General features: G+C 37.3%; 2 protein-coding genes across 2 annotated transcripts; both read left to right on the forward strand.

The window, feature by feature from the left end:
- Positions 1-11733: 11733 nt before the first annotated feature.
- Positions 11734-29678, forward strand: LOC139729809 (uncharacterized). The gene is made up of 6 exons (XM_071640740.1): positions 11734-11833; positions 21948-22301; positions 23896-24444; positions 25803-25970; positions 27776-27851; positions 28235-29678. The coding sequence occupies exons 1-6, from the start codon at positions 11734-11736 to the stop codon at positions 29676-29678; spliced, it is 2691 nt and encodes an 896-aa protein (XP_071496841.1).
- A 14535-nt stretch (positions 29679-44213) lies between these two features.
- Positions 44214-120366, forward strand: LOC139729820 (oxygen-regulated protein 1-like). The gene is made up of 7 exons (XM_071640751.1): positions 44214-44284; positions 64725-65360; positions 65867-66016; positions 79758-79947; positions 80489-80649; positions 90133-90219; positions 120244-120366. Exons 2-7 carry the CDS (start codon positions 64839-64841, stop codon positions 120364-120366), a joined length of 1233 nt encoding a protein of 410 aa, XP_071496852.1. The 5' UTR covers positions 44214-44284; positions 64725-64838.
- Positions 120367-144179: the final 23813 nt, after the last annotated feature.

The raw sequence follows: 144179 nt of genomic DNA on the forward strand, positions 1-144179 counted from the left end.
TGGGAATTTAGAGTGTTGATGATAACTGAAATGATTTTTTTTTTCACAAATTTGTCATAATATAGACAAAAAACAATCGAATTGCAAACAAACAAGTTGTTACATGTCTGCTCCAAGGACATAGAACTTGGTCAAGGATTAATATAATCTGCAATATAGACTCGATGATATACAGTGAACTAGTAACCGACTTAATGATGGGAAGGGGAAATGAGGCGGTTATTGCATTGTACGCATTTCACTTCTACTTCCTTTTTACTTGTTTTCTCTTTTGAGGGTGATATTTGCCTTACTTTTTCACACAAATCCGGGATACATAATAACATTTTTATGTCGCCGACTAAGTGTGCGTTCCAAACAACGTTCATGTAAACAATCAACCATCATAAAAGAAACATTTAGTATAAGTCTCCTGCGGGAGAATAAATAAAGATAAAATGCAAACACCTCGCCTTAGAACATTACAAAAGTAAAAGTGATTTCGTGCCTATCCCTTGCAGGGCTCCGTTTCAGGGCCTGAGAATGCAAACTATATAGCATTATGAATTACAAAGCATTCTCGGGGGAAGGGGTGAGTATGCAGGATGGGAGATTTGGTATCGTAATTTTTCCCAGTAACACGTGATTTGTTATCACGGTTTCCATGACAACCATTTCCGAACATAGTAAACAATTTATATATAACTCTTAGGTTTCATTGTTAAACATAGATTAGTTAGATTGATACATTTTTCACACACACACACAAAATGTCTCGACACTTTCGTACGTTTTACAATTATGAATATTTGAAATTTTCAGGGAGTGACCTAATGATGATCAGTTGCCATGGTAACAACACTACTGATTTCATTTTATTTTATTTTATTTTATTTTTTTTTTTTGGGGGGGGGGGGGAAGAAGCACATTTCAATCATATCAAGGTGCCACAAAGGGTTTTGCAGTCAGCTATCCAACCTGTCCATTGACTTCGCCAATTATGTGAGATAAATACCTACACGCACTATACCATGTACAATATATATGGGCTTACGCTATACATTCGATTTTTCATTCAAAATGCGCGTCCGGTAAAAATACATCGTCCCATTTAGGATAACATAAAACGAGTTATCTTTCGCCTTATCTTGTTATTTCTTTACTGCATAAGATATCAGAATATATATTATATTTCGGAAAAATAAAAACTTTTGAATAGATTGATTTAGGTAGTTTAAATAAACTTTGAAATATTGGTAGATTTTACAAAGTACAATTTTGAGTAAATCAAGTTTTTATGTTTCATTGCGCCATATATGTGCGTGTAAAAATTCTACATTCAAATGCATATTAGTCAGGTCCTAAACTTGAAATGGAAGATAACACATTTCTAGTTTGAAAGATACTTATCAACCATTACTTATTTCGGTAAAAAAATAAAAATCGTGATTTTTGACATTCTTTCAAATTTTGTGCTAAAAAAGGCATTTTTCGGCAAAAACGCGCTTGACATCCGGCCGTACGCTAAACTTGAGTATTTTTGCAAGACTTTCAGCTGGAAAACTTAGCATTAACAAATTTTGCCGTCCAAAGTTAAAAAAAAAATCGTTTTGGCTGGCCTACTAAAGATAGGGGTATGCATATTTCTGGCGACCCATTCTCAAATCTATAAATAAGCCAGATGGAGACATTCGTTTTTGGCCATGCTGGTCTCTTTTCCATGATTCCATACATTCGCCAAAGGAATGATTTCACATACTAACAACCAATTTCTTCTTTTTTATGTGAAATTGGTTCTACCCAATCGAACACACAGACTGTTTGGTTTTCTCCCTTTGTGTCTGCGTAGTCAGATAGTGTCAAATCATCTCGCTGTAAGACCAAGGTGTGTTTGGCTGTTTGTTTGTTTCATATCTTCTTCTACTCCTCTTTTTTCCCTCGTCTTCAACAATTACTGCTGCCAGAACAAAAGAAGAGCCCCTCTCAATAATACTCTCCGGCCGAATGTTTAAAATCTTCTTAGAGCAACCAGAAATTAATCGCTCAGGAAGTGGAGTTCCATTGTCACATTGTCCCGGTGTGGAGCTCGCTTCCCGCATTCTCGGTAAAGACAAGCTGACTCATGGCCTTGCTTCAAAGAAGTTCGTTGCCACCGACAAATTCTTGTCAATGGCCTCACTACACTACACCTATAGTGATTATGATTGCGTCAACGTCTAGAAATCGTAGTCATCCTTTAATCAAAATGACCCCCTAACCTCAAAATCATTGCTCTGTCTTTCTGTTCTTTCTCCCCCTGCCTGCTGTCAACTGCCTGTAGTCTGTTTGCTATTAAACTGGCCTACTTTGGCCTATTGATGGCACTGTCTATTCTTTACTACTTCCGATACGGTGCGGAGTGTCATTACGTGCATGCTGTCGGCGATTGGGACAAAAAGCAAAACAAACAAAACAAAACAAATAACAAAACAAAACAAAGCAAAACAAAAACAAATCAAACCAAATCACGCATTACACTACTCCCCTCCCCCCCCCCCCATATAGCACTAGGACGACTCCTATATTGTAAATTCAAACGATAAAATACCATGCAATATAATAATTGACATTTTCATATCATTTTACGTGGTCGCAATAATCAAGAAGACCCCCATTTCAATTAATGATTTGTTATGAATGTACACACAGAATAGGAAAATATTTTGATTGAATCTGATATGGACAGCTTTGATATATGTCTGCTTGCCTTGCTTATCATTTCATTGTGCACTTTTCATGTTTGTCTTTTCCTTTTGTATTTCTTAGTGATCCATGCCAATCATTTCGAAGAATAATATTATGATGACGAATAAATCATGAATGGCCCATATCAAAGTCGCTGTAGGAACAATATTCGTGCATGCTCAGAGATGTAAAATTGCAGCAGTTCGATCTCTTTTTTTTTCTTTTATATTATTTCCCCGTATGCTTGTAACCTTACTCACATCAAAGATTCACTTCTATCTACATTGTTATTGTGTTGAGATGGAAAAAAAAGTGAAAATAAGCTTGAAATGAAGTAATTCAGCTGGCCGAAATTTCCGTTGTTGCAAGTATGTAAGCTTGTACATTCAAAACTTCTTGCAATAATTAAGCACTTTTGTCATTGTACTCCTAATGACAGTGCTATTCGCAGTTAAAGGATTGCGTGAATATAGTAAAAGTGCCAGACCTGAGCGAATCCCCCACCTTCTCTTGCAAATACCATTGTACATTGAATTTATCAGTGTAAGGAATCATTTGGGTCCCCTTTTTGGTATTGAGCTCCTACACACGTGGTGCATCGCTTTCGATTTCAAGGGAATCGTCTTAACACAAGGTTAACTTATCATGCAAACTTTACTAAGGAATAGGTTGTAGATATAGTTATAGGATTTAGGACTTTAGGAGTACGGTAGCTTAGATTCGCATTCGTGATTGTACCTGTAGATAACCACAGCTCCATTAGTCCTTGTAATGATATACTATTTAAAGGAAAAGTTCACCTTCATAGACATGTCGGTTGAGTGACTGCAGCAATTTTAGTAGAACACATCAGTGAGAGTTTTAGCAAAATCGGACAATCCGTTAAAAAGTTATGAATTTTTGAAGTTTCTGCTCAGTCACGGCTGGATGAAAAGACTACTATAGCTTATGATGTCACATGTCAAATATGAGTACAACGATATAAAGAAAGAATAAAGAAAATTCAACATATTTCCATTTTCCTCCCATAACAAAAGAACACTCGACTTCTCTCTTTCAGAAGGCAGGGGAAATAATATCACCCTTAACATACGTCAGTAGCAAGTCGAAGAACTGCGCACTTTATTCAAAAAGTAAAGTTTTGTTAAATTCTCTTTTTATTTTCCTTCACTGCAAAAAGTCCGGTGTTAAATAGTGAACACCGAGCTGGTATTAAATTTTCGGTGCTCATTTCTGGTGTTAAATTAACACCTCCGGGTGTCATTTTCAAATTTTAAACTGTTTTTTTGAAGAGTTTCCTAGTAACTGCATTTCTTGTTGATTTTTAATTTAAACAAGACGATAAGAATTTTACATTAAAATACTAGATTTTTGAAAAAAATGTGAAAATAAATTTACACCACAGTAACACCAGCTGGTGTGGTCCCTTATTGAAGCTGGACGGGTGTTAAACCATTGATATTAACACCAACAAATATCAAATCAACACCATGTGGTGTCATTTTTGAATTAACACCAGGACAGTGTCAAAATAACACCAGGTACAGTGTCAAATTAACACCACGAAGTGTCAGGTGAACACTTTTAAACACCATCACAGTGCATTTTCTACACCTGTGGGTGTGGTCCTTTATTGAAGTTTGATCCGTGTTATATTTAACACCCGTGGTGTCAAATCTAACACCGATGTTTTTACAGTGTTGTGTAGTGGTATGCATGTGACATCATACACTGTAGTAGTCTTCTCTTCCAGTAGTGTCTGCGCAGATACTTAAAATATTCGTAACTTTTGAACGGATTGTTCAATTTTCCTCAAACTTTCACTGATGTGTTCTACTAATATTGCTGCATTCTCTCAATCCTTATGTATATGAAGGTGGACTTGTCCTTTAAAGCGTCACGACTTTACAGTTCAAAAAAAGCAGAAAAAGCAGGGGAAAATGCACAAATGATTTGGAATGCAAGCTTAGCCAAGTCGAACTCACTCAGGCAAGACTAATTCTGCTCAAAATGACGAAAGAGCTGGCCACACAGGTCAGGAATTCCTGCTGGAAAGAACACAATGTCCCACAGTGTGAGAAACACAGTGTGAGAAACACAGTGTGAGAAACACAGTGTGAACACAGGTAGATTCGAAGGTTTTAACATTGTGAATACATTGTGAATCATCAGTTCACAGTGTGACACAGAACATTACCATGTGAACACTCTGTGAAAACCAAACCACACTGTGAAATCATCTCCACACTGTTAATTTCGAGCGTTTTCACATAGTCGTCTATGGGACCACACTGTCAACACACTGTGGGACACTGTGTTCTTTCCAGTAGGGATATTTTTGATTTGTATATATGCCTTGATCAGCAATTATCAGTACGCATATTACGTGAATTAATGAATAGTTTGGTCATAGGTTAGAGTGTAACTCTATATACCTTTGAAGGCAAAATTGTGTGTCTAATAATCACAAACTTTGCTGACGTCTTTAGGTACCAAGGTATGCTCATATGCTGAAGTATACTGTGCCTTGTGTGTGTGGGGGGGGGGGGGGGGGGGTGGGGAGTTAAGTCAAGTAGCTCTTTTTATGATGATAGTTTAAGGGGACGTTTGTTTCATTTTTGTCGGCAACAGAATGCTGAAGCGCGTATCAATCTTTTGTTCCCGTGATCATGATGTGAAGAATGTGAAAAATGATACAGTATGATGGAATCTCTCTTTAGTCAAGCACTACCTCTTTTCCCGGAGAGCACTACATGTACTAAAAATGGATATTGACATTTGTCATGTCCGTGCCCAGTTGCTGGATATCTACAAAAACTGTAAATATTTACGCCAGTCACGTGTCCACTCTCAGCCAATCAGCTGATCAGGCTATTCCACGACCCAAGGCTCCACTGCAGCTGTTAGTGTTCAAGTCATGAAAATATGCTTATTGTGAGTGTTTTTTTTTTTTTGGGGGGGGGGGGGGGGGGGGGGGGGTTTCAGTAAAAATCGAGGATCACACATCCACCCTGTCTTGTGTATCTCCATTTATTATATTCAGAGTATTTTTAGTTTGTTTGTTTTTCTCCCGTAAAACATGTCCTTGAAGTTGTAGGCATATTTGAATCTATTGATATGTAAATTGTGTTTGCTTTTTAAGTTTGAACTTTGAAAAGTACACCGTCGGTTTCGGTCGAACGAATTTGATGATGCATGAGACGGATATTGTAGCATGGCTTGTTGAATTAAGCCTACAAATAACCCGCCGTGTGCAAACACTGCCCGTGAACTTGGTGTAAATAATGGTATACGTACATTCACGGAATCGTACGGGAATCCTTTTGATTCCCTGTTGGTGCCGACTCCTGTTTAAGGCGGAGGGTTTTTCATTTCGGCATGATGGCTAGAGTACGGGGAAAAAACACAAATCAAAGAAAAATATGACATATTAAAAATAGGCTTATGTAAATGTTGAAACCGTTTGTGCATAAATAATTATGTCGTTTATCGTTACAAAATAAGTTGTAAAAGAGCTTATTAACAAAAACCTAGAAAATGCAATGCACACAGATAGTTAGATATAAATACATACGTACAAACACACGCATATCACACAAGCATACACCCATACACACATTATACTCACAAATATACATAGATATTACATACATTGTAAAAACATCGGTGTTAGATTTAACGCCATGGGAGTTAAATCTAACACCGGTCAAACTTCAATAGCGGACCACACCCACAGGTGTAGAAAATGTATTGTGATGGTGCTAAAAAGTGTTCACCTGGCACTTCGTGGTGTTAATTTGACACTGTGGCTGGTAATATTTTTGACACTGCGCCAGAGTTAATTCAATAATGACACCGCATGGTGTTGATTTGATACTGGCGGTGTTAATTTCAATGGTATAACACCCGTCCAGCTTCAATAGGAGACCACACCACCTGGTGTTACTGTGGTGTAAATGTGTTTTCACATTTTTTTGAAAATCAAGTACTTTATCGGAAAATTCTTTGTCGTCATGTTGAAGTTCAAAATTAACAAGAAGTGCAGTAACTAAGAAACTGTTAAAAAAAAGTTATATTTTGAAATGACACCCGGAGGTGTTAATCTAACACCATGAATGAGCACCGGAAATCTAACACCAGCTCGGTGTTTCATATTTAACACCGGACTTTTTACAGTGTACGTTCATAGATACAAATAATCATACACAAACATTTATTTATTTATTTATTTACTTATTTATTTATTTATTTATTTATTTATTTATTTATTTATTCATTTATTTATTTATTTATTCATTTATTTATTTATTTATTCATTCATTCATTCAATCATTCATTCATTCATTCATTCATTCATTCATTCATTCATTCATTCATTCGTTCGTTCGTTCGTTCATACATATTCGGTCATTCATTCATTCATACATGCATTTGGTGCATACATTTACAACCTTAAATGTTTGGTAATGCTGCATAGGGAATCTGATTTATCCTCACATAAATGTATGAAGAGTTTGTTCGCAAAAACCGATAAGTCCATATTTGCCAAATGGAGATATTTGCGTTAAAGGTCAAGAAAAACATAGAGAATAATAAGAAAATCTTAGCTTCTTTTGACCATAACTTTAAAAATGTACCTTTATATGTAGTGACCAATATATCATATAAATGGTATCATTTTGTACTTTATGACAGAGACCGTACTTCAAAATCTTCAAAAATGGACTTATCGGTTTTTGCAAACAAACTCTTCATATCGTGACCCAATTACTACTCATAAGGTCAATGAATAACTCGTGGTCAAACAAGTTTAAAGTTGCGCAGAAAACCACGACAGTGCGAACGCTCAAATATTGATCCTCCTCTTGGATAGTTAGTATTTCTGATCAGTGCTATAGAAAAGATGATTGAATAACAAGATGTTACGGTATGATAGGTTCGTTTCAAACAGAGGGTCACTGGTTAAAGCTTTGCCAGGACGCTGTACTCCTCAAGCAGAATGTTTCATTTATAGTGCTCTTCTGCACCAAAAGGCATAGTTGGTGTAAGCTGAAAACGGAGCTGAATATCGATCATTAATGTGATTCTAGCACAGTGCACGCCCTACAGCCCTAGAGAGACACAACCAGTCTGTTTATGTTCCTCCGTATCACAGGAGTACACAGAATCCGCCGCGGGTGCTTTTCAATCCAGCAACCGGGATATTTCTAATTTAGAAAAAAAAAAGTTTCGAGTACAATAGTAACACTTGTCATTATGACCTTTGCCCCTTTCTGTGCCAGAGACTTTGAACAGACTGAGTTTTTTGGTTTTTCTTCTTTCTTTTTTTTTTTTGGTGTGTGTGTGTGTGTGTGTGTGTGTGTGCCAGTCAGCACTCAAAGCATACGAAGGGTTGCATCATTTATTGTCAGAGCATACAAGGAGACACTGCAGAGGATTTAAGTGCCAAAAACTCAATAGAATGGTAATATTTTTGTTTCCATTTTTCCCCTCATGAAATAGTCTTTTTCACTTGTTTCCAGTATTGTCCATCTGATGACACCATTTTTAAAAACACTCGGTCGGACCTCTCGTTGCTGGAACGGGATGTTCTGCAAAGTGATGAATTCTAATGATAATGCTATAGATGTTCTTTTTCTGACCGTTGACCTGCAGTGTGCGCAATATATCATCGGTGACTGACAAAACAACAAAAACAACAACAACAACAACAACAACAAGAATAACGACAACAACAGAAACGAAATAAAACAAAACTATATATATGGGCAAACGCAATTCCGTCATAATATTTTGCTACTACCCTGCCCTTAACATGAGTGGGGAAAAGATCAGATTGTGTCTGTTTCTAAAAATAGGTTGCCCCATTGTTCAACAATGATGACAATTGATGTCATACACATCATTATGGGGAAATGGTTTCATCCGGTTTTATAGTTAGAAGTTCCAGGTATAAAGATTTTCCATTCAATAGTATCTTTAAAAATAGAAGAAAGAGAACAAAAACATCACAGAAAATCGTATATATGGTGAGTTGGCATAACAATAAACTTCCTTGTTCATGCACATTTCGCAGCCGATTTTAGAGGTAGAAGGGTTCTCATATTGCATGTTTGTTGTTTTATATTCACCCTCTTTTGACGTATTTCGTAGATTCCATTCCGGTCACCTGTGATTTCTTTCGTTTTCAGCGAGATTCTTTTGTTGTGGGTTATCCACGCTCCGGCGCCTCTGCCTCGAACTACAATATATTTGATGAGAGCTTTCGTGAGCTTGGGGGCTGGTGATTCAGCAATACCTCACAAAGTTTATCGTGTATCAACCGCTAAGCGACCCAATATGCTAACTACAGGGGGTAAGGGGACAGAGAGCATTAACTTTTGGACAACGAGCGACACTATCTTGGCGTTAACAAAATAACGTTTGTATTCAAGTACCAAGGTAAGTTTTTATACTTTTGTTGGACTTTTTTCAACATTTCTTTTGTCTGTCTTTCTTTGTCGGAGGCTTTATCGAAGAACATTATTATACACTTAGTTAGCACGTGTGCAAGATGCATGGATCGGCTTCTTCTATATGACATTACTCTTCAATTATTACTAGACGTTGTCCCATGAAAACAGGCATGACATGATAACTATACGCATTAATGATAGTTTGATATTATACACCTTAGACAGCAATAATGTTTCTACAATAAAAACCTTATTCTACGAATGCCTTCTACTCAGAGACTTAAACAAATGAAAATGGAAATGACTACAACATTGACGATCAAAAAGTTAAATAATTGTAACAAAGGATTTACAGTACTTATATCACACGGCTTTGATTCACTGAGTTACAAAGTCATCTGAACAATTAAAATTTTGTCCATCGATGATATTCATTTTGGTATTGCAACTGTATCATAATGAGTGTAGACTAATTCCAACGAAAAATCATGGTACCGCAAGTTAGGTTAATTATGCGTGTGGTTATCCCGGAGCTGTCGTGTTCTCGAGTGTCCATACAGAATGACATAATCAACATCCGTTGCCCGCTGCTAGCCGAGGTCGAAACTTCCCTAAAAATAGTCGGCATGGTCGCTCTGATATCAGCGATGTCCATTTTGGCAGGATGCCGAAGTCGGAAACTTGACTGGCTCGAAAAAAAGAAAAGAAAAGTAGAAAATGTATAGCCCATAGCCCTTTAAATGTCAGCCAAATCCATTAGAGTGACCACTAACAGCATATCTTTATAACCTCAAAGTTCCTAGTAATTTTCACCGCGGCAGTCTCCTGTCTGATTATATCAACTTCTACGTGCTTTTGTTTTTGTTTTGTTTTGCTTTGTATTGCTTTGTTTTGTTTTGTTTTACTCATTAGGGAGCTAAGTAACCATATTGCAATACCTTAACGGTCATCATAATTGAATGGATAAACTTATTTCAAGATGGGTGTAAACTCTTATAAAAAGCTGATTTTGCCTGAGTGTATTCTCGCGCCTCTCGTGCCAGAATAGTGGAACGAAGGTTTGGGTGGGTTAATGTCCGCATAACGTAGTACATATTTGTGCTATAGAAAAGGAGGCGAAGCAGTACTGTTGTGAATGTAGAGTTCTCGGATGAGCGATTGTGGATTTCGGACGAGAATTCTTTTCTTAACGCTGTGTGAAAAAAAAAGTAGAAGAGATAGATAGAGAGGGAGAGAGAGAGAAGGAGAGAGTGGGAGAGAGAGAGAGAGAGATAAGGTTGTTTCCCTAAAATCTGTTCCGTTAATCGTGTGGCGTGACTTCGACGCGTAGTGTAGCCAGTACTTTCTGTGGAGAGAGCGGTGTGAGGAACCGATAAAACGCCATTGGAGCCAGTGACTGTACGTGCACGGTGCTGAGGGGCAAAGGGTTTCTTTCCCTTGAAAGATCTACACTCCGAGCTTGTCGACCTCCAACTCATAAACTTTTTCGATCTCGTTTCTCCGTTCTCGCTAGGGAAACCAAAACCGGGAGAGGACTATACGCTCTTTTCCTTACCACGCGGACGATATATTCTGAGGAATACATACACGTTATTGTGAATTGCATATAACGGCACACAGATTCATCGCTGTACATTCGTACGTTCTTCATACCCATTTGGTAAGGAGGACTGTTAACTTAATCTATACTGGAAACGGAATTGCTTTGTTGCAAAGTTGTTTTGGGAATTTGCTACCGTTTTCTTACACGTGTTTCATTTGTTTTTGCTTTTTGTTGCTGTTTTGTTTTATGCTGTGTTTGTCTTTGTTTTTGTTTTGTTTTGTTTGTTGTTTTTTTGTTGTTGTTTTTGTTGTTTTCTCTTGATATCATTCGCATTGTTTTTCATCTGAAGGATACTTTGTATACTGAGAGCCACGCATCGCAGCATGATTTGGCCAACTTAGTACCGGGAGTTTATCTTAACCGTAGATGACATTTTACGCTTTGAAAAAATGAAAGTGCCATTAAGTTGCAATCGATGGTAGTGTTGGAAACAACATCGCCAACAATAACAACATAACCTAGTAACCGCAACATCAAAATGTCATCTCTATTATTTTGCTGTCTCATTCATCCGCAGGTTCGGCAGTCTCGGGTGATAATGAATCCGACGTCTGCTACGCACGACAATCCGCTGCCAGCTTCTGTTGTGTACGAGGGCGACATTGTTTTGAAAGTTCACCAGCTCGAATCCCTATAAAGTGAGGGGTCCTAAGCCTGTGCACCGATTCCCTCATTTTCGGAGTGTAACACGGTGAGGGGAAAAAACACCTACAACGAGATTATCCGCTGGTTAAACTGTAATCCGACTTCATCGTCATAGCTAACGTTGAATCACCGATGATCCGGTCACCCCCTCACGCACAGACGTATTATTTGGACCAATTATGACGGAGGGACTTTGGCCACTCGTCCTGAAGTGTAATACACGTTTCCCCCAGTGCGCGAAAGGAATATATTCCCACAGGATCATATCTCACCCGGTATATATTTCTATCTCACGCGATTGCATAAACTAACACGTAAAGTTGAGCAATGCCTGCCCGCTGGGGTACCTGCCTTATCGCTGCACTTACGACCATCCTTACCCACGCATTGGTACCTGCCGTGGAAGCCACCCCTAACAACAACACAAGTAAGTATGCATGAGCACACTTATAACGGGGCCCCCTTTGTCCAAGTGGTGCTTCCAAAGTTTAGTGTGTGGATTATCATGGGTTCTCCAAACAAATCAGTGAAGAACTCAGTTGATGTAATTCTGTGCCAATTGCCTAAGTAGAGAGTATACAATGATACAAGGAGGAGGGGGCAAAACTTACATCAGACGACATGTAGAGATACCCCGTGTCTCCTAGGTTAACGAAAAGGTACATAGAGATACACAATTTTATACATGTTTTTGAACTACTTTTACTTCTGTTGCTGAGGAGAAGAACATAGCAAAATAAAGAACTGCAACTTACCGCACCTTCCTACTTATTAGATACGTTGACTGGGACTATACATTATAGGCCTACATAATTATGTCATGATATTCGATCAGTTGATCGTCAAGCGAAGCTCATTATAGTTAATTCCCAGATAATGGTTTCACATTCTTGGACATATAGTTTTGAGTAGTATATCATGGTTGTGGATTTCACAAAATTTCATTGTTAAACAGCAATTACACATTCCCTCCAACCTGTTTCTGATGTACGTTGAGGATTGTTATCATTTCCCTGTCTTATGGAGGAGGTAAGTCAAGTACACTTTCCTCACGCTGAAAAGATGGAAAACATGTGTCAATCTCTTTTTATGTTTACGTTGTTTCACCAATGTGATATAACAGAATATTGCAGCATTCTTATCCAGATATTGCCACCCATGGATTTATTCAAATATTTTGAAAAAAAAAATCCTAACCATTGAAGGGACTGATTGACTTCCCTCAAACTTCAGTAGTGCCTTCCACTTTAGTGCTTGTGCATTATTGAATCAAGAATCATATTTGTTGAACATGCCCTTTGCGATAGAGACAGCATCGATCAAATGCGAGTGTTATTTTTCTGTGAGATGTTCTCATTCAATTCATTTCATTTCATTTCAATTCAATTCATTTTACTCTCATATTTCTCACTGTAGTTCATATTGTGAATGATATAAGCACAAATCACCTAGGTTTGCCAAACCTGATCACAGCCTACTTAACAGAGAAGATGGGAAAAGAAAGAAAAAAATGTACAATTGTATAAAAATAAATCGCAACTGTGACTTTCGCTTCATTTGCTTCCAGAGTAGGGCATAATTGTATGTTTGTTTGTTTTTTATTTCGGCATAAAAGAGAATATTACAGCCATAGAACTGGTACTAGTTTGTCCAATTTAGGCTCAAAGCGTGGAAATGTGCAATCAAACTTCGTTTTAGTTCAATCACGTCTCCACATCTTTTGGGAGACACTCGTCTGCGTGTGCGATAATGTCGATATCGATTAAGGTAATCACGTTGTTCCAATTCGATTGATTTAACCTCTTCTCTGGTTTGTGATCCTCAGTGATCAACCTGCAATATAGCTTCTGATATTCACCATACATCTCTCCATGCTGACCTCGAAGCCTGAAAAGTTGTCAAACAGGACGTAGTAATGTCCAATAATATTCTTGGGGGTATGAAACCGAGCTGGCTTTCGGTTCGCTATGACTCATGAAACTTAAAAATCCCTACTTATGAAACCCACCAGCAGACGCATCAGTATGCTGTAGAAATGCATCTAACAAAAGAAACAAGCTTGAAAAAAAAAAACATACCAACATATTTGTTGCTTGAGCAATGGATTTGATTCGTTACGTCATTATTAGGCCAAATGTCATCTGTAAATGAAATTGACATGATAAATACTACAGTTGAGATTTTACAAACGTCTCATCCACATAGGCCTAGAGGTTTTGCGTCCTGTGCTATCCAGTATGTGTAAAGTTGTTGACATCCTTTGATAATGTCTTAGTTTTATCCTTTGTTCCCACTTGAAGCAACTTGATTTCTGCACGTGAAATGCTGAAATTCAGTGGGCAACGTATGACCATGTCAAATGAAAGTTGCAACTGCTTGCCACACAAGTCCTTCGATACACAATGTCAGAGAAGTAAACTTCAAAATCTCTGACAATGTCAGCAGAATTAAAATGTACTTAACGGACTCAAGACGGCTTTGCTCATAATCACAACGAAAGGTCAAACTGTGGTCACATCATATTTTGTAGTTTTACCAAGTCACCCCCTTGTCACTCAGCCAAGGTTCATAATTTTCATAGTATTTCCCTGTACAGGAAAGACGCTTCGATTCCGGAACAGAGTGCAAAAACTGTGACTAGATTGTGGTTCTTAGATTGGTATCTTATACTTTAAAAATCATCATGAACCATTACGAAAACAAAGAAGACATTCTTTTATGCTCAGCCAACATCCACATAGCCAACTTTGAATGTCACAGAAGAAAGCGTTGTCACATTATAACGAGTCAGCTAAAATAGTTTGATGTTGCTACTATATACTAAAAGTTAAAACCTTCAGCGTAGCTTTACCGGTCTCCCCCCCCCCCCCCCAAAAAAAAAAAAAAAAAATGATACCGAAATAGAACTGTAAATAAACATTTTGTGTAAAATGATTTGGCTGAACGTTACACCACGATTTAAGAGAATATGACCACTCTCCCTGGTGAAAAGACAACCCAACATGTTGACAAATAGGCGTTCTAACTACGTCCTTGAAGGCATTACCTAATCCCATGTCCGAGAGAATCTGATTGTTTGTATTTATATATAGCACACATCGGGATTTGGGAATGTCGCAGGGATGTAAAATGGAACGTTCCACTTGTCCACCATATCACAAACATTTTCTCATGACACGAAAAAAAAGGGGGGGGGGACGGGGACTTGATATACCTTATTGGCTTCACGCAAACAGAACAGTGGGAATGAAATGGCCTCATATTATATTTTTTCACCAACGACGGAAGGTGCATGCCTATCAAGCTCAGTGTTATTTTTAGTACGGACAGTGTAGACACAATATTATGATGATGGTGTCCATATCTCTCCAAGTGCATGGATGTTTGCAACATATTTGTGGCTTCGTCAACTACACGGAAGGAAAACATAGTTATTCAAATATTAGGAATAGGAATTCATTAAATCATCAAACGGAGAAGAAAAATATATGAATTCAAGAATCAATAGCTGAATGGAGAAACAAATATAATATGCTCATCAAAATGTCGTGATAAGACTATCATTTGCGGCTCAAAACCATTTAAAGTTGGACAGGTTTTGTTTGCATTCATTTCGAAGAAATAACCAGTGAAAGACTTGTAGTTGTTTGTTTTTTTACGAAATCGCCATTTATTTCACACAAAAAAGGAGGAAACTCAATAAAAAGCGTGATGGGCTATTGCCAATCTTTATTTTGCAGACGTCGTGTAATGAAAGCAAAAACGGCGTATAAAAACAATGTTCATCTTGATAGACGACCATAAAAAATGGTTCCAGTGTACACGTCACTCTATAATCAAAGTATGGAGTCTGTCACAAGTTACGTGTATACTTGTTATCATTTATTGTTACGATCAACATCAATTCTTTATCTTCTTATGTCGTCGGTTATATCATGAAAAAAAAAAGAAAATGGCAGTTTGATAGTCCATGCGTAGTGCGTTGACACCAGTCGCAACGAATTACACTGTGCGGAGTATCTCTTTGAGCCACCATTCTAGTCGAGGTTGGGATATTCTTGGGAATTGTGGAGTATAAAAGAGGTGGATATTAGGGCGGAGGGAAAGAAGGTGGGGGGGGGGGGGGGAGGGGTTATGTCATGGTGTCATAGGATGTTTGAGACATCGTGGAAAGGAATCACTTATGAATTCTGACCACGATATCACTCACAGGAAATCCTCCCTGCCCCCAAAATTGAATTTTCAATCTTCATGAAATAACTTTGCCCATGTACAGGCCCCAGACGAGAATTACCTGCCGTGTCCAATTTCATTTTAACCACAGCTTCTCCTATTTACGGCAGTGCTTTTGTTATACGCAAACATATTTCACTGAGTGGAGAGGATATATCTGATTTATATATGTATACCACTGCGCATCATCCCCACTGCACAGTATTATTGCGCCAGGAACATATTTTCTCAATTGTTCTGATTCCGTCAAGCGAAATGCGTACACAGGAAAGCTTTTATCTTATTTTCAGTGGTACATTATATTGGAAATCAAATATCAACTGTAGTCTTTGCGCAATGCGCAGATGAAAAAAAAGATCTAACACAAAAAAACACAAGCATTAACGGAAATATGTGAAAGATATCCAGTCATATTACAGCCATTATATCTCAGTCTAAAGACACTGACAGAATAGGTGCCACTATGAATGTTGCATTCTATGTGTCAGCACTGTTCTTTGTATTCTTTGTACTTACATTATTTTTTGGCATAAGATCTATAGGAAATAGCGCGTGAAATTCGTTGCCGCTCACTCTCCAACACTTCATGAAAAGTTGCAGCAAGCGAGTGTCTGTCTCTGAACGGTACAATTGGAAATCAGGAAGTAAGTTGCATTGACGTCAGCAAAATTTTATTTCTTGTTCAATCAAACAACATCTTTCAGATATGGCCAAGTGAATATACAAAACATTCTCCGAATACTTTTGTTTTTGTCTGTTTCATGTCATGTATCTTTCAGTCTCCCGTCAAAAACAAACAAGGCCATATTATATCACCATGAAGTATTGTGCGATCAAGAATAGAATATCCCGACCTATTTTCTGTTTTATCATTAAAAATTCCTATCATGTGGAAACTGCATTTTTGTAGTCTTGTTGACTTTAACGAGAAACGTTAAGTCAAACAAACAGAACAATAAAGAGTTTTATCAAAATTGGACGGACCAATATAAAACAAGAAAATGAAAATTTTATGGACATTGTTAGAATAAGATTATTATAATTGAAAACTTATTTAGAGTACGCTATATCTCAAATCGAAATATGTATTCTGTCTGCCAACTTTAAATGTTTCACATCAGTCCCAGGTGTATATATTTCTGTTTGGACGTGACATGAGAAATAGAAAAGAGTGGAGCAGAGACATGGAAGCTGTCTTTATTTCTGCCTTTCTTTCTTTTCTTATTTTGTTATTCCAGCACTAATGTAAATATTCAATCATATCATTCATTCATTTCTTCTTCCTTTTTCTTTAACTGAATGCAAGAACTTACCGTGATGAAAGCACAATCACGTGAGAGCTGTTATAAGAGAAAATCTTTCATATATAGAAAGTCTCTTTAGATAACTTACGGACGGTTGGATGTCCTTGACGCTGTTCGCCAATGCTGTGATTCTCTTTCATATCAGTTGGTAATTCTTATTAAAGTAACGTTCCTTTGAATTATTGTACTTTCAATTCTGTGTATAAGTTTTCAATTTGGAATGTCTGAACTCATTTTCGCAGCAACAAAGAGATAAGAAAGGAGTTTGAATGAAGTAAATGTGAAAGTGACTGCAATTATCAAGTTTTTTTTTTTTTTTTATTGCCATGCAGATATTGTAGAGGAGCCTTTGCAGATTAACATTGAGATAACTGTCAAAATAATACTCCAAATTGTGTCCAAATTTGCATTCCTCACGAAAATAGATTCACAGTTCTTAATGCACTGGTCAGCTAGTCGTAGGCATTCCTTTGGCACTGGACTGAGACACTCGAAGTACTTGAAACGAATTTCAATAAGTCACAGATTTGTCTAACCTTATAACAAACACTCCCTTTTCTCACCTTCTTCAGGAAATACAAATAAAGTGTGGATAAATAAACGTTCAGCTTCCACTGGGCCTTGGAACGTATTTGTTGTCGGTGCGTTCAAATCACGCATGCGCAATACACGCTCACTTTGCAGAGGCCTCTGGAATGAAGAAACCAAAATGCAATGCAGATCATTGTATATCTATTGGAGGGGGGGGGGGGTTGAGCAATATATCATGTATTATGATTATCATAACATCATAACGACATTTTACACCCAAAATATGCAATGCTAAATTGAAAACTTAAAGACTGTCACTCTTCCAACCTTTTTGTAATTAAATGTTAAATTTGACTCTCAAAATGTTAGATTTATTATTTCTGGACACCGTTTTATCAAAAGATGTAATCTGTTTTAAAATTCTCTATAATAATACGACACAGGCTGACATTAAAGGTATGACAGAAATCATCTATATAATCAATTATAACTCTTCATAATACAGGGCCCTGAAATGGTAGTTCAACATTTTGAGTGTTGAATATAGATATAGGAACTATACTATTTAGTATTTTGAGTGTTGTTAAGGAAAGGTTGGAGGCGTGACAATATTTTAAAATGTTGATTTATCATTTCACTTTTAGAATGTAGTGGGCTGAAAGGAGCTGCTTCTACTTCACTCAGTACTCCTGGAGACATTGAAAGTCTCATACAATGTCAAATGGAATAGATGAAATAGCTTATAAAGGACTTAATATAATATTAATATACATTCAGAGAGAGAGACGGAGAGATAGAGAAGGAGAGAAAGAGGAAGAGGGGGTAGAGAGAAGGATACATACTCACAAACGGACGTCACGATTGTGTTCTTATTGGCTGAACTATAGCACGATTCATCTATTTTGATAGTTCGCAGTTTTGCAATAATGTAATTATAGATGGGAAATCAAGACTTCATTGACAATTATACTTTTCCGTTTATGTAAAAAATAATCCAAAACAATGCAGTTATGCACCTCATGCGCTTTCTATTTGTATAGACAAAATTGTATCTGAAAAATATGCGTCTTTTCGGAGCATAAAAACAATGTCGCGTTGTGCATCCAAGATCATGCACTATAGAAAGCGGGTATCGTTATGTAGGTAGAAGAAGGATAATGGAGAAACGTCTCCATGTCTTGTTCTTTCGTACTGCTTTGTTCTCTCTTTTTTTTCGGTGTTGTTTTATGTTTCCTTGATTTTTATTGATTTCACTCTCAGACATAGATCAGACATAGATAAAACAATCCGTTCTCAGGTTCAAAGTATACAAAACCGGAGCAAGTATGGTTAAAGACAAGATTAACATAGTTTTTGCAGTATTTACTGTCACAATTTTCATTTTAACATCCACAATCAGTAATACATCACTTAAGATCCCGCCAAATAAACTTAACAACAAAAAACGGTTATAAATCAGTTTAAGTCCAACCAACTAAACAATAATTCTAACAAATCTAAAATATGCATACGTATTTATAAACACACACACGCACACACACACCTTCATACAGACGTACTCTCTCTCTCTCTCTCTCTCTCTCTCTCTCTCTCTCTCTCTCTCTCCCTCTCTCTCTCTCAACTCCCTCTCCCTATCTGTTCATCTCTGTCCATATGTTTATCTATGTTTATATTTCTATTTGTCCATCTGTTTGTCTCTATCTATCTATCTATCTATCCATCTATCTATCTATATATATATATACTATCTATCTATCTATCTATGCACACACACACACACACGCACACACACACCTTCATACAGACGTACTCTCTCTCTCCCTCTCTCTCTCTCTCTCTCTCCCTCTCTCTCTCTCAACTCCCTCTCCCTATCTGTTCATCTCTGTCCATATGTTTATCTATGTTTATATTTCTATTTGTCCATCTGTTTGTCTCTATCTATCTATCTATCTATCTATCCATCTATCTATCTATCTATATATATATATACTATCTATCTATCTATCTATGCTATCTATCTCTATCTATCTATCTATCTCTATCTATCTATCTATCTATGCTATCTATCTCTATCTATCTATCTATCTATATATCTATCTATCTATCTATCTATCCATCTATCTCTATCTATCTATCTATCTATCTATCTATCTATATATCTATTTATCATCTATCCATCTCTCTATCTATCTATATGTATCTATTTATCTATATTTCTATCAACCTACATGTCTATAACATCCATCTTCTGTGAATATCCTTTATAACATTCTCTATAGCTTGCTGATGTCGTAAAGGGCAGAGGTTTCTTATTCAAATCTGTCCTAACAAGTGGACCTTTATAGTCATAAGTATGAAGGCCTTCTGCCATATATAGCGTCTGAGCACGAATAAAAGACCGTACAGTTTGAATACCTTCTAATCACTGAAGGAAGGTCATATTAGCTAAAAAGAGGATTTCAAGACGAGTCGTTTCAGTTCAACCGCATAAATGCATCATTGGTTATTTATGGTGTGTAAACTGAGTCAGAGTTTTGTTTTGTTTCGTTGGGTTTTTTTTTTTTTTTTTCGTTGGACATGCAAATGTTAGACTGAAAATCCGATTCGAAGATGAAACCTTGAAGTGTTAGAAGAAGCGCTGGTTTAATATTGTGCGTGCAATTGTTAGGTGAAGAATCCCGGAAGTGACAACAGAAAGTTTCTTTTCCTTTTTTCACTTGTTAACTAATGAAATCCGGAAGTGGCATCACAAATATGAACTCTCCCCCTCCCCCCTTTAAAAACGTGACGCCGGCGGTGTTAATTCAGTCTTTAGGAGGAGACTGCTTGAAGAGAGTCGCATACGCGGTCTATCCGTTGAGTAAGAGAGTCATAACACTTAGGCATGCCATTGCAAGGAACCCACATCACTTCTCTTGTAAAGAAAATAGGGAGAAATCCAGGTGCAGTAATCAAACACACAAAAACCGGTTAATAAGCTCAACTGGGGGAGGTCTGCAGGTCGTAGTCAGTATAACTTCTTTTCGCTGAGGAATCATCGAGGAGCTTTGTGTGGTCCTTCAACGGTTCACACCCCGTGTCTTGATATGTCGCGCATGCATCCTCTTGTGGATCTTTTGGGAACCAATCAGTCTGGAAAATGGATAATTTACAAAATACATTGATTTCGAATATATCCAATTTCCATTTATGAAATACCTCATACTTACGAATCATTTCGACCAGTTCGGATAGACTTAAAGTGACACTTTGCCTATGAACTATGCGACACTCTTTTGAATACATCCAAATCATTAGTGAAATTATAACTAACATCACAGATCGTCAGTCGACTATACTTTCAGCGTTTTACTTTGTTTATTGCAGTACCAGATGTCTAGGTATACACAAATCTGTTGTCTGTTGTTGCAGTGTATCTTGCCAAATTCCCTTCAGTAACACATCATACAAAGCAGACTACGCGCACTGTGTACAAGCACACATAATGCACAATGCTTCGCTGAACCCTCTCAATACAACTACAGTTGTATTTCGTTCATTTCTGCATGCAGTACACAGTGCACAACAAATGCTGTAATAAAGGTTATTCTCTGACAGTTTAGAAGTGCCTACGGTCGAGGAAACTGTGTTCCGTGTCATGAACACTCAAAATACAACAACCTCCGTACGGTGAAATGAGAAATGCTTTGTATCGTAATCGCCCACCAGAAAAGTGAGTAAACTGCAGCTATACAGCGAAATTCCATCGCCCGGATATCGATCCGTTCATCGCGGAGATATAGAGCCATAACTATAACTCACGCTATCTTTTACAAGGAAATAATTATTCAACAATGCTTACACCTCTCCGCCTTTGATTGCGCACGAACGCACATGATTCGGAGGTAACGGATCCCATTGTCAGGTGTATTATACGGGGGCATGTCTAAGGGTGTGTCGACCTGTGAGGAATTGCTGATTCATTTTTTTTTCTGAGCCCTTGTGTAGGCTCCTAATTGTTAACCCAGAAATTCCGTTGGGAAATTTGCTTCAGAAATTATCATCTTGGGATCACTGAATTAGCACCTCTATACATTTCACCGACAATCCTATATCGGGGGAAAATTAGATGGGACTGGTTTGATCCTTTAAGTCCGCACATATTCAGAAAGGAGATTACAGAAATCTGCCAATTGTATACATTTTAAAGAGGAACTTTATTCTTCTATTAAAAAAACTCCAGTCTTAGAATTAGTTTTACTGATCCAGAAATTAAGAGGCTTTGGAAGCTTCTGTACAACGTATACAGGTATACAAGTGTATTTGTTATTGTCGTTTCAGCATGTTCAGTAAAGAGTGCTGTCCACATCTAACATTTTAAATTGTACAAGTTTATCTGTTTAACGCAAACTTCTCTCTTCTTTTTTGGCTTGATTTTCACCATTGAGTTTATTTATCAAATACAATGTTGCCACTGACTTGTCTCTCTAACAGGTCTCTACACATTCACGGGCTGCTTCTACGACAACCCCAACTACGATGTCCTACCCGACCTCGTCAACTGCACGGGCAACGACATCTATCAGTCATGTAGCGCCTGCAGCCCTAAGTACCCGTATTGCCAATCCGGTAGTATGACAGTGGAGTTGTGTTTCGACATCTGCGTCCGTCAGAATGCGCGCTACTTCGGCCTTCAGGACGGGAGCCAGTGTCTATGCGGGGGCGCGTTCGCGCGCTTCGACGCCCTAGGAACGCCTACGAGTGGGGGTGCTTGCGAGAAGCCGTGCACGGGCAACGCGTCCCAGAGTTGTGGCGGCAGCTTCACCCTGCGTGTGTATGAAATCCAAGGTAAAGTCTATAATCAAAAGTGATTGTGTATGCTTGTTTGTTTGTTTGTTTGTTCGGTTTTTTTTTGATTTGTTTGTTTTATGATTTTGTTGACTCTTCCGTGGTTTGACGTCCAATCCCATTGATAGCTAAACGAGTAATGATGCAACGATTGTGACGAACAAGTTGGTGTAGTGCTTGTCCTAAAAATGATATTATAAAATGGGCTTTAGAATCTCTGCAATCTGATTGGTCAATAATGCATTGACTTTTACTGATCCACATTGAGCCATGCGTCCGGTAAAATCCGAGTGCATGGCTCAAAAGCCTTATTTAGTGTTGATGGGGGTTGAATTTCATGAATTTCATGAATTTTATAAAACGAATGATGCACAGGCCTATTTCGTGGAGCGGTGAGATTTGGATGCTCTCGTTTAACTTTGGAAACATTGTTAAACAAACTCGCTGCGCTCGTGGGTTTACATGTTAACAGTTGTATCACGGATCCACTCTGTCCTGTGCATCATTCTGTATAGGATAAGAAGGGGGGGATACCGTGTAGCAAGTATACAGGACTCTTTTAAGCTAACCCATTATCATTCAAGAAAAGTATCCAGCGAGTATTATAAATCAATAAATGATAAAATGCAAAGATATCATGAATTGATATATGAGGTTTTTTGTTTGTTTGTTGTTGTTTTGGGTTTTTTTTCGTGCTTGGAGCTGCCACGTGATTTACAGAAAGGCATCAAAAGCTTTGCTTGATTTACCGGCATTGCATTATTGTGTCATTTTTTATATATATATATATATATATATATAGCGCCATTCTAAGGGGTACAAAGCGCTTTATGTCATAAACAACTATTATATCAGGCATGATAAACTTACATTAATATACAAATAAACAGAAACAGCAGTGTGAAATAACTTATAGCATTACTGAAATAAATGGGATGTCAATCATTTAATGTTCCTTGAACAATAATTCCTTGGATGATTTATTCGCTGAAAAGGGTAAAGTTCCATCATTGTAACAATTTATCTTCCCAACTGTTCAAGATTAAAGACCGTGACTACCCCGTCAATTCATCATTTAAACGGTTCACAGAGGCCCTATAATCGGCTGGCTTGCCCGTTTTGACGAGGTACTCCATTAGACGTTATGGTGCGGAACCGCTCAGTCCCAAATTAGATGTCTTCTCACGCAGGAATGAACGGGCTGCCTTCGCGTTAGGATCGCAATCGTCCAGAATCATATTCAGCGACATTTCGCACTTTATCATGTATGGAAGTACATCTGTATCATCAATACGTGGACTACGAATAACCATCTTCGTAATACATTATTGCTGTGTTGTCTTAAGTTATCTGTATTGAAACTCGTTTTCACCTGTCATGTCCGCTTTTCATGCACTGAATTCAAGAGAGCAGTCGCGCTTTGTATTTACTCTTTGACCCTGAAATAATCAAAGGCAGCAACTAGAAAAAGTCAATAATGTAAATTGTTCTGTCGTTTCTACTACTATTTTTGTATTACTATAGCATCATTGTACCTGGCGTGTGAACAGTTTGGTCTCATTTCCCCTATCTTACTTCCGTATGCGCCTATTAGAGTCCACTTCCGATTGCTTCCATCCGGGATATCTAAACGTCAGAGAGGACCATTACCCCCCTCTGGGGCGGACAGAATTCGCCGTGAATGATGTCCTGGACTATGCTACAATCTGCCGAGATCCCAGCGTCTTGGCTGGGGACTCATCAACGATCTCCTGTAACGGCAGTGCGTGGTCAGCGGCGCCACCGCCCTGCGATATTCGCTGCTCCCGTCCGGACATGATGCCCTACGTGTACTTTGCATATGGGACCAACGACAGCTACGGGATCGGCGAAACGGAGACCTTCCTGTGCACGGGGAACCTGACAACTTTTCAGGCAGAGTGTACCAGTGTGGGATTGTGGGAGCTGCCAATCGATTGCCCGGTGACGTGCCCGGATCCTTCGCCGACATTGCCGATTGGTGGCGCACTCGATGCTTCCGCCACGAGACAACATTACCCCGTTGGTGTGTTACTGAACTTCGAGTGTGACGACGCAGCACTGAGTTTCACAATTGCCTGCGGAGATGACGGTAGTTGGAATATCTCTGGAATAGCATGTCCCAGTAAGTGCGCATGAGTATTGTCATTACCGAAGTGCATTTCGATAATTCGATGATGATAGTGATGATGATGATGATGAAGATGATGGTCGTCACCATTGGTCATCATTGTTCGTCATGATCGTCATCACAAAAGTATACGAGAATCTGATGATGATGATGATGATGATGATAATAATAATGATAATAATAATAATAATAATAATAACAATGGAGGTGGTGATTATAATGATGACGATGAAGAAGGTAATGGGGATACTCGTCGACATCATCCGTCATCATCTTCATCTTCATCATAATCATCCTCTTTCATCACCGTTATCAGCATCATATTCGTCAACAACATGCTCATAGAATTGTATCTGTCATTTTCATCTGATTCCCCTCTCCCCTCTTTTGTATTGTGTGCATTCTTCTGTCTACTTTTTTCCTTATTCATTCTTCTCTTTTTCGTTCTTCTTCTTCATGATCATCTTAATCTGTATATCTCTTACTTTTGTTCTCTCCCGCCTCATCATTCATCATTCCCCCGTTTATTCCATTGTCCTGTTCTATGATCTGTTATGATTTATGGGCGCCCCGTGGTGCAGACCCCCCCCCCCCCCCCACACGTACCGCATACGCGTTCCCGATTTTTCGAGTGAAGGAAAAATGCAGCAGGAAGCACATCTTCTGTGGTACATTCAGCATGAGAACATCCCTAGATATATTCCTTTCAATGCAGGTGCTGACACTCTAACCCCCTAAATGAAGGAAGAGTGCCGAGGTGAAGACTTCACCGAACCACTCCTTCATTTAGGGGGTATTAGTTCTCTTCCAAAATCATGTAATAGGGGGCAATTCTGCTGGCCTCCCTTCTAAAACCCTAAAATAGGGGGGTAATTTCGATGGCCCCCTTCCAAAAGCCTGTTATAAGGGGTCAAAATCCTAACCCGTTTCCTTCTGTAAAGGGGTATCTCTTGGAATCTGGAACAAGCATAATTACGTGTATAGTTGCCCGACTGAGTTGGGAGGGGGGGGGGGTGGCATGCAGAGGAAGAGGTTCTATTCTCAGCAAACAGATCCTGAATCTGAATCCTGGGCAACACCTATCATTGCATAAACCAATTTAACCAAGGTATCCATCTTGTCCCAAATTAAAAATTGTTACCTAGTGGTAACATGCAGAACTTCAATGATTGTAGGTTAACTTTGAGAAAGAGCAGAATAAAAACGACTTAATGAGTATTAAAATGAGAACAACTGTCATTGATATCGATATCGTTATACATTGGTCCACCTGCTGTCGAAGGCAGTCTGACAGTTCATCTACACGTCGGATGAAATCATACCTGTTATGAACTCGCTCATCCTTCTTTCAGATACGACCCAATCGACACCTACCGCGTCCAGTGAGGGATGGTCGGCAGTCACCTCCCCGATGTCCCCCGTGGATCCCCGCACGATGTCAAAGGTCACGGTGTCAACCGGAACCACCACTGCCCTCGGAGTCCCCGGCGAAACAAACGGTCAGACAAGAGGCGGTGCAGGTGAGCGCATGTTGTGCCGTTGGAAAGTTTCCTGTTATAGAATAGTAGTCTGCACAGCTGAGATAAACGGTCTGTGCTCGCGATAAGCGCTGATAGCCTTATAGAGAGCCACCCTTTATGACGCATTATTTTCAACGTCGTTTAGACCTTCGTCTCCCCTCTTCAACTCAAATAAAATCATCATAATAATGAACTGATTTGAATCTTCTTGATGCCGATTGATTGGTAAAACAACACTTGATCTGAATTGATTTAAAGATATGTGCATTGTGCGTAACAGGGTGGATTGCCTTTGATTTATTTTTCATTTCAATGCCATACGTCTGTTTTCGTACAGCATTTAAATGTCATTGTATTTAAACAAAGAAAGTTTGATTGCTGATAATGGAATGGATGAACCTTCGTGCGTAAATATCACAGATTAAAGGGAAGCTATACTAAAACAAGGAGCATGAAGTCAGCTTTAACCGAAATGTCACTCTCTTTAGTGGCCAAGAATAGATGTTTCCTTTATTCATCAATGCACCCAAAACGAGCTTGCAATCAGACGGATAGTCTATTTACGTCATTCAACATGACCCGCCCACGAAAAAGGATGCAAACAGAGTTTGGAGAAAATTTCCCTCGATGCATCATCGACCGGTTTCCATGGTGACCTGTAAACAAGCAACTCGTTTCACAGTGCACCACAGGAAACGCAGCCATTTGGTGATTAGCTGTGTTTAAAGGAGAGAGAGAGAGAAAGAGAAAGAGAGAGGGCAAGAGAAACGATAGCTGAGAGCAAGTCAGCTTATTGCGATGATTTCTCAGAGGGGGAAATCTACTCTATCTCGAGCGGAAATATCAATATATATTTGAGGAATGATGCTTCCGGAAGTGGTGATGAATGACCCAGAGGTTAAAGACTGGCGCATATTACCTTCTTGCCTTCCGAACTAGAATCAGGTCATAACCACTTTTTTGTTTTTTCGTCTTTCCTTCACCTGAATAAGTGACAACTCTTTAATCTAGTAAAGAATGACATTTCTATTTTCTTTCCCTCATTGTCGACTAAGAAAAATGAGGGGAAAGAGACGAAACGGATCTAAATCCTAATTAACAAACGTCAAATAAAGAATTGGAAAAAAATGGCATGAGATAACTATTGTTATAACATATTATGATATAGTTCAATTTAATTTGATATGGGGGGGGGGGTGGAAGGGAACCAAAAATTTAGGGCCAAATTTTTGGCTTCTTCTTGAAAACTCCATGACAAATTTTCATCAAAAACGTCAAACTTGGCAAGGTGTATAGTATCTCAATTTAATTCAACCTATGTTACCTCAAGATCATTTGTAATTTTCTTATTTTACGTTCTGTCGAAAAAAGCCAAGAGAATAAACTGAAATTCAAATGATATTAAGTGATATGCCGCTCTACGATAGGATAATACTTGTAGTCTGCATAATGTAATGTTTTGTGTGACATACAACATCATATTAAATTCTGCTATGCAAGTGTAATTCTGATTTATAAATCACAATAAACACAGATAAAGGTTGAAGGCGTGTTCCTGCTGTAACAAAACTAAAAATGGCGTCCTAACAAACATTGAAAAAAAGCCAGTGTTTCTATCCGAGGTGAATACTCCTCGAGCATATAATATTCACCAATTACAGTAAAACCTGTCTATAGCGGCCACCGAAGGGAAACGACAAAAATGGCCACTAAGACAGGTTTGACTGTATTTCGTCTGCATGGAAATTAGGCCTTGGTTGTCCCCTTCGACTAATCTCTAGTTTCATGCTCTGTTCACGTTCCAGGATGGATCATCGCCGTCGCGGTCGTCATTCCACTTCTCGTGATCATCGTCCTCGTCATTGCTTGCATCTGTTACAGGTGAGTGACAGTTTGGGTTGCCAGGGAAACTGCCGTAATTACAGGAGGTTTTAGTTTTCGTTACCTGGCGAAGACAGATCTTTAGGATAAAGTGTCTTATTTTTTTTTTTGCCTTTCTAGTTGCTTTTTCTTTTTGTTTGGGGGTAGGGGTGGGGAGAAGATGGAAATCGGGTGGGGGGATTGTGATCATCTTGGCATAGGTTGATGTGTGTGTTTGTGTACATGTGCGTCGTCGTCGTTGTTGTTGTTGTTGCTGCTGCTGTAAGCCGCTTGGTAATTGTAAAAAAAGGAGTAAATGATTCAAGCACAGATAATATGTTGAATAAAACAAATAAAAGTTGTATTACTTTGCTTAACCATGATCTATGTCCCATCCTACACAGGAAGCGAAAGGAGGAAGAAAGCGACGTACCGCAAGTTGTGCTCGGTTACATTAAGAAAACTGGAACGTTAGGTGGAACTCTCAGACGCAACAAAAATTTGGATGTCGATGCTACAAATAACATAGAAGGGGGGTCCGATACATCCAAGAGAGCCACTCTATCCAATTCCCTCAGTTCAATAAAGCGCGAGTTCGTCAAGCGCGTGACACTCAACCGAAACCGTCCCGATCTCCCGCCGAAGAAGAATCCAAAGAGATCCTCATCCCAGCCCGTCTCTTCGGGAGCACCCGAAGGGATCTACGACAGTCCTCGGGAAGTGCGAGCAAATTCGAACGTATCGCGAGGGAAGTATGACAACGCGAACAATGCGAGTCGTCCTAGTCTATCGGGTAAAAAGGCATCGACGCTTTCGACGGTTCCGTCGTTCGACAACGAAGACGACGTGTTCAAGCCTGATGCAGGGAGCGATGGACGTGCCGGGGACGGTGGACTAAGGACGAGCAAGAGCAACGAGATGCTGGACGCACTCATGATGGAATACGATGGGAGAGTGAACCTCGGTTTCGACGACGTCGAGTCTTCTGCGAGATCATCACCGTCAATGGGTTCGATGGCGAAAGATTCGCCCATCACGGAGCGAGCCGTCGTGCACGCAGTAAGCCCTCTGGCGAAACAAGACTCTACGGATCTATCCAACCCTCAGCCGGAAGATCCATCTGTAAATGGGTCAACTGCGGACAGAGCGGTAGATGAGGTTTCACCCCACCGATCTGGAGGAGCGGAAGATGTTATCAAGTCTAAGTCCATCCATCTGTCGCCGCTTGAGGTCGATGTTCATCACGAAGGGGATACGCCACGTGGAGATGACCCCAGGGACAAATCCCCGCTCTACGCTAGCATAGGCGATCCTAACCTATCCCCTTCAAAGCCAGAGATAGATGACACCAGCAAAGACCCAAATGCACAAGGTGGATCCGAAGTTAACGGGACGCCAGAACCACCACGCGATACCTCAGCTGGGTCCGACGATCAAGGCACGCCAGCATCGCGAGGTACCTCATTGTACGACACACTTGGGAAACCCAAACCGTTACCGCCTGATCTCAAACGCAGGCTAACTTCGGAATCGATCGTGGATGGTGATGAGAATCGACCTCCCCCACTGACAATAGACACGTCCTCAAATGGCGAGAACCAGTACATGCCTATGAACGGTCAAAAGAGTGTTCCCGGCCCGGAATCACCGCAGTACGCGTCCTTGAGTGAAGTTCGGACGTCGATAGGTGGGAACAGTTACCCGGAGGTCACGAGTCCCTTGTCGCCCGCGACTTCTCCATTAAATCACGGGTATGTTAACGTGGGCCGCGGGAACATGACGCCGAGAGCAAATCAGGAATTTGTTCACCCGAGGCGTCCCTCTCTTCCTCCGGATTCCCCCGTATAATGAACATGGACTCTTCCAATATCTAAAAGGAGCAATCCACCACCAAATGCTGGTGCTATTAAAAGGGTGATGTTATTTATTACGTGTATAAACATTTTTATCTATATGTACGAAACAGTAACAACGACAATGTCTGTATAATTCATGAACAGTGACATGCAGCACATCCGTCAAACTCTCCACAGTTTCTCTTTCTCTCTGAGATTTTGTTTTTATATCGTACAGAATGTTTTATACTTCATTCACATCAGTTTTTTTTTCTGTTTGTGTCGTTACTTATCTGTTTGTAGATATGTCTGTTTAAAATCAGTCTGCCTAACGACCTACCTACCTATCAATTTATTTTCCTGTTTTTTTCCGTATCCTCCCATTCCCCCCCCCCCATTCTTTCATTGACCACCCCCCCCCCAAAAAAAAAATAAAATAAAAAATAAAAAATGCAGCAAAGCATTAGATCGTGGTCTTATTTGTGTCTGTTTTAAATGTGAGTTCATATTATTATCATTTTCCTTCGATATTGCTATATTTTGTAACGTTATTAAAGCACATCAGGCTTCAGGTTTAAAGTTTACCAAAACAAATATAATCATCAATTATTTTACTTATTTACCTTTTTTTAATCAAATTTGTTCTAAGTGCTCAAGCATCAGGCCTCTGCAAGAATAAAAACAGCCTTCATGGATAGTTTGTTATTCGTAAAGGAAATATCTATTAAAAAGACTAGTGTATGATATGATGCCCATCGCATCTTTGATTTCAATATTGTGCGAAGAGAGTCATTATACTCACAATTCTTTCCATGGTTTGTAAATGAAGACTTCCGCTTTGGAGTGACGAAGTCGGCAGATCCACCAATAAGGAAAATGGTCTTAGAATTCTCTGTTCAGGTTATCCTCTTAAGAATTTCCACCGCTCTTCAGTAGGATCATCCAATAGTCATTATCATATAGCGTTGCCAGATACCCATTTATACCGGCTGGGTCGAGAGGGACATGGTTGCTACAAACATCTTGTCCAGTATGAACTGGGCTCTCGATGGGATTCGAACTCGGGACCTCCGATTAGAAGTCAAGAGTCTAATCAGTCAGAGTTCCCGAGTTTGAATCCCATCTATTATGTTCTTTCACCTCGTAGTAGAGTCATAACTTTGAAGTTCACCTCTTTCCCTCTCAACGTTACGTAACACTAACCTCTAAACATAATCATAGATGTGACACTCACATTTATGTTCAAGAAACTACACCCGTTTACGGAAATGTTCCGATGATGAATGAGAGCAAAATTGAATGTTTTCCAAATATTATGTTTGTATTTTGTTATGATTTTCATGTTCATTTGATAGAATGAGTAATCACAGTGAATTCATAATCATAACCCCTCACAGTATATCATTGTCATAATATTTTTGTATATTCTTTTAGCAAAAAACATTCAGTTTCATAGTTATACTTTATTGACAGATGATAACTATTAATTATAAAGAGTTAGGTTTGTGTTGTAACATTCACATTTATCAGTCATTTTACTTATTCGTCTGGAATGCAACGTGTTTGCAATATTTATTCTTGGTTCCAAAATCGTTTACTTCTAACGTCGCTCCAGAAATTAATCATGAGGAGAAAAGTAGATATTGCCAAAATTGTCTACAATAATACATATTGTTGAGAACTTACTTATAAGAAAATGATTAGACCTGTATTGTCTACCAAATAAAAAGAGTAAATAAAATGTGTCGAAAGCCATTGTTTAATGACATTATACTGGTTGACTTGTAACCAAGGATTTTTTTTTTTTTTTTAACGTAGACCACTTTTTAAACCATTTACAGCGGTCAAACTTCTATACATGATAATTTTGAATAGATTCTTCCTACTTGATGAATAAGTGAAGGGAATAATGTTTTCTGTATGAAATAAATAGTCCATCAACAGAACAAACCTTTTCAGTAATACGTCACTTGTAATACAACAAGGGATAATCTTGCAACAAAAAAAAAACATTTTTTTATTTTGTTTGTTTGTTTGTTTTCTATCTATACTCGCAAATAGCCCAAGTTGATAAGAATGGTGTTTATTTGTTTTGCAATCAAATTGTTCATAATATTTTCATTCAGTCCTGTCGTTGAGGGCGTTATGTGCAAACTGTTAGTTTCCCTATACCTTTTCAGGACTACTTTTCTTGGGGCTAGCACGTGTATCTGGCGAGTGTTATTATTCTTGGCTGTCAGTTTAATGTGAGCTTATGTCGTGCTTAATGGTCGATACACCCGATGTAGTTTATTGCAGAGGTATTGCTGGTGTGGAGCTGATGAGGGAACTTAATTCACCGAGCCAGAAAAGAAGAAGAAAAAGAAGAAGAAGAAGAAGAAGAAGAAGAAGAAGAAGGAAAGCATGAAGGAAGATTTTTTTTTTGCATCTTAAGATGCAAAAGAAGTAATCTCATGAATGAATGAATGAATGAATGAATGAATGAATGAATGAATGAATGAATGAATAAATGAATAAATGAATGAATAAATAAATAAAGAAATAAAGAAATGAATAAATAAATACATAAATACATAAATAAACAAACAAACAAATAAATAAATAAATAAACAAATAAATAAATAAATACATGCATCTAATTATGATTACCCCCGGCAAGGAAAAAAAAAGATTTTTCTTTTTAGTTGAGCACTCTCCCAGATTGTCTGGAGATTCCGCGAAAAGGTAATTCCGAGTTTTTTCAATAATTATGACTCCGCCGCTTCCCACCCGCATTATGTAGGTATAGGAGATGGTTACAAGCAAAGAGTGTTGATGGTATCAGTAACGACTGCACTTAACCCTTTCTGTGCTTATGACTCTATAATGTGCACAACTTTCACACACATACCTATGGACAGCAAGTAAACGTGGCACATAGACGAGGATTAATGACGACAAAGACGGCTATGTTGAGCTTAAATTGGTGGTGATGAATGTGACGATGTGACGCTTTGGATGTGGGCGATATCTGTGGTAACTAGGGTGATGATGAAGATGATGATAATGATGATGATGATGATGATGATGATGAGAATGATGATGATGATGAGGATGATGATGAGGATGATGATGAGGATGATGGTGATGGTGATGATGATGATGGTGATGATGATGGTGATGGTGATGATGATGATGGTGATGGTGATGATGATGATGATGATGAGGATGATGATGATGATGATGGTGATGGTGATGAGAATGATGATGATGATGATGATGATGATGATGATGTTGATGATGATGATGTGAATGATGATGATAATAATGACGGTGATGATGATGATGATGGTGATGATGATGGTGATGGTGATGATGATGATGATGAGAATGATGATGATGATGATAATGATGTTGATGATGTGAATGATGATAATAATGATGGTGATGATGATGACCCCAATACGCTTATACGTTTACACGCTTGCACACTTGCACGCTTACATACATACAAGCTTCACAACGTGTTGGCGATGGCACTGCCTCAAGACACATACAAACACATATAGAATTAAATAGTTTTGCGTCTATGGGGGGGGGGGGGAATTCAATGTCCAGGGGCGGATCTAGCTTTTTTCCAAGGAGGGGGTTTAAGGGTTGAGCTGGGGTATTGCAAAGTGAGTGAGAGCAAAGCGAATGGGGGGGGGGGGGAGGGTGTGGGAGGGGGGTATCCCCCCTCCCACAGTAGGGAGATTTTCAATTTTTAGGATTGCCAGCTTGCAATTTTAAGCATATTAATTACTTTGCATGCTCTATTTTCTCTCTCTCTCTTTTTTTGCCAAACATATATACAATGTATATATATATATGTATATATATTTTTTTTTTTGGGGGGGGGAGGGGGGGTTGGTGCAGCCCCACCCGCGCCCCAAGCGCGGTGGAACATGTCTGGTTTGGGGGGGGGGGGGGCAAAATTTCGACGGGGATGGGCACATTGACGTGATGGTTTGAGATCCTCGGCGAGGGAGCGAAGCGACCGAGCGGGGGGAGGGGGAGTACAAAAGTCGCGTTTATAGAGCATTTAAAAGCAAATTTCTAGGAAATTAAAAAGTGAATAGAATCATTTGCAAATGACTATGATTATACGGGGGTATAACATTATTTCATGAGACGGTGTGAGATCCGCGGCGAGAGCGAAGCGACAGAGCGGGGGAGGGTGTGGGAGGGGAATATACCTCTTCCCATGTCCCACGCATAGGGACTTTTTGTAAAAACAGAGTATAAAAGTCGCGTTTCTAGGGCATTTAAATCAAATTCCTAGGGAACTAAACACAGTTAAAAAAAATCCCCGCGAAGGACTATGATCATAAATTATGCAAACTATTCATTCTATTATAAGTATGGACAGAGCGAGCGAGCCACTCTCACTTTGCCATTCGTCTGAAATGTATTCATTAAAAGCTAAAACGTAATCGCATTGTTTGAGCAATAAAAATTATTCTTGTATTACAAGAAAGCATAGAAGAAAAGAAAAAAAGTAGGCTTTACTAAAGGTATGTTCCACGGGGCACACTCGAGGACGCGAGGCTATACCATCTATACACTAAATTTACTCATAAAGTAAATATTAGTGTATAAAGATATGATAATGTATAGTGTATTATAATTTACGCCCCGTTAGGGGCGAAAATTTTGCATATTCAGTTTTAAAATTGACAGCTTTTACGCAAGAAAAGTGCCTTTATTGTTGATTTTGGTCTTCAAATAATTGACTAATTAGTTGTTGTTTGTTTGTATGTTCTTTTTTTTTTTTTTTTACTTGGCAGCCCAAGAGGGGGGTTTAAACCCCCTAAACCCCCCCTGTAGATCCGCCACTGATGTCCAATAACACAATAACATCTCCATGAGAATGAAAAAGAAAACATTCAAGGTTTAACTCAGGACATCAGGCTCACGTTGACAATATGGTTGATGGAACATGCTCACATTGCCTACTTCCTATTGAGTCTTCATTATTATCACATCAAATCGATTTGTATTCCGATGTCTTTTTTTGTTTTGTTACAGTCGCTTGTTCGTGGGCGTTTGATTCATCCTTTTTTATTATTAGGTTTAACCATTGCATGATTCGCATGCCGTAATTATGTAACCAGACAACATTCTATCATCAGGAAAAATGGAGCACAAGAAATAGAGTATCTTCAACAACAATCATTATCCCACAGTTAATGTGGGTTGCGGGTTCAGCTTAGACACGCCTGTCTGATTATCGACGACAGGCGGCGCTCGTCCCTCAAACTTCCACTCGACTTGGCAAAAACGTGCTTTCAACTCCCAACTACCAAAGTGCCAACTCGCTTAAAGTGTAATAGGCGGAAGGTAGCAAAGTACTTTGCAGTTTGTAACAAACCGACATAATTATTATATCGAGTCTTGTAGCTCTTACTATTTATCAGAATGGAATACCAGTAAGTTGCATTGTGAATTTTGTAGGTTTCCTGTCAATGAATGAAAAAAAGGAGATACCGGTACTTCATAACACGAAAGCAGGCATAGCCTATAACGTCATAACAACAACAATAACAACAACAATAACAATAACAACTGTGAACAACATCAAAAACAAAAACAAAACAAACAAACAAATAAGCAAAATTTCATTCTATAGTCTTTTGTAATTATTTTCGGTATATGTATGATGTACTGTATGTATTTATGTGCGGAGTTTGTGTAAATTTATTTATTTGGTGATCTAGGCTATATAGCTACATAGAAACACCCATGTCTGCAAAGACAGACAGACAGGTCGACAGACTCACAGACAGAACTGAGACATACGTACACACAGAGACAAATACAATACAATAGTACGGACAGGGAGAGATGGGGGGGGGGTAGGGGTGGATAGAGACAGATTCCCTATACTCCTTTTAATTTTCTCATTTTTAATAATATTCTTATCTTCTTTCATTCACCATCTACCAGTCTCATACAATTAAATGAATGATGTGTGATCAAAATACATGGTAAAGGGTCTCTTATCAACACTTGCAGAGTTTGTTTGCAAAAACCGATAAGTCCATTTTTTAAGATTTTGAAGTACGGTCTCTGTCATAAAGTACAAAATAATACCTTTTAAATGATATATTGGTCACTGCATATAAAGATACATTTTTGAAGTTATGGTCAAAAGAAGCAACAATTTTCTTATCATTCTCTTTATTTTTCTTGACCTTTAATCGCAAATATCTCCATTTGGCAAATATGGACTTATTGGTTTTTGCAAACAAACTCTTCACTCTCTCCAGTGAGGTTGAATGAAGAAGCATGAAAAACAAAAGCAAATAAAAAAAACCCAACAACAACAACAACCAAACAAACACAAAACCGTGTATACCATCAAAGGAACCGTTAGCCATTATGGCGGCTTAGTATATAAAAAACAAAAACAAAAAAAAAACTGTCGAGCTTTGCAAGCTATAGAATTTTCTGGTCACTATAATACATACATGTATTAAGAGATCCGTGAACATCTATAGGCCTAACCATCCCAATCAACCGCTTGCTAAATAGTTTCATAGTATGCTAACACTATACTGTCTTTAACCTGCATGGTTCCAAAAGATGAGCATGGCAATTAACGTCGATCACACATTTTCACGGTTAGAAGTATCGGCGTTTAGTTCCAACCCCATCTTGTTTTCTTTCTTTCTTTCTTTCTTTTTTCTTTCTGGCTTGATAGAACGTCAGACCATGGAGAACCAGACATCTCGTTAAACAGTGTACTTGATGTCCATCACACGCTAAATGAGAGCAGTTTATGCTGAAATACTTTTCGAATACGTACATTTAATTCTCTTTTTCTAATGGTACATGGGGACCTTTTGAGTGATAAGTCATTGAACGCAGCGTACACGACACGTCGTGCAGTGAGAACGAAGGAAGAGGCCAGTTATCATTTCTGGAAAAGAACGCATGAGGGCGGTGTTTCAATTCTTGTCACAGAAACCTCTTGTCTCTTTGGCTAGCGGTCTCCCACCAATAGTGTACGTAAGTATTCTTTGGTTTGACTCACACTCATTGGCGGATCCAGGAATTCCGCAAAGTAAGGGGGGAGGGGTGCAAAAATATTTCTCGTGCCACTTTCAGGTTTCGGTGAAAAAAAAATAATGGGGGGGGGGGGCGAACTCACCCTCTTTCATAAAAAAAAAATAAAAATCTTGGGCTGATCCATTAATGATAATTATTTCAAAGGACGTGTATGTCCTCTCCCTCTCTTGTACTCTTTGCTATGGATTTTAACTCATAGAAGTTGACAATGAACTGCGGTGTTTCGTAAATGTTACAGGTACAATAACACAAGCAAAAAGGTGAGAGCATTTGGCTCTGTTGCCGCCAAATTAAGCAATTGCAGTCATTACTTAGAGTAATTGAATTCTTGTGGGCATTCTCTGACGAGACGGCCCCGGATGATGAGTATCTGAACGAGAGAGGCGACGTGAAAGCATATTGAGAGGCTAGTATATGTAATATCATTATGGAAATTGTATCATGCATTTACAGTTCAAGGTACGTGGATTAAATTATTGAAGAGTAATGAACAAGTCCTGGACATACCTTTACAACATGGGGCCTACATTATAGGCAAACTTTCAGAATGCACGAACAATGCCCATTCAATTGACGAGCATGCGAACGTGGAATTAATGTTGAGATTCCCACGTTTTTTTTTTTTTAAGCCAGGAATTAAACATCCTTTGCTCTTTGATAGGATTAATAAGAAATATAATAGTGCAACAGAACAGCCAAGGACGTCACACATCAATTTCCAGCATCAGATATAACTCATTAGGATCTGATAGAGGCTTTTATACGAGGACATTGATTAGCGTAGAAAAGTTACTAACATGTTCATGAAAGATTTTCCATTGATAATAACATTGTGCAATGCTAGTAGTATTCCTCCATGAGCACTCCATAGTAACGACCCAATTATTTCACATTCTGTCAATCATTGTCACAAATATATCTCCCAAGCCTGCACATATACAAACATAATATCACATATGAATACATAAAAAAAACCAGTTACTCCTGTTAGTACGATGTGTATAATGGTTTTGCACCATTCGCTCTGATGAGCAGTCAGCAGACACGATGGATGAATTTATCCCTTTTTCATTACCACACTCGTCTTATATAAATATTGCTTTTGAACATGAAAAAACATGAACATGTGTATTTCTATCTATCTATCTATCTATCTATCTATCTATCTATCTATCTATCTATCTCTATCAATCTATATCCCTATCTATCTATCTCTCTTTCTCTCTATCTATCTTTCTATCTCTATCTTCCTATCTACCTATCTATCTATCTATCTGTCTATCTAACTATCTATCTATCTATCTATCTATCTACCTATCTCTATCCATCTATCTATTTATCTATAGATTCTATCTATATCTATCTATCTATCTATCTATCTATCTATCTATCTATCTATCTAGGTAGCTACCTATCTATCTCTATCTATCTATCTATCTATCTATCTATCTATCTATCTATCTCTCTTTCTCTCTATCTATCTTTCTATCTCTATCTATCTATCTATCTATCTATCTATCCATCTATCTATCTATCTAGGTAGCTACCTATCTCTATCGATCTATCTATCCATCTATCTATCTATATATCTATCTTTCTTTATCTATCTATCTATCTATCTATCTCTAATTATCTATCTATCTATCTATCTCTATCTATCTATCTATCTATCTATGTCTATCTATCTATCTATCTATCTCTATCTATCTATCTGTCTATCTATTTATCTTTCTATCTATCTAATCATCTGTCTGTCTATCTATCTATATATCTATCTCTCTATCTATCTATCCATCTATCTCTCTATCTCTATATCTATCTTTATATCTCTCTATCTATCTATCCATCTATCTCTCTATCTATCTATCTATCTATCTATCTTTCTATCTATCTCTCTCTCTATCTATCCATCTATCTATCTATCTATCTATCTATATTTCTATCTATCTAATTATCTGTCTATATATATATGTATATATATGTATATATACATATATATATCTTTTTTATCTATCTACGTACCTAATACTCTTTATACATTTAAATAATCATACAGTATATTCTATCGATTAACATGTTTGTCGGTCTGCCTCCCTGTCATTCTATTTACATTGAGAAGCTTGTCTCATCTTATACCTATGATATCTAACCATCTGCATGTATGCTGTTTATACTTGTATTATTTATGTCTGCAGTCTCTTCGAATTATATTTTATTCACAGGAAACTACAGGCAAAAGAATAACCTAAAGCTGGCTTGAATTTCATCTTCCATTATCCAAGCGTCCTCCTACATAGTGTAATCTAAGTGTTTACGTCTACGAAGTCTATTTGTAATCATCCAAATTGTTTTTGATAAAGAGGGTAAAATCAGGCAAATATACAGAATGGTTGAGGTTCTTTAAATTGGACCTAAAATAGAAAAGTTATTAACTATTTTTTTCTTTTAGAATTATACCCACCCTATACAATGAAACTGGTTATAACCACACCACACGGAAATTGAATGCGATTATGTTGTCAGCCATGCAGTCATTATCATGGCAGTTTATAAACAGAAGTTTCACATTATAGACAAATCATGATTTTCGCTGATAATCCGTAGATAGAAAAGCAACCGCAACCCCTCTCTTCGTAAAAGCCATTACTATATATAGTTTTATTGTAGTATAACAATAATTCACAGCGAAGGGTAAGATTTAATTTGCCTGGGAAAAAAAAGGAAAAAAAGATAAGTGACAACGACAACTGGAGATTTGTATGATAAAGCAATGGCCTCTACGGTGATGTTCGGAATGATTATACCATATGATATGACAAGAACAGATTTTTATCTAAATAGATAATGAAAACGAGTGTTACTTAAATTAGTATTGTCAAGTTTATTCCAGGCCTTAACGAATGACAAAAAGAGTTTAAATATAAATTTAAAGTTAGTATTATATGCTTTGAGGTAAATCTAACCACACTGCTTAAACATAAATTTTCTTGAATTCCTTTTCAGCGGGTTTAATACTTCCCAACCATGCAATAACGCGAATCAATGTTCTGTTCATAGTCTCATGTTAATGCTGCTCTCTTTAATTCTGCTCTACAAACATTAAGCATGATTGCACATAAGACCACCTCATTCATTCACGCTGCATAGACCTTGTACGATGATTTTGCTCTCAGGCCGAAACTCAAGTGCACATATTACAAAATACATCACGCTTCGATTGATGGCCGTCATTAATACAAAATACCTCTCTCTTGTTTGCATGTCATCAGGTGGTGAAACGAGATCTCATACTCTGTGTATATTTCCATCGTGTCCATGACAACCAGTCACAAACATCAATATAGACCCAACAGTCATTTCAATATCATATAATCTGGCTGATTAATGAAAGCCATAAGTTATATTTGGTCATCACTCAATCAATCTACGAAATTAATCTATATCTGTATGCAAGACTTTCCCCCTTCAAATACTTTTCAGTGTTAACACATGGTTATACACTGCAAAAAGTCCGATGTTAAATAGTGAACACCGAGCTGGTGTTAAATTTCGGTGCTCATTTATGGTGTTAAATTATAACCTCCGGGTGTCATTTCCAAATATAAAACTGTTTTTTGAAGAGTTTTTTGGTAACTGCACTTGTTGTTGATGTTTAATTTAAACAAGACGATCAAGAATTTTACATTAAAATACTAGATTTTTGAAAAAAATGTGAAAATAAATTTACACCACAGTAACACCAGCTGGTGTGGTCTCTTATTGAAGCTGGATGGGTGTTAAACCATTGATATTAACACCAACAAATATCAAATCAACACCATGTGGTGTCATTTTTGAATTAACACCAGTACAGTGTCAAAATAACACCAGGTACAGTGTCAAATTAACACCACGAAGTGTCATGTGAACACTTTTCAACACCATCGCAGTGCATTTTCTACACCTGTGGGTGTGGTCCTCTATTGAAGTTTGATCGGTGTTAGATTTAACACCCATGGTGTTAAATCTAACACCGATGTTTTTACAGTGTACTATAAAAAGGCAAATGAAATAAGAAAATGCCTTATTTTTGTTAAATTACTCCCCAGCCGTTATAAACCATCAGAGAAGGATGAGAGTTAAGTCAAAATTTAAATCAATGCATTTATATGAATGAATCAATCAATCAATCAATCAATCAATCAATCAATCAACCAACCAATCAACCAATCAATCAATCAATCAATCAATCAATCAATCAATCAATCAATCAATCAATCAATCAATCAATCAATCAATCAATGAAATCAATCAATCGATCGATCGATCAACCCAATCAACATCTCTCTATCTATCAACATCAGCTATCAACATTCTAATCTAGCTTTCCATTGATTGACAATTTTCATGTCTTCAAACTAACCTAAATGCATTTAAACATAATTGCCTCGAAAACGTTTTGCTGATATTGATAATATCGTGACTGTATAATCTATGATGAGAATGAATGGATGATGAAAATGATATCACTATTGCACACATTGATAATGATTGTAAACAAAACAACACAACTGTATGGTGATAATCACATCATTATTGTAGTTCGCTGATAACAATGTTATGGACAAACCAGAGCCACTCCCAATAATAATCATGACAGTAACAATCATGATAATCAATTGCAAAAAAAGAAAAGAAAAAGAGAAAGAGAGGCATATGGCGAATGATCGTTTGACTCTAATCATATCAAGACATTGACGCAAAAACTGTAGGAAGAGTCAAGACGAATCCTTTAGTCCCAGTACATTTTGTGATAAAGAATTACGAAGAGCATGGGTTTCAACATAGCTGAAGTAAATCTTTGACTGCGAGATCATGCCGCAAGAACTTGCGGCAGGTGAACACAAAAATGGTTATTTTTCACTCTCTCTCTCTCTCTCCCTCTCTCCTCTGTTCAATCACTTTTCCTACAGCTCGAGCCATCAATTGTGAAGAAATGGATAATAGTCCCATTATCTTTCGTTTTTCATTTTCTTTCTCTTTTCCTTGTTTCGTTGCTCTTAAAAATATAGGTACTAAGAGCCTATACGATGCAAATAGTATACTTTCCAGCGTTCCTGAACCCCTTTGGAAGATACATATCTTTTCTTTATTCATAGTCACTTATTGTACCAGGCCTACTATTGTTCTTGTTTCAGGCTGCTAATTTCATGAATTTTGACAATGTGTAATGACACGATTGTGAATTTGAAATGTATAGCCCCTATATAAAATATAGATTAAAACATTAAAACCCCCTTTTTTCTATTTCATGTCAAAATGTTTGTTTGTAACATTAATAGCCGCCATGTATGTCATATCATTATTTCCCCCATCCTTTAGAAATCTGTTTGATAACTCATATAGAGCCTATTGATAGTCCCTGCCGAATATCGAGGCTCAACTTTTGTCTATCACAGGCTTTGTTTTCTGTAGCGAAACTTTACAGTGGTGCTTTTCTGACGAAATCTATACGATAGAAATATAGAGTAGGCCTATTATGTCAGCAACAAGTAGAAAGGAAGCCCCTCATGATATTTTGCTGTAAACATACTTAATCCTCAGCAAAACGATAGCTTAGGCCAATCTACCTATCCTTTTTACGCGACCTCGGTCGGTCGCTACGGACTAAGCGACTGGCGAGAGACGGACACAGTGCCGACAATACTTGAAAGCTCCGTAACTGACAACAAGCACAAACACACAAACAAAACACTCAACAAAAAAAATGGGCATGCAGCTCTGGACCACAGTTGGATAGGCTTTCTGTCCAGCCGTTTTAAGGGTACCGCCAAGTGAGTGCACAAAAAACCGTGGGTGTGAGTGTACTGTATATAGACCTAAATGAAAACAACAACAACAAAAGCCAACACGAAACATTAATCAAACCGAAACAAAATGCTATAGCCAAATACACACAGATTTTTGTTGTTGTTGTTGTTGTTGTTGTTGTTGTTGTTGAGTCAAAAAAATGCTTGATTGTTCAGAGCTAACGGCAGCCTGCAAACAAGTTTGACACATTGTTTTAATTAGCACCTACACTAGGGGCACCAAAAAATTCATGTATCTTGTCAGGAAATTGAATAATGTTATTGGAATGCTTTCCTTCTCCAATCCGCCTCAATTTCGACTTAGATCATAGAGGCAAAGGTTATGAGAATGATAACGATGCCATGATGATGATGATAATAATACTAATAATGATAATAGTAATGATAATACTAATAATGATAATAATAATGCTAATAATAATTATAATATAATGATAATAATCATGATATCCTAATCATTAATGTTTCTATTATTATCATTATCATCAATGTCATTATTGTTGCTAGGACTTTTCATGTAAAAATTATTTGAATAATCGATTTTCTCAACTGCTAACTAGTTTATTCAACTTCTTCATAATTATGGGCCTTTAATTAATGCCCGGAATGAAAAAAAAAAAAGTGAGAAGCGCAATCTTACCATATAAAAAAAAAACCACACACACACACATACACCCACACAAACACACAAAATAACAAATTTATTCTTTCTAGAAAAATACAAAACCAAGATATATCGCAACAAGTTGTCTTTGCTACTTCATTTCCTGTAATTCTTATTTTCCTTTTTCAAATTTGGTCGACAAGACATTGATACCACGAAAGAATAATGCCTTAAATTCAATCACAATATGGGGCTTATCTTTCATCATGGATGATAAAGCTCAGCTTTTATTTCGCGTTATCTATAAAACATCAATATATAATCATACGTCTTTTACAATAGACCCATATATTAGAAATGTACGACAGCAATACGCCTTCAGTAGTTTCCAATGGGGATAGCTCGGAGGTTGATTATTATGATCTAAAAAAAAAGACGAATTTTTAATTAAAAAAATAATAACACACATACACGCAGGAAAATGGCCACCACACGGAATAATAACATGGCAGTACTCTGTGGTACGTGTTATATCGCTGTCCTTTTATACCTCTTCCCATTAGTTTTGTTAATTTACTCTCATTCCGATTCACAAAGGAAATTATATTCTTTTCAATATATGTTATTGATCGTGGATCTTGGATCTTTATTCTTTATTATCTCGCACTTTATACAAAATAACGAATTACATCTCCAAGGGCCACGGAAAGTGATTAACTTGGAATATAATATAATCTCTTCATGGAAACCTCCCTCGAAAGTCATGATTTGTCAAAATTTGTGGTTTGTTTTATAACTTCAAGAGTTCAAAAAGCAGATACTCGTAAACTTACCTGCTACATGAAACGACTGTAACAAGTCTAACATGGCTTACGTACCCGTGTGCGTTGTGTTGATAAGGATTCTATGTTCAAGCACACTACAGTACGTACCTACGCACGTTTATCTATGACTACGGCTCAAAACCTTCTGCTAGCATGCTACAAGGAGATGACCGGCGGAAGGTCTGACGAAGGAGGAAAATCGATTGAATTATTGACTGATGTCCCGAAAGCTTTAGACATGCAAAATCAAACGGTAAGTATCTATTCATTCCTCCTCATAGGATGACTGCCTGCGTTGTTTATGACATGAAATTTCATGGAAGGAAAATAGGGAGAGATTACACAGTCTGGTCACGCCGCTGAGCGTAGCCGTAGTAAAGTAGACCTAGTTTCCTAGCGCTCCGTGACCCCATACCTATCCGTTAGCGACCGGAGATACACGTAGCAGAGCCGACTGCACCAGCATGAATTGGAACTGAGTGAAGTAGATTCTAGTTTAACCAATCGTTTTATTGATATTGCCAAAAGAAGTGCTAGTGTAAATGTTGCACCTATTTCATGCAAGCCACAGACAAACATGTCAAAAGATGATGCAGTTGTACTTGTAGGACCGGACAGCGGAAGATGTAGTAGCATGGATAATGTACGTGGATTTAACAGGTATCTTTGCCTCCGTTTGGGAACACAATTTGTGAGTATTGAGTTTATCCTCGCACGCCTCGCCTTCAACACACGAGATACCGGTACATTTTTCATTACAATTGTATGTTTTTGCAGCTCAATTAAGTCGACAGCTAGTGACATTTATTTTAACATGACAAGCTCAATTGTATGATGATGTAAGAATAAGATGCTTTCAGAATTTGTGTTTGTTGAGAGTTTGTAGAAGGTCAACAAACTGAAGACAGATTTAAATTGTAGGGCCTACTAATAAATTAATCAATGTTCCTGTCTTGAATTATGAAAGCTTTGGTACCAATACATCATTACATGTATCGTAGGGCCTACTGGATGTAGTGCAGTGGTATATTTGATTAAAGCAAGAGTTACTGTTTTTCCCTTTTATAGTGAGACAGCAATACATTGTGCTCCCATATTTCTACCCCATGAGCTTTTCCCCCCTTCTTTTATATAGTGTTGAACTACTCATCCTGTGTCTGTTTGAAATTCAATATTTCAGTTGTAGTTGGCATTTTGCATGATGATAGGAACTGATTAAATCTCTAGCACTATGATCATGGATGGAAAGTGGTGTGAACCTAAAGGGGACGTTTCGGTCTGATCTTGTGCTATAAACTGTAATTTATCCTTTAGCAAATGTTCCAAGTTCACCCCGTTAGGGCTGCATCAAATATGCACTGAATGCTTTCCAATATGTTTGAATCACACCAGACCACATAGTGGACTCCAAGGGGAGTTTTCAAATAACATGTCACATGTTACGTGATTTATAATAGCGATGTACACTGTATGTGGTCGGTGTTGGCATGCTGTGTAATAACATGCTGTGTTTTTCTTCCAGTTACAGCTAATCTGGTATACACCTAATCTTTTTTTTTTTTCAATAAATTTTTTATATACTGTTTGACTGGTCTGAGAAAATACATTTTCCTGAGTACACATTGTATTTGGGATGGACCACTTCACTAGATTTTGCACCCTGCTCTTTACAATGTATGAATGAAGTGGGATCTTTTACATGCATGGCATACAATGTAATTGTGACTCTCTCCCGCACATGACTTTGATTTTATCAATGTCCTACAGTTATCTGAAGGACAGCGATCACCACCTTCTGTATTGCCCCACTGAGTGATTATAATGTAACCCATTGAGGACATGTCCCGAGTATACTCGGGCAAGTGTCTGATTATGCGTGTGGCAGCAAAATCAGCCCATCCTCAACTCGGCCCATCATCAGCCAAACTGCATGCGCAAGTTATCGCTTTGCCCCCTGTTCTTGTGCATCACAATGGTGTGGTGCGTGCTCTGTTGTGATAATGCTTCGAATGACGGGTTTAAAATACACTCAAGAGTAATTGGTTTCAAGAGCATTCTCATGGTCACCGCAGGCCGAATAAAAAGCGCACTTATTCAGAAATTAGTGCAAGATTTCTTAGGATATTAGCGTCGCAATGCTGGTCTCGCTTATTGGTTGTGTCCACATTTGCAAAAATCTTAGGTTGTGATCTTGATGCAAATTTCAAGATTTGTTTCCTGCAAATTTGCACATGAATCCCATTGAATGAATTGGCCATTTTCATCTAATCTGGCAATTAGATGTACTGTAGATAGGAATAATAACTCAGCGATGTACAAATTTATGTACACGTCTAAATTGCATCTTGAAATTAATGTAGTTGAGAAGAAACGGTCTAAGTATAAAGTATTAATTTGATGACTCAGACAAAAGTGAAAGAGGAAAAGAAAGATCTGATGAATTGTCAAAATACTTATAAATCAGACACACATGCTCGCATGCACCTACACACACACACACACACACACACACACACATACACACAGCAGAGGACCTGTACTTTTGAAATATCATGATTCAGCTGCATTAAAAAAAAAAAAAAAAAATGTCCACATAAATTTCAATGCGTTACAAACTTGTGTGGTATGATACTTTTGCAGCTTTGGTATCTTGATGACCTATAAAAGATGAATTTCCATAGTATGTTGGAAGAAAATAAAGAAGAAGTACAATAAGTACTACAACAAGAGCAAAACCTTGACACTTTGATCATACATGTAGTGTACTTGGTAGGAGATACCATCTGTCATCAGCTCTATGGTATTGTGAAATATTGCTATCTGCTATCAATGCTGGTGTAATACACGTACAGGTGTACATGCCCACCATGCCCCCAACCATAAGTGCATTGGCAGTTGCCAATAAAATGGAATTACCATTCGAATAAAGATAGCAGGCTTCTGACCAGTTCCAATGCTGAAAATTACACTGTGGTCTTTAGAAAGGTTACCTGGAAATAGTAATCCACATTCATATGACCTTATTTTGGTAGTCTCATCCATTGATGGTCTAGTTTGCTAACAATGCCAACAGGCATAGTACATTTTGTGAATAACACACGGTCTGCTCTGTGAGATTAAAAAAGAAAAAAAAAAGGCTACAGATCAGCCTTTAACCAAAATTATTTGGGCGCTTAGCTTGTTCCTTTTTTTCACATGAGTTACCAATAAAAAAAAAATCCCTCAAGAAAATAAACAAAGTTCTCTGTTTATCACAAAATGGATACTTTTTTTCTCATTTTTTTTTTGTTCACCTTCTATGTATTGTGTGGTATTCATTTGAATACATGCAAAATGTTAAACATGTTTAGAACAACAGTTAAGTTCTAGTTTAATTTTTCACAATTTTCACTATTTAAGAATCAGTTATTGTTTTCATTCTTAATACTCAAGATACAAGTTTTGTGTCAATGATAAATATGACTTTATAGATGATGGTCAATATCAAATTATCATCATTATTAGTTATGAGTATTCTTCATCATACTCTACAGAGTTTTCATCCGTGTTGTTTTTTATTTATTCTATTTTCAGTTTATTGTGTATTATGGGGCAGGGTATGTCTTTACATACATATCATGCAAAAATAAAGGTTTTAGGATGTAAGAAAAATAATTGAAGTCAAAAGAAAGTCCAACAGAAGCAAGGTCAAAAGGTTTGTTCAGTGTTCAGTGAGCCACACAGATTTAAAGGTACATACTCAGGGGTATGCTTTAAATGCTGATGTGGCTGAGATACTGAGAAAAGAGGGGAGAAAATTTAAGATTAGCAATCAATGTAAACATCTCATAGGTAGAGCTTTATAATCAAGCATTGAATGATGATTATCATGAACATTATGGATGTAAGATAGTAATACAAGGTAAACAAATGTCCTGCACTTTATTTGCAGTCAAGTGGCGATCACGAACTTGAGCTGACAACTGTCCAGCAATATTGCATGCATGCCTGCCTGCCCTTCACCTTCTGCTGTTTGCACAAAGCCTGGTAGCACAGGGCAACGGCAAACAAATCAAATACATGTGCAGTGCGCTTACAAGAGTGGAGAGCAGTGCTCAACCCGTGCTTGTTTGCCATGTAACAGAAGTCTTTAAAATGTAGTGTGCATGAGCATTTTTTCAGTGTACCGTATGTTTATTGAAAGCAAGTGGTATAAATTCCTTTTTCAACCACCAGTCTCATTCACATGCTCTGTGGTGTTCTTTTCAAAATGAGGTTAGCAGTTGGAAATTGTGGTGAATTTTGATCCGTTTGAAAGAATTTATGCACTATAAAGATCAAGAAACTTGAAAAGCGTGATGCACCAACTAACAGAATGCATTTCTAAAAAACGTACAATTATATGTTGTAGGTCTCAAAGTTCAACTTTGGTGATCAATTAATTCAGCTCCAAGTCACTGCATGACTTGTTCAGAAAAACAGAAACCAGTAATCAATCATAATGTATCTAGGGGTGGTCACAAACAACAGACATTCATGATTATGGCTTGATTTTCTTGTGTACTTGCTGAGGAGCAAAAAGTCAGGATTGTGGATAAATAATATTAAAAAAAAAACCCTGCAAAAATCAAAAGGCTGCGTATTCCACACTTTTATCAAGAGCAGCTAGTGACTGAACACAATTTCATTGTAAAATGCAGTTGTCCTGGATTGTAGGGTTTATTCAAATATCAGTCCATATCACAATCAAATGCAACCGTCACTGATGGTGTTTTAGGTTGGTTTGAGGAAGAGAAACTACACGTAATATGAGTGAAACACAGCACAGTGCAACAAAAACAACTCTAGCAAAAACGTGTATAAACACAGAGGTAAAATGTAGTGCTGTCAGTAAAAATGTGTGGAGGTATGACACATTGTAGTAGTATTCATTTGAGTTAAAAGTACCAACTGAAATATTGCCAGAATGAAAGATTTTATTAGGGGTTTAGGATGCCACTTTGGGTAATTTTCCCTGAAGGAAAAAAAAAAGGGTCATGGTGAATTAAAACTGTCAGGGGATGAATATACCAGAGGGACAATTCCATGAAAAACTTTTCCTAAAAATCATAAATCTGCAATAATTTGAAAAATATATGAGCTACATGGACAAATTTAGTATCAAATACTTGAACTTATCAAGTTCTTTCATTTGAGTGGTATTTTGAATCAATTGAAGTACATTCAGGTATCTTTTCTTGAAAAAAATGGTGTGCAGTATTTTTGATATTTTCTGTAAAAAAAGAGCAATCTTTGACTCTCATACCACGTTCATCAACTCTTCAGCATTTATTTCAAAGTAGTGTATGGTGAAGAATAGACAAAAAAAAAAATAACACACTAATACCAGACTTGTCTTAGATTTAAGAAATGGATTGTATATAACCATTGGGAAGTGGGCAAAGTTGTATTAAATATCCTCAATGCTGCAAATTTGTGAACCTTTATGATAGAGTAAATACTGAATCTGTTGTACACAATTTATTATCAATCGACAACTTAAACAGGACCTGAGCATTCATTTTAGAAGAAACCATTCCTTTTGATGCTGCTGAAATGATAATTCCAGTAGATCTGTATTCAGCAAGTTATTGATTTCTGCCACCAACTGCAGATTTTATAGCTTTTGTATTGTACTTTAAAATTGATGTTAGAAATAATGGGTAGGAAGGTAGGGCTTCATCACATTTAATACATTGTTGTAAATTATCTTGAGAAAGTGCACTTAAAACATCAAAGGTCATTTGCTACACTTTATGCTGCTTTTTTCTATTTCTTCATCATTTCTGTAATTTGCAAATTAGAGTGATTTTGTGTGTAATTTGTGAAATAATCATTACTTATTGTGTATTAAAGTGGGCACTTCTAATCCCACTGATTGTATTCCCATTATTTGTCAAACATACTTGAATACATCATATTCTTTTAGTATTGTCAATTATCTACCTTTTCTCAATATCCAGGGACACTATAGAAAGAACTATGGTGTACTCCAGCATATTGTAATGATCAGACTTTATTCTGTTGATATCTATTCAATCTGTATGAACTGTGTATTGTTTACTGATGAGCACTTATAATTTCATTGTATTCAAGCACTCATAATTATGATGGTATGGTGTCTGCTGTACAACATCTGTTCAAGGTTGTGGTTGTAAAGAAGTTTTTTTTTTGTCTGCAGTTGATGCAATTTTACTGACAACTGTCATGGAAGTTTCTTTTTTTCTTCTTCATTTTCCCACTTTTCTACTTGAATTGACATTGGTTTAGCTCAAATGGTCTTACTTTATTTTCTTTACAGGAATGATATGAATTAATTCAGCATGGAGCAAGAATCAGCTGGAAAGGGATGAATGGCAGATGAATTTCAACTGCAACTGGGTAAGGATTGATAACTTGGCTCTGCACCCTACATATTGTTTTAATAGTTCAAAACACAGCTACAGTGTATAAAAACAGTAGAAATATACCACGTGAAGGAATTGATGCAGAGATGGAGCTGTAAATTAACCAGTTGAGGAGGGGCTGATTTTGCTATACAACGTATGCATTTTTCCCATCTAGACACTTGCCCGAGTACATACTTGGGACTCATCCTCAACGGGTTAAAAAATATGTTCTGGGCCCTGTTTGAATGGTTGGCATGCAGCGCAAAGGCTACCTTTTAATATGATACTAACTACAAAGCTGCACAAAAATCTTGAAACCTTTTTTTTTTTTTCCAAACTGTTCTTAGGTTAAACAAAAAAAAATATCTATGAATCCAGAGCTCTATAAAATTGATACTGCAAACTCCATTGTACAGTGTAGTCCAACAGTTTGTATTAATGTGTACTGTAGTCTTTTTCAAAGGCCCTCTTCCTGTCATGAATCTTCCAAGAAACGTGAATGAGGACAGTCATGTGAGGCGGTTAAACCAAAGCAAGAGTCAAGCCCCATAGCGGGTTTGGCAGCAAAAATCAGATCCAATCAGCACTAACAGCTCTCTTTGGAGGAGCTCATGCATAATTTTTACTCTGATGGGCCAATGGCCCAAGCTACACAATGATGGTATAGTAATTCTATTGGTTGCTGCAAGACTAGTTGACATTTGAATGCTGTAAATTGCCAAGTTATTTATTATGAGGGGTTGTACAAAGTAGGTTAGGTTTTGCGCCAGCTCGTAAATACAGTGTACATAAATTGCTGGAAATGGGAAGTAAATTAAGTTAAGTAAATGAAATGCATTTAATGTCACATTTGCAGTCCTTTGGGCTGATATATCTGTGGGCTCCTTGTTGTCTGCCAGTTCTAACAGTGTGTAGGCCTTTGAAAAAACACTTGAAGTTTTATGAGGATTAGGGCCCAACATCTAGAAACTACTTCCCCAATATTTAAAAAGTGCTTTGACGTCAACTGTACCTATTCAAAATGTGTATTGAAGAGGAAGAAACAAAAGCAACACTAGAGATTGTAATTTGTCATCACTGACAAATTAAGGTGATCCGATCTTTTTTTTTAATCAATGATTCGAGTCCTGATACTGCAAAGTCTCAGCTACAACATATTAAAATCTGAGAGAAATTCACCGAAGCATAAGTAAGATAGTGCTCGATAAAGAGAGTCATGTCAATTTTCACATCTAAAAAATTCCCTCCCATAGAGATAACACGTCATAGCAAAGATAGAAAAAGAAGTACATATGACCTTTGACCCCACTTTGCACAGACAAGATGGCATCTGAGCAAAAAGTGGTTATTTTATGAAATGATCCCTGTAACATGGTCTTTACGTGTGCAAAATATGGGAAAGATAGGACATGTATTCACCAAGATACAGGATGAAACATCTATGACCTTTGACCCTAATTTACATACCCAAGATGGCGTCTGATCAAGTAGTTGTAATTTTATGAAATAATTTTCGTGACATGAACTAAACATGTGCAAAATATGAAGGTGATAGGGGCTGTTTTTCTTGAGTTATTGCAAAGAAAGTTGCAAAAAGAAAGAAATATTTCAATACATCGAAGATAAATTTTAATTTCAACCAAGTTTTTTCACGTGATCCCGACAACGTATGAAAAAACGAAGGGCACATTAACGATAGCCCTACATCTCAGCTACAACATATTAAAATCTTAGAGAAATTCACCGAAGCATAAGTGAGCTAGTGCTCGATAAAGATAGTCATGTCAATTTTCATTTCCATAAAAATTGCACTCCCATAGAGATTACACGTAAACTGGTCAAATTTGACAAGGTTACCTTCAATCCATTTTTTCGAGGTGATGTCGTCATCAAATCAAAATTGTTTAATTACATTTATGAAAGAACATTTCATAAGCTACAACATATTGAAATTTGGGTGAAAATTGGCAAAGGATTAGTGAAATACGCTCGAGTAAACGTGAAATTTGATGACGTCATTTTGAAAATCTACTTTTTTTACTTTATTAAGAAATTTGATATCTTTTAATCATTTTATCAGCATAGCCAGCCCATGAAATGACATGTACAACTCATCACCTTTCAGAATATGTAAAGAAAATGGGGGGTCACCGTCCATCCTGACGAGTAAAATCCGATTTAAAATTGGCGGTTTTTTGGCATAGTTGCACTGTGTATCCCCATTGACGCACGCGCGGAATTTTGAATTTGACGGGCCCGTATGACGTCATATTGAATCGGATCGACTTGAAACTTGGTAGAAATATTCCTTGAAATTTCGGACATCCGATCCGTGTGAAAAAATTGAAAATTTCTATTTCATATTAGCTGTGCGTGCGTATATGTGCGCGCGCGTACGCGTCCGTCCAATTTTTTCAATTTTTCAAAAAATGCTCCAAATGGTCTGAAACGTGTGCAAAAAAAATTTGAGCTGGATTTGAGCATAAAAATATTTCAACGCGCGCGTACGCGCGCGTTTTGAGATAAAAATGAATTTTGAGAATATGAGTAGAATGCGCTTGACTTGAAATATATGTGACGTAAATTTCATTGAAATATTCCATTCCATTAATGAGATATGCATGAAAATGTGTTTTCATATAATGACGTCATAGTGACGTCACGGTCGACTGATCACTATGATTTTACTTGCGCTGTCGTCTTTGCGACATGATACATACATGGTATAAGTTTGACATTGGTAGGCAATGCACTTTCTGAGCTAACCTCTGCACAACTTTTGTCCAGAAATAAAGAAAGAAAGAAAGAAAGAAAGAAAGAAAGAAAGAAAGAATCCGTACAGATACAATAGGTGATCCGAGAGGATTCTCGGATCACCTAATTAAGCAAGGTCTGTATAAACATTGAAATACAAATCTTATAGTATCAAGTGGCATGATGCTACAGTAATAGACATTGAAATGAATTTTACACTCTGGCATTACTGTAAAATGAAATAACTGTGATAATGACATTAAAGAGCCAATGGTGTGTAAATGTCATTTCCTGCGTAAAGCATTTAATAACTAGACTATATTGTTCCAGGCTTTGTAGGGTAGAATTTGATGACAAGGCATATTAGTATGTAAAAGTTGAAGAAATTCATATTCAGTAATGATAATATCAACATTTTTGACTCTGTCATCCTAGTCAATACTGGTACTGAAGAAGTCAGAGTTGAATGCTATGTATCATATCAATATATATTTGCTATAAACTGCTCCCTTTGCAAACAATGGGAATGGATGGCAACAAGGTCAAAAAAGGTCAAGCGTCATGGTCAATGTTTAAAATCAGTGAACGTCATAGATAAGTGTAAATGAAATGTCATTTACTTAAAATGGCAGTCTTGTAGTGATTTTAAAAGACAGCTGCGGCACCACAGTAGACTCTCTGCATGTGCTGCAGCTAACAAGTTCTTTTTTTTCCTTCAAATTCTAATTTGTCCTTAAAAGCCATGATTCTCATGTCAATTCCTTCTGATATAATTGTAACTAGACAATTTGAAAAAGGAAAGTTTCCTCCAGTATTACACATTGAGGGAATGCAGCAATACTCAATAGTAATAGCACAACAATGTAAAGAAAGTAAGAGAATTCCTTAATTTATTTTTTTTTTTTCTGTTGAAAGAGCAATTGACTTGCCTCTTTCAGGAAGCAGCTGGGAAATAATAACACCCTTGACATAAATGTATTACACACGTCAAAGGAATGTCTATTTCAAGAAAAAAATTATATTTCCTGGCATTCTCTTTATCTCTTGTGGATTATCATTGAACGTTCCGCAGTGACATCATGAAATGTTGTATGCGTCTCATTCAGTGATGATGTCCCCAAACTGTAAAGATTCATCATAAAGTCCTCTTTTGACTATCAGTGTTGGTTTTCCTCAGATTTCACTGTTTTGTTCTACTATTGAAATTAATGCATTCACTCAATAGTCCACATGATATCTGGTCAATGAAAACTTTCTCTGTAAAATTCACTTTCCGAACAGTGTAAGAAAATTGTGAGAATTGATCAAAGAAAATTACTTTAAATACTCAACTGAATATAATACAAAAATGGGCTTTGTTTATCATACATTTTTTTTTTTTTGGGGGGGGGGGGTGGCAGACAATCTGTGAATAATTCATTCCAAGGTTTATGTTAACTTTTGGAGACCTTGGATGTGTTCAAGTGTAGATTAGTTTCACTGTATACATGGGAATACTTGATAATCTTGTTCTGAATGCACACATAAAAACAATTTTTTTTTTTGACGTCCAGTGGGACAGAGTGTGACCTTCCATCGGCTAGTTGAAGTGCAATGCTAATCAATTTCATCTATGTTGGTGTCAGGCACTGCAATTAATGTTTCCGTTGTAATATGATATAGTTTGTAGATTTGATAGGAATCTACCTGTAGTATGCTGAACTAATGACTGATTTATCATTAACACCTGGGAAAATGAACACGACAGTGAGAAATGTCCCTTCCATTAACTTGTTGGGGACGGACTAATTTTGCCATGGGGTTTATACCACACATTTCCCATAGACACTTGCCCGAGTATTCTCGATACTAGCCTTCAGTGGGTTAAACACCCTTTATAGGCCCTTGATATTTGTTATCAGCACACTAATAGATTGAGTGTCTGCGTTCTCCACGTACGTATGTACTTGCACAGTTTATGTTAAACAGTGTCGACAGTGTACATTGTACATGCTGTCTTTTGGCTTTATGAAATGGCAGTAAGGAGAAGTCTTTTTGTATGAGACACTGGTCGTTGGACTGTGGAAACATTGGGGAAAATTTTAAGAACATGCTTTTATACTTGTGAGTACCTTAGCCTGACATGGCCTACTAATAGTACTGGTTGGCCAGTGCTTGGTCATTTTAATTGCAGTCATGTGACTATTAAATGGAGTGAGGATCAGAATCGCTACAATATTGCGAGCAGCAAAATCACCATCAATATCACTATGAATTTCTGAATGGCTGTGGACAGGCTAAAATGAAGTACACTGTATGCACTTATGAAATAAAAATTTTTAAGGACATGATACAGTACATTAGCCTAATTATGAAATCTGCCCTTGTTAGATGGTTGGTGTTTAATCTCTTGAAATTTGTAGTCACCATGGTAACAATGTGATAATCAATCCCTCTGGCCATTGATGTACTGTATACGAACAGTTTGCTGCAGGTACCCACAGATGCAACATCACTCCCCCCCCCCCCCCCCCCCCCCCATGCCATGCTAAAGGCAAAGGAAAAGTCCACTCTGACATAAGTTTGCTTTCAAACATTAAAAAAAAAAAAAAACCAAAGTGAGAGGAATGTTCAGCATTGTGAAAGTTTGACCAAATTCTTTGTAAAAATTAAAAAGTAGTGTTTTGCAGATGTGTGTCTGCTGTAATTATTACATGTGAGCTTTAGAAAATTATTCCTTCCATTTACTGTGAATTAGAATTCTGTGAAATCTCTCCTCTTTTTCATTATTTATGACTGAATATCCATATTAAAATATTAATGCAGGGGTTATAGAGAGATATGGCAGATGTGCATATATTGTGTTGAGGGTGCATATATTGGAAATTGTACTTGATGGGAAAAGAGATTTTAATATGATGAGCTCGAGTGGGACATCACGGAGAGGCCAATTTGTCTTTGACTGATTTGATCACAACATCAAGAAGTTTCTTAGTTTTGAATCTGAATTTGTTCAAACTCCCACTGTCCAGTTCCTCAAATTCTTCTACATAATTTCTCTGTAGACAAACTAATTTTTTAGGGTAGACATCCCCTTTAGCTTCTCTCTCTTTACTGCCCTACTGAAGGCTTTTAAATTTGTACACTGTCTCCTGTGATTATTTGTTTATGATTATACCCACTTTAATTGCAGTAACATGAACACTGGTATGGTTAAAAGGTTAATTACAAATGTACAATGTTTGCAAAGCAATTACCTACAGTTGTACAGTAGCTTGTGTAACAGGTATGCAGTCTCATGGGTGATGATACATAAATTTGTACAATGGTTTAGCAAAACTTCCAGGCTTCTACAGTACACTACTTGTCTAGACTGTGAATTTTGACATTAATTGCACAGCTTACAGCTGTAGGGGATATAAAATTTTCGTAAACAAAATATATCAGATTTGCAGCAGCTCTGTTCTTCTAGACTTCCCTTAATTTGCTGTAGACCTGTATTTTCTATGCTATTATTGCATGCAGTGTTAAACCAGCTTTTGTGTAGATTACATTTAACTTGACATGTAAGTTTTAACTGCTCATTCCTGTATTGTGCTTCTGAATCCCAAATTCACCTACTCGCAAAGATGTCTTTAAGTCCCAGTAATACAAAATAGTATTAGTTATGAAATATGTGATATCATACAGATTGCAGCATTAAAACAGTCTCTTAATGTATTGCAACTTAAAGTGGGAAAGGAATGCCTTGCTGTTTTGACTTCTTTTTGAAATACAAAAATGCTGAAATTCCTACGTTGGTCAATTTGTAATGGTTAGTATACCCCCTTCCTCCATCCAACATCATCGAACATGATATCACTATGAATTTATACATAATGTATACACTTTGTAGCAGTAGCTATTAATTCTGCCAACAACTTTGACAGGACAATGACATATAATTTGTACATTACATTGTAACTTTGGTGGAATGGATGTTCATTCTTTCACACCAAATGAAATGAAACAACAACAACAACAACAACAACAAAACTGGCAATATAGTGTCATACTAGACAGGGAAAGAGAAGTTTACGTTTAATACATCCACTCAACAGTGACTACGAGAGGATCAATTCCAAATTTCATAAAGACAGAATAAGCTGGGAATTAAAAAAAAACCAATCAGTGATGACAGTAATCCTACAAATTGTATATAATGTAAAGACAATTTGACATCCTAGTTCTAATGTTACAGAATGGTACACTGTAGGGCAAGTCCAAGATAACGCGCACGTTACGTATGGGACATTCAGAGACTTTTATGACCTGAAAAATAGTGTTAATGGCCTTTGATCATATTGAACTTCATCATGGTGATTGATATCTAGAAGAAGTATAATCATGTAAAAAATTGAGAAAAATGACCTTGACAATTACATTCTAGAAGAGAAATTATGTGCCGTTACGTATGGGACCAGAAAAATTTTGTTTTTTTGAACAGTTTTTTCAACCTCAAAACTCTCTGAAAGTATATCATTCTACAACTTGTAACTCACTGTGATGAAAGTCACAACACTCAAGATTATCACAGGTAAGTTTCATGTCATTAGGCAAAAAGCTCTAATTACAGGTTCTAATTAAAGACAGACATGACGTGTTACGTATGGGACAGTTACGTATGGGACAGTTTGTCCCCCATTCATTTAGTGTGTGAAGAACCATGTTTATGGGTATTTTGCATAATCATTGAAGTAAAATCAGTTGAAACTACTCAAATACTGATCCAGATTGTCAAGGAAACAATATTCCCCAAATATTCACCATCATAATCATATTCAATCATATTTTTATATTTCTATGACCAACCTGGGTATGCATGCCCTTTGTCCCCCATTCGTTTAGTGTGTGGAGAACCATGTTTATGCGTATTTTGCAAAATAATTTTGCAAAATACCCATTTAAACAAATTTTTGCATAATCATTGAGGTGGAATCAGTTGAAATTACTCAAATACTGATCCAGATTGACAAGGGAGCAATATTTCCCAGATATTTACCATCATAATCCCATTCAATCATATTCTATATTTTTTATGACCAACCTGAGTATGTACATTTGTATGCCCTATTTTTATCAGGATAGTTACTGCTGAAAAATTGAATAGTTTAAAGTGTTAACGTGCATTGATGAAGGGCAGTTTGCCATTTAGTTTCAATAAAAAACAACTTGACACAAGAAATATTAAGTTTAATAAATAAGCAATACCTGCTGTGTGGAACCCTAGTGATCGAGTAGATATATGATGTCTGTCTAGCAGTCAGGTCATTGATTCGAGTCACAACTCAGTATGTATACCCATGAATTTTGTTGTGGCTACTACTGAAAACTGAATAAGGACAATTTGTGTATCTCTTGCAATAAAAAAAAATCATTTTACTTTTTATCTTTTTTCTATATATATCACAACCATTTCAAATTGGATCTCCATCACATAAACTTTGAATTCCTCTAGTCTTAGGATTTCATGCTCTTAAGTAATTCATATAATTGGTTTCCAATCATCTCTTTAAATGTTGAAAACTGAATCCCCATTTCTACACAAAACTATACCATCCCTGTAATGCTGATTTTTCATTGTGTATTTTGCCATTTTCCCCTCCCCCTTTCTGAAAATTGTTCAGTCAAGTTCATGTATTGTTTCAAGTGTCTATAACTCAAAAAGTAGCTACAATGTTGGGATGCTTTCTTCAGGATGATTGACCATTTGTGTACTGAGAGACCTTCCCAGCTAGCTACATGCATTCACATGCAATATGTATGAGGATGTCCCATATGTAACACATTTGTCCCATACGTAACATTATTTTAATGCCTAATAAAAAATATTTCTTTTACTTTTTTTTCTTTTTTCTCTGGTATTTAATTTCTCCAAACAATAAATTAGAACTTTCCAAAAGGGCATTAAAATAACCTTAGCAATTTCAGAAAAAACCTAAAAAAATGACCTCATTTTGTTACGTATGGGACATCTCATGATAGGACACGAGCTAATTTGCATAATCATTTGCATAATCCATAAATTTTCATACCAAGTTACACTATGTGATGAACTTCTTATGTCCACATATTAATCAAATATTATTTGCTTTCCTTTGAATTAATATGAATTTTTATAAATGTCCCATACGTAACGCTGTGTTTCACATTTATGCAAATGAAGCCCTTGAAATTTGCATAAATTTACATAATATCATTTTTTCTTCCACGGAAATCAAAACTTCAACTCATAAGCTTCAAAATGATACCAAACACGTCAATATTGAGCAAAGATGAAATTTTGCCTTCTGAGGGGACCTTATCTTGGACTTGCCCTGTAGATATCTTTTATACTGTATAATCTGTGTGCACAGAGAGTTTTATCACAAAGTGGATTCACTCCCCTTTAAAACTGTGAAGAAATAAGAAAATTCTAATCATGAATTTTAAAAGATTCTCTTTTGTGCAACAGGTGCAACTGGTAATTGATCATTGGAAAAGTTTTACTTTGCTCTACCTGATGATGGACTTAAAACAGAAGATGTGTGAAAATAGTGATTAGCCTATTTTGCAATCAATCAAAATCTGAATATAGTTGGATAATAATTCAATTCTACTATTAACAGGGTATATCAAATATGGCAGTTTAGATGGTGGAATAAATAGGGTTGTATGAAGTGATCTTGTTTTGTTGTTATTTGTGTACAATGTAAAGTATTTGATAGTTGATCAGCTGCCTGGGATGATCCAAAAAGACATGAGGGGGATTCATGTCGTCAGGGAAAGAGGGCCATCTGTAAAGTTTTCCAGATTGTTGTTATTTAGACCACTTACTGAGATACAGTGTATTGACCTGATTTGAACTGACTTTATTTTCTGAAAAAAAAAAATTACTCAGATACAGACCTATTTTGATTGAATTGGATGCACTCAATCTAATTGCTTTGGACCTTCCCAATCAGATCTTAAAGTCATGAAATCGTACTTTTACACTGTCCAATTATGACGATATAATTTTTTTTTTTTAAATTGCGCACGTTATGTATAACAAAGATATAATGGTACAGTTGTACTTGTAGTGAGTCGTGGTGCTTCTACAGCCATTTGACTTGTAGTGAATTTTCTCTCATTCTTCCTTGCTTTTTGACTGGTGACAGTTTGATTCTTTACTGTACAGCACTCTGTGCATTAGCACATACACACTGTAGGTTGTAAGAAGATGACATCCTAGCAGCAAGTTCCATAACCACTTCATCTGGTTTTCAGCCTAACATTTAAGTGAGATTTTTTATTCCTATCCTGGATCTTCAGTGTCTATCTTGACTCTCCCACACCTCAACCCCAAAGTGTATGCTTTATGTGTAATGTAACATGAGAGAAAATGATGAAGAATTCCTCTGAGAAGAGAATGATAAAGTCCCAGTTAAGCATCTTATTTACAATATCTGACACAGAGGTTTGTTTAAAAAACAAACAAACAACCCCCCCCAAAAAAACAAAAAACAAAAAAAAACAAAAAAAAAAAACAGTGCTGAACTCCCTCTTCCTCTAGGAGTATTACAGAGCTCTTACTTGCCTCTTGCAATGTTATTCAATGTTTGGCTGTCACAGTGGGATAAGACTGCAATAGTTCTCCCTGGGCATCTTCCTCACTATCCCATCATGCATCTCTCAAGACAACCTTGAATGATTCTTTCTCCTACGATATATACCGCTACTCCACCCCACCCCCCCCCCCACCCACACACACACACTGCTGGCATTGAGTAATGCCTCAATGCAAGCAGAATTGGTGGCTGTTTCCATACCGCATCGTTGGCGTGTTCTGCCTGTGAAATCGCATTTGCTGCAAATTACATTTTATGATGGCATGGTTTGTGGAAAAGAGAAGTTGAAGTCCACTATCTCAGAAATTGACGTTGAATATTTTTCCATACCCAACTCTCCATCTCCCCAGCTTTTTTTTTTCTTAATACCCATTTTAACTGTATTCCATTATTCCCCTAGAACTTCTTTTTTCTGCTTGTTACACAAACACCCTGTGCTATTGAAGAGATCCATTAGACACATCTTATCTCAAGAGAGTTTTATATTTTAAACCTAAAAGCTTTGCTGTACCATCAATATACATGACTGTACAATTTGCAACAGTAAATTCTTGAAATAGTGCATTTCACACTTGGAGGATGCTAAATTTGTGATCAACATCACAATATTGCTAGCGAAATTTTTCTATAGAAAGGAGAAATAGTGTTTACAAGTGTGGACTGTAGTCACAGTATCCAGTATGCTAAAATTTGTTGAGCGTTTACTGCTACTGCGGACGGTCTGCATTTACTTAGTACACCATTGTTTCTGTACATTAAGCTTTTGCTATTGCTACCATTGTTTCTGCTAAGCTTTTTCTATTGCTTTCATTGTTGCTGTTTGTGTTTCACAAGGAATAAAATAACATTTTCATCACATTTGCTACTTTAATAGGTTGATTATCAAATTCTAAGCATCATGAATTTTGTTTTCATTATGTCTGTACTATAGATTCTTTGATAGATCAATTTTTGTTTTCAAAAATTTTAACATAAGAAACAGTAGTAGCACAATGAATAGTAGACATTTCATTTCTTTGTGTGTGTGTGTGTGTGTGTTTGATAGAAATAAATGGCTGCCTTATGTGTGATCTATGTTGATCTATATCTGAATATAGACCTACCATGTCATATCATGACATCACTACTTTTTATTTATCAATCTGACAAGGGCATGAGGGAAAGGAAATTTTAATATCTGGTCGCAAATTGCCTTTGCTTATTAAAAGAGTTCAATATTTCAGTCTACAACAAATTGTGCCATGCAATGCACAAACCAAATAGATTCAAGCTTTGGCTCGGAAGCAACTTGAAATTCACCTGTGAGTGATGTGATGTTAATTACTTGATGTTATGTCGAGAAAAACTCTCAAACTACTCCCCAGAATGAGGATTTTAGGCATATAAATGTTTCCTTTATTGCCATGGCAATCCTGAAAGTTGCTCTGTCTTCTCCAATTAGCACGCCAAGAGATCTTCTATATTTTTGAGGTATCCATGGCGATGGGGAACGTCACTCAAACCAAGGGAGCTGCCTTAATACATTCACTGTGTCAGTCTCAGTCAGATGAGATGGGAGAAATGGTATCCTATTGGTTACCGCGGCGACAATCTCCTTCATCCGACATACATTTATTGAACAGACGGAAGGAGGAGAGGGATGACAGGGCAGTGGGTGCGGTGGGAGCAAAAGTTGTGGGGACACACAGTGCTCGATTTGTTTGTTTTGTTCTCTTTTATCGGCTTTTATACTTTTATGTGACCGGAACAGGAATGACATTTTGAGGTGTTTTGTCTGGCGCCTGAAACGACCGGCTGAAACCCGAGACGAGCACCGCCAAATAAGAGTTTGGTGTATTCATAGTAACTTGAACACTTAGCATCGCAGTTTCCCCTGGATGCCTGCCTTTAACTGTTTGGTGGAAAACTATTTGTCCAATTTCTCATCTCTGTGGCCGAGTACACTTCCTTGTACATGTATGCGCTTGTTTGCTCCTAACTAAATTGATTGTGGAATGACAGGGGCGGTGAAATGGTCTTCATGATAAATGCAGTAAGATTTGCTTTTAAATTTTTTTAAAGGGGGGAAAAATGTTCTCTGCTCTCAGTTATCATCACTTTGTTGGGTCGGTGCTGTGAGTGATTGAATTTTTTCTTGTCTTGTCAACTCATCAACTCGCCAGCTTTATCAACTCGCCAGCTTTCTTGGCTTGAATTTCTCAGGAAGACTGTCGTGTTCTGTGTCAAAATGTATCGCAGTGACTGATGACTCTGGGAAATTGACTCTGAAAGTGCAGTAACATGTGCTGTCTCTTGACCAGTATCACTGTTTTGTGATAATGCGTACCTTCTGAGAACTGCCGGATCTCTCTTCTGTTTTATTTTGGTTCTACATTGTACCAATGTAGTTTCGTGAAACTTCAGCCATTTGTACTTCTGCATCACACTCTGTCAAAGCTTTTTAAAATGAAATTATCACACTTTGTTTTTAAGGGACTGTACAGTACTGGTTGAGGTGGGGATTTATGTTTTGCACATTCCTAAGTGAGATAATGAGAAACCTCTTATGAAATATGAAAGAGCATGTAATTTTAAGAAGGATTCAACGTTTATTTGATGAAAATTGGTTTTCAAATGGCTGAGATGTCCAAAAAAGTGATAATAATAAAAGGTGACATGCCACAACTTTATTAGGATCTCTTTGTTTTACCTTGTTTTTGGATATCGCAGCCATTTCAAAACCGATTTTCATCGAATAAACTTTTGATACCCCATGGAATTGCATGCTCTTTGACATTGCATAGAGTGGTTTCTGAATATCTTGCAAAAACTTAAAAGCTAAATCCTCACCTCAACCAGAACTGTACACACCCTTTAAAAGAGTCAATATGGTGTGAAGATCTAGATGCATTTCTGATATCACTGGGACACATTGTTCTGACTTCTTTATTTAATGTGTGCTTTTGATGTGCACTACATGTGCCTTTATTACCATGTCTGTAAAGAGGCCTCTACCTTTTACTCCAAAAATGAGGAACTTTGTAGTGATTCTAATCTACAAGATGATAATTGCCTTTTTTCCTTCAAAGAAATTTTAATGATTTGGTTGGTAGAAATAGTTTACATAATCACAAGTGAGTATGTGTTTTTTTTGTCTGATTATGATTTTGTTTTGCATGCTTCAGATAAAACCACAATCCCTGTAAAAAAAAAACCAAATATATATAATGTATATATATATTTTGAAACAAGGAAGGAAAAACTGACCAGAAACAATTGTAATAATAAATAGCGAAAACTTTGAGCAAAGAAAATGGGTTTTCATCGGGATTTGAACCCGAGACCTCCGGATTACTAGACCGGTGCTCTACCGACTGAGCTATTGAAAGCCCTAGATCGGTGTTCGTCTCAAACCCTTAACTCTCTTTGCTCGTGTGGTCAGAAGCTATAGTGTGTGTATGTGTGCCACACACACACACATTAACCTGACATAAACCCAAATGATGTAAATCAACTTTGGAATAAATGTGAGGGATCGCCGAAGCGATGCAGCTTTTTGTAATATATTTTGAAACAAGGAAGGAAAAACTGACCAGAAACAGTTGTAATAATAAATAGCGAAAACTATTAAGAGAGTTAAGGGTTTGGGACAAACACCGATCTAGGGCTTTCAATAGCTCAGTCGGTAGAGCACCGGTCTAGTAATCCGGAGGTCTCGGGTTCGAATCCCGATGAAAACCCATTTTCTTTGCTCAAAGTTTTCGCTAATGTATATATATATACACGTATATATATATATTTTTTTTAAATTCAAAGACTGATTTCTTTGGTTTTTATTTTAAATAATTATCCATAATAGTTTATGTACATTGAGTATTATACTGCAAAATGACACCATATAGGTTCTTTCAAAGGTGAATGAATTTTGTTTTGTTTCTGTATCAAGTTATTCTACAGGGACATGGACATTCTAATATCAGCGTGCAATCAAGAAGGATGGCTCCACTAATTTGTAAGATCAAGTGCAAAAACTGTGAGACTAGAACATAGCAGGACAGTCATGAATCCCCAGAAGGGCCCTGGGGCTGCCGCAGAGGCAAAGGCCCGTGCAGCCGCGGCCAAGGCCAAGGTGATCACCTTCTACAAGAACGATACGAATTTCAGCGGGCTGCGCTTGGCAGTGACCAAACGCCGCTATCCCAGCTTCGATGCCCTCCTCCAAGAATTGACCACGAAAGTCGCCCTCCCGTTTGGCGCCCGCAACGTCTACACGCCCGGGGGTGTCCATGATGTCAAGGACATCACTGACCTGGAGGACGGGCGGTCTTACGTCGTCTCCGACCGCAAGAAGAAACCCCTCAATCTTGACAAGGTACATAAACCGAGGGCCTGGCGCAATGCAAAGCTCCCCTCCAAGCATGAAGCGAAGCTGGTGGCTGCATCCATGAGTTACCACCAAAACGGCCTCCCTCCCATCAAGGCCAACGGCAGCTCCTCGGTGTCACCCCCACAAGTAAATGGAACGCCCCCTATGATGAATGGAGGCCATGCAACCCAGCGCGTTCCAAATACGCCGAAGAAGGTGGGTACAATGTTTTGAACGTGTTTAAAGTGTCGTGAAAAAAATGAGGCTCAGGTGATATTCTTCAAAAAATTTCAGTTTGCTGAAGAGTCACTCCCCATATCTTTGCTGATAATGTATGAGTAGGTCAGACTAGAATGCTACCCCCAATGGATGAACCTATGGTCCTTACAAAGTTTTAAAAATATATTGTCATCTCTTATTCATAAAGATGTGCACTGTGCTAAAATTTGTTTAGTTTTATTTCTACGATTTGTTAATGGCTATACATGTAGCTCTTTATGCCATTGTTTTCACAAATATTATGAATTTGATCAACCATCTACCTTTTTGTTGTTTACGATGGTAGGTGTGACTGGTATATGGAACAATGTACTTTGAATTCCATAAATATTGTGTGTGGTCTTTTTTTTAGTAGAATATGCAATGAGATTCAAAGGAATTGTGTCTCTTTTCCCAAATTTATATTTGCCATTTTCATGTTCATTCTATTGTTAAACCATCAGATCATAGTGATGATGAATGGCGACCCACAGACGAAACATATGATGCTGCTGAATCGACGGACAGCGCAAAGTTTCGAAGACATCCTGGCCGATATCAGTGAAACATTCAGGGTTCCCATCAAGAAGCTGTGTACAGCAGATGGCAGAAAGGTCAGTCCCATACATTCATTTCTGTGTCTGATCTTAAATACCTCTTCATAGGACATACATGTTAAAGAACTTGTGAAGACATTTCAGATTTCAGGTCCGTTTTTACAGTTCTTTTCATTTGTACTTTGTGAGAAGTAATGAGATAAGCCTGTACATGGTAGAATGAGCAGACCTGGCTAAAAAATATTTTTGATACTTTTTATGAGGTAGATGAAGCCAGTTATGACCATAGAACGACATGTATTGCTGATCTATTGTGATTTTTTTTTTTTCATAGTCAGCACTCATTAGTTAGTGTCCATGAAGTTAATCAGGCAATCTATGGCTTCAGTGCTTGAGCACATCAAAGACAAAAAGTGAAAACATATTTGTCAACCATACTTCCATTGGATTTTTATGCCTCCACCACGAAGTGGTGCCAGAGGCATTATTGTTATTAGTATAATTATTTTTTTAAGAGACCAAGGTATAACTCTAGACCTGGAACAGATTAGGATCAATAGTAGTTATTATAGTATTTACAGCATACTATTTACATTGTATATAATGTTCTTGGTAAACTGCTGCTAGGCTTTTGTGATATATAGTGTAGATAAGTTTCATACATCCCCACGCAATCTAACCTGAATGGATTTTCTGCAATTAGAAGATTCATGATAAGGCTTAGCCAGCTTGTCACACACTCGAAAAATGTTATTTCTTGTCAAACAGACATGCCATACATGCATGAGTATAAAGTACCCCTAGGCTTTTGAAGATGGAACTGTCTCAGTGTTTAAGTGTTATTATGCTCTTGATGATTCCTACTTCAGTGTTTTGTTTTGAAAATGCGAGTAAAAAACATGATAAGGATCATTACATTCACTGACACAATTTTCTAGTGGTTGCTGATGTCTGCAAGACTGTACGCTTCTTTTTTTTTGTGTGTTTGTTTTAAAATGTTGTTTCTTAATGGCACTAGATGCAGCATAATTTTCTGTCAATCTGCCATTTCCCCACGTGAAGCAGACCTCATTTGCTCAGTTTCCCTCATTATTCTGCCTCCGGCAGCCTCATTATCTCTTCCAGAGCCTCTTAAAGTCTACAATATGTCAGGTGTTTTGTTATGGGTATCTCTTCCGGAGAGTAATGCTACAAAACTCCATTTTATTTGCCTTTTCTTCTAAATGATCATTTTCCTTGATTCACAAAAAATGAGAATGGATCAAAGAATGCTATTTTGAGGCAAACATGAAAGAAAGAAGGAAGAGAAATTCATCCAAATTGAAAAACTTTATCCTTGAATTAGATGGATTACATGTACGTACTACTGGTCATGAAAATTAGCATGGTGAGAATTACTGTAATTACTGCTGGAGCCCATGAATGGAAGGTTAAATTCACTACATATCCATTTTTAATCATTATTCAGAGCAAATTATTCAGTAGTTCCTGTCATCCCAAGGTCCCATCGTCAAGACTAGCTGCAACCTTTAAAGTCATTATGTCACATCTGAGCCATGCATTGTTCAACTTACTCCCCTAGTCCCACACACATAAAAATGTATTGTACAAAATGCTCTTTGTTTCCCCTTGTACTACTTGTCTTTTTGAGATATCTCCCTGCAACAATATCAAGAGGCATCTATTCCTGACTGCTGATGCTGCTAATGAATTTGTCCCTGAGGGACTCGCAAGCTTTCTACTATAATCCCTTACACACAAAAAAGGGAAAAAGCAGAAAAATTCTGAGCTGAGGGTTGAGGTGTTGTTATTTCATCTTTAATGAGATATCACTGAATAAAGAGAGGAAATTACTGGGACGTGGGAAAAAAAAAAAAAACCCAAGATGTTGTGTAATCATGAAATATCCCGAGTACCATGCATGTTGTATCAAATCAAACTGGAGTGTGAAGGAAGGATGGAGGAATTTAATGGGGGGGGGGGGGGGGGGGGGGGTGGGGAGGGGGAGGTAATGTACCTGGACCATGTTTAATAAAGCTGTTCGTAAAGTTATGAACAACTTACGAACGACTGGTGATCAGTTCTTATGTGCTAATAGTACTGCTATACCTATCAGAATTTCCATAATTCAACACAAGAACTGATCGCCAGTCGCTCGTAAGTCATTCATAACTTTACGAACAGCTTTTATATGAAACACCTTCCTGGTACTGTTAATATGCTAAGAAATTGAACAAAGCTAGTGTCTAGTTTTAATTTGTATGTAATGCACTATTAAATTCTGTATACTGTTTATAGTGAAAGAGTATTCTCAACGGTATTCATTTTTACTCTATGGTGTGCTTCATCAGTCTATCAGAAATACTCAATCCCATTTTTGACGCATTCTAATCATAAATGCTTTAGAGACTTAACAGGACTTGAATTTTGTGTGGACGCTGCATCTACATTAACCTCTAAGTTTCCAGGAAATCAGTGTACGTACACATGAACCAATCAGAGAGTTACAAAGTAAAATACTTAATGAATTCCTTTGTGATTAGTATTTGAAATCTCACTTTGTTAAATGTAAACTTATTTATTCAGATGTAGCCAGTTTGAAATGGGAAAAAAGTACCTGTACTTCGATGACAGCAAGCATGTATGAATTTGCTAAAACCACAAAATTGCACCGTAACCAAATGAAAAATGCAAGCATTTGACTCGGACTTTCACAAACCATACTGCATCATCACACAATGTGCAAGTGATTGATAAACCCGAGCAAATGAAATTGTGTAAAATCACTCCTTGTGTAATACTGTAATTAAGAAGGAAGTGGCTCCAGAGGTGGACCCCCCCCCCATTTTTTAAAACAAAAGATATAAAAAGAAAAAAAATGAAAGGGGGTGCTTGCGTCCCCCTTTAAATAGTGAAGAAACCATCTTTGTCAGCTGATTGTAGAGCCAGCAGAAAATTGAGGTGAAGCCTTTTCTTTCTTTTTTTTTTTGCTTGTCAGCTGATGAAACCAGGATGTGCCACGAGGAATGGAAAATTGCACGCTTAAGCTTTTTTTTTTTTGGGGGGGGCTTGTCAGCCGATGAAACCCTGCAGTGGTATTAGTAATATTTTTGGCACCCCCCCCCCCCCCCCCCCCTTTTTGGAATTCTGGATCCGCCCCTGAAGTGCATATATTTCATTATATCTTTTTGTTGATTGATTCTGCATTAATAATGTAAATGAAAGTCAAATGAATGCATCTTTTATGTGAAATGGGTATTGTTTTCATATCTTCATAAGATTAGCAGAAACGCAATTGGGGTGTTATGGGATATTGGTGGCTGTAGAGGGATTTTGAGAATACAAAATATTCTAGCAGGTTTAATACTGGTGCAGTGTGTTTCACATTATAATGAACATCCAATTGTAAAACTAGCTGCTATTAGCATTTTGAAACTCAGCCGTGCTTAATAAATACTTTATTGGAGGGTGCAGTTAATCCTTACAATATACATGTACCTCACTCGTCCATGCTGGGGCACTAAAACAGAGAGATTCAGCTTTCTTTTTTTTCTTTTTTTTTATGAGTAAACATAGCTCATCTCATGCTCTCTCTCTCCATTTTAAACTCCAGCCTGTCCAAGTAAATATTAGCGGAGCGTGACTTCCTTTCCGCATCTTGGATTATGGGGCAACTCCTCGTAGAGAGGCTAAGATAGCGTGTGTGAACAACCCGAATGCGAGGCCATTTACGTTGCTAATGGGAAAGAAGCAGCTACTCTAATTGGGGTGAAAAAGAGATTTGCTACACCTGCACAACCTTGGATCATTTAGGGAGCAGGGGAAGGCAGGGGGTGGGGTGGAGGTGGGGGGAGGAGATGGGGGTGGGGTTGGGGGTGGGATTGTCAGCGGATAGCGTCGACATTATATCCATCTCTTTTGGAAATAGAACCTCATGGCTGTATATTAAATACTTATAACACTTACCTAGTGCAGGTTGAAAATAGATGAAAACACTGCTACTGTAGTCTCTAGCCAATATGAGTGAGTGCAAAAGGACAAGGACAAAGAATATTGGAAGATTACAGCTTTCCCCTTGACACGGTCATAAAGACACTTCCAGGTCCTAAATCAATCATGTATGATACTCGCTATGCAGAGACCTATTTAACTTTTTTTTTTTTAAAGTAGAGGAGTGGAAGGCAACTTTACTACTTTTTTTTTTCTTAATTGTGACCATTTAACCACACTAAAGTGTTTTTAAAGCCATGTATTTGCAAAAAGTGCGAACTGTTACTTGTTGTAGTATTTTGTTCTTTTCATTTTGTTGCCAAAAAACTATGGGTTTCATAGAAAATGCTGTTTTTCCCCAAATTGTACAACACATATAGGGCAGGAAAAGTGAAAATATTGTTTATTCCACCCCCCCCCCCCAAAAAAAAGAAGAATTTTCAGGCCTCGGCTAACTGCAGTGCTGTTAAAAAATGGTAAACGTCCACTGGAATGAAACGCAGCTCCTGTCTGTAATGCAAAAAAAAAAAAAAAATGTACATAGCCTGCTGGTCCTAAGCTTGAATGAACTTCGCAGAGGTTGCTTTGAGCAAACCTTTCATTGTCAATCGGTCAAAACTGTTTTGCGTCCCTGCGATCACGATTGTGGGGGAAAGAAAACTTTGAAGGCGGTTTTCTCGAAACGCTGATTTCGTGCACCGCTCTACATGGTCTCATAAAATCATCAATATCTCCGCAACTGACTTCTTTTATGAGTCATGTTCATATAAAGCGGAAGAGTAAGGAAATAATGTCATGTCATTTTCAGAAAATTGACCCTCCTCGACGCTGGATCCATTTGTTGTAGCATGGCAAAAATGATTTGAGTGATTTCAATTTGTTGCAAAATAGGTTGTGATACAGTGTAAGTACTTGATGTTTGCTACCATGTTTTTAAGTTAAAAGTGCAATTCTTGTCTCTGCCTGCTCTCTTCTTTCCACCCACCCTTTCTCGACACTGACATCATCAAGGTCTGTGTGTCACATTAAACAAACCCGGTGTTAACATTTACCAAAGCTGTGTTTCAATAAAGAACAGTTGGCATTTTTTCCCCGACAGTGGATTTTGCCTCAACCCCAAGCTGTACAACTTGTATAAATTGCCACAAAAGGAATCTCTACTCTTTTTTATATATGTGTGTGTGTGTTTCTTTTTTTAAGGAGAAAACACGATTTGTACTTTTTTTTTTTTGGCCATTTGCTCAGGTTTTGTTTTCATTTTATTCATGAGACTTTCAGAAATAAGATCTAAAGTTTACTTGAATTACACAAATTCCAGGTGTTTGGAGTTGTGGGCAGGTAGTGGAAAGTACAGGAAATACTGTACTTTTGACATTTGTTGTACAATGTTTGTGTACCCATTCCAATTCTTAACAGGTTTGGTATTTCCGTAACACAGTGCAGATTTTTATTTTTTTTTTTAAAGATTTCATACAATAGTTAATATCAAATTGTATTCTGTGGTCTCAAGTGCAAACCAAAGCCGAAGGAAAGACATCCTTTTGATAGGACGCGGCTGAGAAAAGTGTGACAAGACAACTGATACTGTGGTATTTAGAAAGTGTACAATTTAGGCAAGCATCTATCCACGGGTATGTAAGTTTGATTTCAGACTTTAGATGCACCTTCCTTACCTTTTTTTTTTCTAATACAAACAGTTTCATGAAGTATGCTACAAGTACAGTGTTTTGACCACTCAGTTTCATATGATATGGATGATTGCATCTGCTATATGAAGTATGCATGTTTAGTATGTAAAATACAGCATACACATGCATGCTTTGTTTATGCATGTACATCATGACTAATTGTCGAAAGGGTGTACCGGTAATGATTTTGGTGCACAATTTCAAGTGCTTACTTTTGGCAGTGCTCTGTAGACTGTTTGAAAGCAGACAAAGTATACATGCAGTACATTTCAAATATTTGCATTTAAATGAATTGGAGCTTGCAACATTTCAGAACATGTTCCTGCCTTGGGAGTGCACTGTTCATCTGATGGGTAAACGAAAGTGTAGCTGCAGCTGAACGATGTTTTGTAGATTTTATTTCTTTTTTCCCCATAGAGATGATCTGCACACTGCATGCTCTAAAGATTGCGCGTGTGCAGTGTAAGCGCATAGATGTGAAAGTGCAAGTTCAAGTGTGTGTATTAAAATTGCGGATGAGAGAAATCAAATCAGTTTTTTACTTTTAGTCACTAAACTCGCCATCGTGCCACAGTCGAATTTATAGTTGGTCGCTGCAACATGCATACGTTTCTTTTTTTTTGTCTGTCGTGTGCCATCCTCCATTGTGAGTGTGATACGATCTCTTTCTGGGTGATTGTGATCTTATTATTGCATCGACTTCATTACATCAAGGTGAAATGACCAGAAGACCAAATTTGATCAAATAAGAAGAAGTTACTGTTTTTCAGTGCTCCGTGATGTTTTTTTGTTTTTTGTTTTTCTACTTCTGCCTCTTTGTCGGTATTGTACAACAAATGAACTGCACCAATTTCTTTCCTCTTCAATTTAAAAGTCCTTATGACTTGTTGAGAAAAGATGTACAGGGTGATGCATAATAAAGAGAAATTCAAATGGGATTCATTGCTACAACTTTAGAATTACACACTTCTAACTATAGTGACCAGGTACAAGATGGATCAATTGATACAAAGTAAGAAAGAAAAGTAGTTCTTTAGTTACATGTACAGATTGTACACTAGAAAGAAAACAAATGACTCCAAAACTAGTGTGCATCATACTGTGATGTTATTGTTGAGATAAAATGACCTACAAATGTCATAAATCTGCATTATGGTACAGACTAGTACCTGTGAAATAATGCATGCCTTTATTACCCTTAAAAGATTGTATTTTTTATGATTTTTTTTTTAAACGCAAAATATGCTGTCTACATTGCAAGCACATAGAGTAGAAAATGAGCTCAGTAAATGTGTAGTATCTGGCTAGAGTAGAATTGAATACTTCACAGGATCATAAAAAATGTAAAAAAAGCTCTTGAATTTTCACTTTCTTCAGAAAACAGATCAATCTATTAAAAGCCAAAAAAAAGAAGATAGAGTTGAAAGCTGGTGTCTTCATAGAGACATCTGTCATGCTGCCACATGTTGAAATATGAAACAAATCAGAATTTGAAAATTACTTTGACATGATTATTGTAAATTTTCATGCAAAAGATCTGCAGCAGGAATACAAAAATTGTATGTATAAAGCAATCCAGACATTATCAGGTGTGTGTGTTTTCAAATGATTTTCACTGAAACATTTCTCAGGGTAAACCAAATTTTGAAATAATATGCAGTACCTTGTAATACTTGTTTGCCCAAAATATTTTTTAGTGTGGATTCCTTTCCTGCTTGCAACCGTGTGTATGGTATTATGCAAGAATACAGCCCTTTAATATTATCCAAGCACCCAGCTTTTAATAATATTTAACTTAAATGTAGCCTTTTTCATATTTCAGGCATTCAGAAATCCATCCAATCTTAACCTAGTTGAAAGTTTGGAAGCCCGCTCAGGTGTAGCAATTGTGTCTCAGTCCAACAGTAAGGCTTTGGTGTCACAATAGAGATTAGGGGAGATTAACCCGTTGAGGATGAGTCTGGAGTATACTCAGGCAGGTGTCTATGGGAAATGCGTGTTGTAGCAAAATCAGTCCATCTTCAACGGGTTGTAAAGTAATCACTATTTGCGGACAGTTACTCTCAGTACATTCCCAGACATCTGTACTAAGCAGAAAGAAAGCACTCTAGGGGTCCATTTTATGAAGTCATCACATCAAAGTCTTTGCATAACCCTCAGAATGGCCACAGTCACTCATATGTAGTACATGTATGAGAGACATTTAAAGAGTAGTAAAATCCATTTCATGGAGTGTCTCATAAGTGTGTCTTATAAGGAGCGAAAAGTCTCACATAAAGACTTTCGTGAAATGGATCCCTGGGGATGTGTGATTCAAAATGACAAAGCATAAATATGAAGAGTTATATGCCTATGACGTAACCCTGCTTGCACTGTAGTGCAAACATAAAACCTCACTGCAACAGTGACTATATTACAGGGATGGTACATATAGTATTGGTTGAAATGAGGATTCGGCTTTTAACTTCATCCAAGAAACTAATAGGAACCACTCTCAGAAATGTTGAAGAGCATACAATTCTTGAGGTATTCAAAGTTTATTTGATGAAAATCGATTTTAAAATAGCTGAGATATCCAGCAACTAAGTAAAATGAAACGATTCTAGTAAAAGGCGGGTCTTCTTTTTAGGATCGCTTTGTTTTAAATATCGCAGCCATTTCAACACCAATTTTCACTGAATTAACCTTGAATTCCTCCCAGAAAAACATGTATATATATGCTCTTTCATATTTCATAAGAGGTTTCTCATTATCTCACAAAAAAAGTTTGAAACCTAAAGCCCCATCTCAACCAAAACAATACCGTTCCATTAGAGCCTTGCATAATACATGTATCTTAGAGTTATAAAGATTTACAGCCATATCTTAACAAGGAGCTCACTTCAGTTTAATGGGAATCACTGCAGCCTAGCACTCAAGGATAGAAATTAAAAGCAGATTATGCATCCACTCAAGAAGAAGAAGAAGAAGAAGAAAAAATAGATAAATGAAGTAGAAATCTACATCATGGGGGTGGGGGAAGCAAGTATGGATAGGAGAATTGCATCATGCATCTGTGGGTATTAAAGGCCAAATATGCATTACTCACGGGTAGGAAATGAAGACAGAATATGAATGCAACACTCGTGGAAGAGTCTCAAAAGGCATTATCTGCTTGACTCAATCGTATGATTTAAAGGCAGAGCAGGTATTACGTGAGGATTGGCGTGATAGTGAAGGCATATTTTATAGGACTCAAGTAGGGAAAGTTGAGATACAAGGGGAACTGGACACTTTTTAATGTTTGTAATTGTAGATTTCTTCGAAATTACAATTGGCAGTTAGATAGTATCTATTCCAAATGGATACTGTTCTCTGAGAGCTTGCATGGCATTGCACAGATACAGTACATGTCTGAAATCAATGCCTAAAAGAATGGCATAATGTGTATGAAATGTATTGGAAGTTGTCATGCTTAAAAGGTCTTTAATGAAGGCATAATACTAAAAAAAAAAGAATTAAAGTTGTGATGAGTATAATGTTCGCTATAAGGGATTAGTGTTATACATTAATCTGTATCAAACTTTCTCTTGAATAGCTTTCTTTAATACACTTGTGAGCATAATTTTTAACAGCAGTGTCGCAGACTTTGATCTGTATTTCATACACTCTGCACTTGATGTATGATGCATTCAGGAAATTTGTGCAGTCAGCATAAAATTCAGCCATAAGACTTGCAACTAGGTAGATTAGAACAAAAGAGGTATAGCTTCCATGTAAAAATATCAGAAGCTCCTTTGGAAACGACATTTCAGTGAATGTTTCTACTTATTGAATTGGATTATTGACTTATATTCATATACACGTGTACATTTATTTTTGTGATCTCTCTCATAGATAGCCATCATCATTATCAACAGGCTAATTAATATCTTGATCATCATCTTTTTCAGTCATCATCAGCTGACATGACTACCTCACAATTACATCACAATTCATCATCTTTGATATCACTTTAATGACTGCATGATATTTCTGCCATTTTCTCAAGGGGGAGCTGTCGGCTGATAGATGTATATAATCTCATGAACGGTAAAGTAGCGGCCTTGCCATAATTCTTGCCACTGCTCAAATCATCATTATCAGGGACTATGTACAATGGTCTCTGAAGACCCATTAGGGGCCTCCGTTGGGTGGGTCCTCATTGTACCCTGACATGTGTATCCTCCTCATCTAGGGTTGCCATGGTAACAAAATAGCTGAGCTGTGATAGCTGATTGTTTTGGACAAGAGTCGGGATGATGCTGGACCATTTTTTTCCCCCTAGACGTGGAAGCAATGAGTAGGGGAGGATAAAAGAGATTGTATGACATAGCAAAAGAAATAAAAAAGACATTTCGAGAGGAAGATATACAGAGCTGTATGTTCTGTAAAACATGTATAAAGAGAGATAGAGAGAGAGACAAACAGATAGGCAGATAGACAGACAGACGGAGATTGCGAGAGATTAAAGCTTTTGAGAAAAGCATTAAACAGGTCATAATACGCAGGGATTGGACATTTATGGAAAACAAATCTCTCTGAAGATAATCACCCAGGAAATCATTGACCTTTTTATGGGAAAAGCACAAGTAAAAATCATTTAACCCTTACTCTGTTTGTAGGTCAATTGGCACACATGCTGGAGGGTTTTCTTTGCCTGTTGAAGCAGATGTATAGAAACTGTGAAAAGATTGAGTTTTACTTTGATAGCTAATAATCCCCCTAATCGTTATTGTTTTGCAATGACCCTCTGGTTCAACTGGGGCACATTGCTACACTAAAGTGGGCTTGCTGATCTACAACATGGTGAAGTTTGGAGAGATTACTGAATAATGTTGATAAAAAACAATGGCAAGGGAAGCTCTGTTAAAGGTGTCTGGGCACCTGAACAGTTAAAAGAGGAGGATATTGAAAATAATTTGAAATAAAATGGCATATGAAACTGACAGATGAATGTTTTAGGATTTCAAAGGGAATCAATAAAATCCAGTCAAATCCAACACTGAAATTATTTCAATGAGACATATGACAATAATTAAAGTATCCAGATGAATGGCTTTACAGATGATAGCGGATTTGAAAGAGATATATTTTAAAAGGACTGTGCAGTACTTTTTGAGGTGGGGATTCATGTTTTGAACATTCCTAAGTGAGATAATGAGAAACCTCTTATGAAATATGAATGAGCATGTAATTTTAAGAAGGATTCAACGTTTATTTGATGAAAATTGGTTTTCAAATGGCTGAGATATCCAAAAAAGTGATAATAATAAAAGGCGACAGGCCACGCCTTTTATTAGGATCTCTTTGTTTTGCCTTGTTTTTGGATATCTCAGCCATTTTAAAACCGATTTTCATCATATAAACTTTTGATTCCCCATGAAATTGCATGCTCTTTGACATCTCATAGAGTGGTTTCTGAATATCTCGCAAAACGTTAAAAGGTAAATCCTCACCTCGACCAGAATTGTACACACCCTTTAAGAAAACAAGAGAGCGATATAGACAGCAAGAGGGTGAGAGGAAATACGAGAGAGAGGGAAAGATAGATAGAGCTGGGAAAGAATGAGAGATAGAGAGTGTTGAGGTGTGTATTTTTGTGTGCGTTTATTGTGTGTATAGATGTGTGTGCATGAGAGAGAGAGAGAAAATGTCTGAAACAGGAATGCCTGTAGGCCCAAAATATTTGCCCCGCTTGCATGCAATTGCGAGCTATTGTGTGCCATTCAAAACTAGCAGCACCTACTTTTGATAAAACTTAATCAGTCCAGAATGTGGTATACAGTGTATAGTATGTACATGGATATTTAAATGCCATACGTCAGAAATGTGTAACAGGCTGCAATGAATACATTTTTTTTTTTCATCTCCCTGCATGTAAATGAATGAAGTGGATGTCATGCTTGAAATCAATAGTTTATACCCTCAAGTCATGAGTGACCACTTTGAAAAGACAGCTTTGATGCCAATTCAGCTCTTGCACTTGGTAAATCAATTTGCTACATGCCTCCATCTTTGGTTGTGGCTGTGGTACCCCATACAGACAATGCTTGTACCTCTTGTTTTATTTTTTGTTGATGCCGTTGCAATGATTGAATAGTGCAGTGATATAATTTCTGCTAAACATCCCTGTTTTCATCACTTTTATGTTGACATTACAGTGCGTTTTGCATATTTATTCACCCATCTATTCATTAGTTTACTGAAATTGATAAAAAAAAAAATAATGGTTGCTTGCACAACTCCGCTATGAAAAGTTCCTCTCCAGTAGGATACCTTTTGTAGGGGCCTGGCATTTATTACCTATAGCCAATATACTGGTCATAGACACACAGCTTTGCATGGTGCATTAATATAGGTTACTCTCGGTTACATCCAGCTGGTCATGCACTAAAAGTTAATGTAATTAGCAGGATGTAACTTTCAACAAAGAAAAAGAACAGAAAAAAAAAACTGCAAGCAAATGCATTGCACGACTGTGTCATTACATTTGTGGCATACAATAGTGGCATAGAATAGTATGCCACAAGTTGCTGCTGGAAATACACCATCATATTTTGTAGGTCCGCATTGCATCAATTATGCAATGCACCTTTGTTACATATACAATACACCTTTGTGTTGGACACTAGACTTTCTCCAGGGATCCTACTCCTAGAATAGTGGGTGTGTACATGATTATTGAAATGAATTTGAATCTTTGACAGCGCAGTGCGTTTGATTGGTTTACAAACTCACATTTCAACATCTGGTAGCCTCCAACAATGCCCAATTACAGACCTGCTGTTTGCTGGATTTCCTGACAAAACAAACATCAAGTTAAAGCAGATTCTTGGCCGAGCCACATAAAAAACTTCTCCTCTGCGATGCAGATGAGAAAGTATTCAATTAATCTTGCATTATTGTCATAATCATTCTTATTGATTGAAACTGCAAAAGTTTGAAGAAAACAAGACATTCAACCAAAATATAATGATTGATAAAATCAATATGTAGAAAAAAATCTATTGATCAAATATACACAGCAAAATGTCATGAGAACATGAATTTGGAAGTGTAATCAAGAAGAAAATTATATTGGTTGTCAATGGATGTAATCATACACATTTTTGTTCAAAGAAAAATACATCCACACTGGCAGACAATGTAATTTTGAATATTACTTTGATAAATTCATACATAATTATCAATGTTTGAAGAAAGAAAAAAACAAACAAACCCTAACAAATCTTGAATGAAATCAGTTATTCAACCCAAAATTCTCATAGAATGACAGAGGAGTCAGTATTGAATGTAATTCAAGAGAAAAAACTACTTGTCAAAGATGTATTCAAAACTCTATGAAAGCTTATTGAAGAAATCTACTTGGCAATCTTGAAACTTGCTGTAGTCATTGAAAACATTTTATCCCCATATATTTGATAGTACTCACTTTCCTACTGACTGTTTGCAAATATTAATCCCTTCTGTTTTTCCATTCAAACTGTGTTTTGTCATGTGGGTTTCAAAAGGAGTGAAAAACGTGTTTCAAACCAGGGACATGACTTTATACACACACATTACACACGTATTAACTCCAGAAATGTTCGTGTTCATTTTAATTTTGAGAATTTCACGAGAGCCAAGATTCACGAAGTTAAAATGCATGCAAGAATACTTGTCTTGTACACTGTGTGCATTGAATGCCAGTGGCAATTCGCGAAAATGTCATAACGCGAAAATATTTTTGCTTTACAGTTACTCAAAGACTTTGTTCTTTCCTTGCAAGCCACACTAACTGCAGTAGATATGAACTCATTATCTTACACACATGTACAAAAAGGGAATGTGTTACTGACAGTGCTTTAGTTGGCAGTTATGGACACATCACTTCAATACATTGTGCATTCAATGCCATTTTATATTTCGAAGACATATCTGCACTGAATGATATTGAACTTTTCTCTAATTTTGCAGTATTTACACCCTTTTGCCCCTTTCTCTTCCCCTCATGCTCTCGCCCTTGACTTTTGTTTTTGGACAATAAATGTGCTTTTTTTGATCAATTTTCTTTGTAAATTTTTTGTATCCTTGCTGCTGTTGCTTCACTTTTGATCCAGGTTCCGAGTCTGTCGGCGGTATTCCAGGGCCCCGATCTGTTTGTCGCCCTCCCGGCCACTGGTTCCTTCAAGCCCGCACCCTACCAGGACAGCTCCCCGTTCAAGGGCGTGGCGGGGACGCGCCAGTCGACCCGCCGAAAGTCTGAGGACGTGGCTGGACAGCCGCCGCAGAAGATCGTCAAGAAATCTCGTGAGAAATGATTTCAGTTTATTTCTACATTATATGACGGGCTTTGAGCCCTGTCTTTTCCTTTTTATCATAGTTTTGTTTATTTGGGTCTGCCCCTTTTATTCCCCCTGTGTGTTAATAATTTCTGTAACAGTCGCATTATTGATTATTATATTGATTGATTGATTTTCCAATCATTTATTAATTTGCAGGATATCTATTCAGACATGTACCTTTTAGGGGGAGAAAGATTATGAATGCTAGTGAAATCACATGACAACTCATAGCCTAGTACCTCAGGCTCATAATATGTATAGTTTTATGTACAAAGTTATAAAAATAGTTTTAGTAAAACTAACCAGTGTTCGATGTGTACAGGTGTAGCTTATGCACAGCATGGAAAATAAATTGATACATTTGTACATTCACTGCAGGAAGAGTGTGCAGAGTGCAACTGCAAGGGATTACTACTATCTTCTGAATATAATTTTCATAACTTCATTCCCAGAAGAAGCGTGCTCTGCTCATACACGTATCTGGTATTTCTTGTATGATTTTGCAGGTGGCAAGTGGCGTTCCTGGGTGGTTACCGATGACAACCCAGCGGCAGGCACTGATGCCACGGTGTCCATCACCGTTTACGGCGACAAAGGAAAGTCAGAGGATATTGTGCTGGGCAGCGGGGATGGACGATTTGAGGCAGGAAATGAGGATGAGTTTAACGTGAGTATTATTTCCTTCTCTCTCTCTCTCTCTCTCTCTCTTTGTTTTGTAATAACCCATTCCTTACAGAAACATGCTATACCTGGTTGCCGTAATTTCAACTCATCATACTTGAACCAGGTACACCAGGTTCCCAAAATGTAGACAAGAGTGTCTGCATTCATCGTCTGAATTTATGTCTGTTTGTGTTTAGATATGCTGACCAGAAGAATGACTTTGATCAAAATATTACACTTACTTCTATCAATATATAGATTCTTTTTTGTATTAACATTTTGTGCATCTTTTGTCCAATTTACTTTTTCTAACGTAGAAATGCACTTTTTTTGCTCTAAGACTTGTGTGAAGACATTGCAATCAAAACTGAGCTCACAAGATTTTGACTTTTGCTGATCCCATGTGTGTGCCCTTTATAGGCCTGAATTCTCGAAGGTAGTACAAATGAAACCATGTCTTAAACCATGGACAAAAACCATGGATCACCAAGTATCGCATGGAATATTTCGTTGCGAAATCAGTCATTTCGTCGATGAAATGATTATTTTGTAACGAAATGACAACATTTTGTAACTAAATGAACATTTCGTCCACGAAATGATAATTCCGTTAACGAAACGGTCATTTTGTCGATGAAATGACCAATTTTGTAACTAAATATTCCATGCGACACTTGGCGCTCCATGGTTTTTGTCCATGGTTTAAACCATGGTTTTATTTGTACCACCTTCATGAATTCGGGCCTTTGTGTATAAAGAAAAGGGTTTGTGAGCCCTGCACATACTCCATTAAATCCCATGTCCAATCAATATTTTGCATTGTTCAATGCCACATGCAATTGACTGTGGGGAGGGGCTTGACTGCTTTCGCACAGGCTCATTACCAACCTGTCCATTCTAAGTCAACCAGCACAAAGAATCTTCTTTGTGAGCATTGAAGGTTCTCCGAGAATTGCGAAAGGAACAGGTTAATGCAGCAAAGCTTCTGTGAATTCCTTTGAGAGGCATCTAGTAGCTTTGTTTATTGTTCAACGAAAACATGTACTTGAGTGTGTAGTGATATGATGACATGGAACATGAATAGAAGGCGTCGGAGGTTGTCCTTGCAGCCCGCTTTCCTGTCCATGCGGAGGGTGTTTTAAAGATCACAACAACTTTTGTCCAAGCACAAAGCAGCGCACGCAAACATTTTCCAATGAGAGAGAGAGAGGGAGGAGATACATACATACAGACAGACAGACAGACACACACACACACACACACACACACACACACACCCACAGACAAACTGATGCAGAGAAGTAAAGATACAATGTAGATGTATGATACAATGGAGTTATGAAACAATGAAAATTAAGATTGATAGAAGGAGATGACAAGGATGGAGAGAAGAAGAAGAGGAGGAAGAGATTGAGGAGGAGAAAAAAAGAGTGAAGTTACCAAGGAATGAGTGTGCTTTTACATTGAGTTGTTCCATGCACATGGATCTCAGGAGAATTCTAATGGTAACACAATGCACATGTTTGTAGGAGATTTGGAGAGTTTTATGTGAATATCTTTCCCCTTTCATCTGGCTAGAGTGTGGAAGCTTATGCATTGTAGTTGCATGTGATCAAGCACTAAAGATGGAGAGCAAATCAAAGTTACCAGCCCACCAGATTACTAAAGATAAAACTACATGTAGAAGAGAAGTGGAAAAAAAAGAGGAATTTCTTTTTCACTCTATGGAGACACAGTAAAGTGTGGGCATACAATCATTCCCTTGTATTCAATTTCGGAAATTAAAGGTACACTTGTAGCCCTCTTCTAACCCTCAAATGGTATGTCGCTAATTGCAGAGGGAGTTGTCAAATTTCACAGTTGAAATCACACAGAAAATGTTTCTTTTTTTAAGGTCAGAATCATTTCATGGCAAGGGCTTTGATTTCTTCTGCTTTGCCATCTCGTTTATGAACTAGTTTTTGCAACTGATGTGTAGTACAATATCGCATGTTCTGCTCCTTTAAAGAAATGTTTGAAGCAACATGTCACATTTCAATGACCAACTTTGCCATAGATATTGTGCAATTGTTGAGCAGTGTGTTGGTGTGTGTGTGTGTGTGTGTGTGTGTGTGTGTGTGTGTGTGTGTGTATGTGTATGTGGTGCGGGGGGGGGGGGGGGTTATCTTATGTATGTGGTTATTCCTGCAATTTGTATGAGCCTGTGGCAGAATCTGATTGAAGTCAAATGCCACAGACTGTAATAAGAGCATTTCTGAAGAGACATTCATTTCTGCATTTTTTTCTTCTCTGCCTATTTTCGTCAAGCAATTACTGGCGGGAAACTTGCCTGCGCTGCATCTAAAGAATCAGTTTTCTGTGTGTTGTCGTCTGGCAACCGGAATAAAGGCATTTATAATAAAATACATCTATTAGCCTGAATATGATAAAGGAAATAACAGAAAGAATAAAAAGGACGGTAGGTTTTGATTTCAGCCGAAGATTTAACAAAATTTTGCCCTACTTTCAGTGGCATCTAGGAAAAGAAAATCATCCTTGAAATCGATGTGTGTGTGAATGCACTAGACATCCACATAAAAAAGGTGTAGCATCTCTGTCTTGCCAGTACATGTACTACGCATTGTATGATTATTTCATTCACCATTTAAAGAAAAGTTAAAGGAGAGAAAATTTGTCAAACTCAAGAGGAATGTAATCTTTTAGAGTATTCTTGTAGAGCATTTAATAGCAAACTCACTTTCATCCCAATATATTCTCATGATGCATTTGAAGGTGATTTCAGAGAGTACCTGTGTACACTATGGCCCGAATTCACGAAGGTGGTACAAATGAAACCATGGTTTAAACCATGGACAAAAACCGTGGAGCGCCAAGTGTTGCATGGAATATTTCATTACGGAATCAGTCATTTCGTCGATGAAATGATTATTTTGTAAACAAAATTACAACATTTTGTAACTAAATGAACATTTTGTGCGCGAATTGATAATTCAGTTAATGAAACGGTCATTTTCTTGACGAAATGACCAATTTTGTAACGAAATATTATGTGCGACACTTGGCGCTCCATGGTTTTTGTCCATGGTTTAAAGCATGGTTTCATTTGTACCACCTTCGTGAATTCGGCCCTATATGTACAAACTGTAGAAGGCCACTTGTTTGTTAAAGGACAAGTTCACCTTCATAAACATAAGGATTGAGAGAATGCAGCAATATTAGTAGAACACATCAGTGAAAGTTTGAGGAAAATTGGACAATCGATGCAAAAGTTATGAATTTTTAAAATTTTTGTGTTGGAACCGCTGGATGAGGAGACTACTACAGCTTGTGAGTCATATGCATACAACAGTAAAAAGAAAATGTAAAGAAAATTCAACATATTTTCACTTTTTTCGCATAATAAAATATCACTTGACTTTCCTCTTTCTAAAGGCAGGGGGAATAATATCACCCATAACATTTGTCGGTAACGAGTCGGGGGAATGTGTACTTTTTTCAAAAAATGAAATTTTGTGAAATTCTCTTTATATTTTCCTTACATTGTTGTACGCATGTGACATCTAAGTTATTCGCACACTGCAGTAGTCTTCTCATCCAGCGGTTACTGCACAAAAACTTCAAAAATTCATAACTTTTGAACGGATTGTCCGATTTTTGTCAAACTTTCAATGATGTGTTCTACTAATATTGCTACATTCTCTCAATCCTTATGTTAATGAAGGTGAACTTGTCCTTTAAAGACTAATTAGTAGTCCTGCAATGCATTTTGCCTTTATAATAAACTAGTACTGTTTTAACATTATCTGCCTTTCATATTAGTAGGCATGAAACCAGCAGATGCATACATTGCTCTATATTTTGGAAGACACAAATTTCATTGACATCTGTCCAGTATTTTATACTGTCGTTAAAATTTGTTGTATTATCTTATTTAAAACAAAGATCCTTCCCAATGTCCACTTCAAAGGATTTATAACGTCTTGTCCGATATACATGGACTTGTACGTGTAGCATCAACTGATGTGTGCATGTTTTAAGGTCCTGTTTACCTTTGGGAACAGTGATTTAAAAATTTTTCAAGATATCCAAGACATTTGATATGTCAATATATGTGTATGTCTGTTGTACCACAAAACATCCTATCATATAAGATTTTCGCGATAAAGCCTAAAATATATGGAGATATCTGCATTTTTCTCAATAAACCGTAACTGTAGACAGTTTAGTCCGGAAATATTTTTATTATAACTATTGTTCACATTTTGTATATTTAACAATACTTAACATCAATTTTACTGATTCAAATTTTTACAGCATGATTGGTTGTTTATATCCCTACTTCACATTTTAGAACTATTTTAAAGCACTGCTGCTGGGTTTTTGTTTCATCTGCAAATGGTATTAAAAGTATGCCTTTAAGTACAGTTTACATGTTGAAATGCAGTGAGTATGTGCACAGCTGTGGATGGAATAGCTGCACTGTAATTCCTTGAGTCCTACATATAATTTTTTTTGGTTTCTTTTCAATAAATGTTTTTACACTGGTCAGTAAACTCGCCAATGTCTATACAGTGGAAAAATGAGTGAAGAAAATGGCATTCCATCGGGATTCAAACCCGAGACCTCCGGATTGCTAGCCCGGTGCTCTACCGACTGAGCTACACCATACAGTTTAGTTGTATTATTTTTTGTTTTTCTTGTGGCAGCCTTGATTCACATTTACACAGTTTTCATACATACATATCATTTCATGCATGGTATTCTTGTTGCATGATTTTGGCACTGTGGACATGAAATCAGCGCAGTCAAATAACTTTTTTTTTTTGCTTGTTTTAGATGTAATTATTGTTCTACTGTTTTATATGTTCATTCAGCATTATCAAAGACATGCAAAGTGCATTTAATCTGGTTGAGCACGGAGAATTACACTGTAACAGTAGCTCAGATGTGAACCAAAATTTTTTGCAATGCACGTATGAATCAACATATATATTGCAATAACACAAAGTTTGGGTTGGAGATTCCTCTACTCTTGTAATTGCATACTGAGACAGCTCTGATAATCAGTCACAGTAAAATAGCATTATACGTAGTTTCATAATGGAGTGATGCTTGATTTGTTATTTCCTTTTCACCAAGGTTCTTTAAATGCAAATTTTACTGAATGCAATTTGGCTTATGACAGATAATGTCTATTATCATGAAAGCTTATTACAGTTAAAGGTCCTGTTTACCTTTGAGAACAGTGATTAAAAATGTTAAAGATATCATATTTGATGCATATAGGTAGGTCTGTTGTATCAAGAAACATCCTACCATGTAAATTTTTTGCAATAAAAAATCTATAATATAAAGTTTTATCAGTATTTTTCTCATTTAAAACCATAACTGTAGAAAGTTTAATCTGAAAACATTTTTATTTTAACTATTGTTCACATTTTGTGTAGTTATCAATACTTAACATCAATTATACGGATTCAAATTTTTTACAGTGGTTGTTTCTATTCCAGACTCACATTTTAGAACTATTATTAAACACTAATGCTGGGTTTTTGTTTCACTGCAAATGGTTAATTGTACCTTTAAATTGATTTTGCGCCAAATGCCACTGACATCTCATAAAACGCCACAAGTAAAGCTTTCTACGTGAGGGCGCATTGCCGGACAGGCTTGAGCGCTTGCCTGCGACATGAATTCATTATCACGTTAATGATGGAGATTAGGCGTATTGAGCCAGAATATGATCGCCCTCTAACATTTGCCGAGAAATCAATTGTGATCCAAAACGGAAGAACTCTGGTTTCATGCATGGACATGAGGTGTGATTAAATCCCGCTCATCCAAAAATTTAAATAAATGCCCGGTGTATAATTTGACGGTGTCATTTTCATGGGAAGACCCATACGGGAGATATGTTTCTTGCTGTCAACCAGCTGGCAAGTATTGGTTGACGCTGACGACGGAAAGAGAAGGCGTGATCACTCATTAATCGTGGGATGTCGTTTCATCGCGGGATGTCGTTTGCCTGGTGATGGAGGTCATGATTGATGCAAGGCATTTCACTATTGTCTGATTTGACAGCTCTGTAATAGGATTGATGTGGAAAGTTGGGGGGGGGGGGAGATGTGAGAGTGAAAATTGATTGCAAAAACCTCCTTGTTTTACTGCATGCATGGCAAATTACTGATTATGCCGGGGTTTGCAGAGCTCTCAGGGGTTTAGTCTAGCTCACAGACATCATCATGGCCCGCATTTCTGTGACAAACCACCACGTACCAGATTGCATTCGAAAGCTGATGGAAGTGTCTGTTTTGAAAACAGCTCAGCGTGTTGTCATGAAAATGGATGATGCCAGTCATTGATTATTTGCAAATGTTTTGTGGGCCATGGGGTCAAAGGGCAAGGATCAAAGGTCAAGTAAAAATGCTCAAATTCCCCAACAGTTGCTCTCTTGAACACTCATTTTTTAAACCATTCATCCAAATGAAACCTACTTCAAGAAAAGTAAAAACTTGACTTTGTGACAAACATGTCATTTCAGTTATTTGCCAATTATGTGAAACTATCGTCTCACATTGTTAAAACATGCTTCAGACCTATTGGGAGAACCACGCAGTATAGGGGAGGCATACCAGACGCCATAGCAACATTTCTAGTTTTAATAACAAAAAAGTATTAAGATAAGAAAGAGAGAAAGAAAGGAGGTTGCAGATGTATATCTCTGGATTTTAATTACAAAATGGAGCTCACCTAAAAATCATCTAACCAATAAAAAAAGGAGAACTAGTGTACATGTACATGTACATGTACATGTACCACCCCTGTTAAACCCACGGAGGATGGGCAGATTTTGCTACAACACACATTTCCCATAGACACTTGCCCGACTATACTCGGGACTCGTCCTCAGCAGGTTAATATTTGACATTAATCCCCCGCTTTCCACATTAATTTCCTGTCTGTAAGTTGTATGTGTGTAAAAAATTTGTACATTAGACTAATTGGTACAGAAAGGGTTGGGAAGTTGCCTGTTATCAGGTTCATCCTTTGTGTGACAGACATTTTTAAAGCACACTCTTCTTGTGACAGTTCTTAACCCGTTGAGGACGAGTCCCGAGTATACTCTGGCAGGTATCTATGGGAAATGCATGTTGTAGCAAAATCATATCATCCTCAACAGGTTAAAAGATGTAGCAGAAATGAGCCGTTATGACATTCTGCTGGAAGTATGGAAGTGATTGACTTCTATCCAATGCGTGATATAAAAATTAACCAACTGCAAAAATATGAATTTTTTCTAAATTTGCTGCATACGTTCTGAGGGATAGCAGAAACAGGTGTTTTCTCAATTCTGTTCTTCACTTCTGTGCTCTCTCTCTCTCTCTCTCTCTCTCTTTTTTAAAAGATGAAGATAAGTCCAGATCTTGCTACTTCCCTGCAACCAGTGTACACTCGTATCATCATCGTTATAATCATTATCTATTCGGCATTTGCAAAACAATACAACTTGGTAAATTATCAAACCACAACAATAACAAGAACAACAGCAGCAACAGCAGCAGCAGCAGCAACAAGAACGAAATGGGGGGGGGGGGGGGCTTGTTTAATAATACTCAATGTCAGTTGATTACTGCCTCCTCACGGTAAATGCAAGATTTGAAGTTTGAATGCAACGTGTATGTTTTTTTATTTAATAGGCACTACAACAAAGTCATTCTATCTATTAGTTTTATTTATGTATAAATTATCATCATCATTATTATTATTATTATTATTATTTCTATTATTATCATTATTGTCATTATTATTATTATTTTTTTGAATAGAAGAGCCTGCAGGATTCAATTCCAGGGGAGCATAGATCATACCATGATCTATCACTTTGTGTCGTGATTATACAACATGTAGATGATTGTGCATTGGAGCGTGGTATTTGGTGCAGTCACAGAGTGTATTGATGTACTGGTGACGTTGTCATTCTTGTATGAAATCAGCTATGGCTAGACTCGAGTCTAGTTCCTTTCTTTTAATGATGATATGAAGTGTTGCTATCCCACTGTCAGATGATGTAGCACCTCATTGCTATGCATGGCGTGCAAAATTGAACATGGCGCCGCGCCGCCTGCGTGCCAACATGAGCTAGCAATTCCACGTCTTTTGTGTCCGATCAATGTCAAATTTGCATCATGAGAGAGCTGAGAACCTGACAATCTTTACGCCTAATGCATTTGTTTCACGTCTGACTGTGTTTGTGCGGTAGCACCGTAATCTAATAGTATTTCCTCATTCACGCGTTTGATATATTGAAATTGTTTTAGCATGTACGGAGACGACAAAAAACCGGAAGAACATTACACCAGCCCAACGTAATTGTGAGAATTTGAGTTTACCAAAGGGGCGTTTTCCCCACAAAAAGAGAGAAAAGATCAGCAAAGAGAGAGAGAGAGAGAGAGAGAGAGAGAGAGAGAGAGATGCCATATATTGAAAATAAAAGAACAAAAAAGGTGGACTGATATGTACATGTACACAATGTGCAATAGCCCTTTGGAATACAGATTAAAGCAACAAATTGCACTATAAAATTTATTTAATTTGTGTGTATATTCAGGAATTTACATGTAGCCATGTGTATTGAATTTGTTTCCCTTGTGCCAAAGATGGTCATATATGAAGCATTACAACAGCTGGAAACTTGAGCGAGGCTTGAAATGTTTATGGGGATGCATTAAATACAATGTACCAGGGAGATCTACGATAGTGCACATTGGGCATGTACAGTGAAGATGAAAGTCTTGCTTCAGAAAAGGTAGCAAGCATTAGGCAAGCACGAAGCAGAACAAAGAGAAATATATGTTTTTTATTCAATGCACTCATCAATAATATTCTGTGACCCACAAATTGAGAAGGGGATAAACCCAGATTCATGACTATTTTATGAACATCCGTTACTCCTAAGCATGAAAATTATATTTTATCACTTTGCCTTGAATATTGAAATCTAACAAAAGAAGCAAATTTACAAAACACACACACACACAGACACGTACACACACACACCCTCACACACACACACACACAAAGCCCAGGACACAACTGACAAAAAGGTGAATACAGGGCATGTACATATAAACATGATAAAAATCATTCTTACCATTGTAAAACAATAATTAGACATTTACATACACATTATATAGGGTGCATTTCCCTCAATTTCCTAATTTTCAAGAATGTATACTTATGTTTTTGATGATTATTGAAGTATTGAAAGGTGTCTTTTTAGTAGAATCAGAATGAACTTTAAAATTTGTATTTAAAAAAAAAGGTCATTCCACACAGGAATCACTTTTTACATAAGTTTGTTTCTGACTGAATTGTTGAAACAAAATTAATTTAAGATTCATTTTATCGTTATTACACCTTTGTTTCAACCATCTTGAGTGAACTGTTGCTAACTGTTACTCCCCATATTCTTCTCTTTAATGAACAGCTGCAAGTTGGCAACATCGGTGAAATCTACAAGATTAGAATTGGGCATGACAACCAGACCGACTTCGCAGGATGGTTATGCGACGAGGTAAGTAGAGGGATGGAATTGGAGCCAAAGTTTGCTTAGCTTTAAAGGGATGGTAATAGTATTGGTTGAGGTGAGAATTCAGCTTCTAACTTTTTGCAAGATACTGAGAAACCACTCCATGAAATGTTAAAAAGCATACAAGTCAAAGAGGAATTCGAAGTTTGTTTGGTGAAAATCAGTTCTGAAATAGCCGAGATATGTAAAAACAAAGTAAAACAAAGCAATCTCTAAATAAAAGGTGGGTTCTAATAAAAGGTGAGCCCTAATAAAAGGTGGGACCACTTTATTTTGGACATCTCAGCTATTTTCCAAACCGACTTTCATCAAATAAACTGTGAATCCCTTTTGCGTGTATATGTTCTCTCATATTTCCGAAGAGATATCTCATTATCACAAAATATCATCATCAAAAAATGTTGGAAACATCAAGCCTCATCTTAAAGGGATCGTACAGTTTTGGTTGAGACCTAATTTCAGGTTTCTAACATATTTTGGTGAGATAATGAGAAACCTCTTATGAAATATGAAAGAGCATGTAATTCCATGAGGAATTCAACGTTTATTTGATGAAAATTGGTTTTGAAATGGCTGAGATATCCAAAACAGAGCGATTCTAATAAGTGTGGGACCCACACTTTATTATGATCGCTTTGTTTTACTTTGTTTTTGGATGTTTCAGTCATTCCAAACCCGATTTTCATCAAATAAACTTTGAATTCCTCTTAAAATGGTATGCTCTGTACTATTTCATAAGTGTTTTCATGGTATCTTGCAAAAAGTTAAAAGCCCAATTCTCATCTCCAACAGTACTGTACTATCCCTTTAACCTAAACTGTATCATCCCTTTAAAGGTCCAGTTTACATTTGGGAGCAGTAATTTCAAAAATGTTTAAGATCTCACATTTGATGCAATGTGTGTGTCTTGTATCACAAAACATCCTATCACATTAAGATTTTCACAATAAAGCCTAAAAAATAAGGAGATTGGATCAGCATTTTTCTCAGTGAATCATAACTGTAGACGGTTAATAGTCTGGAAGCAATCTTATTATAACTATTGTCCACATTTTGTGTATTCAACAATACTTAACATCGATTATACGGATTCAAATTTTTACAGTGGTTGTTTCTATCCTTAACCTACATTTTAGAACTGTTTAAAAGAACTAATGCTGGGTTTTTGTATCATCTGTAAATGGTAAATTATGCCTCTAATATCACTGGTAGTTCTGTGCAGTATTAAGCCTTACTGTACTTTGTATGTTCACTGATTGGCAAGCTCCTTGGAGGGCTTTTTTGGCCAATTAGCACTGATGTCTAGAAACCAGTTGTCAAGTAATACAGATTACCTTGTTCCCCCAATCCCTCTTGTGCCAAAATGACCTGACACTTGGACTGAGACACATATAGTTACACCCTTGAAGTAGGCATGATCATCTACAAGAAGGTCAGGTTTGGGTGGAATACTGAATGGTGATTACATGAAAAAGCTTGAGAAGTAACATAAAGGGCTTATTAAAGTTGCCTCTGTGAACTTGTTGCAAAGTCTGTGATGGTGATTCATTTCATGTTTTTTATATGATAGGAGACCTGTCAGATTATTTACTTTGTGGTCATTCACTGATATTGATGTATAAAGCAATAATACATTACATGTGTCTGCCTTGCAAATGAGACACGAGGGGAATTTTCAAACTGCCCAAATCGAATTATGTTTTCACCAAAAAATTCATGTTTTCACTCAAGAAAACCTGCATACATGAAAATGTGACAATAATGTGAACAATATAACATGACAATGTGACAAAAGGCAACCAAACAAACAAAGTTATCAATTAAAGGGGTTAATAGAATTCCCCCAAAAGCATTTGAACAACAATTTGACCAAAGTCCTCCTTCAGAGACCTTACATGACCTTACATCGATTTTAAAAACACATGTACTTATTGTATATGTATGGTTTCTGGCTTTGAATTTTCATGATGAGCAAATTGAACAAACCTTTGTGATCAAGCTGAATTTGTCAATCTGGTTATGATATCGATATCGATCGATTATAACATCGATTTTAGATCACCACAGAAAGACCTTAAAAAAATGTTGCTATGTAATGCTGTGTGTATGTGGTGTTTTATTGTATGTATGTAATAATCCTACGATCATCTGACGCACTTTGTTAATAAGGATGTATGACTCAGATACAGGGCTTAAAGGGGATGGCTAGTACAGTAACTGATCAGTGGGAATCAGTGGGAATGCTGGGGGATGATTGTTCCAATCCTTGTGGGATTCATTTAAGAGTACATTCTATTGTTGTGTGAAAATTATTTGCTTCAGAACGGTCTCATAGTCAAGTAATGTGCAGTTTAATGCCCCATCACTGTACAGGCACGCTTACCTGGAGACATTAAACTGCACATTACTTGAATATGAGACCATTCTGAAGCAAACAAGTTTCACACAACAATAGATATATAATGTACCCTTAAATGAATCCCACAAGGATTGGAACAATCATCCCCAGCATTCCCAGTGATTCCCACTGATCAGTTACCAGCCATCTCCTTAGTGCTGACACGGGGACACCAGAAATTGATGTCGGGCCACCAAATTTCCAATATGGTTGGGGCTATCTTTTGTGGCCTGATTATGTAAATACAAACACTGTACATTGGATTCAAAATACAGTACATTGTTTTGTTTCTTTTTATTGTAATAGGGCCAATACACTATATTTTTCAGGCCACCAAAAATTCATTGAAATTATTAAACCCATTCCGTACGGGAACCTGGTGGTCTGCATATTAAGTCTATGGGCATTTCAGAACTCAGAATAGAACGGGTTGAAATAAGTCATTAGCCCAAAGGTACCTACCACCTGAGAAAACAGTTACCAGTAATATCGAGTTCTGATATATACAACCGGTTGTACCTTTAATATCTGTAGATATAGATTGATATTGGTATGAGTGTGCTTCTGCAGCATTTCAAGCGATCGGGAGTATCAGCGATGTTTGTGTACCTTACAGTGTGTACCCAAGTGAGAGTCGGCAGCTGGGAAAACTCTCCCTATTTGGAAGCGAAGAGTGATGGTTCGTCTTCTATGATAAGATGGAACATACATTGTATTGGCCAGGAACATACATGTACAGTGTACCGTAGGAAAATATGAAGTGGAAGCAAGGCTGAGAAAAAAAGAAAGACCTCAATGGAACAAATAATGGATCGTACATTGCAATATTTGTGGATGCGATGACAGGGCTTTGCATAAAAGTATTTGCTTAGTTTAACCCGTTGAGGACGAGGCCTGAGTATACTCGGGATTGTGTCTATGAGAAATGTATGTTAAAAGCAAGATCAGATTATCCTCACCAAGTTAAAAAGGGTCTCGTTAACTGCCTACATTTGTAAAAGTGTATTCTTCACTAGCTAAACATTAACACCATGCCGGATGTGATAGAAGAACTCAATCTACCATTGGTCCTGTATTAAGATAAATCAGTTATATAAAGATACTGATTTCTATCCATTTTAGAACATCTTTTCTCATCACCATTTAATATATTCTTAACCTGTTGAGGACGAGTTCCGAGTATACTCGGGCAGGTGTCTATGGGAAATGCGTTTTGTAGCAAAATCAAACCGTCCTCAACGGGTTAAAACTGGGAGCCGCTTCATACACCTTTTAAGAATACTTTTCAGCATTGGTGTATTGTACATCTATATTGACTTTAACACTCCTTTCCTATCAAATCCATTATTTTTTCTCTGAAATTTAAAAGCAGGTCAGGTCAGTTTTTATCCTGTTGAAAAATTCTCACTGTCAGGTAGCACCTTCCTCATGCTTTTCATCATCCAAACTGACAGAAGCAGATAAAAATTGATGCCTATTTGCAGGTGTTTCCTGTTCTTTCCGACGCTAGATCATATCTGAACTGGTAAATGTCATACGCATTTTTCTTTCTGGTGCTATTCTTGTCCTGCTTCATATTCTAAATGGGAGCGGCTCATTCTTTTCCTTCTCTCTTTCTCTCTCCCCTTCTAATTCTTTCTTATCCTTCATACAAGAAGTTCCTTTTGTTCATTTAATTTCGCACATCAAATTTGTCTTTTTAGGCTTTATTGCCAGTGCACTTCTGGTTTTATTCCGTTCTCCTCAAAATGAAATCTACGAAATGTATGTGTGTGTCATCGTTTGTCCCCCAATCACATTTACCATTTCTTTTTTAAACAAGTTTACTGCCGTCATCTTCACAACCACAAAGAATATTACGGGAGACATTTGCCTATCAAACTTTGTAGTTGAAGCAGATAGCTGCCATGCATCTTTAAGTGGTTAAATGAATCTTTTGTGTTTGTTAATAGGTTTCTTTTAGCATTCTTAATTTTACAATCGTATGAGCTGAAAATGAATGAATAATTATGATAAGTTTAATTTGATTTGACAAAAATCTTTCAAACATATCCTTCTCCCCCCCCCCCCTGATTTTGTAGGTGGGCGATAGAACAGTGACCAGGAATGACTAATTTTCTATTAAAGGGACTGCACAGTACTACTGGTTGAGGTGGGGATTCATGTTTTGAACATTCCTAAATGAGATAATGAGAAACCTCTATGATATGAAATATGAAAGAGCATGTAATTTTAAGAAGGATTCAATGTTTATTTGATGAGAATTGGTTTTCAAATTGCTGATTTATCAAAAAAAGTGATAATAACTAAAGGCGACAGGCCCACGCCTTTTATTAGGATCTCTTTGTTTCACCTTATTTTTGGATATCTCAGCCATTTCAAAACTGATTTTCATCAAATAAACTTTTGATGCCCCTTAGAATTGCATGCTCTTTGACATCTCATAGAGTGGTTTTTGAATATCTCGCAAAACGTTAAAAGCTATCCTCACCTCGACCAGAACTGTACACACCCTTTAAAAGCAGAAGAACAAATCTTTGCATGCTACTTTCTTGATATCATTGACTTGAGTCAAGGCAGAACAATATATAGCTAAATGCCGAATGCTTTAATGAGGAGCCACTCGTTTAGCTACATCTGCACTTTGTATAGTAAATTTGTGAATTTAAGCACTCAAAGAGCTGCTATGGATTTCACGGTATAATTTGTGGGATTGGAAACTTCCATGTCGGTAGTTTGACAGATCATCTCGTTCACGCTGCATCTAACCCCTTTTCCCCCGCCTCCCATGTCTAATGTGGCATGCCTCTTATCCATTCTACTCCATCCTACATGTAGTTCCTCTATAGTTTCTGTTCTCCCTTGAATCTGAGTATTCAGAGCTGTTGCAGTCTCTTAAAAGCCAACATCGGGTAACCTGTCAACAGTAACACGCCAAACCACGGCTCAAACAAGAACCTCTTTTGTCGAAGCCATTGATTTTTTCACTCCTTTCCTTTTTTTTTCCCTGCGTGCTTGTTCTGAAGGTGAAAGGAGGGTTCTTTAGAATTACATGTGATTCCCTCTTTACATGCGATGACTTCTAATATTGTATGGTGAACGTAGTATGCTGGATACATGTACATGTTGTTTTGTGTACACATTGTCACTTTGAAAGTAGAACGGCACAGACTGTATTGATTTTATTTGGCACTATCACCATTCTTACTGTGAACTTAGAAAAAAACAACAACAAGCAAACAAAGATGTATATACATTACTTCGTATCAAGATGGGGATTATGATATTGTATGCAAACACCAGAGACATTCTGCATGTGTTTAAACCACCAGTTGGGTTTTATTGATGATAGGGTACGTATTTCGAGGCATTTTAATACTAAAGGTTGCCTTTTGATATTGATTGCTTTGAAGGCAGATTTTCTTTTTTTCTTTTTACCTAGATCCTGAATAGAGCAAGCTTACTAGACAAATACAGTGTAGATAAAACAAAAACATTTTGAAAGGTTCAAGTCAACTCCTAGGGTGAGTACATGGGATTACTGTGCACACTGATTTCATTTGTTACTGCAAAATCTTCATCAGAGGCAAAATGACCAATATTTGAAGAGTTTGTTCGCAAAAACTGATAAGTCCATTTTTGAAGATTTTGAAGGACAGTCTCTGTCATAAAGTACAAAATGATACCTTTTAAATCATATATTGGTCACTACATATAAAGGTACATTTTTGAAGTTATGGTCAAAAAGAAGCAAACATTTTGTTATTATTCTCTTTATTTTTCTTGACCTTTAATCGCAAATATCTCCATTTGGCAAATATGGACTTATCGGTTTTTGCAAACAAACTCTTCATTTACTCAACTTGCCCACTGCTTGTGGATATTGAAACAGATTTCAGCAGCTTTTACACACAAAAATAATCTACAATTAAAAGTTTTCAATGAAATCTTTTAATTGATGTAGTGCCACACTGTATAGGCTCTAAGGATCAACATGGCATACAATAAGTTTTCTCTGTACTTAATAGAAAGTATTAAATTTTGAATTAACAGATGCTGCATGCAAAACAAAAATAGAATGATGTGGCAGTTGTCATGGCTTTAAAACCATAGCCTGCATAGTACACTTTAATAATGTGTACTATGCAGGCTATGGTTTTGCTCACTAGACATATTTGTTTAAAGTGTACATTGTATATACAGTGTATATACATGTACTCCTTACGGACTAAGATTCATATTTAGACTTTTTCAAAAATGGAAATGCCACGTACAATGTACGTTGTAGCAATTGTCATAGCTGTCATGTATTCCGCAGGCTGTGGATTACACTTTGTAGGTTTAAACTGGTATCTGCCCAACTCCTCCTCAAAACACCTTTTAGGGAATAGCTGTATCACCATAATCATGAGGTATTCCTTTGTGCCTTAAGGTGCATTTCTTCATTTCTTTTTTGGGGGTATAATTTGCGAAGCTAAGGAATTGATTCACCAAAATGCAAATGTTGCATTTGCTTGCAACTTGTTATACTGCAAGGTTATATAAAGCTGTTGTCTTGGTACCGAGAGTTATGATAAAATCTCCCAGAGGGGGTGTTGAGAAAAAGTACCAAAAAAACAAAAAGATGAATGAATAAAGTAGCTGACTTTTGTGGTTGTGTGTGGAATAACATTGTAATCTCTTAAAAGGTGCCGTAGGTAAACTTATTTCCGCACGGGGATTCGTGTAGGCGACTTTGTCCTTTATTTGCTTTAAATGAGGAGGTCTGTGCTGGCATGAGCATTATCTTTCTTTAAAAAAAAAGTAGTTTGACAATGCAGAATACAACTTATAGAACGCAAGCCTATTAATATATTTATTGTCTGTGCGTGCGTGTGTGTGTGTGTGTGGGGGGGGGGGATACAGTTGCAAGCCATTTGATATGGAGGCGGATGATTCAACTTTGAATAACACTCAGTAGGTGGAAAATGCATGCCTTAGAGGCTTATAAACCTAAGCAGTTTAAAAGCAATATAAATGTGAAAGAAGGTGATGATATGTTGACAGGAGAAGAGCAAAAAGTGTAAAATCTCTCATATTACATATTAATGTCTTTATGGGCAATAAGATGTGTGAAGTTGTTCCCTTAGGGCTAGCGTTATTTTTCCAATGTGCAAACAATCCAGATGACGAACCATGCAGTGTGTGATGAATACATAGTTAGGAGCCAGTATACAATGAACGGTAATGAGAGCGAAGTCCTTGTTCCATCGCACGAGTAAGGTACATTATTTGTTTTATACAACACCTTGGACATCAAGAGATGTGGTCCACACAGGTTCTTGAATCAAGCACTGAAATGACGGCCATTTTCCTTGAAAGGGGACTATTAAAGTAGCACAGTCACAGTCAGCCATGTACATGTACGTACATTGTAGGTACAGATAATAGACACAAAACTCATTAGTTAAAATTGTTTACAAACCTGACTTCCAAAATACGCGCTTGTATATAAAGTGCACTTGTAATTTTTGAGTGCGCGCGGCAAGTGTTTGTTTATTCGGACATCAGAGCCGTGCAATGGCACAAAGACTTTGAGTCAATTGTGAGTTTATCATGGGGTTATTAAATGGCTATTGGTGACGTCAGCTATGCGATATCCATTTTTGCTCGCACAAAATTGCACGGCTGGCAGAGACAACGCGCAATAGGGCTTTTAATTGCATGTCACATGATCGGCAATCAGCTCATCAGAAAGCTATATTCTTTTTCAGTGTTGTACAATACATAATAATGAAGGAGAAATGGAGGAATTATCAGAAGATATATTGTATCTTCAAATATAGGGAAGGGAATGCAGAAACAATGGGAATACAAGTGAGTCATAATAAGGGAGAAGAAAAGAACAGATGAAAGAAAAGGGGAAAAAAGTTGTCTGTCACATATTACTCTAGTATTGAGGAGAAGAAAAAGAAGAAGAAGAAGGTGTTATGATGATTACAATGATGACGAAGGAGGAGGAAGAGAAAGAGAAGTAAAAGAAGAAGAAGAGGAGGAGAGAAAGCAGATTGAAGTAATTGTGGTTGAAAGGCTGATATCTATCTCTTTGCACATTATCAGTGAGTGTTTTTTTTCCAAATAGAATCACTTTCCAAGTGCATGGACTGTTCATGGATGTTACATTACTTGCGTGCCTCAAATTTGACATTCTTATCACCTTTCCAAATGAGTTCGCATCAGCAATGCATTCACGAAATAATTCTCAGTGTGTGTGCAGCCGTGAGTGAAAATACAAATCCCTGTGGGAAATAACTGCTGCTGACGCATTTCAAAGCAGATAATGTCATACGGAAGCATGTTGTACAATAAAAAGTGTGAAGGTACAGTTGTATTAAGTTTCTTGTTTCAAAGTGAAATCCTGAATGTAACAGTGTTATTAAGGTAAACTCGCAAAAATATTCACATAGTACAGTGAGGTTCACCTATTTGAAAGTTGAATGGGAGGTTACAGTATGTGAAAATTGATGATTTTAAACCCCAAAGGAGGCAAATTGTAAGTTGATGGTCTCTGTGAAGACAATCATATCACATCAACTTTGGAGTTACCTTTCATTACTTATAAAACTCTTTCCTTTTATTTCCACAAGATTTCTTACTGCAATGAAAGCTTTGATGATAAAAGAAACCCCAATGCATCATCACTGCTCGTGTGAACCTATGTGAACACAGTTATCAACGAGCTCACCATTAGCTATTTCATCGTGAAGAAAAACTCTTACAGCTTGAAAATCTCAACATGTTTACGCCGAAGCCAGCCTCAGTGCATTTATATATGTGGCTGCATTTATCAACTCACTTCTTTAAAGGTTTCCAAACAATTTCCAGACAGTTTGGGGCAATGGATAAATGCAAAGCTGTTTTGATTATGGGGTCAGAAATGCATATTTCTAAATCGCTGAAAAAGTGTGATTATTATAAACTAGTTCGAGCCAGAAACATGTTTCTGTAGAGTTGATACTTACGGTAAAACGCAAAGTCGCTTTGAAACACATTTATAGCTCGGACCTGTCCACGCCAACCACTGCCAACTACACTTGTACACGTACAGTTGTATACAAATGTTGTGTATCTCTGCTCCTTGGGTCAAATTTCAATGGAGCTATGCATTGACAAGGCCTTCCAAGTGACTCATGACAGAGTTGATAAATCAATCAATGTGAATTTTTAAAATGAAAATACAGTGTACATTGCAGTTGTGACAGAAGCTTGTAATACCCAATTCTGATGCGTCATATGCAATTGTAGATCTATAAACAAAATCAAGGTTCTTGCTTGGCGATACCATTATACTCAGCAATTTCTTCCATGATAACAGGGGTCATACTTGTATAATGTATACAGTATAGTAGGTATTTTAACCTATTGAGGAAGGATTAATTTTGCTACAACACGCATTTCCCGTAGACTCCTGCTTGAGTATACATGTACTTGAAACTCCCCTTCAACGGGTTAATAGGAACATGCCCACAGTTACAAGCATCCTGAAATACCGGTATGGAAGAAAGGATGTTGTGATGGAGATATCTTGGAATACCACTTAGCTGTGACGGTATCCTCAACATGTGATTTTTTATTTTTTTATTTTTACAAATGTACCTCTGCCAAGGAAGAAGGTTATGTTTTTTTTGGAGTTGGTTTGTTTGTCTGTCTGCAAAATAACTCAAAAAGTTGGGAGCGGATTTGGATAAAACTTTCAGGAAAAGTTGATAAAAGCACAAGGAACAAATAATTAAATTATGGTATTGCTGTGTAAATTTTTATGAATTTTTGAAGGATTTTCTATCTTTTGGCAAATAAGGTCAATGAACTTGTAAGTTCAAGCTGCGCGTACTTGAGGTTTGCATAACCTGTACATTTACGTGCACTGAAGCGCCTGCTCTGCTCGAGGCACCGCGCAGCATGCGGGAAACTGAGGTATTTAACAAAGGTTTTTTTATCCGTGGGAAGTTAGGCAATTTTCAGCATGCGTGTATGGGTGGAAATGAGCTGCTTGTTTTTATGGAGGTCTGTACTCTCCAAGTGCTTTTCTCTGAACACTGTAGATATTACTTGGGTGAGAGAAATCATCCGCGCCAAACGCTTAAGATCCAATATGCATTTTTTTGGACACATGGTCTCTAGCAGCTTTTTGTCTTGTTGATATTGCAATATCATTGTCAATGCCTGTATCACATTTCCATCAGAGGCGGATTTCGAATCAGTTTCACCCCCAAAAGGGAATAGGGTTATGACCTGTATTTGAGTGCATAGCAGAAGAGTGTGGTATTGGGCTTCTATGGGAACAAGGTCATGAAGGAAATGTGTGAAGTATATAATTGCTAGTTGTTCTTTTTCTCTTGAAAACGATTCATCTTCTTCTCATAGATCTTGCGACAGAAATCAATTCACCAACTGATTTGATCCTGGCGTCAAGTACTGTTAAAAACATAGAAGTGCGAACAGCGGCACTTTTGGAATCAGAAAAACCCGGCAGTACTGTCAACCAAAAGATGAACAATTCAACTGTCATCGCACTCAGCGTTGCAGTAGTACTACTTTTGGTGATGCTTCTACTGTTCCTGATAAGATATGTATGGTGGAGAAAAAAGGGAACTCAGGGAAACTCGGTCAATAGAGGCGATGCAGCGGGTGCTGAGAGTGTCGATGTCCCACTGTCTACCCACACAATATATCAGGCCCTCCACGCAGCGCCCAAACTGGCTGCGAAGGAGAGCTGCACCTTAACGAGTCCAGGAAGCTTGGGGCACTCCGTGGTGGTCTCTTTGTCTTGTAGACAAGCAGCGGCAACCACCAATTTCGCTTCAAGCATCCAACACGACGACGAGCACATGTACGAAGAATTGCAGCGCACATCTGCGATGTACCCAGGGTGCCCAGAGGCAGAATTCGGCACCTACGACATTCCGCGGTGTTCAAGAGATGTTCAATTCAATTCAATTCAATTCATTTATTTTCATTCTTCTTTTTCCAACAACACACAACATAAGACAAATTAGGAATTGAGTATATGAATATAAGAACGACTCAAGTCCATGGAAGACCATTTCGAGCAAACTAAAAACTTCGTATCTTTTTTATTTGTCCAATAATATTTCATTTAACTGTGATGGGAAGGCAACATTGTATATACAAATTAGAACATATATCATTATGACAATTAACATTTACATTAATTGTGGAAAGGCCATTCTGTGTGGTGGACTTGGGTCGTTCTTTGATTCATATACATGATATTCTGCTATAGAGATGAGAGAAGGATGAGAGAGGGCGCTATTATATGAATGTCAGAATGACCCAAGTCCTTCATTCTTACATTAATATAAGATCTAACTCATTCATTTTAGGCACTTCCGGGGGTAATTACGATTGATCATTTATATACAAGATGAGTCCATGCATAAGCTACAATTTCCCATGTCAAACTGAATTTGGCCAAAAATTGGACTTGGGTCGTTCTTATATTCAGGTCTTCAATTACATCATAAACACAACATTTGCCTTTGCAATAGATAAATGATACCGATGAACATAAGAGTGCATACTGGTAAAAAAAAGAAGAAGTCATGCTTCAGTTGGAAAAAAAAAAGAATTGAGAGGTCCACTAAAAAGCAAAGCTTGTGTAATGTGCACCACTCATAACACTAATGAATTACTTATTTACAAACACTTGTTACAAATATGATATACGACAGGACGGGACAAAACAGGAGAAATACAACAACATGACTGCTAGAATAGATGAAAAAATGGAAGGAAAGAAGGAAAAAGAGAGAATGAGAGAATGCCTACACACTGAACAAGGGAAATAGAACATGTGATGGTAGAGAATGTGCTTCATAGAGCTGGCGCTGCATGCAGCTATGTAATGATTGTGATGACTACTTCAATACGTAATAATGAAATCAGTGATCGAAATATTGGTGGATGGATGATGAACCCCGAGGTTGAAGAAAAAAAAAAAACATATCAGAGAGGATTTAATAGAAAAAAAATGTCAACTTGCGCTTAAAAATATACAAAGATGGGAACTTTTTATTTCACAGCTTAGTGAGCTCCAAAATCTAGGACCGGTGTATATAAATGTATTCTGAGCCATTAAAGTTCTCAGGAGGGATAAATGCATGTCATTAGATTGTAGGATAATTATGAAAAGACTGGTTCCGTGAGAACATTGAATTAAAATACTGGGAAGTGCATTTACATTGTAGTTAAACATATACTGACCAAGTTGAAAAAAAAATACAAATCTTTGATTTTCAAAATCTTATATTTAGTAAAATAATGGCTCTGTATGGGAACATGGCGGGGCTCCACAAATAATACGACGAGTCTTTTTTTGTTGTTGTTGCAATAACTGTAGTTTATCTGGTAAAGTTTGATGGGCACTTCCCCATGCTAGGAGTCCGTAATTAAAGGCATACACTCGTGGCGAGTGGTTTGTGCGGCACGGAGACGAACGCAACACGCTGCCTCCCCCATTCTGTATCAAATGTAGTGACCCCGAATGAGAATAGCGCTGGCTCAATGGATCAGCGAACAACACTCTAGACTACAAGAGCTCTATGCTACAAATCTCCTAACCCAAAATGGCTATCCGAGCGAGCCACGAGAGCTTCCAAATGGACGCACACTTTCAGTGCGCATGCGCATGAAGAGCCACGCGTCTTCTGGCCTCTCTCCTCCAATCACCGCAGCTCGCGGTGACAATGTTTGTGTATGATGCGTACACACACACGCACACACACACACACACACACACACATGTGTCTCAGTGGCAGCATTGTCCATCACGTTTATGGATATAGCACCGAGTCTGGCATTGCGCAATTGCATGCACAAACTTCGATCATTCGGAGTTTACGTACCATAAGGGATGACGATCGTATACCTTTAAGATAAGGTAAAATTGGAGAAAAATACAACTTCAACAAAGAGGACAATGGAATATGAAACTTGAGTCTATTAATTATACCAATATTGCGTGAAATCATTGTACAAATGTTTGTAATATGCGGCCTCCACGAAAGTTTATCATCCACTGTGATACCAAGGAATTTTATTTGAGATACTCGTTCTAACAAGTGTCATCAAAAATAATATCTGTGCCTAAATCTTCTATGGAACTACTAAAAACATACATTTATTTTTCTGAAGATTAAGTGATGATTTATTAGCTCTTACCCACTGAATTACTTTTTTCAATTCGGAATTTACGATGCGTAAAAGAGTATCTGAATTATGGTGAGTATATTTGAAACATCAGCAAAAAGTATAAATGAGAGTATGTCAGATGATCTGCAAAAGTCATTGATATAAATGATAAAAAGTAAAGGTCCAAATAAACTACCCTGTGGGACGCCACATTTAATGAATTCCAAACTTGAGCTGTTCTCGTTCAGAGATACGTATTGTTTTCGCTTTTGTAGGTAACTCCTGAGCAACTCCAAGGCCTTCCCCCGTATTCCATAATGAGACAGTTTATAAAAGTGATATTTCATGATTAATTGTATCAAAGGCCTTGGAGAAGTCCAGGAAGATACCAATAACATGAGAATGATTATCAGTAGTATGCGCAGCGTGGTCAATAAACTTTAAAAGGGCATGAATGGTGCTATGTTTCTGACGAAACCCAAATTGAAAATTTGTAAAAATATCATGAAAATTCAGAAAACTAATTCTTGTAAGTATTAATTTTTCCAATATTTTAGATAAAGATGAAAGCAAAGAAATAGGTCTATAATTCCTTATATCAGAATCATCTCCTTTTATATATAAAGGAAGACCTTAGCTATTTTCATAAAATCAGGAAAAACGCCACTTAATATGGATTTATTGAAAATATATGAAAGTGGGTCAGCAATTGAAGATATAATTCCCTTTAAAATAAAACTACTGATATCGTCATAACCGGCACTTCGCTTGTTATTCATTGCAGGAACAATATCTATTATTTCATATTTTGTTGTTGGAACGAAAAAAATAGAGCTGGAATTGAATTGACCAAAGAATTTAGAAAAATGTATATTTGATTGCGGTATTTTTTTCTGCCAAATTCTCTCCAATCATTGAAAAATAAGAGTTAAAATATTGACTATATCATTGGAATCTTCAAAAAAAATTATTATTGTGTCTTATTTTTGTAATATTTGATTTCTTTTTTTTAAATATATTCATAGCCTGCTTCAACACCTTCCATGTATTTTTCATATCATGTTTATATTATTCTAACTGAATCATATATTTTGTTCTTTTCCAACCGTATAATCTTCGTTAAGATATTTTTGTACACAGTGCATTTATTTTTTGACTTCTCATTGTTTTCCTTTTGAATTTATAATATAACCGATTTTTCCTATTTATTGAATGAAGAGGAGATTTTGTAATCCGTGGTAATTTGGGGGAGGTTTTGTGATTAACTGAATTTTCTCTTAATCTGGGAATATATTCATCATTCATCTATTAATTATTCCTGAAAAATTCTCAAACGATACATTTATATCATCATTATCGTAAACACTAGACCAACCAGCCCTATCTAAGCTAGCACCAAGGCTAGCAAAATTTTCTGGTGTAGCTTTACGTCTGGATGAAGAAAATTGAAATTTATTTACACAGTGTTTAAGGTTAAAACATGCTATAATAGGAGAGTGATCAGTAATATCAGATAAAATTATAGAAGAATTTAAAATCTGCACAAAATTAGCAAAAATATTATCAAGGAGGGTGGCGGAATGATTTGTAACACGAGTTAGTTTCGAAATTAATGGCAAAAAAGACACTGAATAAAACATTTCAAGAAATTCTTCAGATGTATTATAATCATTCTTAAATCAAAATTAAAATCACCCATTATGAAAATACTTTTATCAGTAAAAAAAGGCTTTTTGATAAATTTGTCATACAATCCCAAAAATCTTCAGAACTTGAACATGGGGGTCTATAAACAAAAACAAAAAAAAAACAATATTTTTACTTTGCGGAATAATAATTTCCACAAACAGGGACTGTAGAATATCATTCATAATATTAAGTTCATTACAAATACTAAATTCAAATTTTTGAGATAAATAAAACGCGACCCCACCACCAGTCCTGTTCACTCTATTATTAACAATAAAATCATAACCAATTAAAGCATACGGCAAATGTTGCAGATTCTTATTCTATCCCCGTGTCACATCTGCAAAGCAATGAAAGCATGGATGAGAATTTTCCGGCTGACATAACTTTGTAGATGTTTCAAGATATACAAACGGGAGTGTCGATCAGGAAAGGTGTGGTGGGGCGGGGGAGGAGATAATACGATATGTGCGGGGGAGCAAAGCTTGCCTCCCCCTCCAATTCGGAAGGACTTTTTGAAAAGATAATCGATGAATTAGATTGACAATTCTTCATTTCATTAAACTCGTAAATGAAAATAATCGTGATAACACAATTATAGAGTTTATACTAGCAATCACATTGTAGTATAGATTTTCCTAGTATTCGTGTGAAGGTGAACTCATAATTGAGATTATTACATTCTGTAGAAGAAGTAACGACCCTTTATCCAGGACTGGTTTAATCCGATCATGTATATTGTTCTCTATAGCCAAAAGCAATGTAACCCCTTAATGAATATATAGCCTAATATTATGAGATTTTACATTTGTACATGTTCACTCGCACTCGCATGATCTTTGGTTGATGGACATTTGTCGCCTGTCATTTCATGCAGTATGACCATTTTGTGAGTGCGTGTGTGCATGCATATGCCTCACGTTACCGTCGATATAGTGATAAGTGTATATTTGCACTGATTAATTATTTGGTCGGTACAAGTGTTGTAGTTTTGTAAGCTTTGTATGAATGTGTTGTACTAATGTAGCGTATGTAAGTGAGGGGACTGCACTCTACAAGTTTGCTTTTTAGCAGCCCCTCAATTTTCATTTCCGTCAAGTCCTTGATTATGAAACAAGACCTATTCCTACTGATCATGTGATACCAATGTTTCAAGAACATACCATCACTCTGACGTTTGTGTTACCCATGTATATTGTTTGGAAATGATAATAAAGCAGGAATGAATGAATGAATGAATGAATGTTTTGAAAAAAATAGTGTATTTGTACATGTTTGTTTTGTGCTTGCAGATGGTATAATGTTTGCAGTATACAGGAGTTTTGATAAATGGTAGCTTTCTCCTCTCGCATAATATCATCGTATACAACATGTAATATAATAGTATTCATTCACTTGCACACCGTGCGCTGTAATTGCGTTTTTATGACCGGATCCACGTATCAAAGTAGCATATCTTTGGAGCAATCAACTATAGAAGGTTGTATGGTAAGCTGTGTTTTAATTTCTTTAATGAAAGGGGGCTGCGCACAGTTTTTTTTTAATAGTCAGGGTGACCTATACAACAAAGCGGCCATTCCAAATTGTTACGTGCATGCCAAACAGTGTATCATGTTGCTACATCGTTACCAAGTTACTTGAGAAGACCAAAGTTGTCTAAGGCAAGACGTATAATGATAATAATATAAATGATAATAATAATAAGGTCTCCTTTATCCAGGGTATATAGCCTCTTCAGTGTCGCCACTGTTCTATCCTGAGGACCCTGCCATTATCATTACTCTAGCATTGCCAGGTACGCAGGGACATTGAGGGTAGAAACATCTTGTTCAGGGACGTAAGAACTGGGCGGGAATCGAACCGAGTCCTCCAATTGGGAGTCGGGAGTCCTATCCACTATGCCACAGCGCCCCCACTTCATAGATAAATGGCACAGACCAGACTAAAGCCCGCCGCACACTACACGATTTTGCCCGGATTCACCGGTCTTAAGACCTTAAGACTAGACGTGTAACGTCACAGTCTTGCCAGTTTCCAGTTGTACGACTGGGTCTTAGCGCACATAACTCTTACACATAGGAAGAATCACACCCATTCACAACCCGCTGAGCTCGGTGTCGCCACCGCGCACCCCGGATGTGACGCCTCAGTGCACACGCCGCCATGTTGCTTTATAGCGGAACCTCCGCAGCTCTCGATCGGACAGTATGACAGCCGCTATAGCCCTTGATATTTACTTGAACTTGTAAACTGTCAAACTGGTACTTCTCAATCCAGCGTTGACCACAGATTAATGTACTCATTTATGTTATTTATTTCACACTCTTCCCTGAAAGTTGTCTGTATTGAAACAGGTGGTTTTTTTCCCCTTTCGGATAGATCTATTTGACTTCGGAGACGTGATCTGCTTTAGTATAAAACAATCTAAGACGCGCGCCTGTCCTTGTCTGTGTCCTGCCATTTTTCTGATACCCCTCTCAACCCTATGTCTTGCATTTTTTCCCCTCCAATGATATTGTAAGAAAATGTGTGTTCGTGCTTTTGATTTTCTCCCATTAAACAGGTCAAATTAAATTTCCAGTCAGTCCAGTTGTAAAAATCAATGATTTGTGGATATGATCATGTAACACATCTTCCCCATCTGACAATACTCGTTCAACATATTAGAAATTTGGAAGACAACATCACCTTAATTATCTATATTCCTGCTGTTATCATTATCATTAGTAGTGTGTAGTACAATGTAGTTATCACTATTGCACATATTGGAATAGGAAGCAATATGCCTATAGGCATATATACACTGTATATCTGAATACATGAAATAAAACAGAAATCGAGTAAATGCTAATCACCGACAATTTATTTCACCACACCAATTTTTGAGCGATTTGCAACAACACTTGAGAAAGAGCAAATCGCTGAAATATTTGTGTGCTGCAAATAAATTGTTGGTGATCAACATGAACTTGGTTCCTGTTTTTCTTTCGATATCATGATATTGCTGCACCAACATGTAGACTACCCGGTACTCAATCAATATATATATCAATATCATATATATATATATATATATATATATATATATATATAATTATCTATGTATATATATATATATAATTATCTATGTGTATATATATATATATATGAATATATATATATATATGAATATATATATATATATATATATATATATATATATTCACACACTCACACATTACAAGCATGAACTCCTTTCAAGATTGTCTTCCCACAAAAAAACAACAACAGGAAGTTAAGTTGGACAGAGTTAATTTTCCTGATTTTTTACAATTTATTTGACATTTATCAAGGTCAAAGTTGATTGCTGAGAATCAACCACAGTACAGCGATATACCATTTGCCTGAAGTACACGTACCATTATCATACCTAATACGGCGGCTATAATCACAGGCAGTACGTGCGTCAGGAACATATTATGCAAATGATAGGCAAGACCACCAGTGTCGCAAATTTGTGACAACTATTGTAATCACAAAAGCAAATGCATATACATCTATAATGGACATGCAATACGGCAACAACATAAAATTCATGAATAATGAACACTGTCTGGCAAGATTATCTAAGGCAATACATCAATATAGTGCACAATTTCACTTGCCCTTGATAGCTTCAAGCGTAATTCAAAAAGAAAATCCTAATGAGTGTAAAAACGCACTATGGTATAGTATGAAAACATATTGTGTTGATCCGCATGCACTATGGCAATATAAATCTACGAATTATGGACACTGAAAAGAACACCAAAGACATTCCTGGCAACAGTATTAAAGGCAATACATTTGTAAATGTAAGATTTCACTTGTACTTGTTAGCTCAGCATGATTCAAAATTAAATCCTTAGTAATGAGTTTAACAAAAACTATCCCATACACTGTGTAGTATGAAAACATAATTTGATAACAACATGTAAGCAAAACAAGTATCACAGATATACAACAAATGTTGTATATCACGAAAGCAAATGCCTGTATAATCAACTATCATGCAATATAGCAACAACATAAAATCCATAAATAATGAACACTGTCGGGCAAGAATATCAAATGCATTCTTGGCATAACAATATCAACTAAAGGCAATACATGAATATCTGTATAATGCAAGATTTCACACGCACCCGTTTGCTTCAAACGAAATTCAAAGTGAAATCTAAAGAGTGTGGAAACATACTACACTGTATCTCGAAGTATGTACATGGAGGCAAAACAAGTGTCACAAATATGACAACTACATGTATTGTATATCATGAAAGCAAATGCATGTACAATCACTTAGCATACAATATGGCAGCAAAATAAAACCATGAATAATGGACACTGGCAAGAATATAAAAAAAAATATCAAAGGCAATACTGTATAATCCAAGATTTCACTTGCACTTGTTCGCTTCAAGCACAATTCAAAATGAAATCCTTATGAGTGTGAAAACATACTATGGTATAGTACGAAATGTTAACGTGGCAACGTGTTAACGTGCCCTACGCATGCGAATAGTAGAGCAAATAACAATTCCAGCAAGTTTCAAGAGGATGCAGAGGGGCAAATAAGTCCAGTAGACTTTATGCCCAACATCAAGGTAAATCAAGGTAAACAATATGCAGGCAAGACAAGTCTTGCAAATACATGTATGACAAATATTGCATATTGCGAAAGCAATGTTTCATGAACATGCATTAAATTAGCAATGTGGCAACAACATAAAAATAAATCCATGAATAATGGACACTGTCTGGCAAGAATATGAAAGGCATTCTTGGCAATGAGAACAAAGGCAAGACATTCATATACACATGTAGTGCAAAATTGCACTTGCTCTTGTTAGGTTCTAGGCACCATTTAAAATGAAATCCTGCAATATAGTTTGAAAGAACAGAAGTGAATGTGATAAAAACCTAAAATGGCAATAGACCTCAAAACGCTTTATCCTGGCGAGGAAAGCGTATTATTTAGAAACAAGACACCAAACAGGTTAGTCATCGCATTCTTCATCAGCGACCAGGATGCGATGTGATGGTAGATTAAAATCCGTTTCTGAAGCAGACATACACACAAGGGTATATGTCTGCTCCTGGTCGGACGGATTTCAAAACTAAAACTCAAATTTCAAACACCTAACATGCAAAATTAAAATTTGTTCTTCTGCACGTACCCTCATGAGATGTTGTGGAAAGTTGAATAAAGTTGGTACAGCATCTGCCCGCAGCCTTGTTATCTGGCTGGTGCGATCGAAGTACTTCTCTTCTAAGTGGTCAGAACACAAGGTAGAGTATGGTTTGGGTGTCCAGTGGTCTCTTCTCATGTTCACAATCCATCTTTGGCGAAGAGCAACACCCCTTCTTGGAAATCTAGGATTTTTAACACACAGAGAACATACGATACATATGAAAATTATTACCATATCAGATTTGTATAGTCCTCATATTCATAATCATAAAACATGTGTACCTACAATACAATTGTGGCAAGCATGATGATGATTGCGTGCATGGACATGGTCCATGGGAAGCTCCTGATAAGATAAATAACAAGGCACTGGCAGCTGACAGTTTATATCCAATAATTACCCCTAACTTTGCTGTAAGAAGAGACTTACATGTCAGCGCAATAACAGTTAGTGAGTTACGCATCAGTCAGGTCTAGCTAATTCAGACAGAAGTAAAAATAAACAGATAAAGGTTACCAGAAATTGGGCAGTTCAAACTAGAATCTACAGACTCCGTACTGACGTGAAACTGACATTACCTAGTAGTATAAAGTAAGTAGTTTGAGTAATATACTAGAATAGTTAAATTTATTCAGTATTATCAATATCATTGGAACTTCAGTCTACCCTACAACTGTTCGTACTACTACTACTACTTAATATAGCCCCAGGGTCTAAATTAGGCCTACTTGATCTTTTTTATTTTGCATAGTAGTTGGTGGTAAACAGATATGTCGACGGCAAACACAAAATCCAGTGCCTGGGACTACCTTTGCTACTGCGCTCACAAGAAAGCCAACATACGACCGATCCGCCTAATTGTAACGTTACTTGGGGAATTAATTACTTGTCATTCTCATCATGCCTTGGTGTCAAACTTACCTGTTTCCAAATCCTTTTGTCGAGTGATTTATGCAGTTTACAGCCGCACAATACGGCATTTTAATGCCTCGCTCAGGGTCTCGGAACGTCAGAAAAACACGATACAACATGCAGTCACTGTATGTGGATAGCGTCTGCTGGGATCTGCACGCAAAAAAGTTCCGCTAAGCAAAATGGCGGACGTCACGTGACAATGAGTCGAGCGACGGCGACAAAACGGGTGGCGAGTGATTCTTCTATGTGTAAGAGTTCTGTGGTCTTAGCGCCAGTCGTAGAGATTTGACATGTTGAATTTCTGTGAATGGTTGTAGGCTTTCAGCCATTCACAATGCAGTAAAATGCAAGCGCACGCAGTGCGCACTGCGCGCGCTTTACAGTCTGAACGTGTAGTGTGCGGTGCCCTTTAGAGTCAACCAGAATCAGGAGTGAGCGTCCTCTACCTTCCATTCTTTTTTCCCAAATTCAAACACCTCATTGCTGCCCTGGGTTGGACTGGAGGTACCTGAGCCTTGAAAAAGTCGTAACGTTATTTCAAAGTCCACGAATATTTTCATATTGGAAACTTCTCGCTGTCTTTTAGTTATAAACTTACCTGTCGGATACGAGTCGCTATATGTTTACGTGCTCGCCTATACGTATGAAAATGTGAATTGTAGGGTCCGGACTGGTCAGCTGATGTTAAACGTTGTCTTTATTGCCATTATGTTCCTCAGAATGCAATAAAAAATCTGTCTCTCCTTCAAAGCTCTTTGTTATTAGTAATAGTAGGTAGCATTATTGATATTATTATTATCGTTATCATTATCATTATTATTACTATTATTATATTGTTAATATCATAATCAAATATACAATTTTATTCTATGCTCTGACTTATATTAATCACTGCGAATAATTCTGAAGAACGTTGACAATTACCGATTTTTACAAGGACATTAATTTTAAGGACTGAATTTACGAGTCATTATTGTGCTGTCATGACACTCCGGATTGTAAAACCCAACATTATGATTGAGATAAAGACAAGATACTGGTTGGAGACTCATGAGGTATGTCTACGTTGCTATGAATTGTAATTTGATCATATTCTATTTCGTCGATATTGGTCGTGCTGATTAAGTGCCTTTATCTAAATATTCTTGCAAATAAAAGATTGGGTTGATTGATACTGCGTATCAAAACACACGGGCTATTAAGTCTTAAAGGGGATGGCTAGTAACTGATCAGCGGGAATCAGTGGTAATGATTGGGGATGAGTGTTGCAATCCTTTTGGGATTCATTTAAGAGTACATTATGTATCTATTGTTGTGTGAAAATTATTTGCTTCATAACGGTCTCATATTCAAGTAATGTGTAGTTTAATGCCCCGTCACTGTACAGGCCTGCTAACCTGGAAACATTAAACTGCACATTACTTGAATATGAGACCATTCTGAAGCAAACAATTTTCACACAACAATAACTTTATAATGTCCTCTTAAATGAATCCCAAATACTAGCCACTCCCTTTAAGTTCTATCGAATGCTGTTTTGTAGGAAACACATTAATAAATAACTTCCCGTTTCCTTTCCTTTATTCTATCTTATCTGTATGCACTTGTGTCTACTAGTGTCTGTATAATGATGTATATTGAACATTAAGTGCACTCAAAGCTAAATATGCGCGAGAGTTCCTACTCCTCTAGCCCAAAACAGCGATGGAAGAATCTACACGAAAGGACGAGCTGTAGGCTACATCTGCATACTGTTTTTAAAGTATTATAACTCACTGAACATAATTCAACAAACATGTATTGGTTGAAGAAATCATGTACGACACTTTCGTAAGAAATGTATAGGTGGAATAATTTCATTTGTAAAGTATTACGTCACTTTCACTTGGTGAAATCAAACTCAGTTGGAAAGTCTGAAGTGATCGTCTAAATACGTGAGACCATGTAGGTAATGCGTACTAATGGAAGTCACGTGCCCTATGGTATGATTAGAGCCAACCGTCACATTTCCGGGTAGAAACGTACAGAGTAGGCTGCACATTGAAATGACTGTATATTAAGCACTTCGGAAGAAGATTGACAGTAAGCATTCTAGAGGTCTTTCCTATACTGAAGAGCGAAACAAAGCAAAGTAAATGAAATGACGAAGAAGCAAAGATTGCTGGTGATTTTTCTACTTCTCTTTACTCAAGTGTACTTTATATTATGCGTTACAAAAGCAGAGGAGCCGTCACTATCATGCCTTCATCAACATGAAGACATCAGTCTTTCAAACGGTGAGACAATCCCTTTTAACTTTGTTTCTTGTCATTTTACATGTAGGTTTAGTTTTGATGTTCATTAGTGTTGATTTCAGTGATAGATTGATATTCATTGTGCAGCTTTTGACAAGAACAACTTTCTCGCTGCGAAGATAATTTTCCAGTCGTGTCACACTCTTTTCTTGCAATGCGTAGTTAGCGCCTATTTTATTAGACCTCTGGTTCACTCGACGCTTGTGTCATAAAACTTTTGCCAAGTTAAAATGTAAAGTAATATGAGCATTGATTTTGATCTCACATTACATAAAAAAACACGTTTGACAGAGGTCATTTTTAGACGTTTTACTATGGCTGGCCATGGAATAAGGATAGTTGTAAAGATACCAACGCGTTATCTTTTTTTTTTTATGCGGTAATCTTCTTTTTATTTCAGATGGATAAGAAAATAATTTCAGTGGTCACGCTGCTGTTGTCTTACATAATACGAAATTCTGCACAGAATTAACGCACGAAACAATATAATTTAAAAGTGCTGTTGGCTGGTAAAAGAGGGACCTAATTTGAGAAGCGACACGGAGAGAGTGTAAGGAAGGAAAATAGTGACAGTGGAGGGGCAGTGGTGATCTGGAAGTTGAGGTATAAGATTAATTGAAATATGGGAAAAGGAGACAGGTGAAGAACCAGAAATGAGGAAGGGGGTTGAGAGGAGAAAGAGAAGGTTGGAAAATCATGGAGATAAGATATAGAGAAACAAAAAGATGTGAATTCCGAACGATGTATCAGGATCTGAAGCGATAAACAGAAAAAAAAAACACTACAAAGAAATACGAAGTAGGTAAACGAAGGAAGGAAGCAAATTTGGGTGAATCCTAGATAGTGAGGACTCCTGTCGACAAAAAAAGAAGAAGAAGGTGTTAGAGAACATATCGCATAGGTTGTATCACTTCGGATCAGAAAGATGTCATAGTCTTTTGAGTATTCCAGTATTCATTTTGGCAATGGAAAACATTCATTGATTAGTCAAACATTAATTGATTCTAATTAGATGTCATTTTTATCATCCCTAAATTGGAAGAATTCTTAGCAGTATAGATAAAGTGTCAATCGCTAGATGATATATTGCGCTGGGGCTTTTATAATACGTGTGCTCCTGAAAAGTGAGTAGTAAATTTATGTATTCACACTCCAATAACTTATAGAAAATAACTCCCTCGTAATCGTTTTTGTTTCTGTGTGTGTGTGTGTGTGTGTGTGTGTGTGTGTACAGCCACCACCTGTCTCGGTTGCTTCAACATCAGTTGTTATGGGGACCATTTTATCTTCGAAGACGAGAACATGACAATCGCAATCTGTGTCAACGAATGTGGAAAAAGAGGGTTCCAGTATGCTGGGCTGTCTTACGGCAACATGTGCAGCTGCGGCGTATTGGAATGCAACAAGACAAGCAGACAACCAGGCAGGTTCTGTGGAATGCCTTGCGTAGGAAATCGGAGGTTTTTGTGTGGTGGCGTATATTTCATCTCCGTTTTCAACGGTAAGATTTTCCTCTTCTCTCTCCCTCCCTTAATGATATCTTTGTTGTGATTATCCTTTTTGCTAAAGCTTTCATATTTACATGTGACCGTGCATAAAAAAATTAACAAAAAGTAGCACACACTGATTTTGTGTCAGGACTCCAACTAGGTGAGATGGGTCAACGTAGTCAATCTTGAGTTTTTCATAATATTTTCTGAAAGAGCAAAGCTTCATCTATAATTATTGTAGAAATGGGATCATGAAACTTATTTTTTTTTTTACAACGAATTGGAAGTTGTATTTCAAACAGTTTTTCTAAAACACTTTTTTATGTAAAATAGTGTAAATAGGTGTGCGTAAGAGTTCCCTTTTCATTTCTTAAAACCTCTTTGCACACTTTCAACTTTAATAGCTTTTGAAAAGGATAATGCTACTGATTTGGAAGTCAGTATTAGTCGTGGACAAAATGTGTTATAGAGCATGATCAATTTGAGCTTAATTTCATAATCTTTTTAATTTTTATGCTGCAAAGCTTCACATCGTGTTTTCTGTCTCATTGCACAGCTAGCACGACTTGGTGAAGATTAAATTTTTGAATCGACCCTATACTTAAAACTCTTTTTTTTTTCTCACTACATGCTTTTCAACGGTATATGTTTTCGTGTCAATATTTAGATAGATTAGGAAAGTCTATTTGAGTTGAGTTATACATCATTTTAAAGTATAGAGTTTGCTCCTTCAGAATCTGTACTTATAACTAAAAATCCATGTCTGGCGACCCTGTTTTGTGGTGCATGGTCACATATGAATGGTGGATTGCTGTTAATAAAGCTAAATTACACTTCTAAACTAATTAACTCTCAATCAAAATATAACCTTTCAAAAAAAAAAGATGACTCAATGACGATATTTGATTACTTGAAACCGAAAAGGGTTAACAGTCTTAATTGTAAGTTTAGTCTTGGAGCAAGACTGATGCCCTCCCTCGTTTTTCCGTCCGCCAAATGTTTTTTGATGGTTTTGTCCAAATTTCGAGGGAGCAGAATCCGAATATGGTTGATGCAACTCTTGCATCATTTAAGTTTTTTAGAATATTCAAGATGATCATAAACAGAGACATAAGAATTCTTGAATACTTCAAAACTGTTAAGGATTTAAGCATTGCATCAAGGAGATTCGGATTCGGATTCAACGCCCTCGAAAGAAGTAAAACCATCATTTTCATATTGAATTATTCCCCTTTGTTAAGAAATATTTAAATTGGAATTTCAATCATTTGGCTACCGTTTTGGATATGAAGAAAAATGCTTGTTGATACACCAACAAGATTCGGATGTAACACCCTCGATGCATGTGCCTTGAAAGAGAGAGAAAAAAAGAACGTGTTCACTCATGTTCAAAATTTACCTTTGTATTAACTTACTAGTTCGATGACCATTTGAACATCTTTAATATGCTTTATGACAAGAAAATCTTTTTATCAAAATCTTCTATGAAAAAAAAAAACACTGGAAAATGTCCTTTCTTTTTTCTTGCTGAGTGTATCTATGAGGTAAAGTCCCCTTCTAAGTCAGTCTGTGCTTCATTACCGCTTTCGTTGTTGTTTCAAAGTTCCATTCAATGAATGATTTATTAGCTTCAATGGTTTCTTCTACAGGATGAGGTACTTGATCTTAAATTGCTAGATTTTATACATGCTTTAGCAGTTACACAATGAGAATTTAGGTCAAATGACCGTATGCTTCCATAAAACTATCAGTTCTATTATTCATGTACTTGTAGGTACATATGATATCCAGTTTCGAAAGTAGTAGTACCATGTTCTTGACTTGTGAGAATAAAGAAGATTGCGTGTTCTTGACCAGTTTTTACGGATAACATACACACGTTCACTGCTCTAAACTGATTTGAACAGAACATGGATTGCAAATGCGCAGTGACAGACATGATGATACTATTCCAGTATAATTTGTTCGTGTTTTGAGATGACTCCTCCCTTTCAATGCTTACCTTTGTTCACTCCTGTACACATAAAACAAACAAACAATCAAACAAACAAACAAACAAACACACAAACAAAAACCTCTCTTCTCCCTTACTATACCTCCTAGCTTCCTGAAACAAATTAATTCAGTATATGACGTTTTCTAAGATTACACCTCATAATATGTTGTATGCATATGTTCCATATAAGAGACTTATGTTCCAGTCATTAAATGTCTTAAAACGCCATGTGCATGCTTAATAAGTTAAATTATGAATTAGCTGAATTAAAGGTAGAATCATTATTAATCATTATTAAACCTCTTATCTGAAAAAAAAAAATCTGATTTGCGGAATTCGTTCTGTAAAGAGATGTTTACGTAATTTTCATTCACGTCCATATACACAGTGCATATAATCAGGTTTTAAGGACTATTTACTAAAGTTGGTTCCAACGTTGGTTTTGTTACAGCAGTCTAAACATGTAGATAATTCATTTCGGAGCAATTGCGTACGAACTGCCGAACTATTCGGACTCTTGCACTTTGATTTGATTTGATTTTGATTTTATTGGTTCCTGCATTATATCATTGCTCATGCAGATACATAAACATATATCATATACATTGATGGTACCATACATATAAATGGATATACATAAACATTAGTTGCTAACAAAGTGAGTTTTTTCATTACCTTTAGAATATACAGCAATACAGTTTCTTCATTGATGGTACAATGTACAATTGAATTGAATTGAATAACTGAAACTGCACCGGTCTTACACTCGAGACACAGTAAACAGTTCCAGCATATTTATTTTCATATTTCACTTGAGATACATTTCATCGAAATACACTAAAAAGAATACAAACCAAGCAAGATACAAAATATGTTATAAATCGGGTCATGGACAGAAAGTGTGTCAGCGTATATAATGTACATAAGACAATTCTCTATAACTTGTGAAATATGATGGAACCGCAAAAGCAAAGCTTGTAAACGCAGGTTCCAAGAAAATATACCAGTGTAAATTTGATATGCATTGAATGTAGATAAGACACAAAGTAATAATGACGAAACTATATAAAAACTAAATTATCAAGGTACAAAGGAAAAAGAAAATAAAAGAGATGAAAAAGAAAAGGAAAAAAAACAAGAACCTAAGGAATAACAACAGGGTAAAAATGTTAATATAGCATATAGATACACAAGTATATACACACACATATCTAGAATCAAATTCATAACGAGTTCAATATGTTACTACTGGTACGGATGCAGTGATTATATAATGGGAGCATAAACCAGAAGCAAACAATCATAAACTGCAGGTTGATTCATCATACATTAAATAAGGATACTGCAGATAACATATCAAAGAAAAATTCTAGTCAGGCAGGTTATATTCATTTATCAACTTTGATTTCAATTTTTGTTTGAATATAAAGATACTAGAGCAAGTCGGTGGGAAGATCATTCCAGAATTTAGGTCCAGTAAAAACAATTGTTTTTTGAGCAAGGAGTGTACGAGTACGTGGAAGGTGAAATTAATCTCTTTGTCTTGTTGGGTAAGCATGGACGGCATAGTTTTTCTGAAACATGTGGGTGAATACGTGAGGCAAGCCGTTGGCTGATAACTGAAACATAAATGTGCCTAAGTTATATAAAAACAAGTCAGCAACCTTAAGGAGTCTGTTCTCAAAGAAAAAATGATTCGTGTGACAAGAAAAATCGGCTAGATTAACTGAACGAATAGCCCGTTTTTGTAGTTTGAAAATTCTATCAATGTGTAATTTGGCACAGTTGCCCCAGGCAAATATACCGTAACTGAGATAGGGTAAAACAAGCGTTGAATATAATTTTTTTTTAAATATACTTGGGAAAAAGATGTTTTAGCTTATTTAAGATCCCAGTATTTCTCGAAAGCATCGTAGACAAATAATCTATATGATATCTCCATGTTAATTCATGGTCAATATAAAGACCTAAAAATTTGGACGATTCAACTTGAGTCAAACAATCATTATTCATTTTTATATCGCCAGGCAAATGCGTAACAGAGTTACTAAATAACATATAAACAGTTTTGTTTACATTAAGAGATAACTTATTTGCTTGAATCCACATTTGAACCGACATTAATTCTCTGTTCACTACTTCTAAAAGAGTTGTTGGATCTCGATGTGAAAAGAAAATATTAGAATCATCGGCAAAAAGAAGAAAAGATAAAACATTAGATGAATTTATTTCTAAAGTCATTTATATAAAGAATAAACAAAAGTGGGTCTAAAAGGGATCCTTGAGGGACCCCGCAAGATAGTGTTTTTAGACTGGAACTAAAGCCGTTGATATTTACAAACTGTTTCCTGTTAGTTAAATAGCTCCTGAAGCAGTCCAAGGCCTTTCCGCGTATCCCACAACAGAACAGTGATGCAATGAATAACGCAGAAGGGCTACAGCTTAAGCATTGCTTGATTTGCATGCAGCCCTCGTACATAATACATAACATATAGGAAAATAGGGGGAGGGGATGACTTGCATAGAGATAGGATAGGAGAAAGGAGAGGGGAGAGGTCTGTCTGCTTTCGCTAATACACAAAGTTAGATCACCTGGATCACTGAATAGTGATCCAGGTGAGTCAAGGTAACTTTGAGGTGGGATGGGGAAGGGGATCAATTCAGTATTGAGATATAATTTCCCAATTGAAAACAAAAATGTCCATGCTCTCAGCGCATGTGATGCACTTTCACAAGAATAACGAGAATAAAAAAATAAAAAAATTTCCATGAAAAATATACATTCCATCGACCAGTTATTGACACATTGTAGTATTCACTATTGTAGTGGATATCCCTCATCCTGGCAACGCGCATCACACTGCGTTGCCAGGCAGCGCGCAGCGCGTCATCCATGGCCATGGATGTGCGCGGAGAAGATGCACCTTGGGCAGTTGGAGACCTGCAGTGAATAAGCTAACACGTAAGTCAATTCAACCCGCTGTTATTAATTCAGTTATTTATAACCCGTTGTAACATTGGTGTCAGGAGTGGGATGAAACTGAATTATAAACTTACTATGTGCAAGTTGTGAGAGGTGGTTAAATTGATCGAGTGGAGTTATGGGGATAACTTGTTGATGAGATAGGTGTATTTAGCGTAAGTTGCCAGCTAACGGTAAACTGATGTGTTTTATCTATTGTTAATGTGCGTTTATGATTTATGATCAGAGGCAAGATGCGCCGAACACCGGTAATAACGCGCTCTAAGCGACAAACTAAAACTGCAAAAAGTCGTCAGACATCGAGCGATCAGTCTGCCGTGACTGCCCTACTTACGGCGTTGAATGGGTTGACTGTAAGCTTGCAGCAGACTACATCTACGATTAATGCGAAATTAGACTCGGTTACAGCTAGTCAAAAAGAACTTGAAGGGCGCATGACAGCTGTTGAAACTAAGCATGAAGAAATAAAAGTTGATCAAGTCAGGGAACCATCTCCGTCGCAACTAATAGAGCAGACTAGTTCGAATCAGAAACGCGGCAAAGTAATTCTACCTCCATCGTACAATGGAACAGTGCCGTGGGAAGCTTACTTCTCTCAGTTTTCTTTGTTGGCACGATCAAACGGGTGGGATGAAGATCAGATGGCTGTTTATCTGGCAGCAAGTTTGACAGGTAAGGCGGCTTCGGTTCTAGCTACCATTCCAGCACAGCAGAGAGGTGAATTTCGGGTATTAGTGCAAGCCCTTGGAATGCGATTTGGCTGCGTCCATCAGTCGGAAATGAGTCGCGTACAGTTTAGAAATCGTCGACGCCGCCCTGACGAGAGCTTGCCTGAGTTAGCAGGAGACTTAGAGCGTCTCGTTATGCAGGCATATCCGGACGCAGGCACCGCAATTCACGAGTCGCTAGCTCTCGATCAGTTTATCGACGCCATCAGCGATGAGGATATGCGTTTGCGACTTCGTCAACATCGTTGCGCTACGCTTCACGAGGCTTTGCAGCTCGCTCTCGAACTGGAGTCGTTTTCCCTAGCTAGCAGAGAAAGACAGAGGGATGTCAGGACAAGGGAGGTGAAAGTTGACAATGACATTGGGGGATTGATGGACACGCTGGTTGAGAGACTCGAGAAAGCTATCAGACGTGGAAGTGGTGGTAGAGAGAAGACCACACAAAAGGGAAAAGGGCAATGCTACAACTGCGGCGAAGTGGGACACTTTATCAGGGATTGCCCTGAAATGACGTGTGCCGTCTGCAAACAACGAGGCCATCTAGCAAAGGATTGCACGTTAACTTCTGCTTCCCGGGAGAAGCAGGGAAACGACAAGTAGTCGCCCTCACGGAGCAGAGGACGACTAGGAACTTTGAGAATGCTCCAAATCACGTTATGATCAGGTCACTGGGAGGAGAGCCGGGAGGGCTTGTCGTGAGTGGTGAAGTTGAAGGAGAGGCGTGTAGGTTCCTCGTCGATACTGGGTCAGGGGTGACCCTAATCAGACCGGATGTCTGGGGAAGAATCGAGAGGAAGACACGAATGCAACTTACTGCAGATGCACGACGAATTGTCACAGTGACTGGTGAGAAGGCGGATGTTAGAGGTACCGCGTGGGTGCGCATTCGCATGGGCCATGACGTGGTGGAGCATCGTGTTATCGTCGCTGATATTGTCGATGAGGGCATCATTGGCATTGACTTTCTTTCTACGCAAGATTGCATGATCGATATGGCATCTCGAACACTGAAGATGGGTATAAATGAAATTCCACTTCTTCGAGAGGCGTCGGGCGCTAGCAGTATGAAATGCTCGAGAATTGTAGCATCTTTGGCTGAGGTACCAGAAAGAAATGAAATAAATAATGTACCAGTTGACGTATCAACGAAGTGTGACATGAGAGTAGATGTCGCCGAATCTCACCAAGGGGTAGATTATCAAGTGGGGATAATGTCAGGTGAGACATTGGGTAATTTGGGATCGAGATGCGTTGCTGCACCTGTAGAGTTAGATGCTTGCACTCTTTCTCGTAGCATGTGCAGTGGAACATGCGAAAGTGTCGAATGTGTTATCAATCCTTCAAATAGGGAGGGAATGAAGGGAGAGATAGAAGGTGTCGAGGTGAAGCAGATTGAGTTGGAACCGCATTTGGAGCCATCCGCTGGAAGGGGTGGGACGGATCTTTCTATGGAAGAGAAAGATAAAATGCGGAAGTTTCTGCGTAAACGACAGGACCTATTCTCCATAACTCCCAGTGGTACAGGACCGAAGGACATATTGACGCCGAAAAGGATGTATGATGAAACTTTAGAGAAAGGAGAACAGGTGTGGCTGCACAATCCTCGTAGGCGCAAAGGATTATCACCTAAACTCAAGTCGGAGTGGGAGGGACCATTCACAATATTGAAGAGACTGAATGATGTGGTCTACAGAATTCAGATGACCAAACGAAGCAAGCCCAAAGTTGTGCACCGTGATAGGTTGTGGCAGTACAGAGTACACAAGGAATTCTGGCTGGCTGACGAAGAGACGAAGTTAGCAACAGTGCTTAATAAGTGCACTCAGACAAGTGATGATGGAAATTAAGAGTCTTATAGTTGTTGTTGTTGCTGTTGATGTTGTTGAGTTTCTTTATTCATTTAGTTAGCTTTCAGTTTAGAATGTTTTGGTGTGTTATGAATTGCGTTTCAGACACCTTCTGACACCATTGTTTTTCATTAGTCTATACGAGTATTTTGTTCTTTTGGATAAAAGAATTTAAAAGAGTAATTCGGATCTCTACCGGACGAGATGCGCGGATCTCGTTTGTCACTTTCAGCATTAGAGCGCTTGAAAATTGGTACCTGTTGAGGACAGGGATACAGCGCAATGTTCGAGGCGTAACGAATGAGATCAGTGTAGTTAAAAAAAAAAAGAGTTGTAGTTCATTATTGGTTGAATTGAAACGTGTTTGTGTCAAGACAAGGTAATATTTATTTGACGGGACGTCAAATTTGTAAGGAGGGGATAATGTAGTGGATATCCCTCATCCTGGCAACGCGCATCACACTGCGTTGCCAGGCAGCGCACAGCGCGTCATCCATGGCCATGGATGTGCGCGGAGAAGATGCACCTTGGGCAGTTGGAGACCTGCAGTGAATAAGCTAACACGTAAGTCAATTCAACCCGCTGTTATTAATTCAGTTATTTATAACCCGTTGTAACACTATGTTAGGTGTTATGTTACCCTCCAATTTTCTGAAAAAGGTAAGTCAAATGTATATGAAAGAAAAGTGAAAATATGTTGAATCTTCCAAATACTTTCTTTGTTGTCCCTGATGGTGTCGTGAACTGTAGAAGTCTTACTTTTCCAGCACCAAAACTAAGAATTGATAACTTTCGAATCGATTGCCAAGTTTTCCCCAAAATTTTTGCTGATGTGTTGAAATAATGTTGTTGCTTTCAATCAGTCAACATTTATCTTAAAATTTTGGTTTCATTTTATAACTGAATATCTTTCTTAGTTCAATCTGCAGTAAATGCCTATAGCACGACGGACGCCCTCGAAACGTCTTGGGAATACCCATCAGGTGAGTGAAAAGCTGATGTTTGCGTTTTTGTATGCTATTCCCGTCGAAGAAAAGAGACAGGAACTCACACAAAAATTCTTTTCTTGTCTGTCAATATCGATACCGAGTATTGCGCCGTGGTGTGGTGGGTAAAACTCCCGACTCCCAATCGGAGGACCCGAGTTTGATTCCCGTCCAGTGCTTATGTCCTTGGACAAGATGTTTTACCTACCATGTCCCTCTTGACCCAGGTGTATGAAAGGGTACCTGGCAACTCTAGGCTAATAATGGCAGGGCCCTCTGGTAGAGCAGTGGCAACACTGAAGAGGCTACCCTGGATAAAGAAGACCTTATTATTACTATGATGATAATGATGGTGATTATTATTACATTTATTATTATTATTATTATTATTATTGTTATCCCAGTTGACCAATGAAAATATCCCAAAAACTGTTGCAACAGAGTACTGCCAGGAGAAGATCTTGTTTATGCATTCGGGAAGATGCACTAGTTATAATTTTTTCACGTTTTCTTTTTCTGTTCATCCCCTACTGACCGAAAAAGAACGCATTTCTGTAGCCTTTTGCCGGATTGACATAATTGTAACGATCATCGGTTGATAGAATCATGCAACGTTGATCGATATAGGGCTCACACCCGTAAATACAATGAAATATCCCAGACCCCTTCACAAATTCGTACCTAAGATACCAAAATAAATGAAGAAAAAAAAATAATTAAAAATCAATGATGTAGTTTGGCAAAAAAAAAAAACCTGAATAGCTGTAAATATTGAGTATGAATTCCTCTACAAACTGCATTTTGGTTGGAATATGAAAGCTTTTCTGATGGAATTTGAGGGGACTATATTTCATTGGGTACGTGTACGGAAAACAGGTAATTTTTTGAGTGACAAGAACTCGTAGTCTGGCTTTGCGGACCCCTGGACAGAATTTGGGCTGAAGAATCCACCCTGAAAATTTGATGGATGAAAGGGTATATCTCACTTATCCAGGTTAGTGACGCTGAAACACCTCATTTCTTCCAGCTATTTTACAGAATTTTTTGAAATTTGATTTTGAACACACACCCCTATGGGGAAATATTTATGGGTGTGAGTCCTATAAGTATGTCTGTCTCCGAGTCTAGGGCAATTACCCCATGGACAATTACCTCAAACCCCTCCCCTGACCCTATAGCCCTAATCCAAATTCTGAAACTAATTCTAACCCCAACCCAAACTATAGCCGTGAACCTAACCCTAACCCTAATCTTTACTCTAACCTTATCACTAACCAGTATTTAGGCGGGCGGGGGGGGGGGGTAGGGTAATTCTGTTTTATACACACGCGTAGCTCCTGTTCACGCCTGAGCTGCGGCCGATTCTTTGTCAAGGCACTATCTGTAAACTGTGTTATGTAGAACCCTACATTTTTGATGGAATATTTGAAAAATACTTTTTATTAAATTTTGGAAACAAGATAATTATTTAAGAAGGATATAAATACATAAATCGTAATACCTGTTGCCTCTTGTCCCGCGAGTGTGTCTTCACACGCAGTGTTTCATGTCAGAGCATGGAACTAAGGTAGCGCCATGGTCAGAGGCAGGGCATGTGTGTGTTGGGGGGGGGGGGGACTAACACTATGACAATAATTACATAGGCCTTTTCACCCTTGAATAACTCACTATAAGTGTAATTACAAAACGCAAGACAAATAAAAAAATTCAAATTCATGAAAATTCTTCCGTCGAGATGTTTTCATTGCAACTGATTGACAAATTGCCCTACATCGACGTAAATAAAGAAGCACTGAATTGATCAGTGTTTTAGCAGTAGTCATGATAAAAATCATGGGCGTACATACTCGAGCAGGATTCGAACCTACGACCTCCTGATCACCGGACAGGCGTCATCTCCACTAGACCACCGAGCTTTCGCCCGACAGCAAGTGCTGGTTCTAATCCTTATAGCATGCAGCGGGTACTGCTTGTTATTCAAAATTGTGTATTTGAATAACAAAGCAGTACCCGCTGCATGCTATAAGGATTAGAACCAGCACTTGCTGTCGGGCGAAAGCTCGGTGGTCTAGTGGAGATGACGCCTGTCCGGTGATCAGGAGGTCGTAGGTTCGAATCCTGCTCGAGTATGTACGCCCATGATTTTTTATCATGGCTACTGCTAAAACACTGATCAGTTCAGTGCTTCTTTATTTACGTCGATGTAGGGCAATTTGTCAATCAGTTGCAATGAAATAAAAACATATTTGATCAAAGCGTATTTTTTTCTGTCAGTTTTCCAACCACCCCCCCCCCCAAAAAAAAGTGCCTACGGCTATCTCATTTGCCAATGTCGGTCCACCAAAAGATAAATTTGATGGCCCGACACCAACTTTTAGTGGCCATGAGCCACCGGGTCATATCTAATGTCGACATCTTTTTTTTTTTTATTCAGAGACTTAGTTATAACTCTTAACTCTTTATATTTTTTTCTATCTTTCCTTTTATTTCTTTTTGTCTTTATTCAAGAAAACAGACAAGTCACATGAAAACAGAAAATCTTACTTCATTTGATTATCCTTTTGAAAAAATATCGTGATCATGACATTTTCTTGGGTGAATTACGTGAATTTATATAAGTAATACGTGTTTCCTCTTTGGTTTTCTGTTTGTACCTTTTGCTCCAAAGGGTTTACTAGTCCTTTAACAGATCCAGCGACAGTAATTGAATTTTTTAGAGAGTTTACCACAACTTCAACTACGTCAGCAAACTTAGACCTGGCACCGTCTCTTCTGAAATCGGAAAAACCCGGCTATAAAATTGTCAACCAGAAGTCTCTCAGTCCACTTATCATCGCACTCACTGTTGCTGTGGTATTTTTAGTCGTCTTGCTTCTGCTGATTGTAATAAGATATGAACGATTGAGGAGCAGGGGAGGTTTGGGTAACTCGGTCGGTAGAGGCGAGGCAGCGGGTGCCGAGGGCGTTAACGTCCAACTGACAAGCCACACGTATCAGGCCCTCCACGCAGAGCCAAAACCAACCGCGAAAGGGAGCGCCTTAAGGAGCCGAGGGAATTTCGCACCTTCAATGATCGTCGCCACGCCCTGCAGACAACCAGCGGAAATCGTCAATGTGGCTTCGCCCTGCCAGGACACTGATCACGATTACGAAGAAATGAAATCCATTGCAGTATTTGACCCGATGTGCCCAGAAAAAGAGTTCGATACCTATGGCACCTCATGCTGGAGTTTACCCGATGCTGAAGACACTTCTTCCATCACTCTGTCACATTTCGAAAACAATGAAAATGCCTACGAGAATTGTCCTTCTGACAAAGTTAAAAAGGTGCTTTTTTAGATATGCGAGCAGTGATTTAAATATGTTTGAGTTATCACATTTGATGTGATCACAAAACATTCTACTATATAAAATTTTTGGATCTAGGAACACTACCCCCTGGAAAACCACCCTTCGGATAACTACCACCCGAATAATTACCCCCCCCCCCCAGGACAATTCCCCCCTAGGACAACTACCCCCGGACAACTACCCTCCTAGGGCAATTACCCTCCTAGGGCAATCACCCCCAGGGCAATTCCCCCTTAGGACAACTACCCTCTGGATAACTACCCCTCGGATAAATACCCCCGGATAACTACCCCCCGGATAACTAACCCCCGGACAACTACCCCCTGGATAACTACTCCCCGGAGAACTACTCCCTGGGTAACTACCCCCCCCCCCCGAGAACTACCCCTTGGATAACTACCCCCCCCCCCCCGATAACTACCTGCTGGATAACTACCCCACGGAGAACTAACCCCCAGGTAACTACCCCCCGGATAACTACCCCCCGAATAATTACCCCTGGATAATTACCCCCGGATAACTACCCCCGGATAACTACCACCCGGATAACTACCCACTGGATAACTACCCCCAGATAACTACCCCCCCCCCCAAATAATTACCACCCGGATAACTACAATCCCCAGGTTAACTACCCCCTTCCCCGATAACTGGGCCCCAGATAACTACAACCCGATAACTACCTCCTCCGATAACTTCCCATGGATGATTACCCCGTATAAAATAGGTCTACAACTCCCCTTCCCTATAACTATCAAGAGAAAAATTACCCCTAGGACAGTGTCCCAGGTCAATTAACCCCTAGATAACTACCTCGCGGGTCATTACCCCCCCCCCCGTAACTCTAACTTTTAATAAAAAGAATATTATTGCTACAGAAAATCCGGGGGGTAGTTATCCGGGGGGTAGTTATCCGGGGGGAAGTTACCCGAGGGGTAGTTATCCGGTGGGGGGGGGGGGGGGGGTAGTTATCCTGGGGGTAGTTATCCAGGGGGTAGATATCCGGAGGGTACTTTCTAATATCTAGGGGGTAGTTCTCCAGGGGGTAGTTATCCAGGGGGTAGTTCTCCGAGGGGTAGTTATCCAGGGGGTAGTTCTCCGGGGGTAGTTATCCAGGGGATAGTTCTCCGGGGGGTAGTTATCCAGGGGGTAGTTCTCCGAGGGGTAGTTATCCAGGGGGTAGATCTCCGGAGGGTAGTTATCCAGGGTGTAGTTCTCCGCGGGGGTAGTTATCCAGGGGGTAGTTCTCCGAGGGTAGTTATCCGCGGGTAAATATCCGAGGAGTAGTTATCCAGGGGGTAGTTGTCCTAGGGGGAATTGCCCTGGAGGGTGATTGCCCTAGGAGGGTAGTTGTCCAAGGGGTAATTGTCCTAGGGGGTAATTGCCCTAGAGGGTAATTGCCCTCGGAGGGTAGTTGTTCGGGGGGCACTGTCCTCTTGATAGTTATAGGGGAGGCTGAGTTGCAGGCCTACTTATCCGGGGTAATCATCCATGGAAAATTATCGGAGGAGGTAGTTATCGGGTGGTAGTTATCTGGGGGCCTAGTTATCGGAGGAGGGGGTAGTTAACCTGGGGGTAGTTATCCGGGGGGTAGTTATCCAGGGGGTAGATTTCCGGAGGGTACTTATCCAGGGGGTATTTCTCCGGGGGGTAGTTATTCGGGGGGGGGGGGGTAGTTATCCGAGGGGTAGTTATCCAGGGGGTAGTTCTCTGGGGGTAGTTATCCAGGGGTAGTTCTCCGGGGGGTAGTTATCCAGGGGGTAGTTCTCCGAGGGGTAGTTATCCAGGGGGTAAATATCCGGAGGGTAATTATCCAGGGGGTAGTTCTCCGGGGGGTAGTTATCCAGGGGGTAGTTGTCCTAGGGGGGAAATGCCCTGGAGGGTGATTGCCATAGGAGGGTAGTTGTCCAAGGGGTAATTGTCCTAGGGGGTAATTGCCCTACAGGGTAATTGCCCTAGGAGGGTAGTTGTTCGGGGGGTAGTTGCTCTAGGAGGGGAATTTTCCTGGGGGTAATTATCCGGGTGGTTATCCGGAGGGTGGTTTTCCAGGGGGTAGTGTTCCTAGACCCTTCCTATCCCTAACTCATATTTGTTTCATCTGCAAATGGTAAATAATGCCTTTAAGCATCCCACATATTAGATCATCAATACTTTTTCTGTAAGTGAAAGAATTTTGTTTCCCCTTGGCACCGTCAGTAACCTAATTGCAATTGAATATCTAACCAATTATCAGCTAGCATCAATGAGAATTACACTAGAAATTAATCAGAACAATTTTAAAGAGATCATTGATAGGTCATTATTATGTACAGTAATTTTTAAGTTTAATTCAAATTAAACCACTTCCGGATGTACAGAAGAGGACATGATTGAGTAGTTGTTTAATAGGCGACCAGCAGGTGTGGTATTTGCGAGACCTTGTTGATACTAAAGGTAAACATCGAAACGAAATAGAAATATGTTTACATACTATCAGTTGTTCTCATCTCGTCTATGGGAAAAACTGATCAAATTACAAATTTAGGAAAAAAATCAAAACTGTGAGTGGTTGTTTAATAGGTGACATGTTATTAGTGTAGGTGCGGTGTTTGCGGGACCTTGTTGATATTAAAGGTAAACATCGAAACGAAATAGAAATAGGTTTACATAATATCATTTCTTTTCATCTCGTCTATGTAGATAAGTGATCAAATTACAAATTCAGGAAAAAAAAAACTATCAATATAAGACCAAAAATGGGAAAACTATTTTCTCTGTAACAGCATAAATGTATACAAAAAAAGAACAACAAAACTGTTGACCGAGTCATGAAGTACAGAAACAATAAGGATAATTTGAAAAGTAACTGATCAAGGATGTCCTGGATAGTTTTAATTTTGAAAAACCTACATGATTACTCTCTGTTTATCACATAAAATTAAAATATTGTAGGATGACCTAGTGACCTCATGACCTCATTTGTAAAAGTGGATTAAAAAATCATTACTTTTTTACAATGCTTAGTGTAATGTCCCCGGTATTTGTATAGAAGGTGCACCCGAAATGATGATTATAACACTTTTAGAGAAGAAATGTTTCCCCACTTTCAGGTTTAGCTTATGCTGGTTGTCCATGAGATGAAGCGTTGTTTTGTGTCGCACTTTGTTCATTCTGGGCAAACATTTTTGGACCGACTCTTTATCGACTCATGTTTTATAGGTATACCTATTGTATCTTGTAAAAATGTGTTTATGCATGTGTGTGCACATTACATGGATTAAATACATAATGTTAATTAAATCCATATTATATAACTATAATATCTGGGCTATCAACCATCAACGATAGAAGCACACTGCATGCACATACATGGTCTTCTGTTTTCATTCCATTCTGGATAAAATTCAGAACAAAGATTTTTGTTAATATTTTGTGTCTGAGTCTTTGCTTGCTTGTTTTTTCGGGGCGATGGTTGATCGATGTTAAGTGAGTGGATATCATGTAAGATATAAATAGTAGAAATGTAACAGGTAAACACCTGTTGTATTACAGTCGAAGAAAGAGTAGATGAGGCAAAATACAAGAACAATGGTGTCCGATTTGAGTAAAGTCAGTGGTAAGCTATAATCATCAAAACAAAAGCGCTGTGGGGCTTGAAATCTCGTACTAATTTCGTACTCGTACATGAATACAAATAATACACAAGTTAGAGGGCTTTGAAAAGATGCAGCGCACTCGAGGGTATTTACGTACAATTGTGTAAGATTCACGGTCCGAGTGTACTTTGTAGAATACCCGAAAGTGAGCTCCATCTCAACTAACGTCCCGAACTTATTGTGTATTATTTGCTTTATAACACCGTTCTATGGACTGTTTTGATTTACCTTTTTGGGTAGATTCCAGTCAGCTACTGCGTAGAACATGCTTAAGTAAAAAACAACAAACAGAAAAAAAAATGCCCAAAGAAAATGTTCCAAACACACTTTTATCTGCTGAACACGATCTTGTTAACGGTAAATAGGTCATTAAGTGTGCGCCTGTAACTGATTGAGTGTGCATTGCTACAATACTAATTGTGACGTCATTGAGCGTGATTATGGTGTCTGGACGGTTGTTAGTTTGTAGCCTACCTGTCATTAGTACACGACCAGTGGTAAAAACTTTTGCCCGCTGGGCATGTAAGGCAAAATAAAAGTCTGTCCGCGTGATTGCTCTCAGCCAATCATTAACTAATGATAAGGATCCATATCACCAATTTATAACTCCCAATCAAGTTCCCCCGAATGATCAGAATGTTCTTTCACCTCAGCCAAAAAAGGAAACTTCTTGGGTGCTGTGCATGATTTTGCTCATCACAACTCTGTGTCTCTTTATGTTGTTTGGTTGTTTGTTTTTTATTTGATATTTATATTGCCAAGCCCAGAATATAACGTTAGACTGGCTCATCAAATCCAGATAAGCACGAAGAATGAACAGCGTATTCGAGCTATCAACTAGAGATAGGTATTCACGATTCATAATTTGGGTGTGCAAAACATTATCATTGATGGCGGTGAGCTCAAGTTGTTCTAGAGTTAGGCGTGAGCGCCCTCTGTCGTCCGTAACTCGTATTCTTTTTACTTCTTTCTATAGACTTCTTTGCCCAGGCAGGAATAGAGGTGTCTGAGCCTGGGAAAAATAAAAACCTTACTGATGAGTGGCGGATAAAACAGCGGGGCCGGGGGGGGGGGGGGGATTGGGTGGGGTTGTTAAACCTCCTAATCCATGCCCTCCCCTCTCCCCCTTGGGCTCTTCGTTTTGTTTTGTTTTCTTCTTTCAGGTCACCCTCCCTCCCCCGCTTTTTTTTTTTTCATGTCTTTTTGCTCGTCAGCCCATTTGAGGAGACAAGGGGGAGAAAAGAAGAAGAAGAAATAATGTCAAAACTTTTATGTCTGTTTGTTTCTCTATCTATAACTTTATCTTTCATTGCCTTTTTCGTTTATTTGTCTGTTTTTGTTGTTTGTTTTATGCGATTCATTGGGTTTGAAACCACCCCTGCCATTTCTCCCATCATATTAGCAAAGAGTAAAGCAAAGAGCCCCTGCTGATACCATTGCGGAGTAAATCAACACAGATCTCTGCAGTGAATGATGGCAAAGGCAGTACCCCCGTATGACCTAGTAATGGTGACAACCGAGTCCAAATTAATATCTTTTTCTTTTCCTTCATATTCTGATCCGATCGAGACGATTAGGGACTCTTGTGTGTATACTGTGTGTGTATCTTGCTATTGAAGGGAACCATGAAAAGTAACACCCCAAATTCATTGCAAAATAGTAATTCATTCTGGTCATGTTGTGTGTGTGTGTGTGTGTGTGTGTGTGTGTGTGTGTGAGTGTGTTTTCTTTTTAAAGCTGAGAAACATAATGAACGTAATATCGCTGACATTGAAACTGAGCAGATTCGAATCATCTTGTTTAAAATCATAACGGAAGTTTGATATAGAAACTTCCCCGATGTCCGAATTTCAATGCTTATACGAATAGTTTCATGTAGGTCACTTTACTATTTCTGTACTTTTACTATTACTTTAAACTAGTCGGATACGAGTCATCGTGTGTATCACCAAACGCATGTAAATTACATATCACATACACACAATGATGTCGCTATTGTGCATAATGTCTCCTAGGTGCAGCCAAAAGTCTCTATCTCGTTCAAAGCTTTAGTGTGATGTACGTGAAAACCAAAAATAGTGTAGAAATTACCACTATCATGAATGGTAGTCGGCAATGTTATATACCACAATTATATATGCTTGTTGCCTACCTGTACAACCTATAATAATTCTGGGGAAACGTGCTGAGTTTCAAAAGGATATTTCAGGATCGAATTCTGTGAGAGACATTATCGTACAGCTTGTTGTCAGTTTCCAGATTTTGATGGCTATCCTGTGTATTAAAGGGATGGTACAGTATTGGTGGAGACAAAAATAGGGCTTTTAACTTTTTGCGAGATACCAAGAAACACTCATGAAATAGTATAGAGCATACCATTTTAAGAGGAATTCAAAGTTACTTTGGTGGGAATTGGGTTTGGAATGACTGAAACATCCAAAAACAAAATAAAACAAAGCAATTGTAATAAGATGAGGGTCCCACACTTTATCAGAATCGCTCTGTTTTGGATATCTTAGCCATTTAAAAACCAATTTTCATCAGATAAACGTCGAATTCCTCATGGAGTTACATGCTCTTTCATATTTCATAAGAGGTTTCTCATTATCTCACCAAAAGATGTTAGAAACCTGAAATTAGGTCTCAACCAAAACTATACACTCCGTTTAATATAAAACATGACGTGTCTGTATTGACTGCGTCATATTACGTTTTGATTCCAAAGTCAGTCTTTTCCCCATTCTTGTCTTGTTGCTGTCCCAATCTCGTTTCATGTCTGTGTATTTGTTTGTGCCTCTGTTGTTTGTATGTATCTTTTTCTTTTTCTTCGTCTTACTCTTTTTTGCTTCTATTCTTCTTTTATTATCCCAAGTTTGTAAACATTTTTTTTGTTGTGTTGATGCCGTTTTTGTCAGCAGTGGTCAGGAATTTCATTGGTTTTTTTTAAAGAGGTGTCCACACTCTCATACAGGCATTGTCTTTTCAGTGGGTTCCTCCGTTTCTCACACAGTTCATATTCACGTTTCGTTCTTTCATTCTCATGACAATTAATCAATGTATCGTTACTGTAAGTTTTCAATTACTGTTGTTTACTCTGTTCAATTGGCATTGATTTGTTTTCATGATTCCTGTTACTAAAGAAAGTGAGAAGAATATTATGTTAGTGTAAAAAATAAAACGGAAATAGATTTGAATTGAATAAAATTGAACGTTTCATAGAATGCACTATAATCGCCGTATTTGTACCTGTAATAAACATGTCTACCCTTTCGAAATCAATGGGGAAAACAAATTAAATGAAACTAAGACCAGGCACCAAGGACGCAGAGCTATGTTTATACATTGATATGTGTTGCATCTTTGTCACATTGTCCACTTTCTATTCACATGATGATTGAATATCTTTGTCTGAATATTCTTTTAAACTGAAATAATTAAATAGATTGTTACTTCATATTGAATTTGAACACACAAGCTAATAAATCTTGCGTTCTACTGATCGTTACCTTGTAATAAACAGATGAACGAACATTCTCCTATTTTCGTTGATATTGATTTCTGTGTCTGCTAGTATCTGTATAAAAACCTACTGGACGGAAAAGTGTACAACTGAACGTTACTGGGGTGTAGGTTTGTTCTTTTTAATCTTATGGATAGGCTGATGTCTGTTCGTCAGTACTTCGTGAAGTATAGATACTGTTACTGGAGTGCTAAGATCTTGAGTATTATCATTAAAGGACAAGTTCACCTTCATAGACATGTGGGTTGAGTGAATGCAGCAATATTAGTCGAGCACATTTTATTGAGAGTTTGAGGAAAATCGGACAATCCGTTCAAAAGTTACGAATTTTTGAAGTTTCTGCTCACTCAAGGCTGGATGAGAAGACTACTATAGCTTGTAATGTCACATGAGTACAACGATATAAAGAGAGAAGAAAGAAAAGTCAACATATTTTCACCTTTCTCGCATAACAAAGAACACTTGATTTCTCTCTTTCAGAAGGCAGGGGGAATAATATTACCTTAACATATGTCAGTAACAAGTCGAAGATATGTGCACTTTATTTAAAAAGTAAAGTTTTGTGAAATTCTCTTTTTATTTTCTTTAATATGGTTGTACGCATATGACATCATACACTGTAGTAGTCTTCTCATCCAGCAGTGACTACGCAGATAAATTCATAACTTTTGAACGGATTGTCTGATTTTCCCCAAACTTTCACTGATGTGTTCTACTAATATTGCTGCATTCACTCAATCCACATGTATATAAAGGTGGACTTGTCCTTTAACAATCAAAGTTCAAATAATGAACTTTCGATAAAATAAAACTTCTCCAAGCGTATCGGATTGAAATGTCTAGTCATGTACTAAATTGGCTTATAGTAAGGATTGCAATGGAAAGGCAATTACATCAACAGATGACAATTAAAAGTCAATTTCGCTAAGAAGCTTGCAGAACTGGCCAAAAAGAAACAGATAATAGCTGTAGCTATATCATGTATATGTAAGAATTAATAAGGTAATGTATGATATGTTGTTACATTTATCAATATCATCGTCTGTTTATTTATCCCAGTGTAGAGCTCTAATTCCGATTTCCAATAAATATTTTACACGTTGAAATAAAAATGAAATCTGAAAAGACTGGATATGATCATTTTAGCTGTGAAATCACATGTTTGTCCATTCAATCTCTTGTTCTTTTCTGAAAAGGTGTATGACATTATACATCCAGATACATATAGTATGATTTCCTTGCATGTAATATTGACAAGGCTTGGCAGGAAACAATAAGAAAAATGAAGATAATAAGTTCCAAAAGTGACAACAGCTTTCGTAGAAACTATTATGCATACTTTAAAGTAAAAGTTCAAGCAGCATTTTTGCTCTGGCGCTGTTAGAATGGCGTTTCTAGAGTCGGTTAAAAGTCGTATTCGGCATTTGAACTGGTCAGCCGGAGGCTTCCGATGATGCGCTTTGTTTTGTTTTGGTTTGGTTTTATTTTTTATTTTTTGGTAAACATGTTAAATGGATGCAAAAATGAAACAACAACTACAGCTAAACAAATGATCGTCTGCCGACTGTCCCCATCAGCCCACAAACCAGGAAAGGGTTTCAAAAGAATGAGTGAAGCAAGTCCATCTTTGAATGCAAGATCGTTCAATATTAATTTAAATTCAAATTTTCATTTCAGATGATTTTATTGGGAATTTTCTGCATTGAATATGTATTACCAATGAAATACAGTCATTTTTTTTTACTTCCAAGACAATAAGACATACAGTGTGTGCACCTCGAACAAAACTGAGATATACGTGTACAGATTGCGGAAGAAAATAAAACAACACGCCAACTGGGAACCACTCGGGATATGGTGAATCAGATGACCTGAATGAATTATGGCGCATGTATTGAGAGTGTGAATGCAGAAGAATCGTCAAATAAGCATGTACACTGTAGCTTGAAGATACGACAGCCTTAAAAGAGAAGGAAAAAAGGGAAATAGGCAAAATCGTGCAAGTATGGTGATTCAAATGATTCAAATATTTATGTATGATAGAGTGGGCACTTTTTCATGTCCCATATCTGAGATGGCAACCGGAAATATACAATAAACCAATAATATCTAAATAACTAAGAAAACAGAGAAACATGTATATAGATGAACATCTGCAATCGCATAAGAAATATATAAGGCACATTTTCGTTTTTGAAAATAATAATTTAATAACATAGTGAACGTAAACTCATCCAGTAAGTCCTAAGTGGTTATTCACATACTTAAAGCTATTTATGAAGCCATCCAAGTATGATATGTCTGACATTAATTTAATGTCATGTGTATTTAGGTCACGTGTCCTACTATTGCAAACCGTTATAAGCATTTCCGGGTGGTTATAATACTGTGCCTATATAAGCACAGAGTTGACTTCACACTCAATGACTGCAAGTACTTCTAGAGAAGGCATGTGATACGCATTGAGCGCAGTACCTACCAAAGTTATTTATAACAGTGCTTCTGTAAGAAGAAAGAAAAAAACAGAGCAAGAAAAAACCCAAACAAATTCAATGGAATGGCGTGGAAGTCAAAAAGTGTGTTGGAAATATATCTACTTCTGCTCGTTCAAGACATCATGTTATGCATCGTAACAGCAGAGAAGCCTTCACTTTCGTGCCTCTATGATCATGAAGACATCTATCTGTCAAAAGGTGAGGTGACTTTTTAAGAAAAAATCTTTTTATCGTTTCGGGAAGGAGAATTGTTCCCAAAATTTGTACATGGTCTTATTAAGTATAGTTCAAGTATAGTTCAAAGGTAAAGGTAAACCTAAAGTTTCAATATGAAATAAAATTGTGTGAAGTTTGTACGATATACTCAACTAAACTGCATAAGTCATGTGAATCTCATAGAAGCCTTTATAGAAGCATCATAGATGCATAAAACAATTGGTTTGAAAGGCAGAATTAATGAAGAGATGCATTGTATTCGTTATCTATTCTGATTGTGATTTTTGTTTTCCTCAGAAAGAAAGCAAGGGATTAAATGCATGACCTATTCAATATAAGCTATACATTCGCAAAATAAAAAATATCTTGTTGCATATTTCTATATATCCAGTTGAAGATTTTTATTCATTGTCTTATCATGTGAATAACATAATTCACCCAATATGGTAGACATTTTGTCAGTTAACAGATGGATAAATTATCTATAGATAGAGCACATGAATCGATGCGCTTTTGGTTTCTTCCACATCAAAATAGGATGAAATAAAAGAGTACAGCCATGCATTACTCTAGGTGTTTTATTGGACAAAATATCCACATTACTATTCGTTATTTCTGCGTGTATGCGCGCTTTTTTGTGTACAGCTTCCACCTGTCTTGGCTGCTTCAGCGTAAGTTGCTATCGGGACGATTTTAACTTCGAGGATGAGAACATGACGATTGTAACCTGTGTCAGTGAATGTGAAAAAAGAGGATCCCAGTATGCTGGGCTGATTTACGGTCGTAGGTGTAGCTGTGGTGTACTGGAATGCAACGAGACAAGCAGAGTACCAGTCCAATCTTGTGGCATGCCATGTCGAGGAAATCTCGCCATGTTTTGTGGTGGTTTCTATTACTTCTCCGTTTATAGTGGTAAGTTATCTTAAAGTTTCTGTCTACTATTGGGAGCAGGGATTTTTAAGAATGTTCGAGAAATCACATTTGATGCAAATGTGAAGGTCAGTTGTATCACAAAACATCTTAGTATAAATAAGAATTTCGAAATAAAGCCTAAAATATAATGAGATGTCACTACTGTTCTCAATAAACCATAACTGTAGATGTTTAAGTCTACAAACATTTTTATTATAACTATATTCACATTTTGTATATGTATTTAACAATATTAAGCATTGATTATATTGACTAAAATGTGTACATTGCTTGCTTCGATCCATAACTCACATTTTAGAACTATTTTAAAGCACTAATACTGGGGTTTTTGTTTCATCTGCAAATGATAAATTATTCCTTTAATAGTGTTGGTTTTTCTTCCTCTTTCGTCCTGAATGCATATATTTGACGTTTTGAATCAACTTTTCTCCTGACAACATGATTTAATTAATGTTTAATGACTGATTAATATAAGAAGACCTAGATGATACTTCTAGACACCAATCAATGTACCACCGCTTTTTATACACGACATACGACATACGAGTGATTTACAACAATAATTATTGGCACAAAATTCTTTGTTTGTGTGAACTCATTATAGACCTCACCGTTTTGTGATCTGTACTGCAAAGATGCACCCTCTCAGCTGCACAACAAGACTATCATAATGTAAAGATAATGTGCATTTTTGCCTCTATGTATGGATGCAAACTCCTTATTTGTTATTGATAGTGTTGCTCATCTCCTTTTATTTTCAGTAGTTGTGCTTCCCAATATCTGTCATGTCTGCAGTTGCCCTCGTTAACTTTCCAATTTGACAGGTATAAGGTACATATTGGACTGTATGTGCTTACACTGTAACATGCGAAACAATCAGGCTGTATTAGAAGGGTAATGAAAACTGTCTACTCAAGTGGAATAGATAAAATAGAAGAAGTCTTGGTCCCTGGAAAAATACTTTCAAGCGATCATTTTCACGGCCCTTGTACGATGTACTTCAAACTTGAGACATGCATGCACTGTCAATTTCGAAAGTATTGTTGATAGCACAATTGAAGACAATCGCCTTGGCATCACCTCGTCGACAAATTCCTTGCGTAAAGTGGATGCACACAGAAAACGGAAGTAGTAGTATTCATTCTTCTATTTCATCATTAGTTCTTTCACTCTTCCTATTTTTAATTCATGAAATGAAAATATGATTTTTTGTGTGTGATGGATGAATTCTAAGGTCTTAAATTTTAGAATAAGTTTATATAATTTATATATCATAATTATAGTGTATTATATAATAAATATGTATATATCTTATATTTAGAGAGAGAGAGAGAGAGAGAGAGAGAGAAATAAAAATCAAAGTTCGAGACAGATTATTATTTTGTATTTTTCAAAGTCAATTTATTTCTTTCCATTATCAAACATAAGGCAATACATATAATGCAAGCACAAAGTACAAATGTTTACACACTATAAAGAATACAATATTTCGTGACGAACTCGCCGTGTTGTGATTGTGAGAGTATTTGACCATCTGTACAGCTGCCTCCGCGAGCCGTGTCAGGATGGCCAAGTAGGCGGGGGTTAGTTTTGATGCAGCTTACAACGATCCCTTTTATTAAACTACTTGTGCTTGTCTGTGCACTACTATGTAATATGTTGTATCAGAAGTAGCTCACCAACACAAGGGGCACATGTACCAAGTTCATCTTCAGCAACGTCACCACTTAGGATGTGTAACTCTAAAGCGTCACGACATCAACTTTAGTTACCAACTTTTGTTAACAACTTTCGTTACCAACTTTTGCTACAAAATTTAGTTACCAACTTTTGTTACCAACTGTTGCTATACCAACTCTTGTTACTAACTGTTATAACTATCTACCAATTTTGTTATACCAACTTTGTTACAAACCCAGTCACGCTAACATGGTACACCTTTCACAACCATGTGTTAGGCACAAGTATTGTTGCTGGGCATGGGGTAAAGTGCTAGATCGCACCATTTCCAACTTGTCCCACTTCCTCAAGCGACGACTCTGGAATTTGAATTGGGCACGGGGCATATGTGACGATTCACATTCCCAACTACTCCGGAATCCAACACCTCGATAGTTGTCTCCTCAGGAACAGTCCTCTGGTATATGTGCCACCACCCTGCAGACCGTTGATTACAGTAGCACACGAGAAGACGCAGTGAAGTCATCTGTTAAGAAACACATGTATAATTTAATACATATAATTAGAAATGGACATGTACAACACATAAACAGTTGTCATACACGGGCTGCTTACTACAGACAATGGGGTGTTGAAAGAAACTTGCAATTAATTGCAAGTCCCCAAAATCTATTGCAAATCCTGCAATTCATTGCAAATGTGCAATTAATTGCAAGTTGAATAGATCTATCTATTGCAAAGTTGCAATAGATATTTGCGATTAATTGCAACTCGACTTTCATGCAGCACTCCCTAAGTCATACAGTGGCCAGCTTATATACTTCCTTCCCTATCGCAGATAGAGAAGGCAATCTCGTACCCCCCTATCCGATGTGGAGAACCCCCCCCCCCCAAAAAAAAAAAAAAAAAAAAAAAAAATCTATCAAATTATATACAATGTTGGCGTGATCATCAAATTCGTGCAACATTCCAATTGGCATTTTAGGAGTGTCACTTGTACACAGTTACTAAAAATCGGCATGTATCATCAGTCTAAACCGATGTTGGTATTGAACTAATCCAAACTTGTTCACGACAAACAAATAACCGCATATTTAATATTCAATGTTAAACTCGTAATGCACTACCGCATTAGAATGACTGTCCAACGTTCCGATAGTGCGTCCTTTCTACGCTACACGCACAGTCGATACTGTATACCAAACAAAAATTGATCTCGTAAAACCGAATCGGTTCCACCAAATTTCGTTACAATATGCTAATGAATGTATAATGTAAAACAAACAATGCATACTTTAAAGAAATAACATCAAGACAGAAATAAATCAATGGAAAAGAGTGATCCTTTAAAAAGCATTATGTTATATGGATAGTTGTCTTCAAGTTTTTATCTTCTGCTTTTATTCCTATAATTGGTTATGCTTCAAATCTGATTTGAATTTTCTAGTTACACCACCACTACGACTGTCACTTTGAAATTAGTCATTTGTTAATATTCATTCTACAGTTAATGACAATAGCACGACAGAGAAGACCTCTGAGGAATACCAATCAGGTTAGTACCGAGTTAGGGTGGGGTATATATATATATATATATATATACACATATATATATATATGTATGATTGTGTTTGTATTATTTTTATATATATTTACACACGAACGCCCTCACGCGTACAAAGGAAAACAAGGCTGTAAACTCGACACTTAATGATTGCATCCATTTTACTATTCTAAACATACTTCATAACAACTATGAAAACAATAACATATTAAACTGATTGAAGTTTACATTTTTAATAGCGTATTGTTTAAAGTTTTTTTTTCAATAGTTTATTTATTTCCATCATCACAAAGAAAAGAAAAGAAAAAGTTGACATAATCCAAAATTTCTCTTACACTCGTCAGATAAAGGATTTTTTTTTCAATACAATATAAATTATACACGAATGATGTCGTAAAAAAGAAACAATGCACTTTGTCATGGCAACAAAAATAGTAAATAATCACAATGATGGAAAACAGTGTTCCACTAAAAAAGCCACGCTTGTAAAACGTGGAACACTGGAACAAAACAACAACAGCACCAATTTGTTATACCAATAAGACATATTCATTTTAAATTCTTCTATATACTATTGTACATTTTACTCATTGATATAATGATGTTGATACTATGAACAATACTTACTAGGATTTTAGGATGCAAACGTATAAACTATATAACATATCACATTTGTGGCACAGACACTATGGGGCCAGGTGTGCCATGAAAATTGAACTGAAAGGAAGATATGCAATCGGCCACAAAAAAAAAACATAACGACGACAACAACAACAACAATAACACAATACACAGAAACAACAGAATTTGAGGAAATGCACTCAGACAGATACTGGACAACGAAGAACGAGGAAAAAGGAGCAGGGAAGAATAGAGAAGGAAAAGGAGAGGGATGGAAAAGGTCTGTGGACACACTACAAAATCTCAAAGAAAAGTGAAACATGACGGGTTTTTTCATTGAACAGAATTAACTGGTATATTTAGAAAACAAATATTTTTTGAGTTTATACCTAAATGTAATTAACTTCACAGATTCTTTTAGATCATTATCTAAGCTATTCCAAAATCTGGGTCCGGTATAAACAAATGTATTTTGAGTGTGTACAGTTCTAACTAAGGGAAGATGAAATTCTTTAGATTGTCTAGTGGGATAGTTATGTACGTGGCTGTTACGGTGAAATAAAGAATAAAATATTTTGGGTAGATGATTGCAGTTGTAATTAACATAAATTGACCAAGTTGAAACAAATACAACTCTTTTATTTTCAGAATTTTGTGCTCAAGGAAAAGCTTGTCAGTATGTGCTCGGATATGAAGGTTAAAAACGATTCTGAGCGCCATCTTTTGCAGAAGAAAAAGTTTATCTAACAATGTCGAATATGTATTCCCCCAAGCAAGAATTCCGTAATTCAAGTACGGCAATACCAAACTTGAATAAAGCGTAATCAAAGCCGAAGAAGGAAGATAATATTTCAATCTATTCATTATGCCTATGTTACGTGCAATTACTTTACAAATATTGTTTATGTGACACTTCCATGATAACTTATTATCAACACAAACACCTAAGAATTTAATAGACGAAACCTCTTCTAGGGGATTAGTGTCAAATATAACATTACCTGGTAATCTATCTAAAGAATTACTGAAAAACATATACTTTGTCTTCTCAATATTCAGTGACAATTTATTTGCATATATCCATTGTGAGACATTCTTCAATTCATCATTCACTGTACTAATCAAAGTATTAGGGTCAGGGTGGGAATAAAAAAGATTGGAATCATCCGCGAATAATATGAAAGAGAGTTTATCTGAAGATCTATAAAAATCATTAATGTAAACTATAAATAACAGTGGGCCTAACAAACTTCCTTGCGGAACACCACATTCTATTTTCTTCATAGAAGAATCAAAACTGTTCACATGTACATATTGAAATCTGTCAGATAAATAACTCGTAAACCATTGCAAGGCTTTTCCGCGAATACCATAATGGGATAACTTAGAAAGAAGTATACCGTGATTAATCGTATCAAAAGCCTTTGAGAAGTCCAGGAAGATGCCTATTGTATGCGAGAATGTATCAAGTGCATGTGTAATCTTTTCCACAAAGGTAAGTAAAGCGTGGGTGGTGTTGTGATTTTCTCTGAATCCAAATTGAAAATTCGTAAATATATTACTCATATTGAAAAATTTTACAGTTCGGATATATACTATTCTTTCCAAAATTTTAGAAATTGAAGTTAATAACGATATTGGTCTGTAATTATTGACATCATTTTTCTCTCCTTTCTTATATATAGGTATAACTTTGGCAGTCTTCATTTGACTTGGTACAAGCCCAGTACTAAGTGATAGATTAATAATATAATCAATTATACTAAAGGATCTATTATTTGAAGAATTATATTTTTCAACAAATAATTATCGATTCCATCACAACCTGGGCTTTTCCCTTCTTTCAAATTATTAATAATATCAATAACTTCTTCGTTATACGTAGGGTCCAAGAATATAGTTTTAGGATTAGGTATATCTAAAAAATCAAAAAACACTTTATTAGATGAAGGGATACTTTGTGATAAATTTTTCCCAATCGATGCAAAAAAATCATTAAAAATTTCGGCCATACCAGCAGGTACATTGCTTGAGGTATTACCCCATCGTACTTCTGAAATACTAGATGCATCATTAGATGTATTCATAACATCTTTTATTGTTTTCCAAGTATTCTTTATATCATTTTTATATTTCATTATCTGGTTGACATAAAATTTTCTCTTTTGTAAACGCAATAAATTAGTAAGCGTGTTTTTGTAAGT

The sequence above is a fragment of the Diadema antillarum genome, unplaced genomic scaffold, assembly GCF_040938485.1.
Source record: "Diadema antillarum isolate AM-2024a unplaced genomic scaffold, OU_Dant_1.0 scf00000020, whole genome shotgun sequence".
Taxonomy (NCBI): domain Eukaryota; kingdom Metazoa; phylum Echinodermata; class Echinoidea; order Diadematoida; family Diadematidae; genus Diadema; species Diadema antillarum.

What these genes read in the sequence shown, in the direction of transcription:
- LOC139729809 (XM_071640740.1), top strand. Translation starts at nt 11,734, where the DNA reads ATGCCTGCCCGCTGGGGTACCTGCCTTATCGCTGCACTTACGACCATC. An exon ending in GCGTGTGTATGAAATCCAAG is followed by an intron (nt 22,302 to 23,895) that starts GTAAAGTCTATA and finishes TGCGCCTATTAG; the next exon opens with AGTCCACTTCCGATTGCTTC. An exon ending in ATTGCTTGCATCTGTTACAG is followed by an intron (nt 27,852 to 28,234) that starts GTGAGTGACAGT and finishes CATCCTACACAG; the next exon opens with GAAGCGAAAGGAGGAAGAAA.
- LOC139729820 (XM_071640751.1), top strand. Translation starts at nt 64,839, where the DNA reads ATGAATCCCCAGAAGGGCCCTGGGGCTGCCGCAGAGGCAAAGGCCCGT. An exon ending in GAAGATCGTCAAGAAATCTC is followed by an intron (nt 79,948 to 80,488) that starts GTGAGAAATGAT and finishes ATGATTTTGCAG; the next exon opens with GTGGCAAGTGGCGTTCCTGG. An exon ending in GAAATGAGGATGAGTTTAAC is followed by an intron (nt 80,650 to 90,132) that starts GTGAGTATTATT and finishes TTTAATGAACAG; the next exon opens with CTGCAAGTTGGCAACATCGG.